The sequence below is a fragment of the Mytilus californianus genome, unplaced genomic scaffold, assembly GCF_021869535.1.
Source record: "Mytilus californianus isolate M0D057914Y unplaced genomic scaffold, xbMytCali1.0.p SCAF_4, whole genome shotgun sequence".
Lineage (NCBI taxonomy): Eukaryota > Metazoa > Mollusca > Bivalvia > Mytilida > Mytilidae > Mytilus > Mytilus californianus.
Genome location: NW_026262690.1, coordinates 26,276,724 through 26,420,902, shown reverse-complemented (window position 1 = coordinate 26,420,902; position 144,179 = coordinate 26,276,724). Strand labels below are relative to the sequence as shown.

Here is a 144,179-nt window from a genome sequence, read left to right as displayed (position 1 = left end):
GACACCAATCACTATAAGAAACATAAAACTGACACAGTCTTAACAAACATTAATCATCACTGGGCTTTAACATAAACATGATTCTTTAATACATTTTATGTATGTATATAAATATATAAATATCATTTAAAAACTCAAGACCATTCTGTGTGCAAGAATAGGGGAGCATCAGAAGGAACATAAAATCTAATCGATGCTGGTGGTTTGTATTAAACAATGCAAAAAATTAAGGCAATATCTTGAATTGAATCTGATCTACTTATGTTCCTAATTGTAAGCAGAACAGATAGACCGCTTTCTGCAACCTATGTAATTTTGATAAAACTTTTCTTGGTCATGGCAAACTTATCTACGAGTTGTGGTCCGATTCACAGAAAAACAGTTGATACTATATATATATATATGGTACATCCACATTCATCAAAAAGTTCCTCTGATAACTCCTTTCATTCATTTCTGGAACAGCTCTCACAAGAGTGCATATAAAATTGATTAGTTCAGTAGCTATATATAGTAATCTCTAAAAATCTTTAATGTTTCCATTCCATGAGCTTCATAGGTATTTCAACACTGACATCATTTTAAAAATGCATTTAGCGTTTGCTAACAAAAGTCTTGTAATCAATTTTGATTAAGATTCAATTAATGTTTTTTTACAATTGCAAGAAATTAGAAATAATTAGCAGATACAATTTTAAATTCAGATTACAACAGAGCACCAATCCTCCGCCACATGTGTATTGTAGTCCCTTAACTAAGTCCTCCCTTTTCTCATTTAAAGTTACGGTTTAATCTCCTTCAACAGCATGTGTATAGTATTTTATTAAATGTGTCCTCCCTTTGTTGATTTAAAGCTTTAATTACAAGATTTCACTATCGCATCCTAATTGTTATTAAAGTGTTTCCTCCATCTAGAGCCTCCTGAGCAGGTGAAGTCCTTCGAACATAATGCCCATCTTTATCTCCATTTGAAATCATATCAAATTTTCTTAACTATATTAAGTTAAGTCCAAATGTATAAAATTATATTGCAACATTAAAATTGAGATCATCTATTTTGTAAATAATATCAAGCATTCCTCAACTCTGTTCTTTAGTTGATTTATCCCTAAAAAAAAAGAAAAACACATTATTTTTTCATTTCGCTTGGACTCCTGAAGGATATTGTAACAAGCCAATAATTGAAATAAATATTTGATTATGTTGTTAAAAAAAAAAAAACATTTCTCAAGTAACCCAGAAAAAAAAATATAACACAATGGGTATAAAAAAAAGAACATAAATATATTTCCATTTATGAACATACATTAATATCTGACTGACATACATATAACATCTGACTGACATACATATAACATCTGACTGACATACATATAACATCTGACTGACATACATTAACATCTGACTGACAAACATATAACATCTGACTGACATGCATTAACATCTGACTGACATACATATAACATCTGACTGACATGCATTAACATCTGACTGACATACATTAACATCTGACTGACAAACATATAACATCTGACTGACATATATATAACATCTGACTGACATACATTAATATCTGACTGACATACATATAACATCTGACTGACATACATATAACATCTGACTGACATGCATTAACATCTGACTGACATACATTAACATCTGACTGACAAACATATAATATCTGACTGACATACATATAACATCTGAATGATATATATATAATATCTGACTGACATACATATAACATCTGACTGATATACATATAACATCTGACTGACATGCATTAACATCTGACTGACATACATTAACATCTGACTGACAAACATATAATATCTGAATGACATACATATAACATCTGACTGACATACATATAACATCTGACTGACATGCATCAACATCTGACTGACATACATTAAAATCTGACTGACAAACATATAACATCTGACTGACATACATATAACATCTGATTGACATACATTAACATCTGACTGACATACATTAACATCTAACTGACATACATATAAGACATACATTAACATTTGACTGACATACATATAACATCTGACTGACATACATATAATATCTGACTGACATACATATAACATCTGACTGACATACATGTAACATCTGACTGACATACATGTAACATCTGACTGACATACATATAACATCTGACTGACATACATTAATATCTGACTGACATACATATAAGACATACATTAACATTTGACTGACATACATATAACATCTGACTGACATACATGTAACATCTGACTGACATACATATAATATCTGACTGACATACATATAACATCTGACTGACATATATATAACATCTGACTGACATACATTAATATCTGACTGACATACATATAACATCTGACTGACATACATATAACATCTGACTGACATACATTAATATCTGACTGACATACATATAAGACATACATTAACATTTGACTGACATACATATAACATCTGACTGACATACATGTAACATCTGACTGACATACATATAATATCTGACTGACATACATATAACATCTGACTGACATATATATAACATCTGACTGACAAACATTAATATCTGACTGACATACATATAACATCTGACTGACATACATATAACATCTGACTGACATGCATTAACATCTGACTGACATACATTAACATCTGACTGACAAACATATAATATCTGACTGACATACATATAACATCTGACTGATATACATATAACATCTGACTGACATGCATCAACATCTGACTGACATACATTAACATCTGACTGACAAACATATAACATCTGACTGACATACATATAACATCTGATTCACATACATTAACACCTGACTGACATACATTAACATCTGACTGACATACATATAAGACATACATTAACATTTGACTGACATACATATAACATCTGACTGACATACATATAACATCTGACTGACATACATATAACATCTGACTGACATACATACAACATCTGACTGACATACATATAACATCTGACTGACATATATATAACATCTGACTGACATACATATAAGACATACATTAACATTTGACTGACATACATATAACATCTGACTGACATACATATAACATCTAACTGACATGCATATAATATCTGACTGACATACATATAACATCTGACTGACATACATATAACATCTGACTGACATACATTAACATCTGACTGACAAACATATAACATCTGACTGACATGCATTAACATCTGACTGACATACATATAACATCTGACTGACATGCATTAACATCTGACTGACATACATTAACATCTGACTGACAAACATATAACATCTGACTGACATATATATAACATCTGACTGACATACATTAACATCTGACTGACATACATATAACATCTAACTGACATGCATATAATATCTGACTGACATACATATAACATCTGACTGACATACATATAACATCTGACTGACATGCATTAACATCTGACTGACATACATATAACATCTGACTGACATACATGTAACATCTGACTGACATACATATAACATCTGACTGACATGCATTAACATCTGACTGACATACATATAACATCTGACTGACATGCATTAACATCTGACTGACATAAATATAACATCTGACTGAAATACATATAACATCTGACTGACATACATTTACATCTGACTGACAAACATATAAGACATACATTAACATTTAACTGACATACATATAACAAGTATGATACTAACCAATATGTAGATTTTTTTAATTACCAACTCTTACGTACCAATTAAGAAAGCAATGATAGGATGTGTGTGTGTGTATGCTACATACATGTATGTCTTTGTGTACTTTGTAAAACAGGGCCCAGCTGAATTTTCAAAAATTTCCCAGTAATCTTCCAATCAAAGGGTGAATGTGCTGAAAAGGCAGTTACCTACAGGATTTATGATCGTATAGCCAGGATTGATTATAATCAAACATATTACTTTTCAGGAAAGGCTAACAACATCAGATATTTAGACATTTTTCAATTATTATGGCATGGAAATGATAATTCTACATTGCATTTCCAAAGAACATATTATTGTATGAGTACCTATATTAACGCACAAATATCTTTTAATATAAAATTTTACCGTCTACAGAGCAACTTAGGATTGACTTTTTCTACAAACAAATTGATTTTTTGCTTTATATTCAACAAAGTGCAATTGAATATTTAGGGTAAATTTTAGTTTTCACCATTAGTGGTTATTCACATTGAGTTTAATAACTCAATGTTTTTGAGATAAACATTGAGTTATAATGATACATCTCTAAGTGTCCACTTCAAAGGAAATCGTTTTTCTTCAAAAAATTATTCCGAGCAAAAAATTAAATAATTCCGAGTATAAATCCAAGAAAAGACCATGCCAGGTCACCAATTATTGTTTTTGATTTTCTACGTCTATATCTGAGAAAGCATGATGCTACCATATTTTTGTTACATCATGTATGTAATATAAAAATAATGCAACTCTTATCAAAAATTTTGAAAACTTACAAAACACCGTTCTTTACTTCACAATGTCAATGAATTACTATAAAAAACACAGATTATCACAAATAGAAGGAGAAAGAATTCCACTTTTCGGGATTTCAATGGTGACATATTTACCCTACACGTAGAAACAAAATGTCTATTGCCTGATACCATGAAAGGTATTAAGGCACTGTCTTTAAAAAACAAAAAGTGACACCAACTGGCATGTTCCTCTTGATGACAAAGATAAAGCTAAGAATGTATTTTCTAGGTTAAAATACAGCTCAAATTTGTAAACACTTAGTTTCGTTGGATTAATCAATAACCAATTTTTTTCAGCAAATCAAAGGTCATAAAAAGAAATGTAAAATCTCTTAACAAATTACTTCAGCAAACAGGACAAATGGACAAATAAAATGACCTACTGCTGGAAAAGTTATGTTATATATGAATGTGAAAATTTTGTCCTGTCGTTGTGGTCCAGTAGGGCCTCCTCTATTCCAAATTGCAAAAGAACTGATTTTAAAAATGTAACCTCAACATGTGACTGCATATTCTATAAAATCTCCAAAAGTTTTACTGCCTGAAAAGAGAAGTCTAAGCAGACAAATGTCACAATATACTTACTTTCCTTCTTGCTAAGCAGACAAATGTCACAATATACCTACTTTTCTTCTTGCTAAGCAGACAAATGTCACAATATACTTACTTTTCTTCTTGCTAAGCAGACAAATGTCACAATACACTTACTTTTCTTCTTGCTAAGTGGACACATGTCACAATATAATACTTACTTTCCTTCTTGTGAACTGAAAGTCAACACTTTGGAGGACATTTTCGACTTCTTTATAACAATAGGATCAGGAACGTCATTTGAGCCACTGAAAAATATCATTTAATAGAATAATTTACCACTAATTATCAACATTTTTTCACAAATGTAGAAAGTACACATGTAAAAGAAGTAACGTTATGATTATTTTCAAGTCCATGGATGTAGTGGTGAAATATTGAAATACCATCACAGATTTCTAGGATGTGGATGTTAATCCTAACTAAAATCAGTGAAGTATAATTTGTGGGTCACAGTGAAACAAATTTAACTGAATTGTATTATTAAATGTAAAAGGAATGGAGTATTAAAATACTGAATAATAAACAATGGATCATGAGAAATTGACACATATCTAATCTAATTACACATTATTGAGATGGAAGCCATCTCTGTGGGCCCCGCTGTGAATAACGTGTAGTAAAAAATTTCCATCTTTACCATAGGACATGGGGTTGTCAACTGAAACCAAAGTTTTTGACCTTGACTTTTGACCTAGGAAGTTGTACATACATTATGACACACCCTCTGGTGTTGATTAATATACATGTCAAGTATAAACTTTGAAATCATAATGGTTCTCAAGATATAGAGCGGACACGATCTTTACCATAGGACATGAGGTTGTCAACTGAAACCAAAGTTTTTGACCTTGACCTTTGACCTAGGAAATTGTACAAACATTATGACACACCCTTTGGTGTTGGTTAATATACATGTCAAGTATAAAGTATGAAATTATAACAGTTCTCTAGATAGAGAGCGGACACAATTTGTTACGGACGGACGGACAGACTGATCACTATAGGGCGACCCACCATTCCGTGGGGCCCTAATTAATACCTGTTATCCATGGGTAAAATAAAAGAACAGAGTTCCAATGTCCCCTGCGTTGCACATATTTTATCTTTCCAAAGTACAAGGGCAATAACTACTTTTTTTTTTGTTCTTTAAAACTTTTTATATATATCTTAAAGAAATGTAGGCTTCAAAGCAAATGTAATGCGATTTCCGTTATCATTTTAATATATTTCCAAAGGGCATAACTCTTTAAAAATATTTGATCAGCACTTATTTTCCAAAGTGTCAAAGACATTGCTGATATAAACCTATGATACATGTTTCATAAAATTCTGGCAAGAATTGTACACATGAGAGCACTAACAATGCCATTTTCCACATAATCAACATTTCTAAGGGGCACAACTCTTTCAAAAATTATTGATCAGCACTGATTTTCGAACTCGTCCAAGAAATTGCTGATAGAAACCTATGATACAAGTTTCATAAAAATCTGGCAAGAATTGTACACGTGAGAGCGGTAACAAGACTGGACGGACAGACTAATGGATGGATGCCCGATATTTCTATGTCCCCCTGCAAAGCGTTGGGCGGGAGACAATAAAGGTCTTAGTGGGCTAGTTGTATTTGATGTATCATGGAATATTTAAAGATCCTTAATAAATGATATATCATAGATATAACATCATGAGTTGTTGAGAAGTGAACCACAACACAAAAATTTCTCCTTATTATTGAAATAAAATATGTCATAGTGCCTCTAATGTTGAACTCTGTTATTTACAGTGAATTACATGAGTGAAATATATTTATGTAAATCCTTATGTCACTTTTCTAGAGAATTAAGATTTTAGTAAGTATATATGTAGAATATCAAATGTAAATAGATTTCATAATCAACTTTAAATACCCAACCAAATGCATAATTTCCACTGATTTATGATGCTGTGAACTTTAGAAAGTCTGTCTTACTTACTTTAGAGCACTTTCATCAGGCAGTTGTTCAAATCTAAGTCTTTTGTGACTCTTTGGTGTAGTTCCTTTAGCTTTATATACTATCTCATTGATCTTTTGCAACTTTTCTCCAGACTAAAAATATAAATAAACTTATTTTTTTAAGTACATTGTATGCCAACCCCCCAAGAAAAACAAACAAACAAACAAAACCTCCCAAAAAACATATACAGGTAAATAACTATTTAAATAAGATACTTGTATGCACAAAGCATTGATAGATTTTCATTTTGCATCCTGGTAAGATCCACTGTAGGAGTGGGGGCTATAGTACTTTGAAAATATTATACCCTTACTCTAAGAGTAGGAGCTATAGTGCATTCACTTTGTCTATCAGTCAGTCTGTCCTTCAATCCATTTATCTGAAAATATTTCTGCCACATTTTTTTTATAGTTTTTTTTTCAGCCAGTCTTTATAACTGGGACACATACCCCGAAGAAGACACTAAACTTAACTTTGATTTAAACAATAATTTGAGTATTATAGTTTGCTCATAAAAGATGCAGGATACCAGGAGATTATAATAAACAAGAGTGCACACAATGATATGTCTCGCCTGCTTTAACAAACCATGATTGATTTTATGCTGATAGTCCTAAAGATAAAATTTTACTACAAGTATCACATAAACTTAACATTATCAATGAGCCATGAAAATGAGGCCAAGGTCAAATAAAACCAGCCAGACTGACATGCACACCTTGCAATCATTCCATACATTAAATATAGTTAACCTTTTGATTATAGTATATAAGAAACAGACCAAACCAAAAAAAAACTTAATATTGACCAATGAGCCATGAAAATGAGGTTAAGGACAAATGACACCTGTCAGACAGACATGTACACCTTACAATCATTCCACACATCAAATACAGTTGACATATTGCTTATAGCATAAGAAAAATAGACCAAAACACAAAAACTAATCATTAACCAATGAACCGTGAAAATGAAGTTAAGGTCAGATGAAACCTACCAGACTGACATGTAGACCTTGCAAGGAACCCATATACAAAATATAGTTGTCCTATTACACATCATAAGTGAGAAATTCACATGACAAAAAACCTCAAATTTTTCTTCAAGCAGTCACTGAATCATGAAAATCAGGTCACAGACAATGGACATATGATGGACAGAAAATTTCGTAACATAAGGCATCTGCATACAAAGTATGAAGCCTTCTACCCTCTGGAATAGAAGGCTTAATACAAATAATTTACACTGCCGCCACTGGATTGTAATCTGTATGCGACTTTCATCGCAGGCGAGACAAAAATCATTATGGCCAATTTAGGATAAAGTAGTGTGTACATTATGAGACAAGAGGCTCATGAGAGCCTGATATCGCTCACCTGTAATTTCAGTTTCAGGCATTTGACTTATTTGTAGATCTTACTTTGCTGAACAATTTTGTCATTTACACTTTCTCTCTTTCTATAATAATATTAAAGATAATACATAACCCAAAACTGTAAAATTTCCTAAAAATTAACTATTTCTGGACAGTAACCCAACAATGAGTTGTCCTATGTATGAAGATTACTTGACATGTATATCTAAACCTGTTTCACACTTTCATCTATGTCAGATTTGTTCTTACTTCTTTAGTTTTTGAGATGAAAGCCAAAAACTTCATTTGACCCCTATGTTCTATTTTGAGAAACGGCCGCCATGTTTTTGCATGGATCAATCCCCGAATACAATCTATAAACTAGATACCCTAAGGAACATTCAATTAAAGTTTTTAAGTATTTGGCCAAGTAGTTTCAGAGAAGAAGGTTTTTGAAAAATTAACTAGACTTTCACAAATAATGTAAAAAAAAAAAAAGTTTTATGGGCAATAACTCCTCAAGGGGTAAATTGACTATTTTGATCATGTTGACGTATTTGTAAATCTTACTTAGCTGAACATTTATTGCCATTTATACTTTCTCTCGATTTATTATAATATTAAAGAAAATAACCAAAAACAGTAATAAAAATAAACTATTTTCAACAGTAACCCAACAATGGGTTGTCGAACTTGTCTGAAAATTTCAGAACAGATAGATCATGACCCATTCATCACTTTAACTCCCTTTCACTATTGCTCTAACTGCTGTAGTTTTTGAGATATAAGCCAAAAACCGCTTTTGTCTCCTATGTTCTATATTTAGCCATGGCGGCCATGTTTGTTAATAGATCAATAGAACAATTTATAAACTAGATACCCTAAGAAACATTCAGTTAAAGTTTGGAAGTATTTGGCCCAGTATTTTCAGAAAAGAAGATTTTTGAAAAAGTAATAAGACTTGCACGATAAAAAATGTAAACTAGAGGCTCTCAAGAGCCTGTGTCGCTCACCTGTATTTACTGATGCTTTGGAAATCATGTAAAATAAGGTTAAAATCATAATTAATAGTATTATATATTAGATATTATAATGATATCTAAAATAATAACAAAAAACTGCAAAATTTTTGTAAAATTACTTACTCAGGGGCAGCAACCCAACAACGGGTTGTCGGATTCGTCTGAAAATTTCAGGGCAGATAAATCTAAATTTGATGAACATTTTTGCCGCCTGTCAGATTTGCTCTAAATGCTTTAGTTTCAGAGATATAAACCAATCAAAGAGCTGAAAGCTCTGAGGAAAAATGACGCCACTGTCTCTAATATTGTGATATTTTTTATGCAAGTCTTGATTTTCACATACCGTAATAAGTTTAACATTGCAACATGTCTCGTGAGCATATAATTGATATTCGTATATGTGTCTGTTTTTTCAGTACAAATGAATAGGTCAAGACTACCTGAATGATCTACAGTATCCAATTACTACTGGCTGTTTTTTTTGTATAAATAAATAGGTCAAGACTACCGGAATGATCTACAATATCCAATGACTACTGGCTGTTCTTTTGTACTAATAAAAAGGTCAAGACTATTTGAATGATCTACAATATCCAATGACTACTGGCTGTTCTTTTGTACATATAAATAAAGACTACCTGAATGATCTAAAGTATTCTAAGTAATGTGATTTTTTTCTTGCAATTACATTTTTCTAAATCAAGAATATAGACTACTAGTATCCTTTTCAAACCAAATGATTATGAAGAGCCTGTTGTTAGCAAGCTCTTATACCCCACATACTCATTAAATAAGTTACTAGTGACCTAGTTATTTCTGTTACTTGAAGCAAATTATATTTCTGTATATTTAGACAATAGTATAATATTGTTTTACTAGTTTTATTTCACCTTGAAGATTAGACAAATAGGGATACTCTTTCGATGTTTTATTTCATGTCAGTCAGGTCGCTTTATATGAAACTTGAAACCACTTCTCTGCCATATTGTTATTTTATAACAACTCTGCCCTTGACCATGTTGATCCATGTTGATCCATGTAATTGATATTCATTCTTTAACCATATATCATAGTCAGTTAGTTTTTGATTTTGCACTCCCACACCACCTTTCATGTCTTTCAGGTCAAATGTCTGTCTCCATTTAAGTTAATGACATTGAACAATCATGGTATTAAACACAATTTCAATAGTGATAATGCTGTTCTCGTGGGTCACCATATATTCAACTTGGGTAGCATTCCAATTATTGAAATTTGTGTCAGATTAGAACAATGATCTAGATCTTTAGGAATGGATCTTATAATTTAATATGAAGCCATAGTATGGGACCCCTACATGGTAACAAAAAAAAAAAAAAGCTTGAAAGGATACAATGTCAAGCGGCAAAATCTATCACCAGAGATTACAAATCAAAAGAGGATGGACGGGATACGTCTCTAAAATGCTTGCTGAACTGGAACTACAGCAAGATCTCCAGACAAGACGAACAAAGCGTTGAAGCCAGAAGGTAATATTTATGTAAAAAGTAGTTGAGGGGCTGATTCCCGCTATTGAACCATACTGTCATTCTATAATATCATTGCGTAAGTATTTCTGTATTGGCCTTGTTATTGGTCCATGTCTTGGGTGTATTGGTCTGAGGCGAAGCAGAAGGCCAATACTGCTGGCCGAGGACCAATAATAAGGCCAATACAGAAATACACGTAATAGTATCTTTTTTAATTAACTTCAGTGTTACAATATTTTTTTTATTTCATTTCACAAGAGATAAACATTTTTACCTTGAAGTGGAACTATCCAAATCTCAGTTTCCTTTTATAAGATGCAATATCTAATGATTCGGTGCCGTTTGACTGCTGGCCGAGAACCAATAATAAGGCCAATACAGAAATACACGTAATAGTATCTTTATTAATTAACTACAGTGTTACAATATTTTTTTTATTTCATTTCACAAGAGATAAACTTTTTTACCTTGAAGTGGAACTATCCAAATCTCAGTTTCTTTTTATAAGATGCTGTGACGAAAAAGAGAGGACTGTCGGGTAACTGGGGGAACTAGAAATGCCTGAACCTGACGACGACGAATGAAAGTGATGGCAATTTCCTAATACTCCTGTGGTACTCCGCTTTCTCTCAGGTTGATCCTCCAAGTATTGTTAAGTTTCATGAATCAGGTAGCGTTGTACTGAGAATGTTCCTGGTCACATAAATTATAAGTGGATCCTTGAGTAGTGTATAACTAAAAGATACTCGGAAGTCAATGATAAGTTCAACTTGTATTAAAAAGACATGTGGAATATACGCAATTTAACAATGCATAGTAAACGGACGGTATTACAATAAATTCACCCTACAGACTACAAAACTCTTGACTTCTTACTGACTAAAATAGTGCCTAACCCCCCTATTTATACTCCCCCAATTAACCTGAATAATCATAAAACACTTAACTCCCTTAACCAATGAAAAAGTGACACATAAACTGGTAGGGCTAGTAGGGCACCTGGTAGGGCACTACAGCTCCAGTGGTAGGGCTGGTAGGGCACCTGGTAGGGCTCTGCAAACTAGGTCAACAAAACAGGAAATGTCTGTCATTGATAGTTAAATTACATTTATGAAACAAAGAACAACCTTTAAAAACAGTGGGCTGACTAATTATAACTGACAAACTTATATATGAATGATGAAACTTGTTAACCCCACCTTAAAAAGAGTAAAGTAAATGATAACACTATTGCTATAACTGTAAATACATACAAATACATATAAAATCTTGAAAAAGGGGGAGAATACCAAAATACAATATTCATTACAATGCAATATCTAATGATTCCGTGCCGTTTGAAGTATCTTCAGCCTTTTCTCGTCTGATGAATTTTTCTACCCTTTCCAGTCACTATAAAGTGTTACAACTTTAATTTAGACACAACACATAAATAGTAATCTGAAAGGTACTGCCATTGCATGTGTAATGCAAATATATTTAAAAAAAAAATAATGTAAGAGTTGAAATTGATACAACTATCCATAAGTCAATTGACCAAAGAACGAAGATTTGCACAATTACAGAATGCATATGCCTGGTTCTGGTTTAAAAATAAACGACCGTTTAAATACAAAACATGAGAAGCGACAGTAAACAGTAAAAATCGATTTGTACCATCGACATGATGAAATTATGAGGTCGTCAAGAAATGAACTTTGTGATAATTTACTCGTTCCCCAAACCGGAAATAATCCCATAGTCTACTTTCAAAATGCTTTTTAAATGAATGGGACCGTCTTTAACCTAAAATATATGCCATACTGAACGTTTCAGCTTGTTTATGGTGAGTAAACCTGCGTCTTACAAACAACTGTTTTTACTTTCAGTTTGAGTTTATCGTGACTTACGATCTAAAAACTAGAGACGTTCCGAAATCCTGTTTTGTAAACAAAGATTCATACGCACCGCGTGGGTATAACCGTATTACTAATTTCCGATTTTTTAAATCTTCGTAAATCTGGATAAAGACCATTTTTCTATCCAATGGATATCAAAATGATTCCGATTTTCACTTTTTTTAATGATTGTAAAGTTGAAATGGCATGAAAGGCTGACATTATTTAGGAGAACTATTTTGTCTAGTGATTGCTGATCATTGGAGGGTAAAAAGTCCAACACCATAACAAAACGGATCTATTTATCATGTATACATACCGATTGTTTACGATTGTAAGACATGTGAATAAAAGTGAAAGCTCGAATAAATACGAAAAATATAACAAAGGGATAGCTCCAAATACCATTTAATAACAAAAAACATATGGACAGGTCAAGATATCTTTTTGGTAAATAAAATAAAGTATGTAAACTGGTTCCCGTCCATCAACACTTTGTTCGAGTGTAGCGTAATACAAGCAGATTCCAGTTAGTATGTAAAATAGTAAATATGAAACCGAGTGCGGTAGGCGGAGGCAATAATCGACTTCCGTAAGTTCTGGTCAATGGTATCGGAAACATGCCGCTGATAGCGTCATTTTCCAAAAACTGCATTTTACCCCTATGTTCTATTTTTAACCAAGTCGGCCATGATGGTTGGAAGGCGGGATCATCAGACAAATTTTTTAAACTATATACCCTAATAATGATTATGGCCAAGTATGGTTAAATTTGTCTCAGTAGTTTCAGAGAAGAAGATTTTTGTAAAAGATTACAAAAATTTACAAAAAATTGTTAAAAATTGACTATTAAGGGCAATAACTCCTAAAGGTCTAAAACCACTAATTTATAGCCCCATTGCTTTCTATGTTAAATTCTGCAATTTCAAGCATAAATGGCTACTTTATCTTAAGTTCAAATAAAGTGGCAGTTATTTCATGTCAAAACTGTACCTTATGCTGACTTGTGCTGAAAAAATCAACATACCTTTAATTGCATATTAGAGCGTACTGGTTCCCGGAAGTTTGATAGTACAAAAACAGGAACTTCTGATCTGAACAACAGGCCAAATGAGTCCTCCTATTAAAATTTCCTATACTTCTTTATTATTCAAATAAAACTTTCAACAAGGGTTCTACAGTGACCCCAAGTCCCCAAGCTTTCATTTGATACTAAAACTACCCAAATATTCCCACTATTGACAAAGATACAGCTATGCGTAGGAACTATTTTGTTTAAAATATGTACTACTTTCTTGTATGTTCTTTCCGACCGGGCCTGAATTAGTGGTTCTATACCTAAAGGGGTCGACTGGCAATTTTGGTCATGACAACTTATTTGTAGATCTTACTTTGCTGAACATTATTGCTGTTTACAATTTATCTCTATCTATAATAATATTCAAGATAATAACCAAAAACTGTTAAATTTCCTTAAAATTACCAATTCAGGGGCAGCAACCCAACAACAGATTGTCAGATTTGTCTGAAAATTTCAGGGCAGATAGATCTTGACCTGATAATCAGTTTTCCCCTATGTCAGATTTACTCTAAATGCTTTGGTTTCAGAGATATAAGCCAAAATCTACATTTTACCCCTATGTTCTATTTTTAGCCATGGCGGCCATCTTGGTTGTTTGGCGGGGTCATCGGACACATTTTTTAAACTAGATACCCTAATGATGATTGTGGCCAAATTTGGTTAAATTTGGCACAGTGGTTTCAGAGGAGAAGATTTTTGTAAAAAGCTAACGACGACGGACGCCAAGTGATGAGAAAAGCTCACTTGGCCCTTTGGGCCAGGTAAGCTAAAAATAAATGTTTCAAGGGCAATAACTCCTTAAGAAGTCAATTGACTATTTTGATCATTTGACTTTTTTGTATATCCTACTTAGCTGAACATTTTTGCTATTTACATTTTCTCTCTATCTATTATAATGTTAAAGATAATAACCAAAAACAATAAAATTTCATAAAAATAAACTATTTAGGACATTTACCATACAATGGGTGGTCCAATTGGTCTGAAAATTTCATAGCAGATAGATTTTGACTTATTCATCACCTTAACCCCTTTGTCACTTTTGCTCTAACTGCTATAGTTTTTGAAATAAAAGCCAAAAACTGCATTTGACCCTATGTTCTATTTTTAGCCATGGCGGCCATGTTTGTTAATAGATCAAAACTTCGGATACATTTTATAAACCAGTTACCCTAAGGAACATTCAGTTTAAGTTTAGAAGTATTAGGCTCAGTAGTTTGAGAGAAGATTTTTAAATGTAATCAAACCTGATGAACAAATTGTGTAAAATTGTCTTTAAAGGGCAATAACTCTTAAAGGGGTCAATTGACAATTTTGGTCATAAAACTTTTTTGTACATCTTACTTTGCTGTACATTTTTGCTGTTTACAGTTTATCTTTATCTTCAATAATATTCAAGTTAATAACTAAAAACTGCAAAATTTCCTTAAAATTACCAATTTAGTGGCAGCAACCCAACAATGGGTTGTTGGATTCATCTGAAAATTTCAGGGCAGATAGATCTTGACCTATTGAACATTTTTAACACCTCAGATTTGCTCTAAATGAATTAGTTTTTGAGATAAAAGCCAAAAACTGCATTTGACCCCTAGGTCCTATTTTTAGTCATGGCAGCAATGTTTGTTGATGGATCAAAACTTCAGAAACAATTTATTAACAAGATACCCTAAGGAACATTCAGTTAAAAGTTTGAAGGTATTTGGTCCAGTAGTTTCAGAGAAGATTCTTGAAATAGTTTAGGACGATAGATGCCAAGTGATGACATAAGCTCACATGGGGCCCTTTAGGCCTGGTGAGCTAAAAAAGGTGTGAGTATCCAATATTTGGTTGATATTCATACATAACATGCAACAAGTAATACATATCATTATCCTGGTCGCATAATCCCAAGAAATTAGTAGTATCTTAATTTTTGAATGACTTACACCAACACCTTCACCAAAACTGTATAGCTGTCTGGATCTAGGGGTCATCTGACTAGGTGAAGATGGGGCCTTGAATGGAGAATCTTTCAACGGTGAAATATAAAAATGTTTTCTGTTTGGAAGACTGTAAAATAAATGAATAGTAATTAATCAACCAATAGTTGTCTTGGTACTTCAATATATCCAGTTACGTTATAAAATCCATATGCAGATTCATATCACATGGCGAAGGCTTATTCTTAATACTTTAAAATGAAATACCTTTATATATACACATATGTGTGCGTCATGGACATTTTTTCAATACAATTTCAGAAACTTTAAGAGGACTTAAAAGTGTGGGTTATTTTTTCGTGAAAAAAAGTCACTGAATTTCAACAGATTTTGTATTTTAACAGAGGTCACAACATGAAATCCTACCATTTTGTAAAACCTCAAAAAACCATTTGTCAAATTCAAAAATTTAAAATACAAATGATTTTATTGATTTCAAAATGCAAAGTCATACAGGTTAAAGCGAGGTCAGACCTACATACAGGAAAGCTAAAATCAGACCAGCATATAATAAAAGGTCAAGAGTTTAACAATTTTGTTACAGCTCACTAGCCCAGGACTACTGGTAGCAGGATTTTATTGTTCCGATTTCAATCAGGTAAGACTTAGTAACAAAAGGCAATCAAGACATGGTGCTAATTAATTCAAAGTCACCGGACCATGTCCTGGAAATAGTCGTCAAACTGATATGTACTGATAGTAATGGGACTTTACAGAAAATATTATTGATCTATCACAAGTAGTTCCTATCAAACTGATTTAAGCAGAAAACTTTACAATTGTTGACACCGTTTAACGTCTGCCACAGCGTGAAAAGCAACAAAGCAACACCTATGTCTCACTTTCCAAAACAAAACTGTGACTTTTGTCACAGGCGAGACAAAAACAATATTAAACTTCATACATTTGATATAAATTTGATGTTCTGACAAACTGTTACATTGCAAGTGCATCATACAAAATGTTGAACATAAGTTTACTAAAATCAGCGGGACTCTTAATTAATGCATGCTATCAGAACTTTTTTTTTAAAAGGCACATTTTCCTAATAATTGGATGTTGACTTGACAATGGTAAAACACTGACCAGAGACAGATAAGTAAAATCCGTGAATGTTTACAAAGCACAATTTAGCTTAAATACATCTTTCCACTTTATTTGAAATGAACGCAAGATAAAGGTATCAATGATTTTTTTTGCATTTTTGAAGAATTCTGATGCATAATCATCTCACACCTTTGCACATGTGCACACATGTATTAGTTCAAAGAAAGAGGTTCTGTTAATTTATCACTTAAAACTTTTTTAATACCTTTTTAAATTTAACATAGAATCATATTTTAATGTATATTTCTGATAGGCTAAATCATTTTTACTTAATTTATTAGATGCAAACAGGTCTTATCAGTCAATGCATCATACCCCCAGTACCATTAATTGAAAGTCTCAGCATGAGCAATGTACAATACCCCAAGTACTGAGAATGCAATATTGAATCCGATAGCCCAAGATAAAAATAATGAGGAAGGGATTTTCCACTTGCTATTTTTGTAATGCCAAGAATTTTTATTTAATTATCAATCGGGAATACTGGATGACAACTTTTGATTGCCAGAGGTGTTAATGTTCTAGTCCCGGCGACGGTCTAGTGGATTTTTAACCCCTAAGAACTGTGAGACCATTCATAATGGCAGTGCAATAATGTTAGCATACTTACCTAAAAACAGGTGAAGCCAGTGGTGATGACATTGGTATTGGCACTGGGGATAATGCTGGTGTCTGTAAAAGGACATTTTAAACTCATTCATTTTAAAATGTATAATAAAAAACAAAAATACAAATGTGAGATTTATATAACAAAGGATAAGTATAGGCAAATGTTTTGTTAAATTAAATTTATAGTACATGCCAGCTTTATTTACAGCTTGTAAAAATATTAAAAATTGGTAGCCCATGATTTTACAGGTTACAGATTTTCTTCAAATTTGTTTGGTTTTTGGTCAGTCAGTCATATGAAACATTCCAGTTCATCTGACCCTAATGTCTGACAGTCCTTTTATGAATTTCGGAGGCCTGAACAACCTGACCATAAGCGTTTTGCTGGTGAGAGTTCTTCCAAAGTACCATATTCAAATAGCTACTTGAATAAAAAAAAGAAAAATTATCTATAATTTTTCGGCCTTTTGACCAGGTATGTCTATAATTCAGCATTGCTAAAATTAAAAGAGGCCTGGAATAAAGCAGTTTATAAAAATCATTTCTCTAATTCTCTGGCAATTTAACCCTTTCTGGACCCACTGTATAAAAATCAAAGTGCTTGTGAGCACTGAAACGGAAAAGATTGCTTTCATTTTGCAATTTTGTGAATTTAAAATAAAACTAAGATAGGCAAATTATAAATCTTCCTTTGTTCTTGACTGTAAAATTTGTAGTTGAGTCTATTTTTATCACAAATTCATACACCATGAATTACATAAGTAGTTTCTAATAAAGAAAAGTTTTCTTGACAAGTATGGTAATTCAAATACACATCATATTGTAACTTGAATATCTAAGTATAACATATCATTAATAAATTGCATGAATTTGACCGAATAAGATCTAAAAAATGATCACTTCACTGCACTATTTTGTTTGAGCTATCAAATGTAGTGATAAATCTTGGACGATTTAGATATCAAATCAGTACCATAGGGTTTTAATTGCATTTCATGCAATCTTTACCCAATAATAAATGGAGAATGTGTCCATGGGACACAGATGATGCCCCCACTTGAATATAACGTTATATAGATATATATCTAGATAACAGTCTAAGTGATGATAAATTCGAACTTGATCTTGTTTTAAGGTAATTTAAAGCATTGTGTATAAGTTTCATAACATTTGGTTAAGGCAAACTAAAGTTAGAGAACGGAAACCGATTGTGAAAGGCACTCGAAGGGGATTTTCAAATTATCAAAAATGAAAATTTATTTGATAATCATTAGAGAAAGAGATTCTTACATAGTTACTCGTAGATTATTGGATTTATCCAATCTCGATAGTTAAATCCTCAATTTATCTATCTCGATTGGATAAATCTGATAATCCACTGGTGCAAATGTAAGAATCTATATGTAGTAATTGCTGTGCCTATGGATATTTTCATGGCATTCTACTGCCTATCCCAATCTACATATTTCTTATCAGAAAATAAGAGCTGTATAACATAAAAAGCTCAAAATCTGTTTTTTCATCCAGTTGTGTGAACGCTGTGTTGGTTATTTACGACTTTTTATCTATCATTAATGATAGCAAACATTAAATACATCATTTTTTTTTTCTGCATTTTTTGGGAAAGTTTGGCCATATTATATCCCCTTCATCCCTTGCATTTTTCCAAATTAATAAAAAAATCTTTCAAGAAAAGAGCTGATACACACACTATCCCATATATGTTTATAAATAAAACAGATGCAATGGTTCATTATAATCTCCTTAAGAATAAAAGAATCAATTGCACAAACAAATAAAAGAAGAATGTGTCCGATGACATGAATGCCACCTCTCAAATAGGACGGACGGACAGAAAGACGGAAGGTCAAGGGTAACACTTAATGCCCCTGTCTCCTACGGTGGGGGCATAAAAATATGTAGGCGTTTTAAAATGTTTGTTTTACTACATACTATAAACATTGTTTTACTTACATTTACTTTCGATGCTTGGAACTGTAAGATAAAGGATTTCATGTTTTGCATGAAGACTTTGTTGTAGAAACCAATGATTGAGTCGTACTCACATCCTTCTATTAAAGCATTCTTATAAACCTGTAAAAAAACTGGTCTATGTCAACTTATTTTGAATTTTATATTTCATTCAAATGTTTTGAAAAAGGGCAAAAAATACTGGGAATATATTAAGAAAAATTTGTAGGATGCAAACCTTATTCTAGTAGCATGTAATTTAAAAACGTTCAGGTTGTATTGCTTTCTCTGCAATAATCAATGTATCTATCTAAGTGAACTTATACATCTCCAAGTTTCCTGGTGTCCTAACTTGATCTTTCAATTCAATGTTCACCATTTCTAAGATTTTACTGGACCTGACATCTGTATACCACACTTGTTTTGTTAGTTTACATGTAGGTTTAATCAATCATGACAAATCTATTATAACCCATACTACATATCTGATCATTTCCAGCTTCTAAATAGTCCTTACTAGATACAAATCCCAACAAATTTCATGACATTAACTGAAAAAATGTTTCTATAGAACAATATGCCTTACTTTATTGGTATTTTTAGAACTAAAATACTAACTTTGAGTTCAGCATGAGGTAATTCTCTGTACATCTGGACAATAAATTTAAATTTGATTTCTCTGTCTACTACTTTACATATACCATACACAGAACACAAAAGAATCTGAAATAAACATCATTTTCTTACGTTTCCTTTAATCTACACACACAAAAGAATCTGAAATAAACATCATTTTCTTACGTTTCCTTTAATCTACACACTATAACTAATAAATGTATAAACATGTTTATATATATGAGCAAAAGTAAGTAAAAAATATCTTAAAAAATAACAGATTGACAGTCGCTTATTTATACTAATAAAATATCAAAGCCTGATGGACATCGAGCATCAACATTGCCCATATAATTGCAATATCATATCATTTCGCAATAATGATCATTCATTAAATAATCTGTCAAAACAGTTTTTTCCCCAATGAACAGAATGCTATCTCATATAACATATCAATTTACATGCTATTCAACACAAAAAGGCTGATCGTCACCATCTTATTTTGTACAATTAGCCAAAAACAGATGATACAGCCATCTTAACATTTAAATCAATAAATCAATAAACTTACACTAACAAAAAACAAGATGCATACAGTCAATACAGGTTTATATAAATACCTGGTCTAAATGTCGGTTTTTCAACAGCAATGGTTTCCTTGATATACAATACTCTAAACAAGTCCATATTTTGTGTTGCTGAAATATATGACTGAGTTTTAGATAATTAAATCCATGGAAAATAACATTCAATGTATTAAAATCTATAACTGTGGTTATAGATCAGAACAGCTTTCTTTTAGCTTTCATAATACATTTTATATTACAATTTAAGTATAGGAAGCATATTTTTTTCACTTTAAATTTAAAATAAAGTTCAGCATAAGATTGTAAAATTTTGTATTAGACAATATTTCAATTCAAACAACACTGCTACACCTCCATGAAATATCCTCAATAACTGATTATACATTGTAAGAGTCTCTATAGTAGAACTGAAGAACAATCCCTGAACACATTACTTGTCATCCAAGAAGCTTTTGTAATTATCCCCCTATTAAACATAGCTAATTATTGCCATTTACATGGAATCCTTATATTTTTGATAAGTTAGCATAATACTAAATATTTATGAGAAGTTGCACTGTTTGGAGAGAATTCCAGTTGTAAGGATGAATACAAGAAGACTCAAGAGTGACATTATGGTGCAACAGACCAAAAATGATATGCAAGTCGAAATATTCCCAGAAAAAACAAGTGAAACTGCGAGCTACTGCTCACTGATGATACCCCGTCCAAATACTTTACGGTAAACAGGAAGTTGTTGAGTGATGAATCTGAAAATGCATCACGCGGTATAGCCGACTAATATAAACCCTGTAACCAAATTTCAGAAATCCTTGTAATGTAGTTCCTGAGAAAGATGTGACGAAAAAATATTCATGGGACGGACGGACGGCCTGACGGACGGACAGAGGCAAACATAATGGTGGCACATTACGTAATAAAACTAGATGTGTCAGAACGACATGAATGGCCCCGCTTGCAAAAAAAGCCTGAAGCCATTTTTAGGAACTGAAATTTAAGAATGAAAGTCTGTACAACTGTTATTTTCACTTTTTTTTTTCGAAGTCTAAAGGTCGTAATTTCGGCACAAATCAGTGGAGCGGAACCAGAGGTAAACTAAATCTATAACTTGTAATAGTAGACTCACATACTAAAATTCAGCTCAATATGTGGAGGCATTAAGATAAAAATTTGTATAACTGATATTTTTCACAAAATGTTCCAATTCCAAAGCCCCTTGTTTCTGCAAAAATCAGCGGAGCAGATCCATGCGTAAATTCGATCTATATCTCATCATAATAGACTCACATACTAAAAATCAGCTCTATATTTGAAAAAAAGTCTGTTTAACTGTTTGTTGCGGAATGATGAATAAGGGTAAAACTGAATGGCCCCGACACATTTTTTGCATGGCATAAAAATCGCACCCTCCCACCCTACAGTAAGTATGACCATTTTGGCATATGGTTTCCATCTATCATTTAAAAGGTATAATTTCGATATTATAGGCCAAAGATAGTTTTACATGTTCAAAAACTCATTCAAAAGAGGCGGTAAAGTATGGTTAACTACACATGATGGCAAACAATCACCTAGGAAAGCTTTTCAACAAAAGGTTTCAAGAGGAGTACCTTTCAGACGCAGATTTAGAGGAGAGCCCCCCCCTTATGGAGCTTCATATATGATAAAATGCATAGACTTTTGACAAGTATCACTCTAAATGTTGGCTTGCCTGAGGGAGATATGAAGAATGTTCACCCAAGAAAAGCATATTTCCCAAGGTCATTGGCCGAGGAAAATAAAACTTTTCGAGAGTGAACAAATCTTCACGTCTCCCTAAGCCAAGAGAAAGAAATATTTTTCATATAACCTACCTGATCTTTGGGGATTTGTAAACTGGTACACAGCTGCTGTAATCTGTGGTAACCTAATCTACAAACTGAAAGTAGGTAAGCAGATTTAAAATACATCTGTTTAGCCATATTAAATCAATTCTTAATGCACAATTTGTGTATGGGAGGTTTTTCCTGTTCATACAAAAAAATCTGCTAAACATATAAATTGGATTAATACAAAGTTCAGGTTTTTTTTCTAATTGTGTCTTAAATGCCCACGTGGTCTCATTGTTTGGTGCTTTCCTGGGGTTTGGAGGTTGCGGGCCAGTCTTCAGCTATGATGCTTCTCAACTAAGCACACAGTATTTAGTCATAGCAAAAACTGGATGGATCATTCAAAATGAGTAGTTAGACATTTACCATGTGAGCTTCCATGTCAGAACAGTAGAAAGCAGGATATATTCATAAAACTGTTCTAAAAATAGATGTAGGAATCTTATTCACTTCTGGAAATGACGAAGTCACATTTTAATACTGAAGGGACTTTCCACTTGAAACTTTAGTCTGTGAACTGTCATATATAAGTCATGATGACCGAAATCTTACATTTCATGTTTCATAATGCACCTGCACATAAAATTATATTGCTGTCAAACAGAAACTAAGTCTTGGATGTTTAGCACTCATGTATATGGGTGCCGAGGTTACCCTATTAGTTCTTCTAAACTCAAAATATCCAAATGAAATTTTAGTTTCTGCTTGGATTATTCTACATTTGCATGTTAATAATCAAAGAAATGCAGCATTAATTGTGTATTGAAGTAAGACTATTTTTTTAAGAGTTACCTACCTTTGTTTATAAATAAATTCAAGGACTGAGATTTCTTTGGCATAGACTTCTCTGGACTGTTATCTCCAAATTTTCTAGGTGACTGCAATGATTTCCTAGGTGACGGCAGTGGTTTTCTTGGTGATGGTGGACATGGCGATACACCTCTACGATTAGGAGTTCTCATGGGGGATAAATACCTGTTAATATATAATACTCTATGCACAAACATTTTAGTCTTCAGCAACAACCTTTATAATAAACTGTTGTCTCCCACAAAATTCATGTTTTGGAAGACCCTAACACAAAACAGCATATTTCCTTTAAATTAGACGAAAGCATAAAAAATATATGTACAAAAACTAGAGGCTCTAAAGAATCTGTGTGGCTCACCTTGGTCTATGTGCATATTAAACAAAGGACACAGATGGATTCATGACAAAATTGTGTTTTGGTGATGGTGATGTGTTTGTAGATCTTACTATTCTGAACATTCTTGCTGCTTACAATTATCTCTATCTATAATGAACTTGGCCCAGTAGTAAAAATTGACAAAAATTTACAAAATTTATGAAAATTGTAAAAAATTGACTATAAACGGCAATAACTCCTTAAGGGGTCAATTGACAATTTTGGTTATGTTGACTTATTTGTAGATCTTACTTTGCTGTACATTATTGCTGTTCACAGTTTATCTCTATCTATAATTAAAGAACCTTAGTGAGCGCGCTCACAAACCCCACGTCACCACATTGTCATTGGAGAAATAAAATATGTGTAAGAAAAAAAAATTGTATAAGAAAAAAAAAATGAATCATAATTTCCTGTCAATATGCACATCTACATAGTATGTCCTTATTATCTACACAGTTTCATGAAATTCTGTTGTGTGGTTTCAGAGGAGTTGCAATGACAAACTGTTGCAGTAGTACATTGAAGCAAATAAGTTCAAAGGGGCGTAACTCCTAGAAAAAAAATTGAACCGTAATTTCCTGTCGATATGCATATCTACATAGTATGTCCTTATTATCTAAAAAGGTTTCATGAAATTCTGTTGTGTGGTATCAGAGGAGTTGCGATGACAAACTGTTGCAGTAGTACATTGAAGCAAATAAGTTCAAAGGGGCGTAACTCCTAGAAAAAAAATTGAACCGTAATTTCCTGTCGATATGCACATCTACATAGTATGTCCTTATTATCTAAACAGGTTTCATGAAATTCTGTTGTGTGGTATCAGAGGAGTTGCGATGACAAACTGTTGCAGTAGTACATTGAAGCAAATAAGTTCAAAGAGGCGTAACTCGTAGAAAAAAAATTGAACCGTAATTTCCTGTCAATATGCACAACTACATAGTATGTCCTTATTATCTAAAAAGGTTTCGTGAAATTCTGTTGTGTGGTTTGAGAGGAGTTGCGATGACAAGAAACAGGACTGACGGACTGACGGACTGACAGACGGACGGACGGGTCAAAAACATTATACCCTCCGCAACTCGTTGCGTGGGGTATAATAATATTCAAGATAATAACCAAAAGCTGCAAAATTTTCTTAAAATTACCAATTCAGGGGCAGCAACCCAACAACATGTTACCTGATTGGTCTGAAAATTTCAGGGCAGATAGATCTTGACCTAATGAAAAATGTTATCCTCGTCAGATTTGCTCTAAATGCTTTGGTTTCAGAGATATGAGCCAAAAACTGCATTTTACCCCTATGTTCTATTTTTAGCCATGGCGGCCATATTGGTTGGTTGGCCGGGTCACCTGACAAAGTTATTAAACAAGATACCCCAATGATGACTGTGGCCAAGTTTGTTTAAATTTGGCCATGTAGTTTCAGAGGAGAAGATTTTTGTAAAAGTTAACGGACGACGGACGCCAAGTGATGAGAAAAGCTCACTTGGTCCTTTGGGCCAGGTGAGCTAATAAAAGGTAATTCAATCAAGGACACTTTTCTGATGTTTCTTAGTTATGATTTATTTTTATCATTATAAAGTAATATTTGATAGTGTTAGTGAATATCTTACAATTCTGCTGAAGAAGTTGTTTCTACTGGTATTGGAGATGGAGAACACATGGGCATTGTAGTAACTTCTGTACTCTCTAACAGACTAAATAGTGGTGAATCCTAAAATAGTATATATCATTAAATAAAATAATAGTGGTAAATCCTAAAATATTTTATATCATCAAATAAATTAATTAATCCTAAAATATTATATATCATCAATTCTATTATGACGGTCTTAAAACGCTTTGAATACACACCCATGGTAAAATATGAATATATTATTATGGCTGTTCCGATCATACTCCCACGACATATGCTTTTTTATGAATGAGCTACACGGCTTGAATTATTTCTTAAATAAACTAGACATCATTGAGATGGGAGCCATCTCTGTGGGCCCCACTGACCTTGAACTTTGACCTAGGAAGTTGTACAAACATTATGACACACCCTCTGGTGTTGGTTAATATACAGGTCAAGTATAAAGCATGAAATTATAACGGTTCTCTAAATAGAGCAGACACAATTTGTTACGGACGGACAGACAGACAGACTGATCACTATAGGGCGACCTGCCACTAGGCGGCGCCCTAATTAATCACTCCTAAAATATTACCTATCATCAAATAAATTAATATTGGTAAAGTAAAATACTTAAGTACTATAAAATAAATTAATATAAAATTATGTAGAACATATCATCTTTTCTATAAATGTATATCTAAATCCCTCATGAAAATGTATAGTGTAAAGAAAAGATGAAAGCTTTTTTTTATAATCATTATTATTCTGTTTTAGAAGATGTTCAAGACCTTTTTCTATATAATCATATTACAACACAGCAATCAGTTTCACTTAACAATAACCAAATCTAATAAATATTGTGTAAGCTACTTGTCATGGTGGACTGTTAGTCCTCAATAGTATGTTAGTCATAGATTCAGCACTGGAGTGTGTTATAAAATGTGTGCACTTTGATATATATTCAATTGCTTTTTTGTTTTTTGGTAATTCTAATAAAACTATTGTTCCATCTTCAAGTCACAATAAAACTTTTTGGTCCTTTTTTGGTTATGTCAGAATGTATTTATACAAATAATGCTTTCTAAACTTTTGGTTCTGAGAATCCCAAACGAATGTTTACCTATAAATCACCACAAACTTGGTTAATTCAGTGTATATAAATAAGAAGATGTGGTATGAGTGCCAATGAGACAACTCTCCATCCAAGTCACAATGTATAGAAAGTTAACATTTATAGGTCCAAGTACGTGTTTATAATTTGATCTACAATGTATAAAACTGGTAAAAACTTACTGGTTTCCATGCTAAGCACTCTAGAATTTTAATTTCTGTGCTTTGTAGATGCTGCAAAGAAAATGACACAAGAACTTATAATGTTTGCAGAGGTTTCTTTTGTAAACATTTTAAATCCAAAGCAAATTTTTCAAATTTTTTATTTGATAACAGTAAAAATTCTTCTTATTTTTGAAAAGATTGCTCCTACATCAATTTCTGTCAAAGAACTATTTATTCTTCAATCAATTAATTTGTTTTATTTAACTATATATTATTTCACATTTCCAATTATAAAGAGCTCAAGCTTATTAATGAATACAGAAACTGAGTCATCTGAACTAATACCTTTATAATATCTGTTGTCAACACAGGTTCTGCTTTGATGAAACTCTCCAAAACCTTGTAGAAATCATAAGGATGTAATTTAAACAGCTCTAAAATCCATGGAAAGGAAAATTTTGAGTCATCAGATCCCATTTTCTTGGTGGAAGGATTCCCTGAAAATGACATTACACATTACATAAAAGTTATTTACACTATTCTGTGTGTAGGAGTAACCTTCTGACAATTCATACTATAAATGAAATAGCTTCCTGAGTATAAACATGAATGCAATGGAATAAGAAAATTTAAACAGACAAAAAAAATTGATTGACAAAGTTGAAACTACTGGGCTCCATTACCTTCAATGTTGTTAAATCTGTCCTTTAGTTCTCTGAAAGCTCCATTATCATGCATTTTCTATAGATCAGCAGGAAACACTAAAATTTGTTGCAGATAATAGGAAATGGTCACCAATGAACACAGAAATATGATTAAACTTACAAGATCTTCCATACGTCATAAGCACTATTTCTATGGAACATGCCAAAAGACTCCGATGAAAATTTTCAATATTTAGTAGCTTGCTGAAGTCTGTTTGTGATAGTCTTTCTTTCTCCTACAAAATGACAATCATTGTATAAATTAAATTTTCTGCTGTATTCTTATTAATAAATTTAATGCACATTTTTAATCGTTAATGCATGTTTAAATATTATCTTTACACAACATTTAGAACTTTTCATCTATTTTAGGTTTTATGATTCTTATTGATTCATTTGATATTTCTACATTAGTTCCTAATAAACTTTAAGAATGTTTATATCATTTCAAGGCCACGTATTGAACACACCATCCATGGTAATTGTCTTCTTTAAGGAAAATGAATTTCAAAACACATAGTAAATACCACAAGCTTGCAGAGAAATCTAGCCAATTTCATATATGAATAATTGCAGTGAACCCACAAATTGTTACCTGACAAACGATCTCGGATATTTCCAGCTGTCAGGTAGTTATTCTAAACTCTATATTAACCTTGAACTTTACTGCTCATCAGACTTAACTTGATAAGAAATACCAAGAAGCTTCAAATTAGGACAACTGAGAAAAGGGTGACAGATGTCAAACACCAGCAGTGACATTTGGTTACCCTGAAACTTGTCAAAATTTACACTATTTGTTTTGTTTCAAGACAAAGATTAGCTTTATTTACACCTTAAACCAAAATAAATTAAACTAAAATATAATTATAATATATTCATACTAATACTTCCAAGTCGATACAGATATGATTGATTCTTATTCCCTCTAAAACCTACATGATATCCATGTATTGTGCCTTCAAACCTCACCCACACCATAATTTACTAGAATAGCCCTTGAAACTTCAAAAACTGTATTAAAGCACATATTCTAAAATTTATATATATTTATATATTTTTTGTTCAATACTTACATAGTTTAACATGGCTTCCATGACTCTATAGTACAACCTTTGTGCTAACATGTATCTCTGTATAGCCACAGGTCTGTGATTATCATTGGTTAAACTAACATACTCTCTAATAAACACATCTTTCATCTTCTCAGTGCGATTAAGTATGGACGAATATGGATTCACTGAACAATTCTACATTAATAACGAGAGAAAATTCATTAATTAAAAGTACATCTTTAAAAAAATTTGATTATTTGTTAATTCAAAACATGCTTGTTTGTACTTTAGTTTGAATCATATAATTCCACCTTATAGGCGTGATGAGCAAATTAACAATACAATTAGTAAATCAAAGCACGAAAGCGCTGTAAAGGCAGTTAATTACAGGTTGTGTGTATTGTAAGTCCAGTTATATCATTATCTTGCATAGTACAGTGTACTTATCAGAGGTGGCTTTCAGTATTTAAGATTTAGAGTTCTCTAATGATATTGAATAAGTTTTATGAATGTCATATTCTGAGCACTATATGAAAGCGATTGTTCTCACTTGTTTATGAACTAGTGCATTATGTCCAGTTTGTACCTTTTTTATCTATGTTTATAGTCAAATTAGTTATCAAATGTACCAGGATTATAATTTAATACGCCAGACGTGTGTTTCGTCTACATAAGACTCATCAGTGACATTCAGATCAAAATAGTAACAAAGCCAAACAAGTACAAAGTTGAAGAGCATTGAGGACCCAAAATTCCAAAAAGTTGTGCCAAATACGGCCAAGGTAATCTATTCCTTGGATAAGAAAATCCTTAGTTTTTTCATTGGCAATCATAACACATCTCCTTATTTATATAACGATCTATATTCAACGACCTCAGGTACAAAAAAAATGTATGTAACTAAACTATGATGGGAAACCTTTGACTTCTTTCTTTATATAAACTTTTGATTTGGTACCATAGAACTATGTAGAGTAAATGTACATTGCAACATGTCAACTCTTTCAACTCCAAGCAAAATTATATTTCCAAGCATAAAGTAATTTATTAATGAAATAAAATGCTCCGCTGGGGCACAGCTTGATACGACTGCAGAGGTCGAACCTTGAACAGTTGGGGCAAGTATGAACACAACATTCAAGCTTGATTCAGCACTGAATTTGGATTGTAATTAAATATTTGACACAGCATAGGTTTCTGACACAGAATGAAAGTGGTCTAAGATACTTAAAAAAATTTAATTTACCTATTCAAACCATATCATTATTATTTGCTTTTATATATAAATCAGAAATAACCAATTTAAAATGGAAAATTTTAAAGAAAACCCCCCCCCCCCAAACTTTTTGAACCCCCTTATGATTCATCACCCCAAAACTCAATCCCAGCCTTCCCTTTGTGGTATGGTACCTTGCAGTACAATTTCAGAGAGATCCATACACTTGAACACATGTTATTGTCTGGAAACTAGAAAAATGCTTGTTTTTTGGCCCCTTTTTGGTCCCAAATTCCTTAACTGTTGGTACCATAACCCCCAAAATCAATCCCCACTTTCCTTTTGTGGTATTGAACCTTATTTTAAAATTTCATTGAGATCCATTCACTTAAACTAAAGTTAGAGTGCCAAAACTAATGTGTCTTCGGACAATGACACCGACGACGACAACGTCATACCAATATACGACCACAAAATTTTTTTTGCGGTCGTATAAAAAGGAGTTCTTAATTAAGAAATAAACTGATTCACTGAGCATAGCTGGATACACCCGCAGAGGTACTACCCTGAACAGCTGGGGCAAAAATGGACACAATATTCAAGCTTGATACAGGTCTGAATTTGGATTGTAATTAAATATTTGACATATTATAGTTTCTGAATAAATGTAGTCAATGAACTTGAAATCGGTTATATGAATTGAATTTATATTCAATTAAAGATTTCTTGCTGTTGTGCAATACACTGTGCTGTTGTGCAATACTTAATAAATCTTTGCCAGACTATAAACAAATAAAGTTCAATTTCTTCTCAATGTCATATTTGAAATTTATGAAAATCAATAGGGAGATTACATCAATAGCTATAAATAATTCACCAAAGTTTCATGTGAACTGCTTAAAGCATTTTTGAGTTGTTGTCCAAAAACTGGAAAATCCCCCCTTTTTTAATGAATAAAACCCCATAACTCAGAAATGTAAAATCTAAAATTTATAAAATTCTAAAGGGAGCTTACGGATTGATAATTTAGTCTTAGATGCAAGATTTTTTTATCAGTTGTTAGTGGCTTTGAACTAGCTGTCAGTAACTGCGAGTACTCTCAGATTTGTACTAAGTGTCTTTTTGTTGTTTGGATGTACAACTACCCTACCACGTCCACTTGTATTTGTATTTATCCATCTGATGAGTTTAGCCTCTTTCAACTGATTTTTATAGTTCTTTCTTATATTGTACTGTTACACCACTGTCCCAGGTTAGGGGGAGGGTTGGGATCCCGCTAACATGTTTAAGCCCGCCACATTCTGTATGTACATGTATGTGCCTGTCCCAAGTCAGGAGCCTATAAAAGTGTAATTCAGTGGTTGTCGTTTGTTTATGTGTTGCATATTTGTTATATTTGTTCATTTTTTTACATAAAATAGGCCGTTAGTTTTCTTGTTTGAATTGTTTTACATTGTCATTTCTGGGCCTTTTATAGCCGACTGTGCGGTATGGGCTTTGCTCATTGTTGAAGGCCGTACTGTGACCTATAGCTGTTAATTTCTGTGTCATTTGGTCTCTTGTGCATGTGTGGAGAGTTGTCTCATTGGCAATCATACCACATCTTCTTTTTTATATTTACATCAACAGATATAAAAAATTCACCAAAGTCAAGGTGAGACAACAAAACTTAGTTATTAGATCTCTGAAATTTTTTACAGGGTACGAGTTTTTCTCATTGTTGGAGATTGTACGGTGACAGTAACACCTGTAACTGCTTAAACCCATTTCTTATGCACTTTAGTTTGATAAACTCACTGAATATCATACCACATCTCCTTATTTTTATATGCATTACAATTTACATGTGCATGTAATTGTAAATATATATATATCAGAACAAAATTCATTGCGTCACTTTTATTTATGCATCCTTTGGCACAATACAAGTTCTAAAATTACACAACATAAAACAACTAAATGTTATTTCAGATGAAAGTTTTGTTTCAGTTCCATTCATAGGATTTATTAGAATTTTGTATGTTTTGCCAAGTCCAATAATTCGCTCTATGTGACATAGAGACATAGTTGACTAAACCACCAGGTGTCGAACATTCAAGAATTTTCAGTGTTTCTGTTTTTATTTGATGAAAAGGCAGTGTTTCTGTTTTTATTTGATGAAAAGGTTGCCTGAGCTCTAGGAGCTTTAGGTTTTATCACGGGATATTCTGTGCTGTCAATAATAATCCAAGTCGTAGGAAACTTTAATTTGAAGTTGGATGGTGAAAAATACCTGACTAAACCACTAAATTGCCAAGTGTTAGCCTCACACCACTGTTTAGACATAAAAACAATCCATGTATACACAATTTTCTTAACACTAAATTCAATCTAGAATCTAGACAGTTCAAAGTTGGTTGTATGATGCCTCAATTTCATCAAAGTCATAAAAAAACTGATTTTCAACTGACACCCTATCAATTTGAAAATATATGTATCTCAAACAATGTGCTGCTGGACCAAGTGTGGTCAAAACAAATAAAAATTTAGTATACAACTCTAAACCGGTATAAAAATGCATGGCTGTGTCACGTGTCTTCATTTCAAAATTCTCTGCTGAAAACATAGGCATTGATGGTGTTTGCGTAATTCCATCTGTGAAGCTCAACATTAGCTCGGCAGTTGGTGGTGGACAGTCATAAATCCTTTCTGCAGTATGAATGACTTCTTCAGGAAAACCAACTTTACAATCAAAACTTTCCTCTAGATTTCTACTACAATATTCATCAAGTTTAGTTCTTTTGTTTTCACAGGAAACTGCCCTGATTTTTCTTTTTGCAGACGATTCAGTCTCTTGCTTGGTCCAGGAAAATAGGCTGGGAATTGCAGTAGACTTAAGTCTCTGTATGGTGGGTTTGTTCCCTGAAAAAGGTTATAAAACATTAGTTTTTTTATAATTAAATGAACTTCCATTAGCAATGTATACTTTGTACTACCTGGCGAAATATTAACTAGATTTATTCATTACAATCTGGATAAAACTATGTTTGCCTGATTCAAAGTATGTTATGTAAATCCAAAGGACAAACAATGAGAGACTTATGCAACAAACGTACATTGTTTGTACCTAAATAACTATAATATAGATGAGAGCATGTCATTGTTTTGTTCCTGTTAACATTGTCATTGATATTTTTCAAGAAAGTCTATGAGGCATAGCTTATGCATTCCTGTCATTACTACATTAGCATAATTACTGCTAAAATAATTCTCAGTATGATATACCTCATGAAGAAATCATTATAATTGTAGCAATCACCAAAAAATCTCAAACAGATCACATTGAATCGTAATCCAAAAAATTATGACGTCTTGAATTACCCACCCCCTTTTATTCTAAAACGATAATTGCGGTTGTAAACAGACTTTGGTTTATTCGCATGGCGATTACATATATAACTATATATTTTACAAAGAAAATAGTGTTTTACCATGAATAGTTTCCTGCACGTAGTCTTTTTCAGTAAAACGTGCCTTGCAAACAACAGCTGATTGAGATGGACTCCACGATATCATCGTGTTCTCGTCCAATCTGCGTATGGGCCATGGCGTTGATCCAACTTTTCCTTCTTTTTAAGTCATTTGGAAATGCATGTCCTCCTCTTAAATGACATCCAGGTACACAACAACAAGTACTTGGCATCGTTAATTAAAAATATAACTGAAATAGTTGCACAGTGTAGAAACCGGAAGTAGAGGAACAGGATCCGCTACCACGGCGCCACCTATTCAGGAACGATAATTTGCTACTTTAATTAATTAAACTGCGAAAATAAAGTTAGACGGGTTCACGTGCATAAACAGAAATGCGCTTTAAATTGTATAATATAATTCATGTTCAGTCGACCTTTGATTATTATATCAACGACTGAAATGATTTATAAACATCTAGATTGCAGATAACACTCGAAATTAACCCGAGCTCTTTCCACACGGAATTCAAATAATTCTAGTTTGTCAATCGGTTGACTGCTTATAATGCAAAATACTAATATATCAAAAGTTTTTAAAACTAACAAAACACAATGATCGTTTCTCTATTTCCCAATGTAAATGAAATGAAACAAAAAACATTTTATATCGCAATAAGAAGAGGAGAGAATTCAACATTTTCGGATCTACTTGGAGTCTAATGACCCCCCACGTAGATAAGTTGGATATCGCGGAAGGAAGGATTAACCCGGCAACTAGAAAGGCATTAAAGCACTGCCTTTAAAAATAAATACAATATAAATTCCTTTGAAAGCATATCAGAATTAAAAAAAATTTGATTCTAAATAGTTGATTGCATAATTGATAATGTTTAATAAAACTTTTAATATCATACAGTATCTACTGCAGAAAAAAGGTCAGCTCTTTGGTGAACTAATGCTTTTGGTTAACAACTGGAAGACTGTATACATATGACATGTTCTGGAGTTTTTACAGGCATATGACATGTGGCATTGTTAGACTAATCGATTAGGATTCAGTCCACTCCACCTACCCAATCTTCAGACAAGAGGCTGTCAGATTGACAGCAAACCAGATTTTCCTGCATGAAAATGATATTTACAAATCTGGACCCCCAAACAGGATCAAGTCGGAAAAAAAAAAAAATTTGTAGGGTTCAGAAATTGAAAGGCCAAAATCAATCTTGACCTATTATTCATAAGTGACATAATATTGGAATTTAAGAGAGCAGGGCCTAATCTAGGATTTTGGAGAGAGAGAAGTGACTTCTCCTTCCTTGAGAGAGTAGGGAGAAGTGAAACTCCATTACCGTTTTGGTTTCGTAGTGTTTTCCTGCTAATCACTAAGGAAACTGTTTTATAGATGCAATAAACTAGAGGCTCTAAAGAGCCTGTATTGCTCACCTTGGTCTATGTGCATATTTAACAAAGGACTCTCTCCAACATTGTAGACGAGAATAGAATTCATTACAAAAATCTATGTTTTGTTGATTTTGTATTGCTGATCATTTAGTCTGTTTAGTTTCTCTCTATCTTCTTTAATTTTTGCTCAAAACACAAAAGAGGGTTAAAAATTAAAGGCAATCACTCCTATAAAGAGTGACAGTCTACTCACAAAATCAGCAAAATTTAATTGTTAGTAGATCTTGACTTGCTGCTCATTTTTGTGATTTAAAGTGTATATTTATCTACGATAATTTTTATCATATAAGGCAAAACGCAAAAAAAAAAAAAAAAAATGGTGAAAATCGTCATTAATGGGCAATAACTCCAATAAGGAGTCGTAGGACGATTTCCTCTATATTGTCTTAGTTGTAGTCCATGACTTGCTGATCATTTTTGCTTATTTAATTTCTATCTATCTATTATAATTTTTAAGATATGAGGCAAAAACGTAACAAATTGGTAAAAAACATCATCAAAGTGCAATAACTGTAATAAGGTGACGACTGACGATTTCGACAATGCAGAATTATTTGTAGAAATTGTCTTGCTGATCATTTTTGTAATATAAAATTTCTCTCTATCTATTATAGTTTTCAAGATAATAGGCAAAAAAGAAAAAAAAGGTAAAATTTGTCATTTAAGGGCAATAACTCATATAAGAAATCGTCTGACAGTTTTGAAGTATATGGACAATTGGTAGAGCTCAACATTATGAACATTTCTGTTCTTGTCGGATTTTCTCTATTCATGACGGTTTTCAAAATAGTAGACAAAACTTGAATTTTATCCCTTTGTTCTATTTTTAGCCATGGCGGCCATGTTGGTTGGCAGGCGGGGTCATTGGACACATTTTTAAAACTAGATACCCTAGTAATGATATGGCCAAGTTTGGTTAAACTTGGCCAAATAGTTTCAGAGGAGAAGATTTTTGTAAAAGATAACAAAACTTTACAAAAATTGTGAAAAATCAACTTTAAAGGGCAATAGCTCCTTAAGGGGTCAATTGACAATTTTGGTCTTATTTGTAGATCTTACTTTGCTGAACATTTTTGCTGTTTACAGTTTATCTCTATCTATTGTAATATTCAAGATAATAACCAAAAAAATTTCCTTAAAATTACCAATTTAGGGGCAGCAACCCAACAAGGGCTTGTCTGATTCGTCTGAAAATTCCAGGGAAGATAGAACTTGACCTGATGAACAATTTTGCTCTAAATGCTTTGGTTTCAGAGATATAAGCCAAAATCTACTTTTTACCCCGATGTTCTATTTTTTAGCCATGGCGGCCATTTTGGTTGGCGGGCAGGATCATCGGACACATTTTTACACAATACTTTAATGATGATTGTGGCCAAGTTTGGTTAAATTTGGCCCAGTAGTTTCAGAGGAGAAGATTTTTGTAAAAGTTAACAGATGACGATGACGGACGGACGCCAAGTGATGAGAAAAGCTCACTTGGCCCTTTGGGCCAGGTGAGCTAAAATATACTTGCAGTGTTTTTATATCATATTGTACAAACTGTATATATTGAAAATTCTTAAAAAGTTTAGACAATATAGTTGTTATTTATTTAGTCATATCATTTGTACTGTCAACTTGAATTTAAGTTTAAATAAAAATTGTTGCTAGCAATATTATCATGCATTAATCTCATATGCATCTGCCTCAATTTATTTTGTAAAGTACAGAAAAATATGACTCCCAGTTTATCTGATGACTTTTAAATGACTAGGCAATTAATGTATATCACCACTGGTCATAATTTTGTAAAACATTATTGAATGTCCAGGATGTCATGTCAGTTATAAATTGAAATTCTCATGAGAGATTGTACATGCAAGCCTATGGGCGTATAGCATTTCCGTTAATTTTTCAAAGGTCAATACTACGTTTCCGGAAACTTAAAGTATACGTTTCCAGAAATTGTATTTATTACTTTTCTGGAAATTTACCTGGTAGTAAATTATTAATACTTGAATATATGTTAGATAAATTATTCAGTTCATATTTTTATACAAATTGGTTCTGGTCTTATATCTACAATATAGTCTAGATATAAAAAAAAATGAAAGTTTCACCTTATTGAAAGATGATGATGTCGGAATCGTTATATTTTTATGTTTCACTAACTTGAAATGACTTTGATCGTCTATGTAATGAAATAACTGATATTTTCATAGTTGGCACCGTTAATTATTCGATACACGGGTGTAAAATGGTAACTATATTTCTGTTGTGTTTGCGTTACTTCCACTTTTTATCAAAATATGGGATCTGCCTATTTATGTGTGCACTACCCGAAGACTAACTCTCAAGCCCGAGGTAGATCATATTGACTTGGAATGTGCAATGCATACTGCTGTTACAAAAATTTCAGGCTGCTATAATCAGTTGTTGCAGGTTTCGTTTAGGACAAAGTTCAAGGTACTCCTTAATTATTTTCCTGAAAAAGTAATAATTTATTTTATCCGGAATCGTTATTATTTTTTCGGAAAAGTAAGGTATTTATTTCCGGAAATGTAAGACTTTTTTTTGCATAACGTCATCTTTTTTTCCCAGAAAAGTAATGCCAATTTGCGGAAACGTAAAACGCTGAAGCCTATAAATGAAGATATCTGTCAATCACATATTAATTAACCGATAAAGAGCTTATTTTTATAATTTTTTGTAAAAGATATCTCCCTTATTAACGAGTTGGTCGTGCACAAAAACATACTGCTGATCACAAGCTGGCAATGTGTTGTACGTTTGCCATCACTTTTTCCTACCTTTAATTATTCTATATTTCAATTTTTCTTCAATGAATAAATAAATAGCACTCAATAATTCCAACCCCTTAACCTACCCAATAGTACAACTGATAGACTCGTAATAAATAAAAATAAAACAATCAGCTGAGTGATTACGCAACATCCTCAGATGAAAATCGTTGTAAAACGACAACTCAAACAGACACTCAAGTTTCCCGTTTTAACAGTTTCGAATGTTAAATCTGAGGATTTTCAAAGTCACAGTTGTATTTATTTCATTTAATCGTCGATAGTATTAGTCTTTGGTCGTTACAAAAATCTTGATTTTCCTTGTCAGTCGCCATTTTTGTTCACCTGTGCGACTTGAAAATCACAAGTTGTCTCCCTTATACCGATTTTGATAGCGATTTGACTTCGCTTAGAAGTCAGTCGGCCGGGGAGTTTTAGCGAAATTCTTTGGCGACTTAAATTGTCATTTCGCCAGCAAGATTATGGCCTGAGAGAGTATATAAGTACACACACATTTGTTCAGCAGGGGTGGGTAGGCAGAAATCATGAAGTCAATAATGAAAGAAATATGTTTATGAGATTATAACCTTATTTATTATGAAACCATAGAATCTTGTGGTCACTCCAATAACTTTCCAGAATCCCACTTTCAAAAGATTGTTGTCTTATTTCTTCAAAGTATCACAAGATTTTCATCTAAGCCATTTCAAGTTATTGCATGGAAAACGCTCTAAGTATCACTTTACACAACTTGAAGGTCTATAAATAATCATCAATAAAAGCTAAAATCATGAAAATCGACCTTGACCATCATTTAGTCACATCACCAAATTAATAACCTCTATATACCTTTGCAAATCCGGTTAAAAAGGACCAATAAACCATAACAAGTACGTCAAGGTCAGATGAACCTGTCAGATGACACAGACATGTACACCTAAGAGGAATTATATAAATTATATATAGTTGACCTATTAAATAAAGTGTTTGAGAATCAGACCTAATCAAGACATAATCTTCAGACAGAAAACACCTGTACACCAGGTAGGGATTATCTAGGTCTCCTACCTTCTGAAATGTGAATCTTTTATAAATTGTTTACACCATCCTCAAATTAGCTTCCCAACTTCTCAATGTCTAGCAGTTGAGACAAATACTTGAGTTAATAGTTTTACCTGTTTGCCTGCTTCCCAACTTCTCAATGTCTAGCAGTTGAGACAAATACTTGAGTTAATAGTTTTACCTGTTTGCCTATGTCTCATTTGATCTATAATTTGGAGAAACCTACATGAGTCATCTTTGTTTATAGCTTGAACAGTTCAATGCACCAATAAAAAAATTACTATGAGTCTGGCTTGGGTCATACTTGGTAGAATGTGTTAACAACCTGATTTGGGACATACCTGGTAGAGTTAAGTGAATAAATGATTTGCTTCTTAAATGAAGAATCTGATTTGTAGCATTCCTTGAAGAAATCGCAATGAGTCTGATTTTGTTCATATACCGTAATCGGGCTTGTATAGTTCGCACTGGTACATAGTCCCCACCCCCTTCTCACCACGAAATTTTTTGTAAAAAAACTTTTTGTAACTGTTAGAAAAGGTCTAATGAAACTCCGGTTATTTCAAATCGTGTGTGGTCTTATGCAGTATTTTCTTGGAAAAACCTATTTTCCATCAACAAACAGAAGCTGAAACTGCTTGTAAATGATTCTAAAAGTCTTCACGATTGTTTAAATAAGTCTTAATCACACAAAAAACAATTTAGAAACATGTTTATGTTTAAACCGGAAGTTTGAAAAGCACCTGTAAAAGAAGAGAAAAAACTGTGAGAGTCGAAATCCAAACATACTAGATATCAACATAATACGACTTTGAAAGTAAAACAGTTCCATCCTGATGTAAAATAGTGTTAAATATATCTATCACATTAATGTTTGAAGGGATTTAAGCTAATAAATAACATATTAGTCAGTATGAAACATCAAAACGGAAGGTATAATAACCGATTACGTTTTGTAATTTACACATCGTAAGCTGGTTTACGGTTGTCTTTTTTACTTTTTTTGTACAGTTCCATTCAAGCAGCTACCAGTTTATTTTATAAGCAATACATTGAAAAGAAACGAGAAATTTGTTATGAAGCGTTTAATTTTTAAATTTATCAATATTAATTTGATATTGAATAATAATAACTTAATATGGATTAGGTAAAATTATTAGTTTGAAAAATGATAAGAGCGCCCTCTACAATATCAATAACAAACATGGCGGAACGAAAATAAACCACCTCGCGAAATTGAATTTTTTCTCTTATTTCTTGCTTATTGTACTCTATAGTCCGCACCCCTGCTGGCAGGTTCAATTTAAGAGAATAAAACCGCGCACTATACAAGCCTTTTAACAGTATGGAAAATTCAGTAAGAGTTAAATTTGGTTAATACCTGGAAATATTCACTGAGAACCTGACTTGGTTCATCTCCAGCATTTGTCAGTATATTCTTTAATTCTTGTATGTTGTCAAGAACTGCTCTATAATACAAAATAAATTATTGATGTTATAAAATAAAATAATGACCAATCAGCTTAAACATGTTAAATGTATACTAATATTGAAAGAATATATTAAATACATAACAGAGGGAGACATAAGTATTTTTTTTAATGAAAAGGTTTTATAAGAACTGTTCACACATATGCAAAATTTATGTATTTTTATCTACAAAATCAGATTATTAAAACCATCATGTTTAGATGAAATATCAAGAGACTACAGATGTCTTAGTAGGTTTTTGGCAAATAAATGTTTAAAGGCACAACTATATTCTATTCACTAAAAGAAATCTATAATAACATTGTACAGGACTGATTAACAGAAAGTAGAAAGAAATGTTATCAGCTCTCACCAAATTTCTTTGACATGGGGATACAAAAGTTTCAGATATACTGTTAATTCAGAAATTATTGTGTAGTATTTACTAATGTGAATAATGAGACTGGTTGAGTATCCCAATAATAAGAACTTACATTCTGATAACTGATACATATATCTGTATGCAGATTTTCTTGAAATCGCAATCATTAATTGTGCATTTTTGTCCATTCCTCAAATCGCTATAATAAATGCACGCATTCATTTCTGAATTGACAGTAACTCAAGAACCACTGACAAAAAATGATTTATCTAATAAGGTATAATAAGGTTATATCAAATTTATATAGTTTGCTGATTCCATACTTTTCCCAAGTTTAATAGTTTATCAAATCATCTAATGATAAAGGGAGATAGCCCTCTTTATGGTTTTGTTGTTGTTAATTTGAGAAATTGCCAATTTTTCTATTGACCACTAAAGGGGATTGAATGAATGACAAACAATGATTTAAATATTACAGCATTTTGACTGTAAAAATCCAACATTAATGACAAAGTTTCAAAACAGTTAATCATTATTGTAGATAATATTTTTTAGAAAATTGGGATCTGATAATTTATCCTGATTAAAAAATATTTGGCAAATGGTTTAGCATTTTTGTTTTCTTGTAGTAACAATAAAGTTACACAATTTTTCTCTAGAATATGAAATAGAAATCAATAAAATGTAACAAACAAAATTTCAATAAATTATAACCATATGAAAAAATCAAATCAAGAATACAGAACAAACAAACAAATAAGTCATGAACAATCACCTAACATCAGAATCAATAACTGACTTAGTCAAAGAAAGTGACGATAGCTGTTCCACTAAATACCTAAAAAAACATTTTTTAACATATAAAACTCAATACTTTAGTAACTGATAAATATAGTTTGTGTCAGCAAAAAATCTTCAAGCATTACAATTTGAATTGTGTACAAATCAGCAGACTGATTGACAGTTGTTTGCTTAATCTAATCAGCAGACATTTCATGCATACTCATACATGTACAATAAATCAGTTTCCATTATCATTGAGAGATAGCTAGAAAATTTGACTATTACTTGGCATTTTCTTAAGGATTTTCCAGAAAAAGGAGTGGTCCTATGTTTCCAAATGAGTGTCTACTGTAAGAAATTGTAAGAGCATATGCAAAAGTGTCTTGACCATGTTGACTCAACAGGTATTTAAAAATTTTCTGATTGATAAAGGCTGTGAAGTGGTCCCATTGCTCGACATTTACATGTACCTTGAATTGCTTCAGTATAGTACCATCAACTACACATAATGACATCCAATCCAGCAATGGATGAAAGCTTTCACACATATGGTATCAGATGAGTAGCACTTGTGAAATCATGCTACAAAAGGCCATGATGTTCCCAAAATTTTTTAAACAAAAATGGTTACAAAATGACAAACAATCTCACTAAGCAGAAAGCTGTTGGACAAATTGTCAAAGAATATCAGCCTTGCTACATTAAACCATTAATGGTCTAAGGCCAAAACTCTTGTAAAAATTATTAAATAAAGAACAGAGTTCCAATGTCCCCAGCGTTGCACATATTTTATCTATCCAAGGTACAAGGGCAATAACTAAATAAAACACTTTTTTTTTGTAGCGCTAACGAGGCCATTTTCCATAAATTTAATATTTCCAAGGGGCATAACTCTTTAAAAAAAAGTTGATCGGCCACCACTATATAACTTGTCCCGAATTATTGCTGATATTAACCTATAGTGTAAGTTTTATAAAAATCTGGCAAGAATTGTACCTGTGAGAGTGCTCACGAGGCCATTTTCCATAAATTTAATATTTCCAATGGGCATAACTCTTTTGAAAAAAGTCTATCAGCCACCATTAAAGAACTTGTCCGAGATATTGCTGATATTAACCTATAGTATAAGTTTTATAAATATCTGGCAAGAAATGTACCTGTGAGAGCGCTAACAAGGCCATTTTCCATAAATTTAATATTTCCAAGGGCATAACTCTTTTAAACTAAACTAAGTGATGCCCCCACACTCCACTCTGAAGTTACTGTATTATAACAAAGTCAATGTAGGACTTTCTTTGAGATATTATTTTGTCTGGGAGACACAAATGATGCATGCAAAGTGTTATTTTAAAATACACAAAGATGAGCATAGGAGCACAAAGGTCTATGGTTCACTGTGGGAGGAGTTATCCAGAAAAGTTATGCACCTCTTATGCAGATATATACCTACGTATATAAAACTTCCTAACATTCAAACTGTAGGAGGAGTTGTGTGGAATAGCTATATACCTATAATGGGACAGATGCCCGGTATTTCCATGTCTCCCACAATGCGTTACACGGGGGACAATAAACTAAGATATGTGTCTGACAATAGAATACCATACCTCATTCACACTATCACATTTCCATGAAAATTGAACTGAAAAATCTGGGTCCAAACCCTAATTTGGTATGAATATCTAAAAAGCTCACACGTGTATTAAGTTTCAAGTAGATATGATCACAACTGCATGGTAAACTAACTTACACCAAAACTAACCATGAAATTTGGATTATAACCCTAAATTGGCATGTATTTAAAAAGTTCACATGTGTAGTTTCAAGTTGATGTGACCACAACTTCAAAGTGTACCCAAACTTAAACATGACAGGACAGACAGATGCATGGATGGACCTACGGACTGCCACAGAGACTGAAAAACATGAACCCCCTATTATCAATGACAGGACACTAAAATCAGTATGCATGGTAAAATTGAGGAATATTTGTTGACAACCCTCAACAGTTTAAAAGTAGAAGATGAAAAACATGATTTTCCATTTAATTTCAATAGGAACCATTGCTACCTGATAAAAATTAAATCAGGATCAACTATATGGATCAATAATAATCAAACCATAGCTACTTACCTGACAGGTGTCATTGAAGTCTCATTATTGTTTAAAAGTGATTTCGTCTCTATCCTGTATATAAATATAAAATTATTACATTTAATTTTATGGAAAATAAAATAGAGCACAACAATGATGCAGCTACTGGGTAAGATTTTAAGAACATACATTAATTTAATTCATAACTTTAAAATTTAACAAGAAACTGCTGTTTTTCATGAAAGCAGAGTACACTGCAATTAACTTTGGTCATTGTAATCATAATGAACAGGTCCTGCCATCTGAAAGGGAGATACAGTATTCATCCACCAAACATTATCATTTCAATAATTGAGAACATAAAATGAAAATTTTTATCTTTTTGATTAGTTTTGCTAAGGCACAGTTCTATGCTTATTCAAATATTACATAATCATTTGTATTGTTTTCAACTATAAAATCTGAGACTTTCAACATAGTTTGTACCTTACTTATTTACCAAACCTATAGGAGTTTCATATAATGCATTTTAATGGGCGATGGAACAAATTGTACATTGTTGACATTTTTCTTGTGAATGGGAGATAATCCAGTTTGAATCATGTTCCATCATCAATTAGAAATGCTTTATTCTTCTGATAGTTTCGTTAAGTATTAGTTATGTCACAAGTATGGAAGTCTCTACTACGTGTAAATAATATCAAAAGAGAAATAAAACAACATATATAAAACCTTACATAACATTTTGTTGTAATCAATGAGATATAAGACATTAACCATTTTGTTGTAAGTAATGAGGCTAATGAGATATTAGACATTACCCATTTAGTTGTAAGTAATGAGATATTAGACATTACCCATTTTGTTGTAAGCATTGAGATATTAGACATTACCCATTTTGTTGTAAGTAATGAGATATTAGACATTACCCATTTTGTTGTAAGCATTGAGATATTAGACATTACCCATTTTGTTGAAAGTAATGAGATATTAGACATTACCCATTTTGTTCCTGTGGTAGAATATGAGGATCCCTGGTAAGAAACATCATTTCATCAATATCTCCTTCCTGTCTGTAAGCAGTGCTATATTTCTCCTTCAGTAATGTCACCTGTAATGATTGACATGTCAGAGGTATTGTAATAGGAAATTGTGTCTGCGATATCAAAAATCAAAATACAATGTACTGTATATTTACGTACTAAAACATTTAAATGAAAGTTTATGAAGTTCAAAAGAAGGCTTTCATAAGCCCATAAAATAAATTATCGGGTTCTCAGGTCAGTAAATAAACTTCTGCATTATCATCATCAACATTTCATGATTTTATTTCCAAAGAATGTCAAGGAAGGAGACCACTGCTTCTTATCTTGTAAAGAAAGTATGTGTGGCAACAACTTGTCAAATAGATTCATAATATATCCAGTACCTGATCTTTGGCAATATTTATTTATCTTCAGATGAAAGATGATATTGTCAACAAATCATAATATGATTGATAACAACCGATCAATATTTTGCAACATTAGCAATACAGGATTCTCCTAAGAACTATGCAGCATAACATTAGTTAAGTAAATATGATCACACTACAGGATTAATTAGATAATTGTTTACTCTCATCCTGGAAAATTCTGTATAAAGTCAATATTAAAACAACTTACATTAAGTTCTCCGTCAATATGGGGCAATGATCCAAAATAAGATTCTGTTCTGTTTACCTGTACTGTTAATACCTATAATATTAATCAGTCAACTTTATTAACTTAAAATTCTTATTAAATACAGAGTACAGTCAAGTCACTTAAAATGAAAATATCTCACAAAAATATCAAAGGAAATTTTAAGAAAACAGCAGTGATAATGTAGGACATCTCTATAATATTATACACCAGATGTATAAATACTCTCTACCTAAATATACTCATTATATGGAATTAACAAATTTTGGGGATAAAATCAAATGTTATAACCAAAGTGAGAAATTTTTAATTCATCCTGGTCTTTACATGGACAATGGCACAGAAATCTTAATTCAAGTTTTGATAATTTCAGGTTTATTTACGTTCAGTTGACGGTCACATGCACAATGGTCTAATGAGGCAATTTAGAAAAAAGGCTATACATTTCTTAAATATCTACAATATCCTACTCATAAAATCCATTTCTTTTGCTACTACTGATTCATGGTGAGAAATATGGTAGAACATAACCCTCACCCAAAAGACATTTACTTCGATTGAATTTACAAGGCCACCGAAGCACAAAAACTGAAATTTCTCCTTTGTTAATTGTGGTTTTGGTAATAACTGAAGATTTTTTGTACCTAAAAGTATTGCCAATTGTTGTAAACCTTTCTGTATATATTAAAACAATATTGTATCTATTTATCTTGTTTTGCTTATTATGCCAGACTGTATCACCTCTTCAAAACTCAAGCCAAATATTTCTGATAATTTCTGCAACATAGTAACTTCTTGAATGTCTGCGTTTTCTGTTGATGTAATTTTCATGTTGTCTGAAATAATAAAGTAGATCAAGTTTAAATATTTTACTCCAATGTCAGACTTCCAAATGTAAAAGTAACCACAACATGTATCAGAATAAAATGCTCCGTAGAGGTCGAACCCTGAACAGTTTGGGCAAATTTGGATATAATATTCAAGCTTGATACTGTCTGAATTTTGATTGTGATCAAATTTTTGACATAATATAGGTTTCTGACACAAAATAAATGTGGTAAAAGATCTTACAAATCTATTGCGCAATACTGTGCAATTGAAGATTACCTCTTGAAACTTTTACAAAATTTGAAATTTGAAAATTTTTGAAAAAAATATGAATTCCTTTAAAAAATTGGCCCCCCCCCCCCCCCGTGACTTTTGGAATCCCCCCTTGGAGCAATTACCCCAAGACTCAATCCAATTTTTTCCTTTGTAGTATGGAACCTTGTAGTACAATTTCAGAGAGATCCATACACATCTAACACAAGTTATTGTTTGGAAACTAGAATAATGCATGTTTCTGGCCCTTTTTTGGCCCCTAATTCCTACATGTTTGAGGCAAATACCCCCAAACTCAATCCCAGCCTTCCCTTTGTGATATGGAACCTTATGGTACAATATCAGAGAGATCCATACACTTACAAGTTATTGTCCGGAAACTACATAAATTGTTGTTTTTGGCCCCTTTTATGCCCTTAATTCCTAAACTGTTTGCCCCATAACCCCTAATATGAATCCAAACCTTCTACTTGTGGTCAGGTGAGCTAAAAAAGCAGACCTAAGGATGTTCGCTACTCTGTTTCAAAATAACAAGCTTTTTAAAAAGACTTATAAATTGATAGTATATAAATAACTTAACATAAAAAGCAGAAAAAATGAAAGGTCTGTGTTCTTGTTTTTGAGATAAGCGTTTGAAAATTTTTGGGGAAATGATTCTCTCTAGATTATTCACACATTTAACATTTGCACCTTTTTTCTTTCAAAAACTATGAAAAAATATCAAGGATTTTATAAAATTTCAAAAATTGTTTTTAAACTATATGTAATAATTTGTGAAAAGAAAAGGAGGGGCAAGCAAGCAAAATTGCTAATGGCACTACATGGAAAAAACTAGAGGATTCCGAATACCTGACAAAAAGTAAATAACATGAGTAGCGAACATCCTTAAATTCTTGTATAATATAGTCATGATAGTCTTTTTTCCTTACCTAAAGGAGGATTAAGTTGAAATGCTGGTGTTGATCTTATGATGTAATCTACACAACATATCAAAAGGAAGAAAGCATCTACTAACAAATCATCTGTTAATAGGGCACCTGTAACATATAACAAAATATACTGTAACACATAACAAAATATATTGTAACACATAACAAAATATATTGTAACACATAACAAAATGTAGTCTGACAGATCATCTGTTAATGGGGCAACTGTAACACAAAACAAAATATAGTCTAACAAATCATTTGTTAATAGAGCACCTGTAACATATGACAAAAATAAAGTCTAACATATCATCTGTTAATTGGGCATCTCGATCATATAAAAAATGTAGTCTAACAGAACATCTCTAAATAGGGCATCTGTAATATATAACACAATACAGTCTAACAGAACATCTGTTAATAAATTACCTGTAACATATAACAAAATATAGTCTAAAGAAAATCTGTTAAAAGGGCACCTGTAACACATAACAAAATAAAGTCTAACAGAACATCTGTTAAAAGGGCATCTGTAACACAAAACAAAATATAGTCTAACAGAACTACTGTTAATAGGGCACCTGATCATTAGTTAAAAAGGCACCTGTAACATACAACAAAATCATCTGTTAAAGAGGCACCTATAACATATAACAAAATATAGTAGAACTTCAGATCATCTTAAAACTATAAGCAATATGTATTGAGGCAGAAAAATACTATTTTTATACTTCTTTTTAAACATCTGTTCCATCCTCAACTTGTATTTAAACACGAACTTAGCTAGAGACTCAAGTGGCTGCAGAAAACTCAGCTTCAGATATGCTTATAATGACAAGACGAAGCCTAAAACTGCTTTAACATATTGCAACATAGTGATATATTTGTCATCCTTTTTCAATAGCTAGACTCATGAAAAGTATTGTATATTTTGAAATATTAAATGCTCATATTAACATTGTATTGTAATATATTGTAATTCGGAGAAGACTTTGTAAGCATGGTTTACTTGTCCTATCAGTTTTACTTTGAGTAAATAAAATATGTTTAAACTAATATATTTGTCATATATTGAATGATAGATTCTTGCAAATATTGTGTGTGATCATCTATATAATAGTGATGAAGATGAAAATATGTTTTAAGCGGAAAGACATCATACCTCCCTCCACTATGTTTGTTAAAATTGAACAGTCCTTTAATAAATGGACAAGCAGATAAATGGACAGAGATCACTCCCAATACAAAATTCATCAGGAGTTAAGGTATAATACAAATTCTTTAATGTGGCACATTTTTTTTTTTGGAGAGGGAGGGGGAGTGGGTGGCTTATACATTACTTTAAGCTGAGTGCAATTTCATGAAGAAATTGTCATACTAGGATGCTATCTTTATTTATAAATATGTTTAACTTGGAAACTGATTCAATATCTCTCTAAAGAAGTTTGTAATACCTTTTGTTAACAGGAACAGAACCCAACACAAAGTCTTTCTTTCTTTAAAATCTGGTACTGATAGCTCTTTCATGTCCCTAAAAAACAAACTCCACAATGTAATTGGCATAAGAGTGGTTTTATAAATGCTTTAAAAAAGGTCAGTGTTCTCCTCCAAAAAGGAGGAAGTACAAGAGTGATCATTTTAAATTACAAAAATATTTACAGCTCTTTTCAGAAGGCTAGCAAGACAAAGGTTTGTTTGACTTGCTTGCTTTGTTTGTATAAATGTTTGCTCAAGCATTGTAATTAAGATTGACATCTACAAACAATATAAGTAGGTGGAGTTAAACCTGTGTATAGGTAAATCTGATTATTTGATAAGTCCAGTCAAATTTAAATATAATGTATACAAGTTTAAATCCGCCTTTTTATGTTGTTTTCAGATGTCAATCTTAATTACAATGCTTGAGCAAACATTGATACAAACAAAGCAAGCAAGCCAAACAAACCTTTGTCTTGCTAGCATTATGAAAAGAGCTGTAATTCTTTCAAAATTACACAACTTCATAGATAAATGATGGTCTTAAAGTCTTGTCAATTTGTGCAGAAATGTCATGTTGACAACACTGTATTTCAATTCCTGTAATTAGTTTTTTGCAATCTAAATCTTATCTGAAATCTTTCTTACATTTATATTTTAAGCAACTAATATTGATTCACTTGGAACTTCTTAATTGTACAAACATTACCAATGTTGCATGACATTACATGGTTACTGACCTGCTTTCCTCTTCTCTAAACACAGTCTTACATACTCTGAAAAGGTATAAATGATATACAATAATATGCAATTATTGTTCTAGATTTTTTATTCTAAGTCTAGGTTACAGATATGACAAAATCCACCTCACTTTAAAATTGGTTTGATAAACCTTATAGTTATTGAAGTGAATTAAAACTTCAGTATGAAAAATCCCAAACAATCTTAGTATCTGGTATGCTACTATACTCTTCTAGACACATCCCTACACTAAGTTATATGACTATAGATTATTTAGCATATAAAATCTGAATGTGAATGTTAAACTTATTACAAGGCAGTGAAGTGTAATATGTAAGTCAGAGTGACCTATTTATGGATGCTGCTATACTCTCCTAAAAGCTTCCTAAGAAAAGGTAAAAATGATTGTAAGTTATCTACTATCTGATGTCTCAACTCTGATGTAAAATCTTAACATCAGTGAAACATAAAATACAAGTGTCCTAGGCCACTACATTGTACATGTATATTCCCTTAGACGCATCTTTACACAAAGTTCTATGATTGTAACTTATACTACAGGTTTTCACTTTCATTTCATGGCATATGGCCAATTTTTCAAACTTCAAAGATGCATCTGACTATTAAATTATATAGCTGCATGTGAAATCATCATATCACTATCATTCAAGTGATTCTATAACATCTGACTTTTTAATCAAAACTTACCTTTCAAAAGTATGAAAGATACCAGATACAATACAAAACTTCCTCTCCAGCTGTGTCAGGTGGTACTTTACAGCTTCGCTGATACTGATGACATCTCTGAGAACATTCATGGATTGGAACAGTGATGTAACTGTCTTCTCTGAGGACATCAGCAGATCTGTGATAGTAATTTCTGGTTGTCCAATATAACCACATTGTAACTGTGGATCTGTAGGACCATATGGCATTCTATAAAACATGGTTTACATATATAACCACATTGTAACTGTGGATCTGTAGGACCATATGGCATTCTATAAAACATGGTTTACACATATCACCACATTGTAACTGTGGATCTGTAGGACCATAAGGCATTCTATAAAACATGGTTTACATACATAACCACATTGTAATTGTGGATCTGTAGGACCATAAGGCATTCTATAAAACATGGTTTACATACATAACCACATTGTAACTGTGTATCTGTAGGACCATATGGCATTCTATAAAACATGTACATGTATAACCACATTGTAACTGTGGATCTGTAGGACCATATGGCATTCTATAAAACATGGTTTACATATATAACCACATTGTAACTGTGGATCTGTAGGACCATATGGCATTCTATAAAACATGGTGTACATATATAACTACATTGTAACTGTGGTCTGTAGGACCATATGGCATTCTATAAAACATGGTTTACATATATAACCACATTGTAACTGTGGATCTGTAGGACCATATGGCATTCTATAATACATGGCGTACAATGAAGTTTGCAATGTGTTTTCTAGAAGATTTCTTGAAATTGTAATGAAGACATTAAAATAGTTCTAACCCGAATCTTAATTTTATGGTGTTTAAGAAAAATCTTAAAAAGGTCTTTTACCTTTTACCAGAGATTCTTAAGATATGTATATCACTGTACATAAAAATACTAAATTCTTATTAAAAGAATCTGTTTTTCCAATGAAATAAGTGTAAATAAACAAACTGTAAAAGGTATCTTTCACAGTTACAAAAAATGTTAAAATCAAAGTGCTTGTGAGCACTGAAATGTAAAGATTGCATTCATTTTGCAGTGAGAACTAACGATTTAACAAAAACATGGCATTGTATCAAGCATTGGAAGGCAATACCTACAATTATATAGGGACAAAGGACGATAACTCCATTTTAAATATTACTTCAACAAGGACATTGTTTATATTTTTAGAACAGATACTAGATATTCATGCACAATATACATAATTTTCTTGACAAGTAAGGTTATACACATGCACAACATTTTGAAACTTTGGAATGTTTATTGATAAGGTGTATAGAGTGTTGTGCTCAAATCACTTGGTTTTTGTCGAGCCTTCGACTTTAGTCGAAAAAGCGAGACATAGCGATCCTACATTCCGTCGGCGTCGTCGACCACAAATATTCACTCTGTGGTTAAAGTTTTTGAAATTTTAATAACTTTCTTAAACTGTCCTGAATGTCTACCAAACTTGGACAGGAGCTTGTTTATGATCATAAGATAATATTCAAAAGTAAATTTTGTAAAAAAAAAATTCCATTTTTTCTGTATTTTACTTATAAATGGACTTAGTTTTTCTGCCAGGAAACATTACATTCACTCTGTGGTTAAAGTTTTTGAAATTTTAATAACTTTCTTAAAGTATCCTGGATTTCTACCAAACTTGGACAGGAGCTTGTTTATGATCATAAGATATTATTCAAAAGTAAATTTTGTAAAAAAAAAATTCCATTTTTTCCGTATTTTACTTATAAATGGACTTAGTTTTTCTGCCAGGAAACATTACATTCACTCTGTGGTTAATGTTTTTGAAATTTTAATAACTTTCTTAAACTATCCTGGATTTCTACCAAACTTGGAAAGAAGCTTGTTTATGATCATAAGATAGTATCCCGAAGTAAATTTTGTAAAAAAAAATCATTTTTTTCTGTATTTTACTTATAAATGGACTTAGTTTTTCTGCCAGTTAACATTACATTCACTCTGTGGTTAAAAGTTTTTAAAATTTTAACAACTTTCTTAAACTATCCTGGATTTGTACCAAACTTGGACAGAAGCTTGTTTATGATTAAAAGCTAGTATCTAGAAGGAAATTTTGTTAAAATTTTGTTCCATTTTTTCCGTATTTTACTTATAAATGGACTTAGTTTTTCTTCCAGTTAATATTACATACAGTCTGCAGTTTAAGTTTTAAAAACATTTATTAGATTCATAAACTATCCTGGATTTTTACCAAACTTGGACAGAAGCTACTTACAATCAAAAGATAGTATAGAGAGGAATATTTTTGTTAATTTTTTTCCTCATTTTTGTTGAGCCTGTGATTAACAGCAAAAGTAGGCGAGACACTGGGTTCCGCTGAACCCTTACGAATTTTTTTTTATATAGAGTGTTGTGCTCAAATCACTTGGTTTTTTTTTATCTTAAAAGTAGTGATGGAAAATTGACAACTTTCAAGCCAGCCCCATAAGGGTTTTTATTGCATGAATGTAATCTTTACCAAAAACAAAACACTCTCTGATATGTTGCAAGATACATATTATTTTTCAAAAATATAGCTTGCAAGTAATTATATATTTCTATATAAATTGAAACTTTCAGTAATCTTCTATGAATAATACATGTATACCATATGACAGTTTGTTAATCAGTTCACTGATTATACCTCTTATAATGTTTACCTTGTATCAATGACTGCCTGATAAATGCAGCATGCCAACAGGTCCGACTTTGATATTTCCTGGAACAAAAGAACTTACATGATGTCTATGCATATATTAAAATTTTACTGATCATTCTATGTCCTTACAGTGCACACTAAGAAAGAAAAATAACATTTTATAGAGGTGCTGCATCTCAAGTGCTTTTCTTGTTTAACCTCCATCAGGAATCCTCAAATCCAAAACATTTTGAAGCCAAGGATGTATATCATGTATATAAACACTTGAGAAATTGTGCTTTTTCTTTTGGATACAGTTGTGCATTCTACTAACCTTGCTAGAAACTATGTTTACATGTAAGTTAAAGTAGATTTCAGAGATTATTTGTCTGTTATGACGATTTCTTCATTATTAACTTTTCACCAACATTTCAGTTGTCATACATGTAACTACTAATTACTATATATCAAAATATATGCTACATTGAAGATCACATTCATGTAAACCATTGTCACTTTTATTCAAATATACAACCGATTAAACGTAAGCATCTGTTAAAACAATTTGATTATACTTGAACATAACTTTCTGAAGTCAGTGAAGACACAATATTTTCTCGCTTAGAACCAAACAAGAAGAAGAAAAATAATGAAATAAATGTATGACGTATATTCTTCTTCTGCATGAACAATGTTTTAAAGCAATTCAAAAGCAGATGCAGGCTAATTCATTCTCACAATCATGTAAATGTTATAACTACCTTTAAATCAGCAGTTACTTGCTCCACAATCTGCCAGTAGTCCCAAGCTTTATTCCGTACATCTTTACTCAACTTCAGTTTGTTGCTCAAATTTTCAAAGCTGGTATCAACTGCAACTATGGTTTCTACAGTTTCTGGAGTTTCCTGTTCACTGAAAAATGGTACACTTGTACAATGTATTTTAGCTTTTAAATACATGTACAAATGTCTTCTTTTGAACAAAATCAAAACATAAATGCATTAATGGTTCAGAAAATTAAAACCTTTCCTGGATTTTGATGTGCCTTTTTTTTGTTCCTATATATAAGGAGGGTGCCAAAAATAAACCAAGTTGGGGAAAACTTTCAAGATTTTTCCCTCCTGATATCATTGAAATAAAAGAACAGAGTTCCAATGTCCCCCGCCTTGCACATATTTTATCTCTCCAAGGTCAATAACATTTGTTTTTAAAACTTTTTAAAATTATCTTAGAGATTTGAAGACTTGAGAGCAATTTCTGATATATTTAATATTTGCAAGGTGGCATACATGTAACTCATTAAAAATATTTGATCAGCAATAATTTCGAAATAGTCCGAGACATTGCTGATATAAACCTTTGATATAAGTTATATAAAAATCAGACAAGAATTGTACACACCAGAGCACTAACATTGTAATTTTCCATATAATAAATATTTCTAAGGCGCAGAACTCTTTTAAAAATAATTGAATGGCACTGATTTTTTAACTCGTCGGAGACATTGCTGATATAAACCTACAATATAAGTTTCATAAAAATCTGGCAAGAATGTACACATGAGAGCGCTAACAATGCAATTTTCCATATTATTAATATTTCTAAGGGCCATAACTCTTTTAAAAATTATTGATCGGCACTGATTTTCATACTCGTCCGATACATTGCTGATATAAACCTACAATATAAGTTTCGTAAGAATCTGGCAGGAATTGTACACATGAGAGTGCTAACGATGCAATTTTCCATATAATTAATGTTTTTAAGGGGCATAGCTCTTTTAAAAATAGTTTATCAGCACTGACTTTCGAACTCGTCCAAGACATTGCTGATATAAACCTATGATATAAGTTTTATAAAAATCTGGCTAGAATTGAACATGTGAGAGCAGTAACAAGACTGGACATACGCCAGGTATTTCTATGCCCCCTGCAATGCGTTGCACGGGGGACAATAATTGTAGTGAATTATATTGTTCGACATGAACAATAAAGAACATTTGAATCCATACAACAATAAGTGATTAAAACTGTGCAAATTCGGTGGATAGAATCAACTGATATTCAGAGTTTGTTTAATTTACCATCTTCTGCAGGCTTGATAAAAAATTAAACTTAACAGTTTAAACACACAATGCGATTGCCTTAAAAATATAACGGGTTTGTCTGTACTCATAGTAAATTGTGTGGTGTAAACACAGCCATATTTTTCAACTTCTTTTGATGAACCTTCAAATAATAATAAAAGTAGTTATCGTTTGTGCAAATATAATAAATATTTCCCTATTAGGTGTGCTCCAGATACAGTATCCCAAAGGGGATAACTGTTACAGTATCTCCATCCAGCATGAAACTTTGAAATTGTATCTATGTCTTTCAACCAAAATTATGACCTTTCTTGAAATATGTAGGTTTGTGGTCAATGGCTACAGTGCTGACGGTCCCAGGTTCAATCCTGGGACCTGACTCAGCAAAAATGCTCAGGAGAGTGGAAATTTCAGTATATTAGACACGCACATCTCTAGCACCCAGACCAGAGTTTAAACTAGAATGGGTACTTAGGGGCCTCAGTTGGTCAAAATGACCTGGAGATCAATCAGCAGATGTCTCTTTGCTTTGTCTGTTCCTGCCGAGCAGCTGGTATAGAATATAATAGAAAATTTTATTAGAAGATAAGTTTACATGAACATTTCAAACTGGTGGTTCTCTCCAAGTAATTTGGCTTCTTCCACCATAATAACAGACGTCTTGGTGTCATAAATTCATAATACTCCCTAGTTGTTGAATTTGTCCTGGTGGTGTTTAATAGTTTATACACAAGTTAGCGACACATCTCCATTAATCCTGAACGGATTCCACTGTACACTCGTAGCTCTCGAGGAGTGCTTCGACTAAAAAAACTTGTAATAAAAGAGACGTAAAAAAATAAAAGGGGATAGCAATCTAATAGACGTAGGCGGTAGGTGTCCCCTCCCACTTTTTCTCAGAACACCATTACGTCCTAAGAATTTTTAACCCTATCCATATCAGCTGCATATGCATTTCTTACAGCCTTGAAAATTCTTAAACTATAGACTTACTCTGGAGACCGCGACATATTACGTGTGGTAATTATTCCAGTTTACTGTTTAATGTTTTTGTTGATACACATGTTTTTGTTTTGATGAAAATAATCCCGCGAATTTTATGTGCCAATTTTTTTGATTGGGTGATACTTTAAAGGTCAAAGTTGAAGAAATGTCACTGGCGCCAATTTATAAATAGTTCAAACAATCTTGGCGTGGTTTTCGTACGATATTCTCTATGACAATTAAACTATTCATAATGATCTAGATAACAAGTCAAATAAGTATTCAAGATATAATGCCATTGTGGACCTGATTTGATTTCTAATGAAATTTTTAATGATAATAAAAAGTCTGGGATATGCAGAAAGTCACAGGACAAACTTGAAAGTCACAGACAAAAAGTCACGGACAAAGAGTCACAGGACAAAAAGTCACACTTCATTTTTGAGATTATTTTTCTTTGAATAAGAAAATACTTATTTAAAAAAAAGTTTTGGTATTTTTCTTGAACTATTATATATAAAGGATCATCATAAAGCAACTTTGTAATAAATTTTTTTTGATAGATATCAATAATGATCAAATAATTGTTAGGAAAGCAAAATGTCAAAGTGGCTTGGTACTTAAACGGCTTCATGGTGCCAAGAAATAGATCATTTGCATGATTAAAATTAAATAAATTTTCATTTACCAAGGTTAAAGAACAATTTCATAAACTGTAAAATGAATATATGTAATAAAAAGAAAATATTTCAAGATCTTTCTCTTATATATTTCAACAATTGTCAAAAAAAATATTTGTGACTTTTTGTCCTGTGACTTTTTGTCCTATCAAATTTGTGACTTTCTGTCCTGTGACTTTTTGTCCTGTGACTTTCTGTCCGTTTATTATACTATATATTTCCCTTCGGGTTTATATGATCCGTTCATCCTATTTCGACTCTTCAAAATTCAAGAGTCTTTCCTAAATTGAGGTAAATTAAATGGCCTTCCAAATATCGTTTCGATTCCTAACATCACTGAAGAGACATTAATTGTCGAAATCCGGATATGGTGTACAAATTTTTGCACCTCATGTATGCGGTATACCATCTTTTCCGCAAGTTTATTGTTTTCTGTTTGGTATTAAATTAATAATAAAGATCCATTTTGTTACACCTTGTGATCCGTTTATTTGGCAATCGCCAATGACAGTCAGCAGGGTTAAAGAACATTCGTTGTTCGACCTGTTAGTCAAATGCTTTTTGTTTAAATATACTTTTTCACTTTTTTGGTCTTTTGGAAAATGTTGTGTGTGCTGTATTTAGACCCCTCTACCAAAAAAATTGTTTTGCATGCACACGTATAAAAATTGCGGCTTTAATCCAACGCAAAAATAGGTTTGAACGTTGTTTTCAATTTAGACTTATTTATATGAGCGATTGGCAATATAGTATGTCCCAGTCAAAATACAGTAAATCTTGTATGATACATTGCTTATACAAACTCACTCAGTCAACTAATTAATGTATGCCTCCAAAATGGTGCTTTTATACAAACAAACAAAAATGGGCTGATAAATAACCTTGTGGTGATTACAAATGTATTAGGCTACACCATATATATATATATAATATCCAACAAAGGATCATTGATCAGGCTAAATAAAACTTGAACTGTTCAATCCAAAAATGTGAAAAGCTTGATTTTAATTGTTCATAATATTCATAAAATTGGGAAACGACCCCTTACATGTATATATATTGATCTCAGATATTGACATTTGTGAAACAAAATCTGACAGATCATTATAAAAATAAGGAGATGTGGTATGATTGCCAATGAGACAATTATCCACCAAAGTTCAAATGAAGTGGATATGAGCAATTATAGGCAACCGTGCGGCCTTCAAACTGGGACTATTATACTTATATTATGTCCCAGCTTCAACAATGAGACTCGAAAACCCATACAGTATAGTCGGCTATAAAAGGCCCCGACATGAAAAATCATCAGTATGAAACAATTCAATTGGGAAAACTAACTGCATGCAGTTCTTTGTAAATTTAGGCTCAGCCGTCCATTTCCTAGCTATTGAAAGGGGGTGTTCTTGAAACATTGAAAGAAAACAACGCTTATGCATGTCTGTCTTGTGACAGAGAACACATCGAAGATGAATACCATTTCTTTTCAGACTGTCAATGCTATGCATTATTAAGAGGTGCTTATATTAAAAAAAATAAACCTGCACGAAATTGCATTCAGTAATATCACTGAATCATATGACTACACTTTTGTGCAGCAGCACGTGAGTCATTATTAAAATCACTGCAAAATACATTTATGATGATTGTCTCTCACTAAGAAATGTTTTTATTTTTGCACATGATAATGATTAATTATTATTTAGTATTTTTGTATTGTATATTGTATGAGGTCTTGTATGCCTGCATGGGACACTGTAACAGTCTTAAGGAATGACTTTTTGTGTATTTATATTGTATGCATCTTTGCTAATAAATATCTTTTTTTCTCTCTATATATATATATATATATATAAAGAAGATGTGGTATGATTGTCAATGAGACAACTCTCCAAAATAGACCAAATGACACAGAAATTAACAACTATAGGTCACCGTACGGCCTTCAACAATGAGCAAAGTAGATACCGCATAGTCAGCTATAAAAGGCCCCGAAATGACAAATGTAAAACAATACAAACGAGAAAACTAACGGTCTAATTTATGTACAAAATAATAAACGAAAAACAAATATGTAACACAGCAACAAACGACAACCACTGAATTACAGGTTCCTGACTTCGGACAGGCACATACAGAATGTGGCGGGGTTAAGCTAGTTTGAAGGCGCCAACCCTCCCCTAACCTGGGACAGTGGTGTAACATTACAACATAAGAACAAACTATAAAAATCATTTGAAAAAGGCTTCACTCATCAGATGGATACAAATAGAAATACATCTAACAAAAACACAAAGTGGACGTGGACGGGTACTTGTACATCCCAACAACAAAAAGACACTAAGTACAGATCTGAGAGTACTCGCAGTTACTGACAGCTATGGACACGGTGTCGTTTGATAAGGCAGGTGTCCCCTCATCACCAGACATGACAAATATCCCAAACATGACTCATTCAGATCATCATACTAGTGACAATAGCAATAGTACACATACACAGCCATGTTCAGTTCTCCTTAAAGACATTTTGGATTTTGATGACTCTGAACAACACTGTCTCATTTCGAAATGTGGAACTAATGGCTACAAAACTTGTGAAATTTTAATAACAGACGCTCAATTCACTAGCAATTTAACTAAACAGTCTTACTTTACTAGAAGTTACGATGATCTGAATTGTAAATCTATAAATGTCGTCTACGGATTAGAGTGTAACCTTTGTGGATTGGTTTACGTCGGCGAAACGAAAGGAAGGCTAAACAAACGTATGTGCGGCCATAGATCAGATATTAACCTCAATGCAAACGACATTCTGTACCAGCATTTTAATCAGCCTGATCATTCCATTGTTTCTATGACAGTTCGTATAATCGAAAAAATATACCACAAGACTAACAATCCTCAACTTGCAACGCCTCTCCGTAGACAAAAAGAGGACTACTGGATTCGACAATTGGGAACTGCGACACCATATGGTTGCAATGACAAAATTGATGGTATAGGTATTCTATCTAGTCCTTCCTGTAGCTCGGTGAATGTGATGAATATTTTCAACTCTACTCCTCAACGTAGACGCAGTCATGGTCATCGTCATTATACATCACCTACTTTGCATGATGTCTCTATAAATGACTTGCTGCTATTTATACAAAAGCCGTTAGGTATTCATCACATTCGCACGAAACTGTATTCATTACCCCTTTCAAAACTTCATTCTCTGTTCAATTTATGTTTGGAAACCACTGTTACAAACCCTCATTCAAACCAATACAAACTTACAGCTATCATTTCGGATACTTGCAAGTCACAGACTTTTCAAACCAGTTCGCATTGGAAAAGATGAAAAAGAGAAAAGATCTTTTCTTAAACTTTCCTTTGCCAACAAAGGTCTCGATGGCGTCAACTTAGGCAATATCCTTCATCATAAATTAGTTCAGTCGAAAATACCTCCTTATTTTAAAGATCAGTCTGTACCCATAATTTCTTAAACGTATACCAAATCAATTGCAACTAAAATTTTCAATTACAAACACGTTTTGCAGGATCTCAACATTGACGACTTCAAGTCTAAACCTCCTGATTGCACCTGTGCTAGTTCCCAAATCACATATAATCCGGCTGGCCACGTTATTACCGGAAACCTCAACATTGTCAATAACACTTCCCTGCGAAATTTGTTATCCAAAGGTCCGAAATATCGTGAGCCTAAATCCATCAATTGGAAATACAACTTCAAAATACTGATGGATTCAGTCGAGGATTATGCCAGGCAATGGGCTAAACGCGAGAAAGAAGACGTAGATACTCTTTCCGAATGGATTAAGGTTGTGAGGTCGTTGATACAAATCCGAATTAAGAAACTAAATGGGCATATCAATACCCACGCTACATCAATTTTTAAAGACCCAAATGTTGCAAAGCACTTGTCCTACCTCCATGACAAATATGTTGTTGTCCCCGCAGATAAAGCCCTAAACAACATCGTTTTTGTGTGTAAATATCATTACATAAACTGCTTGATAAATGAATTAGGTATTGACAATTCACTTTGAAACTCAACATATACCCTCACGACACTTACCAAAGAGGAAATCCTGGATAATCATAGGTCTGTTCTATGTTCCTTTGGAATTTCAACCAAAGATGACGAACTGGATCTTCCATCACTGTATTGGATACCTAAACTACATAAGTGTCCCTACAAACAACGGTATATTGCTGGGTCTTCCAAGTACTCCACGAAACCTCTTTCTAAATTATTAACATCTACTTTACCAGCAATCAAAGCCGGGCTCCAAAGTTATTGTGAAACTGCCTATTCTAGAGGTGGCGTGAATCAGATGTGGATGCTAAAAAATTCCAAAGATCTTTTAGAGTACATACAATCTAAGACTCTCTCATCTTACAATAGTATTAAAACATTTGACTTTTCTACACTTTACACAAGTATTCCCAATTCCAAACTAAAAGACAAGTTGAAAGAGTTGGTATTACTTTGTTTCATTAAAAAGAATGGTGAACGTAGATACAAGTATCTGGTCTTGGGGAGGGATAAATCCTACTTTGTAAAGAATCACTCTGATTCAAACAAAAAATTCTCTGAAACTGACATTATCAAGATGCTTGATTTCTTGATTGACAACATATTTGTTACGTTTGGAGGACGTGTTTTTCAACAGACTGTCGGAATTCCAATGGGAACCAATTGTGCCCCTCTTCTTGACGACTTGTTTCTTTATTATTATGATGCTGACTTCATTCAGGAACTTCTTAGGAAGAAAGATAAGAAGTTAGCAATATCCTTTAACCTCTACGTTCCGCTATATAGATGATGTTCTCTCACTAAATAATACAAAATTTGGTGACTATGTTGAACGAATCTATCCCATCGAACTAGAGATAAAGGATACTACAGATACAGTTAAGTCTGCCTCATATCTTGACTTTCATCTAGAAATTGACAATGAGGGTCGGTTGAAAACAAACCTTTACGACAATAGAGATGATCTCAGCTTCCCAATTGTGAACTTTCCATTTCTATGTAGTAACATTCCAGCAGCGCCTGCATACGGAGTATATATCTCCCAATTGATACGATATTCCCGGGCTTGTGTTTCCTATCATAATTTCCTTGATAGAGGATTGCTGCTCACAAGGAAGCTATTAAGCCAAGAGTTCCAAATGGTGAAGTTGAAATCATCCCTTCGTAAATTTTACGGACGCCATCACGAGTTGGTTGACCGTTATGGAATAACCGTTTCACAGATGATATCGGATATGTTCCTTATGTCGTAACTACAATACCCTTCCCTTTTCACGAATGTGACTTACCGAATTAGACTATTTACCGGATTTGTAATAAAATAAGCAACACGACGGGTGCCACATGTGGAGCAGGATCTGCTTACCTTTCCGGAGCACCTGAGATCACCCCCAGTTTTTAGTGGGGTTCATGTTGCTTAGTCTTTAGTTGTGTCATCTGTACTATTATTTGTCTGTTTGTCTTTTTATTTTTGGCCATGGCGTTGTCAGTTTGTTTTCGATCTATGAGTTTGACTGTCCCTCTGGTATCTTTCGTCACCCTTTTAAAGCCAATAACAACTAATAAAAAAAATCATGCATCTAAGACTAAATTATCAATCAGTACACATCCAACATCCAATGGATTTTTTGTAAAGACGTCATAAACAGTCAGAGAAAAACATGACCTTGTGCAATGCCAAGATACAGGTATCGACAGATTGTAGAGCCATGCATGTGCATGTGTATATAACAATAATATTTAGTTTGATTTTAATTTACTGATAACAAAATCAATATTAACACCAATAAAAACAATTTTCAAAGATCTAATTACAGTGTTGAATTGGTAACCTTTTCGAATAAGTTTACTTAAAGGATCGATAAGTTTACTCGGATCGTTTCTAAATTTCCGGGCTCGGAAAACAACATCTCCGTAAAAATGAGGATGTGCTATCCCGTTTGAAAAAAAGTTTTCTACAGGTACAACCAAACTTCAAAACCAAATCTTTATATCTATGGAAGAATTTAGTAAAGGTTTTAAGTAATTTGTGGTAATGAAATCCCTGACTTCATAATTTACCAGTAATACATAGATTACGTTCATTAAAATCCAAAACGTCACAACAGACACGGGCATAGCGAACGAGTTGTGATATACAAACACCGTAAGATGGTGCCAAAGGAACATCACCATCCAAAAAAGGAAAATTAACAACAGGGAATGAAAATTCGTCCCTTTTGTCGTAAATTTTATTGCTGAGTTTCCCGTGTAAAACTGAAATATCTAAATCTAGGAAAGGACAGTTATTACCGTTTATATTTGATTTATTTAAATTAAGTTCCTTTGGGTAAATTTCGGCAGTATATTTAAAAAATTCTTGATTATTTAACGAAAAAAAATCATCAAGATAACGGTAAGTGTTGTTGAATTTATCAATTAAATGCAATGTAGACGGGTCTTTACTGAGTTTGGTCATAAACTGTGATTCATAACAGTACAAGAATAAGTCTGCTATTAAAGGGGCGCAATTGGTGCCCATAGGAATACCTACAACCTGCCGATAAACTGTATTGCCGAAACGTACATAAATATTATCAAGGAGAAAAATAACAGCTTCAATCATCTCATCACAACTCCAGTAAGTATATCTAGCATATTTACCTTTCTCATTAGAGAAGAAGGCTTTAAATGAGTTGCAGCAAATATATTTGCATTCAGATTTACCAAACGACCATTTAATTAAATAGGAAAACTTTTGTTAAATAAGATTGTGTGGAGGTGTAGTGTAAAGAGTTGAAAAGTCAAAACTGTCAACAGAATCAAAGGGACCATCAAAAGCACGTAATTTATCTAAAACATCCAAAGAATTTTTTACACTCCAAAAATAGTTAATTCCACTATTTTCATATATTTTATTACAAAAGTTAATGATAAGTTCTTAGATAGTAGTTAAGGAACTAGTTAAAAGCACTGAAAGGTTAGTTGTAGAACACTTACTAGAGGCCGAGATGAAACGATATTTTACTGGTTTTTTTTTGTGTAGTTTAGGCGTATTATGTACTCTTTTATTTATTTCTGAATTATTTTCAAAATGTGATATTCGAATATCCACAACATTCATGCATTTATTTAAATAAGAACCAAGAGATTTTTTATCAGATTTTTTCCGTTTACACCAATTTTTACAATACGATGAAAGAGCGTCTTTTGTGACCTGACGACACTGTTTCCAATCTATTTTAGGTGGAGGACGATATTTTGGTCCTTTTTTCAAAAAGTTTTTAACCTCTCGGTCTTGAACGATATTGAGGTCCCCCGTCGTAATAACATGGCCATAGTGATCATATCTAAAATTCGACTATTCACAGTTTCAAGTTAGAGGAGTATTATATTCTACATTGACGTCTGATGTTACTGATATATAATTAAAAATTAAACTTTTGCTGGGTTTTTTGTATGTATACGAAATAATAGGTGGTTCTGTGTTATCAAAATAGGGAGGTATACAGTTTTGAATGGTAGAGTCATTAAATATACTCGATAAGTTGATGAAATCAATAACTCTGTTAATATATTTAATTTTCAGAAAGTGCCGTTTATGATCTTCAGGTTTATCGATACGCGGGAACAGCCTATGGTGGCAAAAAGCTGAATTATACGCGAATATTCATAGATTGGACTGAAGAACGAGATTGTGTCACACTCCTTGAAAATATCATGTGTAATTTACTAATTGGTATTTGACCCAGTTTACATAATAATTGATGCCTACCATTGTTTTTAAATATAGATAGGAGATCATCAAGTGTATAGTATGCTCTTTATGCCCCATGTAGAGCATTTATTGGCATTTAATATTAGATCTTCTGCTGCAAATATACATTTATCAATTAAAAAGTCCAATACTGCCGGAGTCATGCATGTATTATTTAATATTCATACGTACTTTCATGTTTTTACAACAATCTCAAGGCGAAAGGCGAATAATTGTCACTATGAGACTTTCCTTTCAAGATTGTTGTAAAACATGAAAGCACTTGTTAATATTAATTGATATGTGCATGATTCGGCAGTATTGGACTTTTTTTTTAATTTTCTTTACTCAAGACTTTTAACAATTCGATATATGTTATCATTAATAGCTGACAAAGTATATAGTGTATTATGCAGTTGAAACAGTGACTGTCTACATAGAAGTCCCAGTTTACAGATACTTCAAATACTTAGCAATCTGCATCCTACGCCTATACGAAATACAACGGGTTAATAATTAACTTTGAAAAATTAACCAACAATTTATTTCTAGCTTAAATTCGACTATCCACAAGGGTTTTAGTTTTTGAAAGTTTACCAACCATCGTCGCAAACAGCCGAGTAATGTTCCGATTGTGAGAAGGTGCAAAATGGGGAACAGTGTGGTTTTACAAGTCCGTGATTTAAGATTCCATGCTAGTGTAGTAACCGGCCCACTTTTAACCTTCAAGACTCTAAATGGAAGTCATTTCAAATACGTTTTCTTGTCACTTAGGCTTTCAAAAATATATGTGTGTGTGTGTCATGATATTAGTGCACTTTTTTGTGGGAATTTAAACAGCCTTTTGGACTGTTTTATGCGCGTTGTGTTGTCTTTAATGCGGTTCAGCTTAAAGATGAGAACTACCCATCCAGTGTCTGTACATTCAAAGGTTTGATATCTTACATGATATCTCCTCTTATTTCTGGTTTATTCATCTTGATGTTTACGGTGTGTTTGAAAGGAGGCATAGCACAACCATTGTCCCTGTTATGACTGTCACTGTTACGGGGAGGGTTGAGCGGTCACAAACATGTTAAACCCCGCCATATTCTTATGTGCTGGTCCTAAGTCAGGAATCTGTTATTCAGTTGTTGTCGTTTATTGCTGTCTTTCATATTTGTTTTTCGTTTATAATTTGTTCTCATACATCAGGCCGTTGGTTTTTTCCTTTGAATTGTTTCACATTTTGTTAGTGTCTTTTATAGCAGACTGCAAGCGTTATTGTTTTGCTTATTGTTGAGGGACGTACGGTGACACATATAAAAATATCAAGATGTGGTAGGACTGTCAATGAGACATTTTTCCACCAGAAAACAAATGACGTAAAAGTTGGCAACTATAGCTCACCGTAGGGCAAATGAGCAAATTATAAAAGGCCCCAACAAGTCAGATGTAAAACAATTCAAACGAGAAAACTATAATGGCCTGGTTTATGTACAAAACAATAAACGAAAAACAAATATGATATACAGCAACAAACGAAAACCACTGAATTACAGGCTCTTAACTTGGTACTTGCAAATACAGAATATGGCTGCGGTCCCAACTCCCCTAACCTCGGACAGTTGTGTAACAGCAAAACATAAGAACAAACTGTAAAAATCAATTGAAAATGGTTTGACTCATCAGATCGATACAAAGCACAACAAAAAAATAACAATTTGATTAAAATATAGATCATGTGTCCAAGCTTTGCTTACAAGGATATGAAAACACTCCGTTTAAAGACCTTTCGGGATCCTCTGGTTTGGTCGGAATAATACACACCTTCAAAAAATTAAAGGCTGATCATATTTCCGTGGCTGATCAGATTGAGCAAATAACAAAAAAGGCTAACGTCACAAAATACCAATCTGAGAGTACTCGCAGTTACTGAAAGAAAGTTCAAAGCCAATAACAACTGATACAAAGTGTACAAGACAAAATATCAATCATTACACATCCAACGGATTTAGTAGAAAACGTCAAAACTTTCAGAAAACAAGAGTGCACACGCTGAAATGTCTCGCTTCTTTACTTATCATTGATATAATGTTGATAGTTCTAAATATAAAGCTTTACTACAACTATCACATAAACTTAACATGATCCAAGAAAATGAGGTCAAGGTCATATAAACCAAACAAGAAATACATGTACACCTTACAACCATTCAATACACTAAATATAGTTGACCTATTGCTTAAAGCTTCTAAGATACAGACTTAACCAAGAAAACTAAACATTGACTAATGAACCATGAAATCAAAATGAGGTCAAGGTCAGACGAACCATGCCAGGCAGACATGTACAGCTTGAATCCTTCCATACAACAAATATAGTTGACCTATTGCTTATAGTAATAGAAAAACAGACCAAAACACAAAAACTAAACACTGAGCTATGAACCGTGAAAATGAGGTCAAGGTCAAATAAAACCGGCCAGACTGACATGTACATCCTAAAATATTTTCATACACCAAATATAGTTGACCTATTGCATATAGTATTAGAAAAAAAGACCAAAACTCAAAAATTTAACATTGATCACTGAACCATGAAAATGAGGTCAAGGTCAGAAGACACCTACCAGCTAGACATGTACACCTTACAATCATTCCATACACCAAATATAGTAGACCTATTGCATACAGTATAAGAAAAACAGACCAAAACACAAAAACTTAACTATAACCACTGAACCATGAAAATGAGGTCAAGGTCAGATGACATCTGCCAGTTGGACATGTACACCTTACAGTCCTTCCATACACCGAATATGCTAGACCTATTGCTTCTTTTATCTGAGATATGGACTTGACCACCAAAACTTAACCTTGTTCACTGATCCATGAAATGAGGTCGAGGTCAAGTGAAAACTGTCTGACGGGCATGAGAACCTTGCAAGGTACGCGCATACCAAATATAGTTATCTTATTACTCATTATACGAGAGAAATTAACATTACAAAAAATCTTAACTTTTTTTTCAAGTAGTCACTGAACCATGAAAATGAGGTCATGGACAATGGACATGTGACAGTCGGAAACTTCGTAACATAAGGCATCTATATACAAAGTATGAAGCATCCAGGTCTTCCACCTTCTAAAATACAAAGCTTTTAAGAAGTTAGCTAACGCCGCCGCCGCTGGATCACTATCCCTATGTCGAGCTTTTTGCGACAAAAGTCGCAGGCTCGACAAAAAAAACATGAACATACGCAAGGCTAAAATATAGGTATCAGCAGAATATGACCGTAAGTGTTAATAGCTGTATAGCAATATATATATTAATTTGATATGTTTTACTCTATTGATAACACAATCAATGTACCGAAACGTACAAATATTCAAAGAACTTTATGTTAAATTCATGACCTTTAAAATAATTTTATCAAAAATATCAATAAGTTTACACATGGATTGTATTTAAATATACGGGCTCTATAAACACCATCACCGTAAAAATTAGGATGTGATATTCGGTTTGTTAATAAGATTTCTTTGGGTACAGCCAAACTTCCAAACAAATCTTTGTATCTATAAAAAAATCTGGGAAATGTTTTAAGAAATTTTTGGTAGCGAAATCCCTACCTATTATAAGAGATACATAGATTACATTCATGATTGAAATCTATAACGTCACTACAGACAAGGTCTTTAAACATATATAATTTAAAATTAATATAAATATATTGCTATATTGGAAACTGAAGAAAAAAATCAATTCCACGGCTACTTATGTTTAGTCATTTTGTCAAATTTTGTTCCATGACTATGTACTAAGCTGATGGATATTTTTGTTGACACGAGCCTACGTATGTAACATGCAGACTTGTAATTTTTTTTATTTCCGCGTGTGGGGGAGAGACTCAATACCCCTTCAGTAATTGAAGATTCGAAAACACAAACCAGGTTGAAAGGAATCTTCTATAGAAGTTAGTCCCCTTACAAAACTCGATAAGTCTAAATAAAAAGTCGTTCGAACATACAGATGGTATTTATTAAAACGGAGAGAAATATGTATGAATAAATCAAAGTAGTTGCATGAGGAATGATTTTAGTTTATATTATGTGTTGTGTGATAAATTAAGTTTACTCCATGTAAGTCATATATCTCCAACTATTCTTCATTGTTGATAATAACACGTTCTGCATTCATTACACCTGTAAAGAAAACAGAATACTTATAGTATTCAAAGTATATATGCAGTTAGGATTAGAGTTAAGATATGTTTGACTTTCGCTAGGAAATTCATCCAATCTTTTATACTCCGTTTGGAGAACTGACGGCTTTAAGTACAAACTATTTTTATGTTCCTGTAAAATTTGACTTCAAAATTTACCATAAAACCTCGGTGATTGTAGTCGTTAAGAAGTCCTTTGTCCGACAAAAATGATAAAATTCAAACGAAATACTTGTGTTCGATGTTGTTTGTACGTTATTTTATAGGATAAGTCGGTTGTTGGTGAAAGGTACGGCCTGTGTAATGTCTAATATTTGGGCTTTTCACGTAATATTTTTGTGCAATATACAAAGTGCATTGTGCAATGTACAATAAATGATGGCTCCTGTATACATTCTTGCAAAGACACATATAACAATAATCGATGAATTTGAATGGTACGATGTACTAGTATTTACTATATTTCTTTCTTGGAGTATCTGATTTTAGGCATTTTATAGAAGTATCCATGGTTACATAAATTTGTTGCAGTCAGTTTAATATTAATTTAAGTGGGCATACCTTTTAGATGCCATGTGTTGTCATCGTATTTTTTGTTTGGTTTGTTGTTTTTTATTTTGTTTGTTTCCAAAATTTTTATTTATATACCGTTTTGGCATTAGTTCAAACAGCCTTTACCAATTATTCGGCCAAACCTTTTGAGTTTTCATACGTGATCATGTATTTGATTTTATTTCTTGTATAGGAAGTATAGGAAAGGTTTTCAAATTTGTTTGTCGGTGTGGTCCCTTACATTTGGCCATATATGAAGCTAATAGCAATTAGTGTTTAACGTCCTTCTAAAAATGTAAAGTAACGACAGCCATTATGTTAACGACAACCAGCATTTAAATTCTCCCTTATAAATTCGTCCGAATTTAAATATTTCTAATCTATCTACATGGCTAAATGAGAGGCAAGTCAAAATGTAGGCTTGGTTTGCTCGCGGTTTGCTCGCAGTAACTTTTATTTTCTGTGCGATGCAACATTTAATAAAGATTACAAAAAACATTACAAACATCCCCAAACAAACACACACCTAGCTATTCTACACTAAATCAATATAATATAATGTAAATAATATACTATGCAGAACGTGTTATACTTAGAAGTTACTGTGAGCACCTCGACACATACTATACACGTATCGGACTCATATATGACTATAGAACCCCACCCGCAATACCACCTAAGAAATACCCATGCAGTACTAACCAAAGACTTATAATTAGATACTAATCAAACTATGTCTACAAACTAGTTCCACAGTTACTAAAGATAGAAATAGAAAAGGGAAAATCCAAATATAACGGAATAGAAATACATTGTGTCTCCATACTAAAAATGTAAAGTAACGACAGTCATGTTGGCTGCTTTGTGTCACCATTAGATACTAAAAATGTAAAGTAACGACAGTCATGTTGGCTGACCTGTTTCACCATTATATACTATTCAACATACACATACTATAGAAATCATTCAAACCAATCAAATTCAAACTACGAATGCCAAGTAAGGACAGTGACCAAATGGATATTTAGTGGACGTAATTAAAGGCGTTGAACTAGAGTATAATGGGATATATAGTGAGGACTATGAGAAGAAAGCGGTTATAGGCTGTATGCTACAGCTTTCTTGTTTAAGCTACCTTTTCTCCATGTTGGATTACATTACCTTGAACATTTTTCTCTCGATTTTAAACAGCTTTCCATGAAGTTGCATGATCTGTATTACATGGTCCTACCACACGTTTTCGCCTTGAACAGATATTTAATATATATATCAAATAGATGTATATCAATGAAAACATGTGCCCAAAAAATCTGTTGATATATGTAAATTACGTACCGGTAGTTTCGCGAATTAATTATGTTTTGAGCGAGATCTCGATTCAAGGGTGATATCGGTGTCACGAAAGAGTTAGTTTTTAGATCGGATGACCGTGAGGGCATTCCGGTGTATTGCTGTCGCCTAGATTTCCATTACGTTACTTTCGTGTTGGGATTGTAACCGATCTATAAACATGATAAATATACGCGGACATTATCGACTGCAAAATGACATTCCTTATCGCTTGTTATAAATTCATTTTTTCAATGGATACACCTAAAAAAAAATTTTTTAGAACATAAATTCATAATATGAAAATGTTTTGTCGTTAGACATATATGTATAAGTAAAAAATCTTTAATATCTATGCACACGTACAGACAATGTGTGTTAACGCATGCGGAAGAATATCTCAAGAACGTTTGCAATCTCCCATGCAGAGTTATCGGCCCTCGCTCTCTCTCAAGGACCGATAACTCTGCATGGGAGATTGAAAGTTTGGCGGGAAAATTTGAATGCCTTCTCAAATCCAATCTATTAGAAAAATCGAATTGTTACAGAAGAGAGTCCACCATGCACTTGCACTGCACTATTATTAATATAGTAGAATAGAATGATATACAAATGGATGAAAATTATATATACATGTAACTGTAATATACAAATATTAATATAATATATAACAACAAACCAGAGTATACTGATTTGTATCACTTCAATATCATATTTATTACGGTGAGGTTAAATTCCCTGTCATTTATTTATCATCCACGCACGAACTTGTCTAAGAAAAAAAATTATATCTCTACATTAACCTCACTTTCAGGTATTGAGATGTGATTTTTTGTTTTTCTGAGACAAGTGCTTGTGACCATCCACAAGAACTTGCAGTCATCCGATGTTCAGTACTTCAGTACTTTGATTTAGCATTTACGGATGCAAAGTTGAATTTTATACAAGTTTAATTTGATTGTTATGTGTTTGCTTAACGCCAGGACGAGAACCAATGAACAATAATGTTATAGATAGGTTATGTATAATGGGTCGACCCGGAGGATGAGCACGGATTCCGACTGCAACTCAGTGGAAAAAGAGAGCATGTTTGAGACCGACAACAATTTTTCTTTGCAAAAGGTCCCCTTTGTCCCTTGCAAGAGGTGTCGTGATGAAGGCATGACACTTTTTCCCTACACGAGGCATACTATTCAACGCTATGGCAAGCCGTTCTCGTCAAAACTATGTTTGAACCCTTTTTTTTCGAAAAACTGACACACTGAGAATTAAAAAAACCACACTGAGATTTAAAAACCGAAAATAACACACTGAGAAATCGAAATTACACACTGAGATTTTAAAATTACACACTGAGATTTTAAAATTACACACTGAGATTTTAGAATTACACACTGAGATTTAAAAGAATGAAAAACACTTACTGAGAATTTAAAATTTAATTACACACTGAAATTTTAAAAAGACGCACTGAGATGAAATAAATTGAAAAAACACCCGGCATACTGAGAATTGTTAATTGCACACTGAGATTTCAAAAATACACACTGAGATTAATATGCACATTACTAATGAATATTCACGGCATGAGCCTGATGAATAATTCAACAGATTAATATCTTGGTCTGAGTCTCCCGAACTCTCGTCATTATAATGAAATGCGGTTCCTCCAACCAACATTCGTAATAAATTTCAAGACTTAACATCGTTTTTTGCTAACTCACATTCATACGTTTGTTGCCTATCATTCAGATTATTTCTAACAGTGTATCGGGGTTTTTTGCTTAAAACTGTTTAAGCATGGGTCCCTTTTCAAAAGTCTTTCAATTGTTACCCTGATTTCGCAAGGTAATCTCTTATATTTTTGTTACGTTTATATGCTATATAGGCACTTGGGTAAAAATTTCGCTGCCTGCATGTTTGTCTTTTTGCAGATCGTTCCAATGTTTTCTTCTAATTTTAATAAAGTTTTCACCATTTGGTTATATTTTGTAATGAGAGTAAGTGGGTATTTTTCTTGTTCTATTGGTCTTAATAAGGTTATTACATCGCGATGACCGTGAGGGCATTCCGGTGTATTGTTGCCGACGAGATTTCTACAAGTTACATAACTTTCATGTTTGACTGGTAACCGATCTATAAATACGCGGACATTACCAAGTGCAAAATAACATTCCTTATCGTTTGTTATAAATTCGTTTCTTAAATGAATACTCATAAAATATTTTTGTTTCGAACATAAATTAATAATATTAAAATGTTTTGTCGTTAGAAATATATATACAAGTAAAAAATCATTGATAATATCTTTGCACACGTACAGAAAAATTGTGTTAACGCATGCGGAAGAATATCTTAAGAACGTTTTGCGGGAAAATATGAATGCCTGCTTAAATCCAATCTATTAGAAAAATCATCGGCATATTATTACAGAAGAGTGTCCACCATGCACTTGCACTGCACTATTATTAGAATAGTAAAATAGAATGATATAAAAATGGATGAAAATTATATTTAATACATGTAACCGTTATATAAAAACATTAATATAATATATAACAACAAACCAGAGTATACTGATTTGTATCACTAAAATATTATAGTTATTACGCTGACGTTGAGTTCCCTGTCATTTATTCATTATCCACGCACGAATTTGTCTAAGAAAAAAATATATCTCTGCACATTAACCTCACTTTCAGGTATACAGATGTGATTTTTTTTTTCTGAGACAAGTGCTTGTGACCATCCACAAGAACCTGCGGTCATCCGATGTTCAGTACTTCAGTACTTTGATTTTTATATACGTTGTATATCTAATGTTTTTTTATAAAACATTTGGCGCCAAATTGAAGGACTAACGAGTTCTGTCCCCTAGTTGTTTTAAGCTTGTGATTCAGATTAAGTATGTTAATGCAGTAGATATGTGCGCATAAAAATTGCGCACAAATCTCGGTGTGTAATTTTAAATTCTCACTGTGTAATTTCAAATTCTCAGTGAGTGTTTTTCAGTTTATTTCATCTCAGTGTGTAATTTTCAGTGGTAATTTTCAATTCTCGATGTGTAATTTTCAATTCTCAGTGTGTGTATTTCTTTTTTTTTGTAATCTCAGTGCGTCTTTATGAAATCTCAGTGTGTAATTTTTAATTTTCAGTGTGTGTTTTTAGGTTTTTTAATCCCAGTGTGTTTTGTTTTAATTCTCAGTGTGTAAATTTTTTGAAAAATGGTTTAAACATAGTTTTGACGAGAACGTGTTGCCATACAACGCCCACATTTTGACAGGACGTGGCTACATCCCTAGTAGATAAACGGTCATGATACCCGGCTCTCTTAAGCATCGGTTTTACTGTCGGAAGGGAGAAGTCTAGAAATTAGCATATTTTCAAAATTTAATGTGTAAATTGGGCTATTAAAATAAACAGATAACATTATATAATTTCTCAGTAGTATGAGGTGACAGTAGTGTGATAACCGTGGGCAAATGCTCATTCGTGAAAAAGGATTGTCATCAAACAATTATACTTTACAGTGCTCTTTTTTTCTGCGAAACACACAGATTAGCTGTTAACTTTGTGTATTCGAGCTAAAGTTATTGTTATAGGTCTAAAATAGTTCATACATCGCCTAAAAAGTGTTTAAACTTACCAGGCATTGGCAACAGAATACTCCAAACAAAAAAGAATAAATAGCTAGGGCCTAAAATGAAAGCCAAACATTTGTATATACATATTTTCTCTTTGTGCACGAATCAGAAAACGAAAACTTCATAGCGATTTTAAAATGGTTAAAGTTAAAGAAAAGTTCGCAGACATACCTTTTTTTTTAAAATTTACGACCAAACGGTAAATCCGAAAATTACAAGTACCTCAATAATCCTATTGTTTTACCTTTTTATTCTCATAAAAAAAATAAGATATGTGAGCACTAAATATTTTTAGTTCAGTTCATTCACCGCAAACAAACATTTCAAATCTACCGGATGTACCAAATCGGATTAAATATATCTCTAAAATTTACATTAATTGCTGATTTGAGCTTCCTCTTTTTATGCAACGTTAATGTTTATACATTGATGGAATACAAATTTACTAATAAACTCAGAATGGTGGCAGAATTCTTTACAACACTCAATTTGATTATTTGTATTAACTTCTTTAATCAAAAAGAAATTTGATTGTTTTTCGTTGTCCCGTTTAATTGGCATCGTGCTGCATGTACGTGTACGTGTACGTGTACGTGTTCATTTCATATTGCATGATTGTTTTTCAACGGTGTATATTGATTCGAAGTTATTGCATTGTATGTGCACAAGTCTTTCATGTAATGTCTGTCGGAAGCTGTTCATAGCTGATAAAGAAGTTAGTATTATTATAAATTATGTCATACCTTACTAGTATTTTATGGTACAGTTTTGTTTCCTATTATTTACACCTCTAATGACTAGATGCTTGTGTAATGAAACTCGTGAAACTGTCCGCGCAATGTGAATGATTTGTTTGACGTAAAAGTTGCTGATTCAAAGCAATCTTTTGGGAAGCTTAAACTTTATTCGTACATACCATTAATATATTTCCGAGCTTTGGATATTTGTCACTGAAGGAAGAAAAACAATGATTATAATACTATAAATTATGTGGATTTCAACAAAAAGAGAGATTTCTGTACTTAGTTCCACTGTTTATCATTTATTTTAATTTTGTATCTGAATGATTTTGTATATTCCCAATCGCCATAGATGTACGAATGTACGAGCTCTACTCATAATTTTTCTAATAATTTCTTGAAATTAGAAGTATTTGTCAATAGTTGCTTTATCTTAATTTTCCGTCGTTTTTTTGGTCAAAATTTAATCATCTAGACTAGAATTTTAATAGTCGATAAAATGTCTGGTCTAGACGATGCTGTCTTGTAATGACAATATTCTACTATGTAATTGCAGGCCATTCAAGATTATTCCCGCTCCATTATAATTCTATAGCTTGCAAAATAAGCCCAGGGCAATATAAATATATTTATGTAATAATTTTGGAAAACATCAGAAAATCTGTTTATTTTTACTGAAATTACACAATAACTTACTAAAAATAATGACAGTCCAATATATACCAAAGCGGTAAAAAATATAGAAAAAATGGAAATAACTTACAAATATTCCTTGGAAAGACACATTGGTCGTCTAGTTGGGGCTATTTAAGGCTACCAAAAGGAATTACGACGTTGTCAAGGATTTTTAACGTCATAATGTTAACAGCCAATTTTCTGAGTGTTTGGATATCATGTACTTAAAAAAGATATTACAAATGAATACGACTTTGAAAGTGCTGACATTGGGTTAAATGCTTTTAAATTTGTTTAACACTTAATTATTTGAGGACACTTAAAGAAAAAACTGGTATCGAGCTATAAACACCAAATCCAAACGAATAACCGATTTCATTTCAATCTATATACATAGTCATGTTAACCCCTTTCAGATTAAGATCCTAGTCCTTTGAATTAGAAAACCCATGCGTGAAAAAGACCAAATTGAAAACATCATCAAGAAACACATAAAACATGTATTATATTATGTCTCTGGTTCTTTATAATTGTTATTATAAAGAAAACATTAAAATTTGAACGTCATTTTAATTGTTATTATAAAGAAAACATTAAAATTTGAACGTCATTTTAATTCAGGTTAGCAAGGACTTGTATATCTCACTATACGAATCCTTGGAGGTCAGATCATAGTAAAGTAGTCGATCACACTAGAAGTAATCTCAGCTATTTAGTGAGTTCCTAAATGTAGTACATTGGTTATTCGTTTTGCTCAATCGTCTCCCATCAACTTCGGCCTAATGACCCCCTCCCAAACTGGCTTCAGGTATGAGATCTTCGGGACCCTGAAATTCACTCAAGACTTGGACCCCTACTCTTACCTACATCTGTAAGATTATTGGCCATCGCGTAGCAGCCTTTTCATTATACGGATTAGCAGAAGAGATTGCTTCATCATCCTTGATAGATATATTGATGCAAGGATCTATATAACTAAAATATACGGCCTTGATTGAAATAAAATATATGTGTCTAATAAAGAATGTAATGATGCAATTATATACCAAATATCAAATCAACATTTGCAAAGAGACTAACAGCAATGGAGAAAACTATTTTCATGAAAATAGATAGACACAGCAGAGACATATAATAACAAGACCGGATGGACGGACACCCGTTATTTGTATGTCCCTCGCAATGCGTTGCGCGAGTGACAATAATTCTAGCGAATTATATTGTTTGACATGAACATTAGAGAACATTTGTATCTGTACAACAATAAGTGATCAAAACTGTATCAGTGGATAGCATAAACTGAAATTCAGTGTTTGTTTGTTTTACCATTTTCTGCAGGCTTGATAAAAAATGAAACTTAAAGTTTAAACACACAATGCAATTGCCTTAAAAATATAACAAATCTTTCTGTACTCATAGCAAATTGTGTGGTGTAAACACAGCCGTATTTGTCAACTCCTTTTGATGAACCTTCAAATAATAATAAAAGTAGTTATTTTGTGCAAATATAATAAATATTTCCCTATTAGATGTGCTCCAGATACAGTATCCCAAAAGGATACAGCAAGAACCTATGAATTGTATGTACGTCTTTCAACCAAAATTATGAATTTTCTTAAAAGAAATATGTAGGTTTGTGGTCAATGGCTACAGTGCTGAAGGTCCCAGGTTCAATCCTGACACAGGGGACTGGAAATTTCAGTACATTAGACAAGCACATCTCTAGTACCCATGCCAGAGTTTAAAATAAAATGGGTACTTTGGGACCTCTGTTGGTCAAAATGACCTGGAGATCAATCTTCAGATCTCTTTGGTTTGTCTGTTCCTGCCGAGCAGCTGGTATAGAATAGAATACAAAATGTTGTTAGAAGATGGGTTTACATGAACATGAGACATATAATGTATGTCTCTGGACACAGCTTTACTTAAATTAGATTAAAAGTAAGTCAACTCGAAAAAATGTTCACACTACAATGTCTTGCTCACTGCAGTATTGAAATCTTTGTTTAAAACATTGAAATCTCAACCAGAAGTCAACTGACTTCAACATTTCACATGTTGAATACTTCAACCTATCATTTATAATTTCTAAGCAGCACACTTCGTCACACACTTAAATGACAACTGGAAATGATGTTAAGACTTTATGAAAAATCTCGGGTGATCTTTCTGATGTACTTAGATGACAACTGGTAATGATGTTAAAACCATATGACAAATCTCTGATGATCCTTCTGATGTACTTAAATGACAACTGGAAATGATGTTAAAACCATATGACAAATCTCTGATGATCTTTCTGATGTATATTGATAATATAATAGCCTGTAAAGTGTAAAATAACAATGATAACAACACATTGTTGTCCTAATGAACATAAATGCTGACAACTTTAAAAATCATGTTAACCAGTGATAGCAGGTCCCTCTCAGAACACAAACAATACCTCAATTTGGATCTGAAAAGGTCTATACTCCTCCACATATTAATACTGTTTATCCCTAATGTACAGTTCTCACATTAAACGGTATCAACTTTACTGCACCAGTTTTCCACGTTGGTAACTAATTTCTCTTCGGTGATTCTCAAAGCCAAATTATAATATGAAAACCAAAATCGAATAGAAATGTTAGAGTTGATAAATTGTAAAGGGTAAAAAATAATGCCAAACCTTGTCAAGGAATCAGAGCAGTATGCATGAAGAAGATACTTTCTCAATTTCACAGATATTTCAAGTTTTACAACAGCAAATTTGAATAAACAACATCGGAAATTTTGGGCATGCCAGTACCAAAATACTGAGGTACTTGGCTTATGACATCCTAGAGGACTATCAGTCCAGCAAAAGTATCACCCAGTGGTAGAAATCATATTAAACCAAAAATGTTACTGCGCAAGATATTTATTCCAACAATAATGTCTCTTTGGTGATGCTTGCAGATAAAATATTTGAAAACCAAAACTAATAGAAACATTGAGGAGCTTATAAAATCGAAAAGGAACAAAAATATTGCCAAATCTGATTACTGAGGAACAGACTAGAGCCTGACAACTTACCTTGGCCATTGAAGTGTCAAATTGAGGTTAATGCTGCTCTATGACGTCAGACACACATTTATTCATTGCAACCGATCTACACATAAAACATTATTCACAGGACATGAAAAGTTAATTTGACACCGACCTCATCTTGAAAGCAACTCCATGCCTTTGATGGTCCTTTTGATTGGGTTGACAGTTTGACTTTTCCACTCTTTAAACTACACTTCCACACAATCTTATCAAACAAAAGTTTTCTATTTAATTAAATGGTAATTTAACTGCCAGTACTCTCAGATCTATACTTAGTGTCTTTTTTATTGTTAGGGATGAGGGATGGACCCTGGCACATCCCGTCTGTTTTTGTTTGTATCGATCTGATGAGTTTTTCAACTGATTTTTATAGTTTGTTCTTATGTTGTGCTGTTACATCACGGTCCAAGTTTAGGGGGAGGGTTAAGCGCTCACAAACATGATTAACCACGCCCATTCTTTATGTGCCTGTCCCAAGTCAGGAGCCTGTAGTTCAGTGGTTGTCGTTGTTTCATGTCTGTCATATTTGTTTTTCGTAAATTGTTTTGTTATAAATTAGGCCGTTAATTCTCTCAATTGAATTATTTCATATTTTTCATGTCAAGGCCTTTTATAACTGACTATACGGTATGGGTTTTTCTCATTGTTGAAGGCCGTACGGCTGTCTATAATTGCTAACATCCACTTCGTTTGATCTTTGGTGGATAGTTGTCTCATTGGCAACCACACAACATCTTACTTTTATATTTTAAAAATCTAATTTCAAATTTATTTGCTGCAACACATATAAAGTCCTTTTCTCTAATGAGAAAGGTAAATATGCTAGATATAATAACTTGATGTGTGATGAGATGATTAAAGCTGTCAATTTTCTCCTTGACAACATTAATGTACGTTTCTGCAATAAAGTTTATCAACAGGTTGTAGGTATTCCTATGGGCACCAATTCTGCCACTATAATAGCAGACTTGTTCCTGTACTTCTATGAATCACAGTTTATGGCCAAATTCCATTTAACTGATAAATTCATCAACACATACCATTATCTTGATGATATTTTTTTTCGTTAAATAATAAAGAATTCTCTAAATATACTTTTAAATTTACTCTAAGGAACAAATTATAAACAAATCAAACATTAACAGCAATAACTGTCCTTTCCTAGATCTACATATTTCAGTTTTACAAGAGAAACTCTACAGAAAAATTTCTGACAAAAGGGACGATTTTTCTTTCCTTTTTTAGACAGTGATGTTCCTTTGGCACCATCCTAGTGTTTATATATCCAAACTTGGTTGCTATGCCCATGTCTGTAATATATGTATTAGTGGTAAATTAAATTAAAATTAAGTCAGGGATTTCATTACCACAAGTTACTTAAAACCTTTACTAAATTCCTTCATAGATACAAAGATTTGGTATGGAAGTTTGGCTGTACTTGTAGAAACTTCTTTCAAACTAATAGCACATCCTAATTTTTACGGTAATGTTGTTTACCAAGCCCAGCAATTAAGATACAATCCGGGTAAACTTAGCAATCCTTTAAATAAACTTATTCTAAAAGATCACAAATTCAACACTGTAATAAGATCTTTGAATATTGTATTTATTGGTATAAATATTGATTTGGTTATCAATAAATCAAAACCATACATAATATTATTGTTATACACACATGCGCATACACAGTTCTACAACCTGTTGATACCTATATTTTGGCATTGCACAAGGTAATGTCTTTCCAAAAAGCCATTGAGTGTTGAATGTGTACTTATTGATATTTTAGTCTAAGATGCATGATTTTTTATAAGTTGTTATTGGCTTTGAACTAGTTGTCAGTAACTGAGAGTACTCTCCGATCTGCACTTTGTGTCTTTTTAATTGTGAGGGATGTATAAATTCCATGCCATGTCCTGTCTTTGTTTTGGTTAGATGTTTTTCTGCTTTGTATCGATCTGATGAGTTTAGCCCTTTTCAACTGATTTTTATAGTTTGTTCTTATGTTGTACTGTTACACCACGGTTCCAGGTCAGGGGGAGGGTTTGCACCTTCAAACCTGTTTAGCCTCGCCATATTCGTTGTGTGTCTATCCCAAGCCAGGAGCCTGTAGTTCCAAGGTTGTCATTGGTTCATGTCGGTCATATTTGTTTTTCATAAATTGTTTTGTTATCAATAAGGCTGTTAAGTTTTCTCAATTTAGCTGTTTCATATTTGAACAACCTTCTTGTCAATTTAACCACTGTTCTATTTAAAGTAGCATCCGCCATATTGGTTTGTGAAATTATTGGATAGTTCTAATAGAGAAAACTTGAGGATGGTGATATTAATCAAAGCACGAAAGCGCTGTAAAGGCAGTTAATTACAGGTTGTGTGTATTTTAAGTCCAGTTATATCATTATCTTGCATAGTACAGTGTACTTATCAGAGGTGGCTTTCAGTATTTAAGATTTAGAGTTCTCTAATGATATTGAATAAGTTTTATGAATGTCATATTCTGAGCACTATATGAAGGCGATTGTTCTCACTTGTTTATGAACTAGTGCATTATGTCCAGTTTGTACCTTTTTTATCTATGTTTATAGTCAAATTAGTTATCAAAGGTACCAGGATTATAATTTAATACGCCAGACGTGTGTTTCGTCTACATAAGACTCATCAGTGACATTCAGATCAAAATAGTAACAAAGCCAAACAAGTACAAAGTTGAAGAGCATTGAGGACCCAAAATTCCAAAAAGTTGTGCCAAATACGGCTAAGGAAATCTATTCCTTGGATAAGAAAATCCTTAGTTTTTTCATTGGCAATCATAACACATCTCCTTATTTATATAATGATCTATATTCAACGACCTCAGGTACAAAAAAAATGTATGTAACTAAACTATGATGGGAAACCTTTGACTTCTTTCTTTATATAAACTTTTGATTTGGTACCATAGAACTATGTAGAGTAAATGTACATTGCAACATGTCAACTCTTTCAACTCCAAGCAAAATTATATTTCCAAGCATAAAGTAATTTATGAATGAAATAAAATGCTCCGCTGGGGCGCAGCTTGATACGACCGCAGAGGTCGAACCCTGAACAGTTGGGGCAAGTATGAACACAACATTCAAGCTTGATTCAGCACTGAATTTGGATTGTAATTAAATATTTGACACAGCATAGGTTTCTGACACAGAATGAAAGTGGTCTAAGATACTTAAAAAATTTTAATTTACCTATTCAAACCATATCATTATTATTTGCTTTTATATATAAATCAGAAATAACCAATTTAAAATGGAAAATTTTAAAGAAAAAAAAGGAAAAAGAATCCCCCCCCCCCCCAAATTTTTTGAACCCCCTTATGATTCATCACCCCAAAACTCAATCCCAGCCTTCCCTTTGTGGTATGGTACCTTGCAGTACAATTTCAGAGAGATCCATACACTTGAACACATGTTATTGTCTGGAAACTAGAAAAATACTTGTTTTTTTGCCCCTTTTTGGTCCGAATTTCCTAAACGTTTAGGGCAATTACCCCCAAACTCAAACCCAGCTTTCCCTTTGTGATATGGAACCTTGTAGTACAATTTCATAAAGATCCATACACTTACACACAAGTTAATGCCATGAAACTAGAAAAATGCTTGTTTTTTGCCCCTTTTTTGCCCCTAATTCCTAAAATTTGGAGGCAATTACCCCCAAAATCAATCCCAGCATTCCCTTTGTGATATGGAACCATGTGATACAATGTTAGAGAGATCCATAGACTTACACACAAGTTATTGTCATGAAACTAGAAAAATGCTTGTTTTTTGCCCCTTTTTGGCCCCTAATTCCTAAAATTTGGAGGCAATTACCCCCAAAATCAATCCCAGCATTCCCTTTGTGGTATGGTACCTTGCAGTACAATTTCAGAGAGATCCATACACTTGAACACAAGTTATTGTCTGGAAACTAGAAAAATGCTTTTTTTGGCCCCTTATTCCTAAACTTTTGGGCAATTACCCCCAAACTCAATTCCAGCTTTCCCTTTGTGATATGGAACCTTGTAGTACAATTTCATAAAGATCCATACACTTACACACAAGTTATTGCCATGAAACTAGAAAAATGCTTGTTTTTTGCCCCTTTTTGGCCCCTAATTCCTAAAATTTGGAGGCAATTACCCCCAAATTCAATCCCAGCATTCCCTTTGTGATATGGAACCTTGTGATACAATGTCAGAGAGATCCATAGACTTGCACACAAGTTATTGTCATGAAACTAGAAAAATGCTTGTTTTTGCCCCTTTTTGGCCCCTAATTCCTAAAATTTGGAAGCAATTACCCCCAAAAATCAATCCCAGCATTCCCTTTCTGATATGGAACCTTGTGGTACATTGTCAGAGAGATCCATACACTTACACACAAGTTATGTCTGGAAGTTACAAAAATGCTTATTTTTGGCCCCTAATTCCTTAACTGTTGGTACCATAACCCCCAAAATCAATCCCCACTTTCCTTTTGTGGTATTGAACCTTATTTTAAAATTTCATTGAGATCCATTCACTTAAACTAAAGTTAGAGTGTGAAAACTAATGTGTCTTCGGACGACGACGCCAACGTCATACCAATATACGACCACAAAAATTTTTTTGCTGTCGTATTTAAAGGAGTTCTTTATTAAGAAATAAACTGATTCGCTGAGCGCAGCTGGATACACCCGCAGAGGTACTACCCTGAACAGCTGGGGCAAAAATGGACACAATATTCAAGCTTGATACAGGTCTGAATTTGGATTGTAATTAAATATTTGACATATTATAGTTTCTGAATAAATGTAGTCAATGAACTTGAAATCGGTTATATGAATTGAATTTATATTCAATTAAAGATTTCTTGCTGTTGTGCAATACACTGTGCTGTTGTGCAATACTTAATAAATCTGTTGCCAGACTATAAACAAATAAAGTTCAATTTCTTCTCAATGTCATATTTGAAATTTATGAAAATCAATAGGGAGATTACATCAATAGCTATAAATAATTCACCAAAGTTTCATGTGAACTGCTTAAAGCAATTTTGAGTTGTTGTCCAAAAACTGGAAAATCCCCCCTTTTTTAATGAATAAAACCCCATAACTCAGAAATGTAAAATCTAAAATTTATAAAATTCTAAAGGGAGCTTACGGATTGATAATTTAGTCTTAGATGCAAGATTTTTTTATCAGTTGTTAGTGGCTTTGAACTAGCTGTCAGTAACTGCGAGTACTCTCAGATTTGTACTTAGTGTCTTTTTGTTGTTTGGATGTACAACTACCCGACCACGTCCACTTGTATTTGTATTTATCCATCTGATGAGTTTAGCCTCTTTCAACTGATTTTTATAGTTCTTTCTTATATTGTACTGTTACACCACTGTCCCAGGTTAGGGGGAGGGTTGGGATCCCGCTAACATGTTTAAGCCCGCCACATTCTGTATGTACATGTATGTGCCTGTCCCAAGTCAGGAGCCTATAAAAGTGTAATTCAGTGGTTGTCGTTTGTTTATGTGTTGCATATTTGTTATATTTGTTCATTTTTTTACATAAAATAGGCTGTTAGATTTCTTGTTTGAATTGTTTTACATTGTCATTTCTGGGCCTTTTATAGCTGACTGTGCAGTATGGGCTTTGCTCATTGTTGAAGGCCGTACTGTGACCTATAGCTGTTAATTTCTGTGTCATTTGGTCTCTTGTGCATGTGTGGAGAGTTGTCTCATTGGCAATCATACCACATCTTCTTTTTTATATTTACATCAACAGATATAAAAAATTCACCAAAGTCAAGGTGAGACAACAAAACTTAGTTGTAAGATCTCTGAAATTTTTTACAGGGTACGAGTTTTTCTCATTGTTGGAGATTGTACGGTGACAGTAACACCTGTAACTGCTTAAACCCATTTCTTATGCACTTTAGTTTGATAAACTCACTGAATATCATACCACATCTCCTTATTTTTATATGCATTGCAATTTACATGTGCATGTAATTGTAAATATATATATATCAGAACAAAATTCATTGCGTCACTTTTATTTATGCATCCTTTGGCACAATACAAGTTCTAAAATTACACAACATAAAACAACTAAATGTTATTTCAGATGAAAGTTTTGTTTCAGTTCCATTCATAGGATTTATTAGAATTTTGTATGTTTTGCCAAGTCCAATTATTCGCTCTATGTGACATAGAGACATAGTTGACTAAACCACCAGGTGTCGAACATTCAAGAATTTTCAGTGTTTCTGTTTTTATTTGATGAAAAGGTTGCCTGAGCTCTAGGAGCTTTAGGTTTTATCACGGGATATTCTGTGCTGTCAATAATAATCCAAGTCGTAGGAAACTTTAATTTGAAGTTGGATGGTGAAAAATACCTGACTAAACCACTAGATGGCCAAGTGTTAGCCTCACACCACTGTTTAGACATAAAAACAATCCATGTATACACAATATTCTCAACACTAGATTCAATCTAGAATCTAGACAGTTCAAAGTTGGTTGTATGATGCCTCAATTTCATCAAAGTCATAAAAAAACTAATTTTCAACTGACACCCTATCAATTTGAAAATATATGTATCTCAAACAATGTGCTGCTGGACCAAGTGTGGTCAAAACAAATAAAAATTTAGTATACAACTCTAAACCGGTATAAAAATGCATGGCTGTGTCAAGTGTCTTCATTTCAAAATTCTCTGCGGAAAACATAGGCATTGATGGTGTTTGCGTAATTCCATCTGTGAAGCTCAACATTAGCTCGGCAGTTGGTGGTGGACAGTCATAAATCCTTTTTGCAGTATGAATGACTTCTTCAGGAAAACCAACTTTGCAATCAAAACTTTCCTCTAGATTTCTACTACAATATTCATCAAGTTTAGTTCTTTTGTTTTCACAGGAAACTGCCCTGATTTTTCTTTTTGCGGACGATTCAGTCTCTTGCTTGGTCCAGGAAAATAGACTGGGAATTGCAGTAGACTTCAGTCTCTGTATGGTGGGTTTGCGCTCTGAAAAAGGTTATAAAACATTAGTTTTTTTATAATTAAATGAACTTCCATTAGCAATGTATACTTTGTACTACCCCGCGAAATATTAACTAGATTTATTCATTACAATCTGGATAAAACTATGTTTGCCTGATTCAATGTATGTTATGTAAATCCAAAGGACAAACAATGAGAGACTTATGCAACAAACGTACATTGTTTGTACCTAAATAACTATAATATAGATGAGAGCATGTCATTGTTTTGTTCCTGTTAACATTGTCATTGATATTTTTCAAGAAAGTCTATGAGGTATAGCTTATGCATTCCTGTCATTACTACATTAGCATAATTACTGCTAAAATAATTCTCAGTATGATATACCTCTTGTAAGAAATCATTATAATTGTAGCAAGCACCAAAAAATCTCAAACAGATCACATTGAATCGTAATCCAAAAAATTATGACGTCTTGAATTACCCACCCCCTTTTATTCTAAAACGATAATTGCGGTTGTAAACAGACTTTGGTTTATTCGCATGGAGATTACATATATAACTATATATTTCACAAAGAAAATAGAGTTTTACCATGAATAGTTTCCTGCACGTAGTCTTTTTCAGTAAAACGTGCCTTGCAAACAACAGCTGATTGAGATGGACTCCACGATATCATCGTGTTCTCGTCCAATCTGCGTATGGGCCATGGCGTTGATCCAACTTTTCCTTCTTTTTAAGTCATTTGGAAATGCATGTCCTCCTCTTAAATAATATCCAGGTACACAACAACAAGTACTTGGCATCGTTAATTAAAAATATAACTGAAATAGTTGCACAGTGCAGAAACCGGAAGAAGAGGAACAGGATCCGCTACCACGGCGCCACCTATTCAGGAACGATAATTTGCTACTTTATATAACTGCGAAAATAACGTTAGACGGGTTCACGTGCATAAACAGAAATGCGCTTTAAATTGTATAATATAATTCATGTTTAGTCGACCTTTAATTATTATATCAACGACTGAAATGATTTATAAACATCTAGATTGCAGATAACACTCGAAATTAACCCGAGCTCTTTCCACACGGAATTCAAATAATTCTAGTTTGTCAATCGGTTGACTGCTTATAATGCAAAATACTAATATATCAAAAGTTTTTAAAACTAACAAAACACAATGATCGTTTCTCTATTTCCCAATGTAAATGAAATGAAACAAAACACATTTTATATCGCAATAAGAAGAGGAGAGAATTCAACGAATCCATGACAAATCGCCCCACTGGCAAATCGCCCCACGCCTAATCGCCCCACTTTTTCACCAACTCGCCCCACTTTCTAAAAAATCGCCCCGTTTGCCAACTCGCCCCACTTATGAAAAGGGTAAAATCCCATTGAAAACAGGTTTGATAACTTGCCCCACTTATAAAAAGGGTTAAAATCCCGCTGAAATAAGGTTTGCCAACTCGCCCCACTCATGACAACAAGATAAATCACGATGAATTTAGTAATGCCAACTCGCCCCACTTATGAAAAAAGATGCAATCCCGTTGTATGTCTATGTTCCTGCCCCACTTATAAATAAAATCAATACCTAATGAAATGAGATTAAATTAATAATATCAATTAAGAAAATATTATTGGTGACTACTTTTACTAACAAAAACAAAAACATGACACACGCTTATTGTAAATGAATGAATGGACATTCTCTTTGATATTTACTTGAAAGTAATATTACGAAAATTACATGATAATACATAATGTATTTACAATTATATTTAAAAAAGGGAAACATCATTTTATTTCGATAATAATAATTTAATGAATTTTGTTTTTTTTTTGTATTCTGTGTAGATTAGTTTTCATTTTAAAAGTAGGGCGAGTTGGCAGACCTGAAAATTATAAATTCATCTAGATTTAACCTTTTTTCATTAAGTGGGGCTAGTTGGCAGGAGTAAAATTAACGGGATTTAACCCTTTTTACAAGTGGGGCGAGTTGGTAAACCAGTTTGGGGCGATTTTTTTAAAAGTGGGGCGAGTTGGTGAAAAAGTGGGGCGATTTGGTGTGGGGCGATTTGCCAGTGGGGCGATTTGTCCTGCTTCCAATTCAACATTTCCGGATCTACTTGGAGTCTAATGACCCCCCACGTAGATAAGTTGGATATCGCGGAAGGAAGGATTAACCCGGCAACTAGAAAGGCATTAAAGCACTGCCTTTAAAAATTGGTTTTAATTGGCAGGGTATTGTCAGACGAGAATATTCCAGAAATTGTTGTTGAAAGCTGACAAATATGATGGCCAATGGATGGCAAGTCACAAGAAATGCCATAGGACTATGTTAATTCAAGATGTTAACATTCTTACCCATAAACATATCACAAAAATAAATGCCATTTTAATAAAAGAAATACAATTTAGACAATGGTAGTTTTATTCAAAACAACCTTTGATTATATGAAAAATTCAGTTGACAATAAGCACTTCTAATTCCTTTGATAAAATACATTAAATTCAAAGTTGCAGCCCTGGATACATGATAAAACACTACCTGAGGTCTACTGCATACATTTAAATTGTTTGTATGGTAAATGCCAAAGCACAAAAAACCTATTTTCCATTTCTAAACAATATTCTGAACATTATATTATATCATCAGTTGCAGTCTTCTCACAAATCATATAGTATATTTTTGAAGTAGCTTACATTTAAATCAGTATCTTGTAGAATTCAGGATACTAATCTAATATAAGCTGCAAAATCATTAATTAAATTCATGTCAAATTTTATGATGAAAATTTGTTGTGTGTGGTATAAATGAGTATATACAAAGTTGATCAGAAATGTTATAGGATGTACATATTTACAAATTATGATAAATAACAGGTTTTCAGTTTGGTTTTATGTATCTAATGACAGATATTTAAATTTGACACTGTTCTGTAATGACAACTAATTGCACACAAATCATTAATCCAACAAATTTTCTTCCTCATAAAAACCAAGGTCCAGGTTTAGACTTGCTTCATTAAAATGTAATGATTGTCACACATTTTTTCTTTAGATTATTCCACAATTTATCATCATCGCTTTCCTCGAGAACTGATTGGTTTTAACACCGAGGTTTTCTTAAAATGCCCAATGAGTCAGTTTTAACTGATACGTTATTTTGAGGATAGTATGTTCATACTACAAAACATATAAATAATTAAATATATATCAGTCTCTGTATTTATTTTTCTTGTGCTTATGTCGATGTCTGCTAGGACTTCTGGATGATGACCTTTTCCTTGGAGTTCGCGACCTTGATCTTGACTTTCTTGATCTTTTGGGACTACAATGAAATAAAGATCTTAAGTTTTCAGATGGTTCATATCACAATATAACATCATCACATCCTATTGACAATCATTCTTTAAGTATTCATTCATAATTAAAAAAAAATGTTATGTTAAATGTTAGCACATTTTTGGATTTTATCTGGAAATTACATGATTTCAATTTAATACACCATATACATTCCAAAGTATACCTAACCTAAATAATTCAGTTGTTATAATCTGCTGCTCTACGATGGCTTCATTAAAGCCTGAATGCACAGACAAAGAAAAATTTTCAATTTATCATTTAGAATTAGCTCAGGGTATACCTTTCCCCGATAAAATCTAGCTAACTGCTAGTTGGTCATCTCTTCTCATGGCACCAATCAAAATCAGAATTCATGAAGAGTTTTTAGTGTAATAGGAATTCAAGCCCTTGCAAATAGGAGAGATCGATTTCAGGGAGGGACTGATTTATTTGGGTTAAAGTATTCTATATTTTTTGGTTTTAACTGCACTGTAAAAAAATTAATGTAAATCACTATACATCAGTCTGATAAATGGTTTATATTTATTTCTATGAACTTATATAATTTAATCTGATAACTGGTTATTTGTTTTTATATGAACATGGAAAAATCTTTATTTTCAATTACTAACTTACATTTTTTTCAATTTTAATTTGAACATCCTATTTATGGAATATATTCAAAATGTAACTTATCAATGTGAAGTTATATACTTCTGGCCTTGCGGTCATAAAATTTTCCAGTACATTCATCGTACTCAGACTTCAACCAATTGAAATACTGGATTTGTTTCCAGCACAAGTTTTGTACTATGAGTACTGAGTTAAGTTTTATGATCAAGAGCCCAGCTGTTGTTGAAGGCTATTCTGTTTATCAAGTATAATACACAAAAGAAAGTTGAACACCATTATTTGTCATCCAATTTTCAACAGAGTTTTGTTGATTTATTCCATAAGATACAACATGAACAAGTATCTTCTGCCAGGTTGGAAACAGACAACATTTAATAAATTATATGATCAGAAATACAAGAATTGAAATAAGGGTAAAATAAGAGGACTAATCCGCTAATCAAAAACCGAAATTTTTTTTAGCCCCAGGCTTTCCAAAATACTTTCAGGAGTTCTTACCTTTTGGACTTTTTAGGACGTTTAGGGCTGTCTGATGGATTCTTGTATGCTGGTGATTGTGAACGAGATCTGTGTCTTTTCCTCCCCTCTCTAGGAGAATCAACTGTTTCCTGTTGATAAAATTGATACAATTGAAAGGTAAAGGACTTCAAAAACAAATCCCTATAAATATATACGCCATGCTGTAAATCTGTTATATTTTCTCAAGTAATGAAAATAAATATCATAACTTGCAAATACAATAATAAAATTTGCAAGAAATAGCTGTCGAAGTAGACTATTGTTATTATTATTATTTAGTTGGACTGAAAAATGATGTAATAATTATCTGGCTACTTGACAAAACATCTTTTGGATGACACGACATAATTTGTGATGTAAGTTTTTACTGCTGAAGTAGTCTGAAATAATTATTTTGATTTTAAGAAGTTTCAACTAATTATTTTGAGGTTTTTGTGTTTTTGATTAATTATCTCCTTTTTTCAAGCACTTCCTATTAATCATTTTGATATTAAAGCACTGCTAATCCCTACAAGACCAAAATGTCTATTCTCCTAAAAAATCAACCTACGTGAAATAAATTAAAAACAATGGACATCAAATATGTTTTGAATTACCATCTAACTTTTTTTTTACTTTGCCATATTTGTGACCAGTGCAAAATTTGACTTTGAACAATAATAGCGAGTATTAATATACATCCATAACTCAAACTACAAATATCATTTGATGAATTATTCCACATATTACACAAATAAGTAAAATAGCTAAACCTTAAAATGTTTGATTTCTTTAAACATACCTTCTGTAGAAGTTTCTTTCTATAATGTTCTACTTGTTGTTGTAATGACATGTGTGATTTCCTTGACCTTTTTCCCCCTTCTAACTCATCTTGGTATTTCATAACCTTGACCTAAAATGTAAAATACAGTTTACTTACTTCATTTAAACAACAAGAGTGCACACGCTGAAATGCCTCGCCTTCTCTACTGACCATTGATTTTATGTTGATAGTCCTAAATATAAAGCTTTACTAAAAGTATCACATAACCTTAACATGATCCAAGAAAATGAGGTCAAGGTCAGATAAACTAAACCGGAAATACATGTACACCTTACAATCATTCAATACACCAAATATAGTTGACCTATTGCTTATAGTTTCTAAGATACAGACTTAAACAGGAAAACTAAACATTGACCAATGAACCATGAAAATAAGGTCAAGGTCAGATGAACCATACCAGACAAACATGTACACCTTACAATCAATCTATGCATTAAAGATAGTTGACCTATTGCTTATAGTATCTAAGAAACAAACTTAACCAGGAAATCTTAACATTGACCAATGAACCATGAAAATGAGGTCAAGGTCAGATGATACCTGCCAGACAGACATATACACCTTACAATCATTCCATACAACAAATATAGTTGACCTATTGGTTATAGTTTAAGAAAAACAGACCAAATCACAAAAACTAAACACTGAGCAATGAACCGTGGAAATGAGATCAAGGTCAAATAAAACCTGAAGGACTGACTTGTACATTGTAAAATATTTCCATACACCAAATATAGTTGACTTATTGCATATAGTATTAGAAAAAAAGACCAAAACACAAAAACTTAACTTTAACCACTGAACCATGAAAATGAGGTCAAGGTCACATGACACCTGCCAGTTGGACATGTACACCTTACAATCATTCCATACACCAAATATAGAAGACCTATTGCTTATAGTATCTGATATATGGACTTGACCAAGAAAACCTAACCTTGTTCACTGATCCATGAAATGAGGTCGAGGTCAGATGAAAACTGTCTGACGGGCATGAGGACCTTGCAAGCTACACACATATTAAATATAGTTATCCTATTACTAATAATAAGAGAGCAATTAACATTACAAAAAATCTTAACTTTTTTCTTTCAAGTAGTCACTGAACCATGAAAATGAGGTCAAGGACAATGGACATATGACAGACGGAAACTTCATAACATAAGGCATCTATATACAAAGTATGAAGCATCCAGGTCTTCCACCCTGGAAAATAATAAAGCTTTTAAGAAGTTTGCTAACGACGCCACCGGATCACTATCCCTATGTCTAGCTTTCTGCAACAAAAGTCGCAGGCTCGACAAAAAACCTTTTTTCCTCAGATACGTAGGTTTCTCCCCTCAGAATTGTACTATTTTGAGTGAAGTGTTTGATTTGAGTAAATAACAAATCTTAAGAGTTTTTCAATGAAATAAATGGAGAATGTAACCATGGGACACAGATGATGCCCCCTCTTGCATATAATGTTATAAAGGGGCATAACTCAAGAATGGTAAAAGAGATGCCACCCAAATTCAAACTTGATCTGCGTTTCGTGTACAAGTTTCATAACATTTGGTTGAGGCAAACTAAAATTAGAGAAAGGAAACCAATTTTGAGACGTACATACGGACAGACAAGGGTTTTCTTAACAAGTTAAAATAAAGGTGATTTCCATGCGTTCTGAATAAACACATCATAGATACCAGGATTAAAATTTTGTACACATGACATGTATACGTTTCGTCAGTGACACTTGAATCAAAAAATTTTAAAAAGGCTAAATAAAGGACATTGTTGAAGAGCATTGAGAACCAAAAAAATCTGAAAGGTTTTGCCAAATACAGCTAAGGTAATCTATTCCTAGGTTAGAAAATCTTAGTATTTCGAAAAATTCAAAGTTTTGTAAACAGTTAATTTATAATTATGACCATATCATTGATAATTCATGTCAACACAGAAGTGCTGACTACTGGGCTGGTGATACCCTCGAAGAAGAAACGGAGAGGAAACATTAATGACTAACTTGTATAAAGACAAACAAACTTGACAGCTCAGTCTTAGGAAAATTAATTGGAACAGTACAAATAGTATGATAAAATAACAAATATTGACAATATCTCATCAAAAAGACAGTGTTTTAGGAAAATGTTTATGAAACCAGTGTTCTCCCCAGAATTTTTTTAAGGCGCAAAAATTCGTAGCGCATAACCCTTTTTTTGGAGTGAACTATTGTGACGCGAAACAATCCTTCAGAACTACAAAGTGAATTTAAAAGCTTTCTGTCAGGTTGTGTTTAGTTATCATGATTATGTACACTATTTATAAATTATCATTAAATAAAACATAATCAATTTACACACATTGATCATGTTGATATCACAGTCCATTTATAGAGTTAAAATTAAATTGAAGAGTCAAAATTTAGTAATTTCAAGAGAATATTCTCCTGTTCCTTTGAGCCTTTAAGTGCTGAACAGATTTTTAATATTTCTGTATCTGGTGCATCTGCTCCTTCTAAATATAGTGTTTTATTAAGCTGTTTGTAATTTTTGGAATACAAGTTTTTATAACAAAAGAATTAAAATGAACAGCTGACCAATTTTGAGTTTGACATAATTTTCAAGATCACTTCCGTGTGTATTTGTCACAATCTTTTCTTTGGCAGGTAGAAACCTGACAAATTCTTCAAGTAAAGTCCAACAAAATTATTTACATATGCTTCTGTGTTTCCGTTCACAACTATTGTCATAGTTTTCCGGTGCTAGGACCAAAAACAGACACAACTGATTTAATTTTTTAAAGATGACAATTAAAGAGGAATTCTATTTGCTAAGAACAATTTTTCACATTCTATCACAAACTATCGATTAACATTATGAATTTATCAGAAATATTAGTTTACTTTACGTTTTTTTACGTAAAGACGACTTCCATTCATGAATATTTGTAGTTGTGTATTGCAAATTTACCATGTGTTATCATCATGTTCATTGGTCGTATTTAAATAGATTTTTACTATCGACCAATGAGAAAATTCGATATTTAATTCGGCAATTAATAAGGAAAGCCATGTGTAAAAATGTTTCGTATTTGTATTTCGATCTTTTCTCTCAGTTCTTACCCTGAAACGCTAAAAAAAGTATCCAAGAAAAATATTTATCTTTCGAAGATAATCTATGCAATTACACGATCTGCTAAGACAAACACAGGTAAAGGATAGACTGGAGTCTATCAATAGTTGCGTAATTTGGTGTAATATTGATTTTCATCTCAGCGGCGATCTTTAGATCTTTACGGTAACTTTACAAAATTAAAGTTATCAAACAGTTCATAACTAAATATGAAAGTTAACACGCTGCAGGATTATCTTTTAAAGCACTGCGTGCCAATGTAAGTGCTGCGGGAACAATAAAATATTTGGAAGCGTCATATGTCTGAATAGAACACTGGAAACTGAGAATATTTCAAAATATTTTCTATGTCCTCTTGAAAATCTGTTAAATATTAGATTTTAATGATTTTTTTTAAAATCATTTAAGTATAATTGTATTCAAGACAAAACAAAAACTAAATTTTGAATCTGTTATATTTCACACAACAATTCCTTTCAATTACCTCTATTTCTCTTAATTTTGCTCTTCTTTCTTCTGTCATTATTTGTTTTCTAAAATCAGCACTACTATTAAAAGTTGACAATTCTTCATCAGAGTTGTTCTGAGAGTCTTCTCCATCTTCAAGGGGTCTGTGAAAGTACAAATTGATTATTTCAAAACATTTATTGTTGACAAAAAATCTTCTGTACGTTCATTTCTCTTCTATTCATTTAAATATTGAATGGAAATTATGAATTTCCAGCAACTTTTTTTGGAGGAGATACATATGCTTTCAAATTTGTGAATAAAAGACTTACTGCGCATTGATAAATTTATAAACAGCTCTCTGATATAACAAAAAAAGATATGAATATAGTTATTTTCACACAACTGTAGAGGTGGATAGTTTCTTCTGTAAAATTCTCCAGAGCAGTATTGTGAAGAGCTACCAAACCTATGCAGGGTGCCAGACACCAAGTAATGACAAAAGCACATAAGGCCTTTGGTCAATTGAGCTAAACAAATATTTTTTTTTTACCTTGTATTAAGATATACAGCAATATTTGTTCAAGCCAGTAATCATTATTACCTTCAGGAAATTATGTCTATACTTTGGGGCTTTGTAGAATTGCTTACCATTAAAACAACATTTCAATGTGATATTGTGTTCTTGTTTTGGCTGTCCCAATTATTTATAATAATTTTTATGCAGTACAAAAGAAACTACTTACTGTCCATCAATATCCTCGTCATCTTCTTCTTCTGGTTTATCTTCATTTTCTTGTTCTAACAAATCCCATTTTGATGTTGTCATAGCTGGAAAAAATATATAAATAATCATACATTGAATTAGCTTTATATACTTTATTCTTTGATAAAAACAAGAATATGTGTCAATGTGACACCATGCATTCTGGGTTAAAACACAAATTTTGCATATATTTTTTTAAATTTCACAACATAATGAACATGAGTACTCAACTTTCAAGTTGATGTTACCAACATTTTATGGTAAACTTTAACCAAAAACTTTAACTGGGCACAGAACAGACAAGTAAATAGATGTACTAATGGCAACAGGCTGGAAAACCTATAGCCCTATTAGTATTGAAGGCTGGAAGAGAATTGGTATAATTCCACACTACAAGAAAATAGAGATAATATTAAAAGACAATGAAAAAAATGCAGTCAATATTTTCCAGGTATTTAATGCACAACTGTTCTCTGTAATGTTGGGACTTTTCAAAACTAAATATGGACAATGCCCCTCCCCTCCTTTCGGCTCTGCCATATGCGTGAGTATAGTTCCACATCTTTTAGATTTGACAAACAGTGATGTTGGCATACAACTTGAAATTGTTACGCTGTCTGTAAGACACAAATGATACCCCTGTCTGACCATAGCAAATTATAAATTTAACACCATGTATGATGATGTAACTGTAGGAGGAGATAGCCAGACAAACCATGATTTCTTTATGCAGCTTGTTCCAAAATAATGACTACCTGCCATTTTCAGAACATTTAAAAGAAATCAAAATCCTGTGGCCATGCACACCTCCATTATGTGTATGAACATCCTACAAAATATTAAAGCTGTACCTCCAAAACTGTAGGAGGAGATAGCCGGACAAACCATGATCTCTTTATGCAGCTAGTACCAAAAAAACGAGTCAATTTAGCTGTAGTAGTTTGAAGAAATAAATAGTGATTGTGACAATGGTAATAGTGACACCACCCAAATTCGAACTTGATCTGAGTTTTGTGGTAATAAGCATCATGTATAAGTTTCATAACATTTGGTTGAGTGCAACAAAAATTAGAGAACGGAAACAAATTCAGCAATTTTTCCATATATAACTCCAGAATGCAGGGGTTCAAATTAACATTTGGTACTGGAAGGTCCAGGACCTTTGACACTCCAAACTGAAAGGTCCACAACCTAAATTCCAGGTCCTACTTTTACTTGAAATATTTCATAACTCAGTAAGATATTGGGGAGGGTGTCACTGTGGGTGCCTGTGTTGTCTCAACGATTGGTAATTAATTACTAATTATACCATCTCAGGGCTCTCAATACTTCAGAATCATAGGGAGGAGTGACTTCTCTTTTGGAAAATTATAGGGAGAAGTGCTCACTCAAGGCACTACAATGTTTGGTTTTTACGATAATATACAGAGCTATATGTATCTCTTTTTTTATATTGTTCAATTCATACCCGAGTATACAATTAAAGTAACAGTTCAAATTCAAAGCTGTTTAACTGTATCATATCTAGTTGCAATATTATATTAGTTCCTCTGTGAAAATAAAGTAAGAAACTTCCAGGTTTTTACTGGCCCTTCAAAATTGAGAAGAAATGACCTCTTGAAATCGTAGTAATATGTTTACACTATAAAAACATCTACATTATATCAACATTTATTAATGATATAGAAAATTACTGTCACATGTTATTGGATTTTGACATGAAAATTTGTGAACTAAAAGTAATTTTGAGTTTCTGTATAAAATATTTCCTGCTTTTTCTTTCTGTTCCATATATCTTTTTGGTTTTCAATTCTAGTGTTTATATTTGTTATGTATTTGATCGGCAAACCCGGAATTACCCTTATCCGCACCGGAATCTGATCCGGTATTATAATTGTCTTCATTTCCTGTTTATGGCATCCATTGTTTAGCAATGTTGTTTTGTCAGTCAGATACGATTTTACTCGGATTTACATAATACTTGATGGCGATTTTCGGTATAAAGCTAGCGGTTGAACAAAATGAACATCGCTGTCATGAATAATAAAGATGAAAATAAGTTTTGAGATCGTTTGGAAATTTTGGCAAAGTTAATTTTTATTTTCTTTCAAATCAAAAGTCCGTCGGGTGTAGCTAGTAACCAAAACGAAAGTCCGATTGCAATAGTGGAAGGTCACGGACCTCGGACCACCGCTAATTTGAACCCCTGGAATAGTAAAAGTCACACCACCCAAATTCAAACTTAATCTGTGTTTTGTGGTAATAAGCATTATGTATAAGTTTCATAATATTTGGTTGAGGCAAACTAAAGTTAGAGAACGGAAACCAATTTCTGGATGTACGAACGGATGGACAAGGGTAACACTTTAAAATGCCCCCTCCGGTGATGGCGGGGGCATAAAAATATCCAAACCTTGAGCTTCTAATTCTGTTTCATCCACAGCCTCCCATTTGGACTTGACAAACTTGGAGGCTGATGGTGTTGATGGCTGTGTATTAGGAGATTCAGCTTCTAATGGTTTTCCATCCAAATCATCTATCACTGTAAGGTAAAATTTATTTTCAATATGATGCATTGAATTTTTTTCATTTATCAGTGAAAAAAAACCCCTCTGAATAGTTAGTAATGGAAATCACATTTTTAAAATTTTCCTACACCTGTAAAAGTTTATACAATGCTGTGTTCAAGTTGTAAGCTGAACAACGGTAAGGAGAAGCAACTTTTACTTCAATGTTTGGAGTTTAATGGATATTTTGACATAGTATATAACTGCTCAGAGAGCATATCATCCATATTTTATATGGACCTTGAAATTGTACTGTACAATTATTTTCATAAATATCAATTTTCATAGAGGAATTGTTTCAAAGTTGGTCAATGGTTTTAATCAAATCAATTGAATATATGTATATTATTGACAACTTGTGGTCTTTACATGTGAATTACATCAAAAATAAATATGATCACAAAAAAGAAGGAATTGTCATTTACTGACAATTTATGTAACATTCTGTGGATGAACCCAGTCATGTTCTTGATCACAAACTGTCTTGAAGAAATTTAGTTATTCAGAGACTTATCATGAAACCTACTGGGTGTTAGCTTGTGTATTTGATATTCTGTACACAATCAATTATACTAAGTGTAAAAATGAAAGCAGGAAATTTATTTTGAGATTCATCCTGCATGTCAGGAGACTGGTCTTCTGAAATATTTTTTCCAGTTTAAAAAGGATATCAGAAGGATGGCCTAAATATCTGGACAGTTGACAAAAAGGGAAATAGTACTTACAAGGAGCACCATCAACATCTGAAGGGTCTCCTTCTAAATCATCTAATGGTTTACCATCTAAAGAATCATCTTTTATTTTACTGTCATCCAAAGGAGCACCATCTAAATCTTCTGGATCAGACTCAACTGCTTCAACCAAAGCCTACAATCATATTTTTTCCAGTTATGTACCATTTAATCACTAGTGCCATACAAAACTTTAGTTTGTGTTAAGAGGGTCGGGGTTGGTTATTATCATATTGCAACATATTTTTAACAGAATTTCATGACAAGTTAGTGTGCAATATTCTATCATATCACAATAGTGCAAATATAGCTTTGACCCACTCAGTGACAAAATATATTTTTACAGTTTTCTAAGCTTTGCTATACAATAAAAAGTTTATTGCCCATTGGGAAAAATTATCCCTTGAAGAATATATATTGCACTTGCAAACTCGTGCAATGAAAAAATTTAATTAGAACAATATTCATGCAATAATCCTATAGTATAGTATTAGTTAAAAGTAAATGACCATCATCATTAAACAAAGTTTTTTTAAACATTTTTCACGTCAAAGTGAGGTGCAATCTACGATAGACTATTTCATTTTTCTATATCAATTACACTTTCATTGCTAATGAATGTCATGTCACTGAAAACAATTTGAATGTTTTGTTATAAATAGACACCTGTTTATTTATATTTAATATATTTATGTAGTATGAAGTGACCACAATCTACAATAGTTAATACATTTTATATCACAGACTGGACCTTCATACTATTATATTGCATTCAAGACTGCTATAAAATGTTATTTTATTTACTGTGGACATGGGAGAGATTTTGGACATGCTAACAGTACTTATATATTTTATATCTATAAACGCTAAATTATTGAATATATTATCAATGATGCTTGGTTATCTTATTAGCATTTCATTTCTCATTATGTTGAATCATTGTTGTAAATAGTATCTTATGTTGCAAATTCTTGTTCTTAGTCATTTATTAAAATAATCAAAGCGCGAAAGCGCTGTAAAGGCAGTTAATTACAGGTTGTGTGTATTTTTAGTCCAGTTATATCATTATCTTGCATAGTACATTGTACTTATCAGAGGTGGCTTTCAGTATTTAAGATTTAGAGTTCTCTAATGATATTGAAAAAGTTTTATGAATGTCATATTCTGAGCACTATATGAAGGCGATTGTTCTCACTTGTTTATGAACTAGTGCATTATGTCCAGTTTGTACCTTTTTTATCTATGTTTATAGTCAAATACTGTTTAAAATAGTTTGGCATTTTCTTTTTAGTAATAAGTAAATGTTATCAACTGTATTTTATTCAACTTTGCAAATGTGGTTTGTTACTGGTAAGTACAATGTATGGATGATAGTTGTTTCATTGGCAATCATAACACATCTCCTTATTTATATAATGATCTATATTCAACGACCTCAGGTACAAAAAAAATGTATGTAACTAAACTATGATGGGAAACCTTTGACTTCTTTCTTTAATATAAACTTTTGATTTGGTACCATAGAACTATGTAGAATAAATGTACATTGCAAAATGTCAACTCTTTCAAAGACAATACTTTTTTTTAGAAACTATAACTCCAAGCAAAATTATATTTCCAAGTATAAAGTAATTTATGAATGAAACAAGAGTGCACACGCTGAAATGTCTCGCCTTCTTTACTAATCATTGATATTATGTTGATAGTCCTAAATATAAAGCTTTATTACAACTGTCACATAAACTTAACATTAACCAAGTAAACTAAACATTGACCAATGAACCAAGAAAATGAGGTCAAGGTCAGATGAACCATGCTAGGCAGGCATGTACAGCTAACAATTCTTCCATACAACAAATATAGTTGACCTATTGCTTATAGTTTAAGAAAAACAGACCAAAACACAAAAACTTAAAACTGAGCAATGAACCTTGAAAATGAGGTCAAGGTAAAAAAAAAAACTGCATGACTGACATATAGATCATAAAATATTTCCATACACCAAATATAGTTGAACTATTGCATATAGTATTAGAAAAAAAGACCAAAACTCAAAAACTTAACTTTGACCACTGAAACGTGAAAATGAGGTCAAGGTCAGATGACACCTGCCAGCTAGACATGTACACCTTACAATCATTCCATACACCAAATATAGTAGACCTATTGCATACAGTATAAGAAAAACAGACCAAAACACAAAAACTTAACTATAACCACTGAACCATGAAAATGAGGTCAAGATCAGATGACACCTTACAGTCCTTCCATACACCGAATATACTAGACCTATTGCTTATAGTATCTGAGATATGGACTTGACCACCAAAACTTAACCTTGTTCACTGATCCATGAAATGAGGTCGAGGTCAAGTGAAAACTGTCTGACAGGCATGAGGACCTTGCAAGGTATGCACATACCAAATATAGTTATCCTATTACTTATAATAAGAGAGAATTTAACATTACAAAAAATCTTAACTTTTTTTTCAAGTAGTCACTGAACCATGAAAATGAGGTCAAGGACATTGGACATGTGACTGACGGAAACTTCGTAACATGAGGCATCCATATACAAAGTATGAAGCATCCAGACCTTCCACCTTCTTAAATATAAAGCTTTTAAGAAGTTAGCTAACGCCGCCGCCGGATCACTATCCCTATGTCGAGCTTTCTGCGACAAAAGTCGCATGCTCGACAAAAAGGAGTTCTTAATTAAGTAATAAACTGATTCGCTGAGCGCAGCTGGATACACCCACAGAGGTCCAACCCTGAATAGTTGGGGCAAAAATGGACACAATATTCAAGCTTGATACAGGTCTGAATTTGGATTGTAATTAAATATTTGACATATTATAGTTTCTGAATAAATGTAGTCAAAGAACTTGAAATCGGTTATATGAATTGAATTTATATTCAATTAAAGATTTCTTGCTGTTGTGCAATACACTGTGCTGTTGCGCAATACTTAATAAATCTGTTGCCAGACTATAAACAAATAAAGTTCAATTTCTTCTCAATGTCATATTTGAAATTTATGAAAATCAATAGGGAGATTACATCAATAGCGATAAATAATTCACCAAAGTTTCATGCGAACTGCTTAAAGCATTTTTGAGTTGTTGTCCAAAAACTGGAAAATCCCCCCTTTTTTAATGAATAAAACCCCACAACTCAGAAATGTAAAATCTAAAATTTATAAAATTCTAAAGGGAGCTTACGGGTTGATAATTTAGTCTTAGATGCAAGATTTTTTTATCAGTTGTTTGTGGCTTTGAACTAGCTGTCAGTAAATGCGAGTACTCTCAGATCTGTACTTAGTGTCTTTTTGTTGTTTGGATGTACAACTACCCGGCCACGTCCACTTGTATTTGTATTTATCCATCTGATGAGTTAAGCCTCTTTCAACTGATTTTTATAGTTCGCTCTTATATTGTACTGTTACACCACTGTCCCAGGTTAGGGGGTGGGTTGGGATCCCGCCAACATGTTTAACCCCGCCACATTCTGTATGTACATGTATGTGCCTGTCCCAAGTCAGTGGTTGTCGTTTGTTTATGTGTTGCATATTTGTTATTCGTTCATTTTTTGTACATAAATTAGGCCGTTAGTTTTCTTGTTTCAATTGTTTTACATTGTCATTTCGGGGCCTTTTATAGCTCACTGTGCGGTATGTGCTTTGCTCATTGTTGAAGGCCGTACTGTGACCTATAGCTGTTAATTTCTGTGTCATTTGATCTCTTGTTGAGAGTTGTCTCATTGGCAATCATACCACATCTTCTTTTTTATATTTACATCAACAGATATAAACAATTCACCAAAGTCAAGGTGAGACAACAAAACTTAGTTGTAAGATCTCTGAAATTTTTTACACGGTACAAGTTTTTCTAATTGTTGGAGATTGTATGGTGACAGTAACACCTGTAACTGCTTAACCCATTTCTTATGCACTTTGGTTCGATAAACTCACTGAATATCATACCACATCTCCTTATTTTTATATGCATTACAATTTACATGTGCATGTAATTGTAAATAATATTTATATATATATATCAGAACAAACTTCATTGCGTCACTTTTATTTATGCATCCTTTGGCACAATACAAGTTCTAAAATTACACAACATAAAACAACTAAATGTTATTTCAGATGAAAGTTTTGTTTCAGTTCCATTCATAGGATTTATTAGAATTTTGTATGTTTTGCCAAGTCCAATAATTAGCTCTATGTGCACGTGTTAATTGGAGACTTTTCTATCCCGTATAAGAGTTTTGGAACTAATTCTGTTTTTTTTTTTGAAAAAAGTGAGCAAACAAATCTTGCACATTTAAACCTTTGTCTGCCATCACACTGTCACCTGGATCACATAATTGAACTATTCTACATCTTTCAACTATTTCACAGTCACTGGTACAACCAACATATGCATTAGAGACATAGTTGACTAAACCACCAGGTGTCGAACATACAAGTATTTTCAAAGTTTCTGTTTTTATATGATGAAAAGGTTGCCTGAGCTCTAGGAGCTTTAGGTTTTATCACGGGATATTCTGTGCTGTCAATAATAATCCAAGTTGTAGGAAACTTTAATTTGAAGTTGGATGGCGAAAAATACCTGACTTAACCACTAGATGGCCAAGTGTTAGCCTCACGCCACTGTTTAGACATAAAAACAATCCATGTTTACACAATATTCTTAACACTAGTTTCAATCTAGAATCTAGACAGTTCAAAGTTGGTTGTATAATGCATCAATTTCATCAAAGTCATAAAAAAACTGATTTTCAAATGACACCCTATCAATTTGAAAATATATGCATCTCAAACAATGAGCTGTTGGACCAAGTGTGATCAAAACAAATAAAAATTTAGTATACAACTCTACAACTCTAAACCGGTATAAAAATGCATGGCTGTGTCACGTGTCTTCATTTCAAAATTCTCTGCTGAAAATATAGGCATTGATGGTGTTTGCATAATTCCATCTGTGAAGCTCAACATTAGCTCGGCAGTTGGTGGTGGACAGTCATAAATCCTGTCTGCAGTATGAATTACTTATTCAGGAAAACCAACTTTACAATCAAAACTTTCCTCTAGATTTCTACTACAATATTCATCAAGTTTAGTTCTTTTGTTTTCACAGGAAACTGCCCTGATTTTTCTTTTTGCGGACGATTCAGTCTCTTGCTTGGTCCAGGAAAATAGGCTGGGATTGGCAGTAGACTTAAGTCTCTGTATGGTGGGTTTGTGCCCTGAAAAAGGTTATAAAACATTAGTTTTTTGATAATTAAATGAACTTCCATTAGCAATGCATACTTTGTATGGAAGCAAGTTAACTCGTACCATTGTAAACTCGTACCACGTAAACTCGTACCAAAAAAGTTAACTCGTACCAACGTAAACTCGTACCACTGGGAAGTCGTACCAATCAGAACTCGTACCACTGCAAACTCATACCATTAAAAATATATTCAAAAATACGAATGTTTTATGATTTTTTTTTTGGTAAACTAAATAAAAAAAGTTGAATTACTTGAATTTTATACTAGATTTTAATGAAAACTTAGACAAAAATACGAATGTTTTATGATTGTTTTTTTTTTAAGCTTTATACAAAAAATTAAAATATCTTTGAAATTTATACCAGATTTTAATGAAAACTTAGACAAAAATACGAATGTAATTTCTTAATTACCATGCTAATAAATATATTAAATTCCTTTGATTGTGTGATTATTAACTAATCAACTTGTTTTTTTTTATCTTTAACTAATCAACTTGTATAATCATGGTCATATTCTGCTGAAATGTGCTGAATATTGTATAAAAATAAATTTCATACTTTCTAACTGTTGGTCATAAACAATTTTAAACCTTTAAAACACAATCAATAAATTCTTTCATTAAATAAAATTCCTTTTAGAAACAATAGAAAAATACCCAAATCTATTCAATGTTACTGATTTGGAATGATTAAAAATTAAATCAAATAGTTGTCAGTAAAAGTTTAAAAAAGAGTCTATTCAAGGGAGACAACAAAGCCAATCTGCCACGGTTTTCTCTATCCAATTAGACAAGGAAAATTAGCTACAAATTGGTTATTGTAATTTCAAATTATATACATTTTACAGACTTAAGAGGTATTGAGTGAAATCAAAGTATATATTCATCATTAAACACCATTTGCATGCATTTAAATAAGTTGGTACGAGTTTACAATGGTATGAATTTACCGTGGTACAAGTTTTTGTTTAGTGGTACGAGTTGACATTGGTACGAGTTTACAATGGTACGAGATAACTATAATTCCTTTGTACTACCTGGCAAAATATTAACTAGATTTATTCATTACAATCTGGATAAAACTATGTTAGCCTGATTCAATGTACATCAAAATGTATGTTATGTAAATCCAAAGGACAAACAATGAGAGACATATGCAACAAACATACATTGTTTGTACCTAAATAACTATAATATAGATGAGAGCATGTCATTGTTTTGTTGGAAGCAAGTTAACTCGTACCATTGTAAACTCGTACCACGTAAACTCGTACCAAAAAAGTTAACTCGTACCAACGTAAACTCGTACCACTGGGAAGTCGTACCAATCAGAACTCGTACCACTGCAAACTCGTACCATTAAAAATATATTCAAAAATACGAATGTTTTATGATTTTTTTTTTTGGTAAACTAAATAAAAAAAGTTGAATTACTTGAATTTTATACTAGATTTTAATGAAAACTTAGACAAAAATACGAATGTTTTATGATTATTTTTTTTTTAAGCTTTATACAAAAAATTAAAATATCTTTGAATTTTATACAAGATTTTAATGAAAACTTAGACAAAAATACGAATGTAATTTCTTAATTACCATGCTAATAAATATATTAAATTCCTTTGATTGTGTGATTATTTGTTGATTATTAACTAATCAACTTGTTTAATCATATTAGCATGGTCATATTCTGCTAAAATGTGCTGTATATTGTATAAAAATAAATTTCTTACTTTCTAACTGTTGGTCATAAACAATTGTAAACCTTTAAAACACAATAAATAAATTCTTTCATTAAATAAAATTCCTTTTACAAACAATAGAAAAATACCCAAATCTATTCAATGTTACTGATTTTGGAATGATTAAAAATTAAATCAAATAGTTGTCAGTAAAAGTTTAAAAAAAGAGTCTATTCAAGGGAGACAACAAAGCCAATCTGCCACGGTAAGATATAAGACATAAGACATAAAGCTTTATTTAGAGTCGATATGTGCAAATACAAGTATAAAACATAAGCTCCAATTAGACAAGGAAAATTAGCTACAAATTGGTCATTGCAATTTCAAATTATATACATTTTACAGACTTAAGAGGTATTGAGTGAAATTAAAGTATATATTCATCATTAAACACCATTTGAATGCATTTAAATAAGTTGGTACGAGTTTACAATGGTATGAATTTACCGTGGTACGAGTTAGCAGTGGTACGAGTTTGCATTGGTACGAGTTTTTTTTTAGTGATACGAGTTGACATTGGTACGAGTTTACAATGGTACGAGATAACTATAATTCGTTTTGTTCCTGTTAACATTGTCATTGATATTTTTCAAGAAAGTCTATGAGACATAGCTTATGCATTCCTGTCATTACTACATTAGCATAATTACTGCTAAAATAATTCTCAGTATGATATACCTCTTGTAAGAAATCATTATAATTGTAGCAAGCACCAAAAAATCTCAAACAGATCACATTGAATCGTAATCCAAAAAATTATGACGTCTTGAATTAACCACCCCCTTTTATTCTAAAACGATAATTGCGGTTGTAAACAGACTTTGGTTTATTCGCATGGCGATTACATATATAACTATATATTTTAAAAAGAAAATAGAGTTTTACCATGAATAGTTTCCTGCACGTAGTCTTTTTCAGTAAAATGTGCCTTGCAAACAACAGCTGATTGAGATGGACTCCACGATTTCATCGTGTTCTCGTCCAATCTGCGTATGGGCCATTGCGTTGATCCAACTTTTCCTTCTTTTTAAGTCATTTGGAAATGCATGTCCTCCTCTTAAATGACATCCAGGTACACAACAACAAGTACTTGGCATCGTTAATTAAAAATGCAACTGTAATAGTTGCACAGTGCAGAAACCGGAAGTTGAAGTACAGGATCGGCTACAACGGCGGGAAGTACTAATGACAGGACGATTGCCCGGATAGTGACAGGACGATTGACCGGATGAGATATAAATAGTCATAACTTTTTTGTTATTCGGTAGATTTTTTTAATATTTGTAGACCTTAGAGATATTAAACTATATTTTATAAAAATAAAACAAAATAAGTGAAAAAAAATATTTTTGAGCAATTAAAATTGACCGGACGGATTTCACACTCGCCGATACACGCTATACATATATTCATTTGGTCGAAAACAAGTGTTAATATCTTTTTTGTTTTACAATATTTGTCGATGAAATTAAGGAATCTGTGAGAATAATAAATATATAATACGAAAATATAAACTTTATAGTAAACAAAAATGTTTTTCTGCAAAAAAAGTTGACCAGACGGTATTGACATTCGCCGATGTACGCGTTGATTATATTGAACTGATCGACAAAAAGTGTTTATATTTTTTTTGTTTTACAATATTTTTACATGAAACTAAGAAATCTACGAGATCAATTTATATATGATATGAAAATATAAATTTTATAGTAAAAAACATTGTTTTTCTTCAAAATAAGTTGACCGGACGGAACTAACATTTGCCGATATATGCCATGAATATATTGAACTGATCGACACAAGTGTTAATATCTTTTCCTTTTTTACAATATCTGTCCATAAAATTAAGGAATCTTGGAAATTAATAAATATATTATACGACATTTTAATCTTTATAGTAAAAAAAAATGTTTTCTGCAAAAAAAGTTGACCGGACGGAATTAACATTCGCCGATATATGCTTTAAATATATTGAACTGATCGACACAAGTGTTAATATCTCTTCTTTTTTCTATATCTGTCCATGAAATAAATGAATCTATGAGATTAATAAATATATTATACGAAAATAAAAACTTTATAGTAAAAACTTTGAGCCCAAAATGTTGATTTGAGTGAGTTCACCACGGCACACTAGAAGTACTTATATTTAATTAGATTAATCTAATTTTGACACTTGTCGTAATCACTAATCAAGCCAAATAACATGTCATTAAAGTTTTCACACCTGAGACATCAAATACATTTAATTGAATTACCTTATATAATCAGTTGGCAATTAGAATCCAATCAAAGAATAAAAATATCAAAATGGACAGTGGGTCAATTGTCTATATGTATACAGATGTATTACATCAAACAGAAATAGTAGATATTTTAATAAATCCTAAAACATCTCGTACATCGAATGTTCCCCCTTATAAGCCAAAGGCAAACGAAGTTTACTTGTTTCAAACTGGGGCAGAAGATTGGAAATGTGACCAATATCTGTGGATAAATAATGATACAAAATCAGTCACCATTGGTAATGATGTTCTTAAAAAACATTTTTACAAAATCCGATTACCAGGAACAACAGACAATACAAACGGTAGAAAAAGACCAGTTGGTTCTTTACAGTTTAAGAAAACTGCATATAGTTTCAAAAGTAACAAAAGCTTACTACTTGTGCATTGTGAGGGAGATGAAACGGTGTATGTACCCGTTGGCCATGGGAACAGCAAAAAGTCACATCCCCCTGAGTATACACGCACTGCTCCTTCTGTATTAAGAAAAATAGAACATGACATAAAGTCAGGTGACAAAACTGCTATGGATGTTTACAGGGAAAACATATCAAATGGTTCAGTTGCTGGTGAACACCAAGGAGTGTTAAATGCTAGAAATGTAAAACAAGTTGAGAACCTAGTAGGAAAGTCAATGAGGAAGAAAGACTGAGCAAAGACGATTTATATAACCTTTTGCTCTTGGCATATCACATGGATCCGTCCGGCCAACTTTTTTTGAAGAAAACATTTTTTTTTACTATAAAGTTTATATTTTCATATCATATATTTATTGATCTCCAAGATTCCTTAATTTCATGAAAAAATATTATAAAACAATAAAAATATTACACTTTTTGTCGATCAATTCAATATATTTAAAGCATATATCGGCGAATGTTAATTCCGTCCGGTCAAATTATTTTGAAGAAAAACAATTTATTTTACTATAAAATTTATATTTTCATATCATATATAAATTGATCTCACATATTTCTTAGTTTCATGTAAAAATATTGTAAAACAAAAAAAATATAAACACTTTTTGTCGATCAGTTCAATATAATCAACGCGTACATCGGCGAATGTCAATACCATCGGGTCAACTTTTTTTGCAGAAAAACATTTTTGTTTACTATAAAGTTTATATTTTCGTATTATATATTTATTATTCTCACAGATTCCTCAATTTCATCGACAAATATTGTAAAACAAAAGAGATATTAACACCTGTTGTCGACCAGTTGAATATATGTATAGCGTATATCGGCGAGTGTGAAATCCGTCCGGTCAACTTTATTTGCTCAAAAAAAATTTTTTTCATATATTTTATTTTATTTTCATAAAATATAGTTTAATATCTCTAAGGTCTACAAATATTAAAAAAATCTACCGAATAACAAAAAAGTTATGACTATTTATATCTCATCCGGTCAATCGTCCTGTCACTATCCGGGCAATCGTCCTGTCATTAGTGCAACCCTACAACGGCGCCACCTATTCAGGAACGATAATTTGCTACTTTATATAACTGCGAAATAACAATAATGTTAGACGGGTTCGCGTGCATAAACAGAAATGCGCTTTAAATTGTATAATATAATTCATGTTCAGTCGACCTTTAATTATTATATCAACGACTGAAATGATTTATAAACATCTAGATTGCAGATAACACTCGAAATTAACCCGACCTCTTTCCACATGGAATTCAAATAATTCTAGTTTGTCAATCGGTTGACTGCTTATAATGTAAAATACAAATATATCAAAAGTTTTTAAAACTAACAAAACACAATGATCGTTTCTCTATTTCCCAATGTAAATGAAATGAGACAAAAAACATTTTATACCACAATTAGATGAGGAGAGAATCAACATTTTCCGGATCTACTTGGAGCCTAATGACCCCCCATGTAGATAAGTTGGATATCGCGGAAAGAAATATTAACACGGCAACTAGAAAGGCATTAAAGCACTGCCTTTAAAAATCAAATTTATTAGAGCAAAACTTCAATGTAGAAAAGGATCATTTGTATGTAGGTCACATACCTTTGTGTTTGGTACAAGTCCAAGGAAAATATTTTGTAAGTTAATTAAGAAATCATTTGGATATACTGCCCAGTCTTCCCATGCCTGAAAACATCCCATTACTTTTTGCTGAAAATGAATAAAAAGAGATATTATTTCTATGTATTATCAATATCTTAATGTCATTAATTTGTGTTGTCAGATCAATAGCCAGTAACAAAAAAATGTTTTCCATAAATCACAATTTATTCAATTGTTCTCATAATTTCTTACTAATTTGATATTCAATTACATCAATATTTTTTCTTTATCAGTGTTTAAATAATTTTTTGACAAGGTATATAATGTATAAAAGGTCTGAAAAATCTTCACAAAAATCAAAACTCTAGGCATCCAATGTCAACACATGGAAGATAGCACATGGATAAATTTATTATCTTCAAATAGTGGTATTGCTTTCATGGAATCAAAGATCAAAGCACTCAAGTTGCTTTATTTATGCATTATACATAATCACATCTTTATAAATTAAAACTAGCTTACTTTAAACTGTTCAGCTTTCAATCTTCCATCGATATTTGAATAGGTTTCATGTACATCTTTAAATATCTCTTGAAGCTTTGTTTGAAAACTGTAAAGCAAAAAAAAGTTCATGTCACTGAACATTAGATACACTAGTGATAAACTTCTATCACATGCCTATTGGATGGATGCTTAAGATCCTGTTTTGTTCACATTTTAACATGCTAGCTCACAAGTAAACAGTCAGCTGGATGACACTGATAGCTGCATATATTATTGGAATTCAGTCCCAACAAGTCTTTCCTCTTATTCTTATATGCTGCAAGATTAGCACAGATGTGAGAACCATCAACTTAATACTCTTATATTAATTAATGGCTTCTGAACATCCAGTGGCAAATATTACATTCATATTTTAAGAAAGACAATACTCTTATATTCTGTAAGCATAATAGAGAAGCAGCAAATAACTTTGTACTGTATATGCATGATTTCTATGTCTAAAATCTAAATACATGTGTGTGTAAGCAATCAGTAAAAATTGTTTTAAACAATGATTTCAGTAATGATGCAAGGAAAATAGTTATGTCAAATTCACTACAATAGTTGACTTACTAAAATGTCTTGCCTGTAACAATAATAGACATCAAACTTAATTTATCTCTCAGGTGTGCATGTTCTATCATGTATAATTTCTTCGCTACACATTTTTCTTCAAATAACTTAAATGACCACAGAAAATGGGGCCAAGGCCATATTGACAGAGGATTGAAAGATAATCTTTTACAGATGGTGAATAAACTCAGGTAACCAGTTCATGATATAATACAATCTCAAGAAATTAAATCTGCCTTTTTAAAGTAATTCTAGCAGTTTCATATAAAAAACACATAGTTTCAATTTTTATGAAATTTCATACTTTTTTCTTAAAATCTCAGTGATGCAAAACCCTTTTTATCACAAAGTTTTGTTGATTAAACAGAACTTACCATTTCCTGAAAAATGAGGCATTAGGAACTTTAGCACTACTGTTAAATAGGATATCTGACACTAAAAATAATCTGGCAATCTGAAATAAAAAAAATTGTATTTCAATCAAGGCTTCCTAAACGGTCCTATTTGCCGGACAAATGTAAATTTATCGAACACTGTCCGACTGGGCCAAGCATGAAACAAATACTACGTAGGTTTGCCATTTCAACGTTCATGTGATTACGAAAAATCAACCATTTTGACTTGACCTTGTGCCTTAAACAGACACACTTTTCCGGTCATTAAAGTGACAGTACTCTATAAACAAGCCCTACTATAATCCCCTCTCATTACAATCAAGGTTAATTAAGTGTCTAACAGGTGAGATTTACCTGTGATCATCTGTGTCAGGTTAACTATTTGTGCTGGACATCGATCGATCTTTTTGAAAATTATTTTTTTATCTAATTTAAAAACATTCCTGGTCTAAATCTAACTACTTTTTAGCAGATTGAGACTATCAGAAAAATGTATTTAAATAGATAAGATCATAATTTACAAGCAACTATTTTGTACCAGACATTGATTGGTCTATTTATTTAAAAGTTATATTTAGATTACAGCGGTTTGCATCTAATCCATTTAGTCAAAAAGATTTAGATTACTGTGGATTCATTTTTATTCGTGGTATACCAATTTTCGTGGGTTTCGTGGGTCACAGCGAACCACGAATTTATGAATTCAACGAAGAATAATCTTGAGAAATGTGTATGGAGTCGGATGTTTATTTCCGGTTATGTTATGTAGTTCTAGTATAGTGTTGACTAGCGATAAACATTGTAACATAACATGAGTTTTTATTGAAAGAAGATACAAGTATTTTGGTTAAATCAATAATAAATATATCGAATATCAGTGATAATTTACATTTTAAAATTGATTAAAACTTTTCATAGAAAATAACTGCAAGTTCTTAGTATATGTAAGAGAATGATAATCCCTTTCTTCATGATTAAGTACGAGTGTTAGCGAGTACTTATCATGAAGTAAGGGATTATCATTCTCTTACAAACTTAGAATATTGTAAAGTGCTCAAGGCTCAAATGATCTATTCAAGAATTAGTTTCATTGTCAGTGCAATGTTTATAATTGATGCATGACTTCCTTTTTCGGCATGTCATTTATGGATTAGTTTTAGTGATGTAAGGACTTTCTTATTATTTGGGATATATTTTTTTTTTAAATCCGTTATAGATATTAGGTGACACGACAGTAGAAAGAAAGGTAGGAATTGTATATGGTTCCTGATTGTGAGTATGAATGTAAATCATGTAATATTTTAGTGTGGAATTATCCTTTTTTTTATTTACAGTTTAAATCAATTTATGCATTTGAGTTAAAACTAAATTTTATTTCACAGCCAATATTTTGGTCCGGCTTTTTACATCAAATACTATTTCATTATGTCAGGGAAGTGTTCAAAAATAATGCCTTTAAAGGTTTTTAATATGTTCAAAATTAAATTCCTGTTTTTTTTAATTTTTTTATCGGAATATTGGAAATAACTATTCTTCCCAACCGCTAATCAAGTAATCAAAGTTGGAAAGATAAAGATTTAGGTTTTTTTTTATCTGAAAGATTATTTTTTCTTTTTTTGCATTGCTTTGGTATTGTTTAATTTTTTAGTAATTTAAAGTTATCAATATTTGCATAATAACATTCACGGTACCAATTTTACTGCACCAGTAAACTTCAACTTATTTTGGAGTTTTGTTTGTTTCACCAATCAACTTTTAGTCAGTTCCAATCACTGTGTCATAAATCCTTTCAATCTGATAAATGTGCTTCGGGGCAGTTGTAACTCATTTATAGAAACTCTTTGTTTTGAACTGTAAATAGATTCAAATAATAGGATAATCCCTTACTAAGAACATGATTTACATTCATTCTTCACAATTAAGAGGCACCCAATCCTACAATTTCATTGGTTGAGAGCACTTTGCTATATTCTAAATTATCGTGTCATAGTTTGGTTTACTGGTGATTAAAAAATCAATAGGATTAAGTACGGGGATATTGCCCGTAGGTAATATTGTTTATGACATGAACATTTATTTTCACACCTTTTACTTATATGACTGTTTATTGTATCTGATTAGGGAAATGAGCTTTCAATCATAGAGTTTTGAATGCCTTATAAAATTCCGACAAGAATTTATAAATTGTAAAAACAAACAAATAATTATTTGTCTCTGTCCATTATTGTAATAGAAGTTTTCAATGAACACTTTAACCTAGAATGACCAAGCGAGGATTTTGACAATTCAAAACTTTTTCAATGAATTCCTTCTTTTTTCTTTGTTTTATTATTGATCAAACCAAGGAGGTTATATGATCTCCTAAATCAAAAAGAAATCCACGAATTACGTATCTGAATTTTTTTTTTGTAATCAGCAATCCACGAATTTACGTATACCACGAAACGTCTTTTTTTCTCTATCCACGAAAATTGATACCCACGAAAATAAATGAATCCACAGTATCAGAAATACGTATATGAATATGATTTGATGAAAAAATAAAAAAGGTTGTAAGCGAAAATCGTCAGAACCACGTTGTTTGAACAGTACACATGTGCACATGTGCACAGGTGTGAGGTTTAATTATGCATGCAAATTTTTAAAAAATGCTAAAATTATCAGATTCCTTTATCTAACGTTCATTTCGAGTATTTTCCTGAAGAAATAACGTGGAAAGAGCCACTTAAACTCAATCGTGCTTTGTAAACGTACACAGATTTTACGTATCCCTCTCTGGTCCATGGTTTCCCCATTTCCATTCTCAATTTTATTTACCATTGCCAAGTCAACATCCGGTATTAGAAAAATGTGTTTTTTAAAATCGAAAGCGAAGTTTTTGACAGCGTTATTTTCCACAAATAAAGAGTCTTAAGACAGGTATTAGTAAGCTGATATTGCACACTTCCAATGATGCACTGTCAGTTTACGTCAGAACATCAAATTAATATCAAAAGTCAAGTTTAAAATCGTTTTTGTGTCACTCATTGTTTATATGAAGCCCAACTGATTAAAATGTTTGCCTTTTGTTACTAAGTCTTAAGGGACTGAAATTGGGATAAGACAAAAAATGTCCGGCTGGCTCAAATATTTTTTGGAAGCCCTGATTTCAATCTAAAGCAAAAAGAAAAAAATCTCTTTCTTTTATATATCATATATAATAATTGTCATAAATTTGCCAGCTAATGCAAAATTAAAGTGCTTGTAAGCACTGAGGGGTAAAGATTGCTTTAATTTATCAGTGGGAACTAAAATTAAACATTGAATTGTATGAAGCATTGGTTGTAGTTGATTCAACTACAATTATGGACAAAGGAAGATAACTCCAATTCTAAAGATTACTTTAACAATGACATCATCGATATTTTTAGAACAGATATTATATTCCTCCACCTTGCACAAGTTATGTAATATTCTTGACAAGTGTAACATCATTTTGTAACTTGAATATCTGAGCATATATTTCATTGAAACATTACTGGAAATGTTCATGGATAGGATGTTTAAATTGTTATGATCTATGCACTATATTTTGTGTATCTCAAAAGTAGTGATCAACCTTGGAAGATTAGACATCAAGTCAGCACCATAGGGTTTTGATTGCAATTCATGCAATTTTTACCCAAAAATATAACTAATTACTTTCAGAAATGGCATTGAAATACAGGAATGTCACAATTTCAGACATTTTTTATTTGATGGATGAGTCATCATTCTGGTTTGAAATATTTTACAACACTAGTATCTGTGTATTTTATCATGTGAAATAATTGAAATTGTTTGTTTCTTACTTTTTTAGGAATAGGAGTTTGTAAGATGGATAATGATTCTGATATACACTCTACGATCTCTTCTCCAGCTTCAGCATGGTCTAAACACCACACCATACCATCCCCAACCTTTGCTCTCTCTGGTGTCAAGTCTCGCAACATATCTTCCAATCTGTCCCTTTGACTGAAAAGAAATGTAAAATATATGTCTGTTATAGAACCCGAATATGGAACTGTGTGTCTGTTATGGTTCAAAAATAGCCATAATAAAATCCTATGTGTTCCCAGATTATTCTATTCTTGCACTATTTCTGGAAATCTTTTAAAGTTGAATGTACACCCCTTTCTGGTTGCTTGGTACTGTGATAAACTTAAAACTTTAAGACTATTATCTTTCCTATCTATTAATGATGTTTTCTTTGGACCTAGTAACAGAGCAAAGACATTTCATATCGGTTCTTAATACTTTTCTTGTATGGAACTACAAGTACAGTGTAAGTTAAAATCATCTTTCCTATATATGTAAGTGGAACAGCCCTAACTAAGATCTTACAGCAAACCTAACCTATCTATTGATGATCACTGCTTTGGACTTACCTATCTGTTAATGATCCTTTCTTTGGACCTGTAGGTACATCCTTAGGTGGAGGATCAAAGTTTGCATCTTTGATCAGATGTTCTGGCATGCCTTGTGTATATGGATTCATGACAGGTGGTCGCCATGTTGATCCACCTTTGAACATTTTGTACTCTTCTGTTCTCCATGTATAAGGGGTATCTCCCTACAAGTTAATAAAAGAATGTATAAATAGTACAAACCAGTTAAGCACCCACATGTCAATGTGACTGTACTTAGGAAGGAACCTCTACAGTGGTTGGTCTTTATTTACCATATACCTGGTTATCTTCGCGTTATAAGGCTTAGATTGGGCAGATTAATCTTTGCTGTGTTCATTATTCATGGCCTTTTACAATACATTTAAATGAACTGTGAAATGTTCGTGTAGGGTAAATTACACAGTTTAATGTCTATCATGAAAATAGCCAAATTATAGCAATGTAATGTATATCTAAGTATTTTGTCTTTTTAGACATTTGGTATTGTAGTAGATCGTTGGTAGTCTCTACTTAATCCATTCAAAATTTGTCGAGACTTGTAAAAAAAATATGAAATCTGTAACTACACTGCAACAGACTATACTTTAAAAGGGAGATAGTTAAGGTCCAGTAAAAAAGAATTAGAAGGGGAGTTAATTTTTATTGACACATTTCCTTTATACTTTTCCCAAAAATTATATAAATTCGAACAAAATGTTGTTGATTTTAAACTCAATTGTCCTCAACAATTGTTAAAGCAAAAAAGTATTTTTAAATACACACAACACAGTATTAGAGCAATCTATCGATTATCTGACCATCAGCAAACTACTATAGTTTAAACATCCTCAATATAAGTATTTTCATACTGAACTTACACTTTCTACATTGACCTGCTACTATCTTAATTTAGTCATTAGAGAAATTATTTTATTCACGGAAAAGTTTGGTTGGCTGGTACAATTTAAACTGAGTGTCAATAGAAAGATAGAGTGCTTCTATTGCCATTATTTCAACATGTACTTATCAAAATATATTAAGACATCTATTACAGCACACAGACTTGAGTGTGTAGGTAAAGGTAGTATCTTTGGTTTGCTTGATTGCTAGCTGAACCATGAAATCATTATTAGCTAAGGTATCACCTTCCTTTGGGTGGAGTCAATAGTTAAAACAGAGAACCAATCAAAAGTAGGGACAGTGTACATGTATAAACATTGTGAAACCTGTTTTACAAGTCAGTTTGATAATAGGCTTTCATTCTAAATTTAAAATTTTGTATCAATTATAAGCTAATTCACAAGCATGTTTTAGGTGTGTTTGATTTGTCAATATCATTTCAATCAATTAACTCTGTTAATTTATAACTAGATTATTTACATGTGTAATCGTATTTTGTAAGCAGTAGTTTACAATGATTTAATCCATTTATTCAACAACAAAAATGTTCATATTCTTATAATATATGTTTACATAAATAATAATTATAAATGAACAGAAGTTTCAGTTATGATTGAAATGAAAAATTCACAAATCAAACAGACCTAAAACATGCTTGTAAATTAGCTTATAATTGACAGTAAATTTTAAATTTAGATTGAAAATCTTATTTATAAACTGATTTGTAAAACTGGTTTCACCATGTTTATACACTGTCCCTACTTTTGATTGGTTCTTTGCCATTGACTCCGCCCAAAGGAAGGTACTAACTTAGCTAATAATGATTTCATGGTTCAGCTAGCAAACAAGCAAACCATAGATACTACCTTTACCTACACACTCAAGTGTATGTGCTGTAAGGACTATTTTGAGAAACTAACTAACGATACCTATCTCCATCATTAATTCACCAGTACTTTTAGGATTTATTTTCAAAACAGTTGGCATGTATAATTTACCTGAAGTATTGAGAATAATTTCCATCTGTAGTATAGATGTGTTGGACTTTGGTTATCAAACAGGAACCTACAAAAACATCAATTAAAATACATTTTTTTATTGTCCAAGCAGGATATGCCTTTACATGTAACCATTACACTTCCTATTTATAAACGTTATAAAGTTCCCCTCATTCCCAAAAAGATATGACAATCAATATAGAACAATTAAAAGGTTTATGAAAGCAAAATTAAATTCTGTGTAATAGGACTGAAATAAACACGATTTGGTATCTGAGAAATGGAAATGAAAATTTTAAATCAAGTGTAAAATATTCGTCAGTCACCTACACTCCGAGAGTATGTTCAACTTATTGCAAATAACTATATGAGATATATACTCAAACATATATTCTAAGACAATAACAAGTAAAAGATAGGTCTGAGTGACCTACTTTTTTATTGGAGGCTGCAACACTTCCTTAGATGCTCCATTGTATCAAGTAATGAGTATTGAGATTGTAATGTAGGTCACTTAATATCTGAGAAGGAAATCTATATTAGTATACAGTCGAACCTAGTTGTGTCGAAGTCGAAGGGACTGGACCAAAGTATTCGACTCATCCAAGGTCGAGTCTGTCGTCATAAATTTGGAATGCATGAAATACGGTATGAGATTTGTGTAAACTAGATACAACGAATAGTGTGCCTTTTTTTTCGGTATGACACTTTATGATTGTGTATTCAATCTCCATTTTTGGTCCTTCATAATAATTAAACACACAAGTATAGATACAAATCATACACAAATAAAATCAATGGTCAACACAAATATTTACAAAGGTCAGTCACTATAAATTATAAAATCACTCACAGAACAAAATAAGTTCTAAACGGTCTCTGAAGAGGTCATCTGCTATACATTAAATTATGGTGAATTTATCGTAATTGTCCTAATCCTTTTATCTATTGTATTTAATGAGTTTTAAATCTAACAAGTCATTTAATCTAGGATCGGGTCATTTAAAATCGTTTCGTTTTTATCTCATGTGAAAAATGTTCAACACACTGACATTCTGCTTGAACGATCAACAAAGGTGATAGTTAACACCATAAACATGTCATTTTAACTGTTATATATACAAACAAGTATGTTTACTCAGCTTTAATCTCTTTTGAAAATGATTAGGTTACATAAGAAATACATCCTATTTGAATTTTTATCATTAGGTCTGCATCTTTCGAAAATTCTTACTTTCGAACATCGAGACATCAGGGTCAATTTACATTAATTTTACATCCACAGGACTATCAAAAGGACTTGACTTAACCGAGTATTCGAATCACCCGAGTTCGACTCATCAGAGGTAATTATGCATTGATCAAACAGGAATTCTACAGGGACCGAGAAATTACTTGGACTCATCCAAGTTTTCGACACAACCTAGTTCGACACGAGGTTCGACTGTATGTACAATTAATAATTCAATGAAGTGAAATACAAGTCAAAGTGACCTCCTATTTGTCAGATGCTGCTATAAATGCATCAACACACCATATGAAATGATGGCATGTCACTAAGTATCTGAGATCTAGCCTTGCGATCATAAAATTTTGAGCAGGATTATTGTACTCAGACTCAGATATCAACCAATCAAAATACTGGATTTGGTTTTTCCAGCACAAATTTTGTACTCCGAGTACTGAGTAAAATTTATGACATAGAGCCTAGAACTCAGAAACTCAATATATCAATACAGTGCAACATACAGGCCAGTGTGACCTACTTTTTGTGGGATATACTCTCCTACATGCCTCTTTAAAATAAAGTACACATATATGATTATTGGTCACTTAGTAACTAAGATATGAACTTAATATAGGTCAATGAAGCATAAAACATATCAGAGTGACTGAATTTTTGTGAGATCCTGCTTACTCATCTAGATACATTCTTTCAACAATTTTTTTTATTGTTTGTCACTTAGTTTCTAAAAAACTTAATTTAAGGTAGATCTGGTGTCTTTTTCTGAGCGTTCCTTCTGGGCATGTTGCAAAATACTTTTTGGGCTTAAAAAATATTTTACCAAGTATCATTCAATATACAACAGAAACATTTAAAGCTTATAATTTAAGGATTAAACTTTCCAAAAATGAAGTGTAGTTCAGTGTTTTTAAAATTAAAAACTTATTACAAGTAAAAGTTAATCAAATCCAATTAACTATGAAATATTGGTCATGTGACATTCATCTGTATATACTAAGTATACAGTTGAACGTCATCAAGTTTCTATTAATTGGCTGTCTACATGGAAGCCGTGGGTACTCCAATAATTTCGTAGAGGCAATCTAAAAACTGTAACATAGTAAAAATTGCATACAGAGCAATAAAGTATAAAGCAGATACATTATTAAGATAAGCTCTTCTTTGGTATAAAATAAAAGAGAATATTTTTATCTGTGTTGGGTTTGGTGGTTTTTTTAATGTCCAGAGAGAAAATTTGTATTTACAGGCAAAATTAATAGTAATTTTATAATAGCTCCATATATGAAACAAACAGCATAACAGACATAGAAAGCAATGGTAGAAATGAACACCTCAATCTTTACCAAGGATCTTGGTGTTAAAAATATGGTTAAATGCATGTAAAACCCATCCCAATGGCACAACAGATAAGGTTAAATTTCACTGAGAACTAACAAACATTAATTTTTCCATATAAAATTTGTGTGTGACACTAAGGATATATCTGAAGTAATTATCTCTGCTAGTATTGTGAATAAATTAAGTAAACCAGATGGCATTGGTTGTATGCTGTGCATAATTCATTGCTTATCAAAAATATGCCATAGTGCAAACTCTTAACACAGTACTACTTTTTGCTCAAACAAAATAATAATTTACTCTGAAAGTTCTCAGTTTTAATGCCAATACCATTTAATATACGATGATACCAAAGATATTGCTAAGCATCCATGCAGAAAATATTAACATGAATATAAAAACATGGAAGGCATGCATTACACAAAAATGATTTTTCTATGAACACCTACCTGAACATTGGATTATTTATTTCCCTGTTCATAATCATGGCTTCAAACATTGGTCCTTCTCGTACCACAAACTCTATCATTCGATGAATCACACATAATAAGTTTCTGAAAACAAATAGCCCAATCCAAAAACATGTCACAGGGCTTCTGTCTGCCCATTCAACTACATTTAAAATCAAGTTTCCCCAAATATGACAAATGTAGAACCAGAGGGTTAATTATGTTTAGTCAAAAACCTTCCTTATCTTACTTAAATCAAAGGTCTTTCAAAATTATCCAATATAAAAATAAGTCAATGTTATCTATTTAAAACTTGAGAGCAAATTTTTACAAATTAAAACCAAAGTTAATCAAATAAGTTTAAATTGATCTATTTATGTATCCTTATAAATTTAAATAAAAATTAATGGTGCTGAACAGCAGCAGTTCTAATATGCTTATACACCAAAACTATATAAATAAGATATATATAAATATAGATTTCCCTAGTAAAAAGATAAAAATAAAGATCACAAGGTGGCATTTTTTTGGTGTTTTTTTTGGGGTTTAAAACATATACTGTAGATCCATTTATTTTCGTAGATACAAATTGATGTGTATTGAGGAAAAATTGTAGTTTCATGGATATTTGATAATGAATCCACAGTATATAGGCTAGGTTCCCCCTTTAAATGTGGTTGTTTGAAATAGCCCAAAAAATGGGCAATCACTGAAAATGGGGGATATAGTTTTTTTTTTTACCTTTATACATATTTTTCAATATTATTCTTTTTGTAACATTAAGGTTTAATCATAGATGTCATTTCTGTAAGAACTACTGTCTCTGTATAAACTTGCTTAAAGTTTTAATTTCTATAATGATTTAAAATATTTCATTGTTCGTTGAAAGTTATAAATATATTTCTGTGTCATCTTATTTCATATGAAAATGAGAAATTATCATTTAACAGAGTCTGATGGTCAGTTACTGCTGATATTTTTCCTTATTGCTCTTTTATGTGAATGTTTTAAAACATCAGATTTCTTTTAACATCTTAAAGGCAATATTAATCAAATGTTAAAATTTTGTTTCGTTTTTACAATTGAATATGTTGAACTGATGTATTACTCCAAAATGACTGAAACCAACTGTTAAAACAGCATTATAAAGGAATATTTTAACATACTGTAAATTCAAAGCAAAATTTAGTTGTTACAAATATATAACAATAAGAACTCATGCAAAAACCGTCTTGGCCGATATATTGTTAATCCCATCATTTGATTATTAATACTTCTTTCTACTATATTGTCAACATTTTATTTCCTTATATTCCAAACTACATTAAGGTCTACTTTTTTTTTTAAATTATCATAATATCCATTTGTTTTTTAAAATGATCAATTATATTGAGAAATATAGATATTAAATCTATAAATGTATTTCCATTACTCTCTTATATTAATAAAAAACAATGTTTCCTTATATTTCATCAACTATACTTTACAACTGATATAACTCCCCACCTGCTGATTTAAAATTACTTCAACATTTGAATGAAAATTAAACAGTTAACCTTTTCTTTTACTTTGTGAAAGCATTGACTGATAATTTTCATAAAAAGGTAAAAATCTGATTTCACTTAAGTCTACCATAGATGTAAGGTGGTACAAATGTAAAAGAATTTCAAAATCACCACAGATGCTGTGAGAATTTTTACTATAAGTCCATTGTTGAATCAAATATTAAAATTACAGCATGATCAAGCATTCAAACATTTCATTTGAAAAAATAACTATCCCAAGGCTTAAACTCATATAATCTATGTGTCACCATGATATTCATTGACAGAACAAAATATTCACATAGGAGAAGGTATGATTTGGGGGGATTAATTGGCCTGAAAATAAAATGTATTTAAATATTTCTCCAATATGCAGAATAAAACGTAGAATATATTTGTTTCTAATAAAACATTGAAATTTTAATTTAAATATTTATTTTTCATGGGAATTTTAAAATCACCATAAAAAGTCAGTTGATTAACTACAATTGTGAAATTCCTAAAAATCTTAACTGTTTGATTTATACATGCTGAAGGAAAAAGTGCAACTACTTCCAAAAAAGAAATTTACACTGGATGTGTATTGTGTGTATATCTATTAAAGCATAGCAACGATGTACTCTGTATTAATTCAGCCAAAATGTTCCTGAATTTTCCCAATGTTGGCTTTAAATCTGACAAAATTTGCCTTATGAAGGCACTTTAATGTCATCACAGTAAAACTTAAGTCATTAAGCCAAAGCTTAGTTACATTTTCTGATAGCCTTTGTACTGTGTATAAAAGTGTAGTTAATTATGGTATAGATTTTTATTTCCAGGCAAATCTACAGGGCCAAATAAACCCCTAAATGTACCGTCTCCTTTTAAACTTCTGTTGGCAATATAACAACTTAATCAAATTTGATTTTTAGCAAATAATTTCAAATACATCTGGTTAATGGGACATGATGTAACAGACATATCTTCTTTTAAAGAATTTTGCTAACCCAAATCTATTTGAATACTTTTTTGTATTGGAAACATTTTTTTTTTTTCAAAAGACTTGCAACTCTTCTTTCAGACCATATGAGTGATCCGTAATTTAGTTTTTTATACATGATTTATAGTTATATTGACTTGTTTAACTTTTAAAAAGAAATGAAAGAAAGAGACAATTTTGCCTCAAATATATTCATCTAAAATCTATATAGGGAATAATTTTTTTGAATGTTTCATATTATGAACAATTCACTGAAACTATACTGATATGGTTTGAAAAAGAATATTAGAAATCTTGAGTGATTGTTCGCTTCTTAAGATCTGTCAAAATTAATGAAGTGGCACCATTCTTTAGGCATGGCATATACATGAAGTTTCATATCACAACAAATTGGTCAAATCCTCAAAGTAAAATGCTTTAAATAGTATGCCCATATATACAATGCATCAACAATTGTATGTGTACACTCACTACACTGCATGTCAAATAAGAATTATTAAATTTTGCAATGTTATAATTGAGATATTTAATAGAAGATTTATAAGAAACAAACAATCAATCAATGTTTGTCTATATGTATGTTACAGGCATATTGATACAAATAACAGTGTACAATTTCCTACATTTCACAGTATTCAAACCAGTCATTTACATAACAAATGTACCTGATAAACAGTAGTGTACTCCATTGTGAGATAAATATGCAGTAAGAAGTCAAAGAAAATTACTTCTTAATTACATATGGGTCATGTGTTGTTCAAACTTTTTTGCAAAGTCAGTAAAAAAACTTTCAGCATTGGGATAATGAAGGCAATAATTTTTCATTAAGTTTTGTAGTTTAAATGATTCTTAACCCCTTTTAAAGCACTAGACAAACTCTTTTACATACAATTCTTTTTATCAAAAGACAGAACAATGCTTTAGATATAAATAAGACCTATGTGCACATAACTATATAACAACTTACACAAGTTTTTAGGATGTGAATAACCAAACCAACTACACCAATGAGAAGTTATTACTTAATAATATCAATGTTATATATATATTATTTACTAAATTCAACCAAACACTTTAGACAGAAAATCCAGTAACAATGACCATGTTAGTCTTTCTCAAAATAGATTTTTCTATATATATTTAATATATGCAGTATGAATAAAAGGAGCTACGGAATATACACTAATGAGACAGCAACCAAAGAACACAAAAAATCAAAAGACATGAAGAGGTCAAATTCTTTAATTGACTAGAAAAACTGTTAGCAGAGCTTACATACTTATATCCCCTCCTCCCTGCTCATATATATATAAATATGGTTAAATCCATGTATTACTGTGGGAAAAATTCAGTCATCTCAAAATGAAAATAGAGGATGAATATTGCCATTAGGTACTAAGATTGTCAACTTCTATTTAGGGGTTAAGATTTATCAAAAGGGTCATCCTTGTAGTGGTCAAACAAACTAAAAAGTCTATAATCCATATCCAACAGCTATATGTTTAGAGAAATCATGTGCAGGAGAGTTTATACTTCATATTCAATAAAAATAATCTATTTGTCCCTTTTTTAAAACTGTATGTTCAAATATGTGAAGTAATTTCTTTAACAACTTATTGCATATTTCAGGTTTTATATCCATTTTATCATTTTGTTTTTATTAACCAGCATCTCATTTCATATCAGCTTCATATATTGATACTATTAACTTATTTAGTATCAGCTTCATCTCAAACTTCCTGTATCTGTCCACCATGATGACTTAGTTCTGTCGTTGTTTTCCAGTGTAAATCTGTATCCTTCTTCTCAAAATAACATTGGTTTAAAGCCTAACTTAAACAACCATCTTAACAAAGAATTAAATATACCTTTCTGTAGGAATTACCACTTTCACAACAGCCTTGGCTAAAATCTGGAGAATCGCATTTGAAAAACCAAATTAAGGTCATTTAAGTATGGATTCTTAGACTAAACCCCTGATTATTTCATTTTTCATTTTTAAGATGTTACTCCTACCATTTTAAATTCATTTTCATTACAATATTTGTGTTTTAAATATTTTCTTTCTTTTTTGTACTATTTTTTTTTTCTCTCTTTCAAATGAAAAATGAAAATTTGCAGAGGAAAAAGCATAGTATACAATGTAAATAAATATTGACATATAAAAATCTTTACAAGTATATTTAATGAAGTATGGCTAATTTTAAATATTTGTTTGAACATGTGTGTGTATTTGTAATTTCTTTATTATTTTTTTTAATTGAAATTACAGTTAGATGATTTTATAATGTACTTTTGTTTCCACTTGTTGTCCAGCATCATGTGCAATGAATCTTTCTAGAAAATGAATGGAACTGATGACTACATAGAGAAAATGTTTGTCATCTTTGTTAATAAAGCATGTTTCTGTGTCTTTGTCTTTGATATCATGGTTGTAAATGTTATTTCAAATAATAGTAGTTTTCAGATGCCTTCCGTTTATATTTAACAAGATTTGATTAGTAAACATGCACTTCAGAATTACAGTAAACATGTGTAAAAAATGTTAGAACTCATTAGTGAAGTTCTAGAGATTATTCAATGAAATAAACAGACCCACAATTTAGTTAATTACCCCTTTTAGCAAGAACATTTCCCACCTGCTGCCTTACCAACAGATTTGTTTTAAAAAAAACCATTCCAATGGTCAGCACAGAAGGCTGACCACTTCTATGAAATTACCTTGTCAATGTCCTCATCTTTATCTGGGGGTGGTATGTTGCCAAATCCTCTGCCTCGCCGGTGTCGACGATCATGTGGTTGAGCATTAAATGGAAGCCCTGAGGGTGGTGGTGGTTGTGTCAGCTCAGCTAAAGCTGGTGGTATGTAAATAGGATGGGGAGGTATAGGCACAGCCTTACCCCAACCTAACTTCATTTCATAACTCATCACATCTTTTCCTGTTATTAGATTTTCAGGTTCCAAAATAGAAACAAACCACAAACAACATTATTTTTCAGAATTAATTTAGTTAATTGAAATAACTGCAGCCTATAAATAATTCTGAACTTCTTAAAATTTAACAATTTCCAATAGCAGTTTAATTTTACACTTACAGACATATGTAACAGGACCTAGAATTTATTTATATTCGAAACATTACCTATTAACAGAATAAGGAACCCCCTTTAATATCTAATAATTGTATGATCACTACCTGAAGACCACTATAGTGATGTTCGGGTGTCTTGTGTGTCATGTTTACTGGGATAAATAGAATGATACAATACATTTTCTTATAAACAAGAGGATAAAAAGAATAGTTTAAATTTGACAAGCCTAGTGACATTTGGTTATTCCATATAAATTGATTTTCACATCTAAAAGTGCTGCTTATGTCAACAACCGACACACTATTGATCTTGGTCTATATTACAAGTTTTTTTAGACCATGAGCTACTTGTCAAGATCAGTAAAAACAATACAAAAGTTATTCCTTAAAATGACGATTAATTCACACTATCTTAGGAAAGTTTTCTAATGTTTAAACATATTTTTTTTCAAAATTCAACATTTGAAGAGCAGGCTGAACAGCTTTTCCATAAACACATACAATGGACCCAGGGAAGGCAATTTGAATTCTCCACTATGGGTGTGTGTCAAGACAGTGAAAATGTACTGTGGATTCTTTATTTTCGTGGGTACCAATTTTCAGGGATTGAGGAAAACTTGCATTTTTGTGGATATTTATTTCCAAGATTTTGGCAAATTCCTTTAGAAAATTTGTAATTCGTTGAATTTAAATTTGTGGTTCCCCTGTACCCACTAAAATTGGTATCCAACGAATATTAATGAATCCAAAGTAAGTGAAATTCTAAATTTGCCTCTATAGGTGGTTACACCATTTTGCAAGTGCCTTCCCTGGGTACCAGGTATTTTTAAATGTAACAGACCTAAAACTAATTTTACTTCTTCAATTAATATTTGATTTTTATATTTAAAATGACAAAAAAATTTCCTGTAACAATAAATATATAGAAATTGAAAGAAAAAAAAAGACTGTCAGAGAATATTTCAGTCTTGATATTTTAATATTACCCATTCAAAACAAGTCATGGCAAATAGTGCTTACAATTCAAACTGAATTTTTTTAAAGCATCAGTAGCTGTTTGTTAGATTAACAGAACTGAATATAAATAATATTAACTGCACATAAATATAAGAACAGTGAGAACATTGATGCAATATAAAGAACTGATAGTTTGATGTTTGGTAATAAATTATATCAATCTTTACAAAATTTGAATTTCACACATTTGCCCTTCACTTTAACATCTCTTTTTGGCTTAAATTTTTCGAAATAGAAATTGAAGCCACATCAATTTTAAACCTTTTTTTAAGCAGAAAAGGGCAACACATTAGATGAAAGAATGTAATAAAAGGCTTTTGAAGGCAAACATAAACAATTTAGAGCACTAAAATTAATACAAAAATTGTATTATTTTTTTTCTGAAGTAAAAAGCCTTAGTGAAACTTTCGGATTTCAAATACAGAAAATTAACTTTACTGAAATCTAAATCTGTTCAAACTGGTTAAAAAAATATATGGTTTAATGCAGTGAAATGAAGACAATACCAGGATTTTTTTTTATATACATGTACCTAATTAAACATTTACATTATATGATTAGACATGCAGCAGATCAAGGTTACATCTTACCCTTAATACTATTTAAGGCTCTTTCACCATCTTTTCTGTTCATGTAAGCAACAAAACCACAATTTCTTCCTCGACTTTTCTCTTCGTCAGTCCTAGGCCACATTATTTTGACACTTGCCAATGGTCCATAGCGACCAAACAACTCACATAACTGTTGTTCTGACATCTGAAGATTACAAAAAGGCATTCTAAAAATGTTTTCAAAAATGTAACTTTTTTTTAACATAAATTATAATATTCTTAATGAACTAGAGGCTCCAAGGAGCTTGTTACGATCACCTTTCTAGATAAAAGACAATACTTGCATTTACCCCTTAGCACCTGTTAATTTAGCAGGCGAAATTGTTGAACATTCTTTTTAAACAAGATAACTCACATATTGATTGTGGCCAAGTTTTGTTCCAATAGGCACAGTAGTTTCAGAGGAGTTTTTTTTGTAAAAATTAACAGATGTTGGACACCAAGTTATTGGAATAGCTGACATGGCCTTTTGGCAAGGTGAACTAAAAATATGTCTGTAGGTGAATACATCCATAACTATTTGTGAATAAAACAAAAGGAATAAACCACCATTTGTAAGCTAAGTATGTATATCTAGAAAAAAACTTTCAACTAATATAAAAATAAGGAGATGTGGTATGATTGCCTATGAGACAACTATACACCAGAGTTCAAAAGACGTGGAAATAAGACATAACAGGTAACTGTAAGGCCTTCAACAACGAAAAAAATCCAGCCCATTTAGACAGCTAAAAAAAGCCCAGACATAAAATATGTGTAACAATTCAAAAGAGAAAACTAACATCCTAATTTATAAGAAAACAATTTACGAAAAACAAACATGAAGCATTGACAACCATTTCATTATTTTATATAAGGAAGGAGAAAAGAGCTTGTTCTAAAATTTGACCATACATATTTTTATTGTTGATCATATTTAGATAAACTAGTCATTTTTGATGTCAACATTTATTTTCATTCAGTCAAATATTTTCATTCTCAGTCACCAGTGGTTTCTACAAATTGCCTTTTGATACATCATTATGTAAATCTGATTGCTGTCAGAGGCCACTCAGGGGAGTATTTTAAAATGCAGAGAGAGAGAAAATTTTTGACTGCAGTATAAAGACAAAAATTGTATGGACTTGACAAGAACACAATATAACCCCTTAAATGTTCTTGTTTTTTTTTAAACCTCCCCCTTCTATGGCCAATACACTATGTTTATATTAATTGATATTACCACATTCAGAGGCAATGTAATATGCCATTTCATTTCAATATTTCATTAAACTACTTTTCTTTATTAGAAACATATTCAAATATAAAATACATAAATCTTGGACTAAATTGTACATATACAACATAAAAAAGACTGAACTTTCAATCTAAGCTTAAATAATATTAGATAAGACAAACAACAGACAGACAGTATGTACAACACAAAATTTGGTGTTTTTGCATTAATAATTTTTTTTGTCTCTTTACAGAATTTTGTATTAAATGTAACATGTTAACTTTCTAATAGAGAGAGAGAGAGAGAGAGAGAGAGAGAGAGAGAGAGAGATAAACTAAAAGGGAGGATTTTATTAAGATTTATGGAAATTTCCAAATTACAGTAGTTTGTAAATAGGAAAATGATGAAGGACCTTACATGTGCTTCCAGTTTAGTTTTACATAATCAAGTTTGGTGCCACATATAAAAAAAAATTAATTGCTGTTTACAACAAAAATGTGATGGAACTGTGTGACAGATAAAGGTTAATTAGTATAGCACCTAGATACTAAGTTAGTTGGGAAAATAGTTACAAGGGAACAAAACTAGATCTGGTGTAGCCGCTTTCCTGTGACAGATATATCACAAACACAATCTTTATTAAATAGAATTCATTTCTATTCCAACTCCTTATGATCTCACATTTTAAGTTAAGTATATTTTAGAAGATATATTTTCTTTTCAATGTTTTTTTTCCAGTTTTTATAACCAACTGCTGACTGACTATTCAGTGACAGGCCTTAATTGCCATTAAACCAAATTTTTTTTTTAGGTCAATAAATATGTAAAATGGACAACTGATCTAAAACAATGGGCTTCATGCAATCTCATTCAACATTCATACTTTTGTACCTTAGGATTTATGTTTCCAACATAAATATTTGTGGTTGTATCATCATTAGGGTCAGCAAAAGGACCACCTAGAAAAATAAAATAATCAACAATTACCTTTGGATTTAGGTTTTTAAGATACATATTAGTGGTCGTGTCATTGTATGGGTCAGCCCATGGGTCATCTGCAAATAAAGCAAACAAAACTGATGAAAACAAAGTTACATAATTAATTTTACAAACATCAAGCAACAATGGAAATCAGGAGATGACAACTAAAAAATCCTAATGGCTTTCATTATAACATGTCAGATAATAAATTACCTGCAAACTAGCAGCTATGAAAAAACAACATTTCTGCGACATTAATGAAATTTTCAATGTTAAGAAGTTTAAATATGAGTGCAGTTGCTATGGATCTCATAGATTTATGGTCTCATTACCAATCTGCTTATGATAAATATCCAAAAGTAAAAAAATGGACAAAGAAAAACATTCTGTATGTGCCTGTCCCAAGTTTGGAGCCTTTAATCATTGGTTGTTGTTGCTTCATGTGTCATATTTGTTTATTGTTAATTGTATTGTTATAAATTAAGCCGTTAGTTTTCATGCTTGAATTGTTTCACTTTTTTCATGTCTTGGCCTTTAATAACTGACTATACCCTTTTAGTTTTCCTCATTGTTGAAGGCCAAACTGTGACCTATAATTGCTTACATCCAATTCATTTGAACTTTGGTGGATAGTTGTCTCATTGGCAATCCTACCACACCTCCTCATTTTAATATAGAGCTTACTTTTATCATCTATGGGTAATGGGTCATATTTTGTTGAATTATTGAGATCTTGTGGTTCTACCGACTCTCCAGGGTCAGGGGGTATTTCTCCTCTTAATATCTTCTTGATTCTGTGTCTTTCCTCTCGTTCTCGTTGAATTCTAAATATAAAATAGTTTTGATGAATTTCACTACAAATGTTGTCTACATTGTTCTGTTAGTTCTGTATAATGTTATAATGTTTGATAAGCATCAAATGAAATTGTACAAAAAAAAAAATTATAAGCAAATACTTATTTGTGAATGACTATTGTTCGTGAAAGGATCTTTCTTTTGTATGCAATTAAGTAACAAGTACACCTTAATATGGCCAAAACTAAATAAATGTTTTACATTACAAATAAAATAAGACTATCACATGAAAATATACCTACAAATTGCTCCTTTCATTGATAAGATGGGTATTAATTCTTCTATACATACAATGTCTGCTTCAAACATACTTTTTTTTTAAATGACAGTTTAAAGTATCTGGCTCCTATTTTTTTGCCTGACCCACTTTGAAAAAACTATCTAGTTGATTTATTGTTAATAAGTTCTGGTTCTGGAAATCCAACAAAAATTTGCCACTAAACAATAACCAAACTTTTATCAATTAATCTAATCAGTTTGAAATTTTCGAACAGTGAATTTGATTTTGATGGGATTCATTGTATACATATATACACTTTATTTCACAATTCACTGCAATATACATATATACACTTTATTTCACTGTAATATAAATATAAACACTTTATTTCCCTGTAATATACATATATACACTTTATTTCATTGTAATATACATATAAACACTTTAATTCACTGTAACATACATACAGACTTAATTTCACTCACTGTTTCAATTCTTCTTTAAATTGTTCTAACTGACTTTTCTTCTTTTCATCTCTCTTTGGTTTCTTTGCTGAGTTAGTCTGAGAATTTGACTATTTGAGAAATATAAATCATTTATTAAACATATAATCAACACCAATGCATGAACGTTTTTCATTATGATATAAGTTATAAGGATACATAATTGTGTAAGAATATTAACATTTGGATATATCTGACTCATAAACAATGTAAACATGATTTCAGTCATTCTGTATGCCAATATAAAACTAGAGGCTCTCAATAGCCTGTGAAGCTCACCTGATTCTACTTTGGTTTTAGAAATCATGTAAAAACAGATTAAAATCATAACAGATATCTTAATAATGATTGAAGCCAAATTTGGTTAAATATTTGCCCCGTAATTTAATAAAAAGTTCTGGTGGCCATCTTGAACAGTAAATCGGCAACAAAGTAGCAACACTTAATGCACCTTTGTTAAACTAAGTCCCCCGTTGGCAGCTATTTTGGTTGATGGATTTGCTACAAAGTAACAACACTTGGTCAGTACCTCATAAGGAACATTCATGCCATGTTTGGTTTAATTCCATTCAGTGGTTCTTCAAAAGAAGACTTTTGTATGTATATAACATATGGTCCATTGTTAAACTAAGTTCCCCTCTGGCAGCTATCTTGGATGATTGATTGGCTACAAAGTAACAACACCTGGTCAGCACCTCATAAGGAACATTCATTCTATGTTTGGTTTCATTCCATTTAGTTGTTCTCTAAAAGAAGACATTTGTATGTATTGTCCATAGGATCCATGTTAAACCAAGTCCCCCGCTGGCAGCCATCTTGGATGATTGATCGCCTACAAAGTTACAACACTTGGTCAGCATCTCATAAGGAACATTCATGCCATGTTTTATTTCATTCTAAAAGAAGACATTTGTATGTATTTCCCATAGGGTCCTATGTTAAACTAAGTCCCCCCTCTGGCGGCCATCTTGGATGATGGATCGGCTTCAAAGTAACAACACTTGGTCAGCACCTCATAAGGAACATTCATGCCACGTTTGGTTTCATTCTATTCAGTGGTTCTCTAAAAGAAGACATTTGTATGTAATGTCCATAGGGTCCTATGTTAAACGAAGTCCCCGCTGGCTGCCATCGTGGATGATGGATCGGCTACAAAGTAACAACACTTGGTCAGCACCTCATAAGGAACATTCATGCCATGTTTGGTTTCATTCCATTCAGTGGTTCTCTAGAAGTTCAAAATGTAATAAAATGCTCCGCTGGGCGCAGCTTGATACGACCGCAGAGGTCCAACCCTGAACAGTTGGGGCAAGTATGGACACAACATTCAAGCTTGATACAGCACTGAATTTGGATTGTGATTAAATATTTGACACAGCATAGGTTTCTGACACAGAATGAATGTGGTCTAAGAACTTAAAATTTTTTAATTTACCTATTCAAACCATATCATTATTTTTTGCTTTTATATATAAATCAGAAATAACCAATTTAAAAGGGAAAATTTTAAAGAAAAAAAAAATCCCTCCCCCAAATTTTTTGAACCCCCTTATGATTCATCACCCCCAAACTCAATCCCAGCCTTCCCTTTGTGGTATGGTACCTTGCAGTACAATTTCAGAGAGATCCATACACTTGAACACAAGTTATTGTCTGGAAACTAGAAAAATGCTTGTTTTTAGGCCCCTTTTTGGCCCCAAATTCCTAAACGTTTAGGGCAATTACCCCAAAACTCACTTCCAGCTTTCCCTTTGTGTTTTGGAACCTTGTAGTACAATTTCATAAAGATCCATACACTTACACAAAAGTTATTGTCCTGAAACTAGAAAAATGCTTGTTTTTTGCCCCTTTTTGACCCCTAATTCCTAAAATTTTGAGGCAATTACCCCCAAACTCAATTCCAGCTTTCCCTTTGTGATATGGAACCTTGTAGTACAATTTCAGAAAGATCCATACACTTTCACACAAGTTATTATCATGTAACTAGAAAAATGCTTGTTTTTTGCCCCTTTTTTGGCCCCTAATTCCTAAAATTTTGAGGCAATTACCCCCCAAATCAATCCCAGCATTCCCTTTGTGATATGGAACCTTGTGGTACAATTTCAGAGAGATCCATACACTAACACACAAGTTATGTCTGGAAGTTACAAAAATGCTTATTTTTGGCCCCTTTTTGGCCCCTAATTCCTGAACTGTTGGTACCATAACCCCCAAAATCAATCCCAACCTTCCTTTTGTGGTATTGAACCTTATGGTAAAATTTCATAGAGATCCATTCACTTAAACTGAAGTTAGAGTGTGAAAACTAATGTGTTTTCTGACGACGACAACGACAAAGACGCCAACGTCATACCAATATACGACCGCAAATTTTTTTTGCGGTCGTATAAAAAGTTAAATTTAAATAAAATGTAAAACACCTTGTTGACGAAATAAAAAAAACAATACTGTGTCTGGACCTGCCTCACTCCAAGCAATTGATTAAGGTAACATGTATACTGAAGCATAATTGATCATTCCCTAAAATCATTGAAGCCAAAAAACTTTGATGAAAATACAAATGTGGCCAAGCAGTTACAAGACCTGCTTTTATCACAGGTGATGCAGGTAAAAAACAAAAACTTTTCAGCCAATAGACTTTAAACATAAGAACCATCTCAGTGTTCCCGCCTGCCCTAAATAGAAGGGCGGCCCGCCCTTGGTGCCCTTACCCCCGCCCTTCTGCCCTACAAAGTAAAAGAATGCCCCCCTCTGCCTTTTCAAAAAAATAAAATTTCCAAATTTCATGCCTACCGGCGTTTCTGGTAAAATTGTTACCTGATTGTGTAACACTAATTAACTGACAATGGGATTAAGTTAAATACCTAATGCTTAGGCAGTTTTATCACCTTTGTTAATGATTGTTTACTGCTAATTAGTGGATTTAAGATAATTGAACAAATGCTAGATATTTAATACAGAATGAAATGTCCACATGTTATCCATTTGTAATGTTTATGTACAGCATGTACACATAAAAAAATTATTTCAGTAGGCATAACATAAAAAATGAAATCTTTATCAATTTTAAAGGCATACATAGTTTTGTCTTAATTGGTAAAAAATGTTTTGTTTCATAACCATGAGTATGAAATAGAATCAAAGAAATTTGTACTTTGAACATAACAAGATTTACTTCCTGTTTTACTTCTTGTATTTTATAATCCTCCTGATATAGGAGCACTCAACAAATTTATTTTTAACAATGATGGAGAAAAAAGTAACTGTTTATACCTTCTGCAATATATTATTGCATCAATATAATATGATCATCTCCTGTCTCACCTGTTATATTTATAAAACTCCTTACTGAGGAGCACTTTGGTGTGCACTTAAAAATACTTTTTTGTAACAATTCAAATGATAACAAATAACTCTCAATAACATATATACTATATGTTTTAACAAGTAATTTAAATGTAGATAATTTAATTACATTAAACATTCAATTTTGCATGTATAACTCCATCTTTAAAAACTACTTGTTTATTTTGGTATAAGTTATAAAACATTGAAATTTCTGATGATTATTTGCCTTACCAAATGTACAAGTTTGTTTAGATTAACATCAGAATGATATGCTTTGCTTCATGGTATGATAATTTGAAGAAAAACAAATTCTTACTGGAACCAACATCAAGAACACATTAATTTCTGAATATCGTTTAAATACAACTAATGTTCTCCAGCTGAGCCTAGTAATATTCAAGGTAATTTATACACTGTCCAACATTGCCCTTAAAATCTGGGTTATAACGCTAAAGTGCCCTTTCAGACAACTAGCACCCTTCTGCCCTGAGATTCAAGCTGGAACACTGCATCTTATATTCTTGTCTTAATGTTGATAATTATTTATAGGAGTCAGAATCCATACAAGATTTTTTTTTTAGAGAAGCCAGCTATTATCTTTTCAAAGATTAGAAATAAATATGTAACCTACTTGATCCTCTTGTTTAATGGCATCCTTTTTAACAGACTGGAATGTGGCAGCTAGCTCTGCCAGTTTTGATGTTGGTTTGTATAGCTTCTTTTTCTCAGCTTTAGCATTTGTTTCATGCTCTAAAAAGAAAATATGGAACCTTAGATCTTTACTGATTTTTGACAAATATCTGAACTGTAAATATGCAGTTTTGCGATACCTGTCAAATCCATTATGGAAAGGTCAAAACTTCAGTCTTCTTTTTTGAACATGTTTAAATTATAAATACTACAATTTTTTTTTTTTTTGTGTACTGATTTCACATTTATCATGTTTATGTATCAACAAGGATATCCAGTATATTCCAAGGGAGAACCATTAATATTCTGGTGAAAAAGGGATCTTGAAATATCAAGGCACAATTTCTAGCTAGCATCACTGTACAGACTGAAAGCTTACAGGGTTTCAGCTAGGATTTGGAGGGCTTTAGTCACTTTTGCGCAAGATGAAAATCAATCTTTTGAGAAATATTGAAATTGAAATTTTCACTTGGATGAATAATTATGGTGGTCAACTATGAGGTTTATAAACAATTAACGGATTAGTGACCCATCTGATGGTGATAAGCGGATTAACTGTAATCACAACTTTTAACAAGTTGTAAACATTAATTAGCTGAGGGTCATAAACTTGTCAGAAACATGAAGATAGGTAGAATAAATGTGGATAGTGTCCACATGTGGACACAGGTGATGCCCCCGCTTGCATATCATATAGTTATAAAGGGACAAAACTGAAGAACGGTAAAAGTGACACTACCCAAATTTGAACTTGATCTGAGTTTTGTGGTAATAAGCATTGTGTGTAAGTCTCATAACATTTCAGCAATTTTTCTATTTGGAAACACGCATAACTCTAGAACGGTTATGATTTGATTTGATTTTTGGTGTTTTAACGCCACTTTTAACCAAGTTTTATAACATTTGGTTGAGACAAACTAAAAAATTCAGCAATTTTTATATTTATAAAGGGACATAACTCAAAAATGGTAAAAGTGTCCCCAACAAATTTCGTACTTAATCTGTATTATGTAGTAATAAGCATTGTGTATAAGTTTCATAACATTTGGTTGAGGCAAACTAAAGTTAGAAAACGGAAACAAAAAATATGTACTTGATCTTAGTTTTGTGGTAATGAATATTGTGTATAGGTTTCATAATGTTTGGTTGGGGCAAACTTAAGTTACAGAATGGAAACTAATAATTTTGCAATCTTTCGATTTATAAAGGGGTATAACTCAATAATGGTTAAAGTGACACTACCCAAATTCAACTTGATCTGTGTTTTATTAGTGGAAGTCAAAATTAAACATTGTATAAAGCATTGATTGTAGTTGATTCGACAATTATCATGGACATTGGAAGATAACTCCAATTTTAATAAAATGCTTCGCTGGGGCGCAGCTTGATACGACCGCAGATGTCAAACCCTGAACAGTTGGGGCAAGTATGGACACAGCATTCAAGCTTGATACAGCTCTGAATTTGGATTGTTATTAAATATTTGAAACAGCATAGGTTTCTGACACAGAAAGAATGTGGTCTAAGAACTTGAATTTTTTTAATTTACCTATTATGGTCCAATGTCCAAAATCAAAATACATGGTTAGATTCAGCATATCAAAGAACCCCATATATTCAATTTTGTTAAAATCAAACAAAGTTTAATTTTGGACCCCAACTTGGACAAACTTGAAAACTGGGCCCATAATCAAAAATCTAAACACATGTTTAGATTCAGCATATCAAAGAACCCCAAGAATTAAATTTTTGCTAAAATCAAACTAAGTTTAATTTTGGACCCTTTGGACCTTAATGTAGACCAATTTAAAAAACGGGACTTACAATTAAAAATCTAAATACACAGTTAGATTTGGAATATCAAAGAACCCCAATAATTCAATTTTTGATGAAATCAAACAAAGTTTAATATTGGACCCTTTTGACCTCAATATGAACCAATTTGATAGCGGGGCCCAGAAATAAAAAATCTAAATTCATGGTTAGATTCAGCATATCAAAGAACCCCATATATTCAATTTTTGTTGAAATAAAAAAAAGTTTAATTTTGGACCCCAACTTGGACCAACTTGAAAACTGGGCCCATAATCAAAAATCTAAACACATGTTTAGATTCAGCATATCAAAGAACCCCAAGATTTCAATTTTTGTTAAAATCAAACTCAGTTTCATTTTGGACCCTTTGGACCTTTAAAAACGGGACCCAAATTAAACATCTAAAAACACGGTTAGATTTGGCATATCAAAGAACCCCAATAATTCAATTTTTGATGAAATCAAACAAAGTTTAATTTTGGACCCTTTTGACCTCAATATGAACCAATTTGATAGCGGGGCCTACAAATAAAAAATCTAAATACATGGTTAGATTCAGCATATCAAAGAACCTCATATATTCAATTTTTGTTGAAATCAAACAAAGTTTAATTTTGGACCCCAATTTGGACCAACTTGAAAACTGGGCCAAAAATCAAAAATCTAAATACATGTTTAGATTCAACATATCAAAGAACCTCATATATTCAATTTTTGCTAAAATCAAACAAAGTTTAATTTTGGACCCTTTGGTCCTTAATGTAATGGACCGACTATTTTGAAAACTGGACCCAAAATTAAAAATCTAAATACACTGTTAGATTCGGCATAACAAATAAATAAATGTGATCAAAGATTTAACAAATCTAATGCGCCATACTGTGCAATTAAAGATTACTTCTTGAAATTTTTCAATATTTGAAATTTGAAAAAAAAATAATATTTGAAGAATAATTCTTTTTAATTTCTGAAATAGGAAATGAGAAAAAATTGACCCCCACAATTTCTTTTTATCCCCCCCCCCTTTTTTCCCCAAAAAAATTCTTTCCCTCAAGATATGGTGATAATCTCAATTCAAATTTCCAATGGAGTTGGCAACCATAATTACCCATTTAAATTTACCATAGTGCTAACTTAATCTATTTTATAATAGAATTAAAAATATAGTGTCAAATCTTTCATATGGATTATTTTGTAAAAAAAAATGATGCAACATTTGCAGATATTTTTACTGGTCTTCCTTTATAAATATGCATTTCTTTAAACAAAATTTAATAGCAGTGTAAGGGAAGTAACCAAAACGTTGTATTTGGATTACCTCCCTTACACTGTTTTAAATTATCTTTATTGTTCATTAACCATTACTTTATACATAATTTAAAAGCAGTGTTAGGGAGATAATTTCAATGATGTATTTGATTTATCTCCCTTACACTGCTTTAAATTATGTTTTGTACTTAAGTATTTGTCCATTAACCAGGACAACCTTGTTTTTCCCCCTTTTTTGCCCCTAATTCCTAAACGGTTTGAGCCATAACCCCCCAAAGCAAATCCTAACCATCCCTTTGTTGTATGGAAACTTGTAGTATAATTTCAGAGAGATCCATACACCGTTCCACAGTTATTGTCTGGAAACTAGAAAATGCTTATTTTTGGCCCCTTTTTGGCCCCTAATTCCTTAACTGTTGGTACCATAACCCCCAAAATCAATCCCAACCTTCCTTTTGTGGTATTTAACCTTATGGTAAAATTTCAAAAAGATCCATTCACTTAAACTAAAGTTAGAGTGCGAAAACCAATGTGTCTTCGGACGCCGACGCCGGACGACGACGCCAACGTCATACCAATATACGACCACAAAATTTTTTTGCGGTCGTATAAAAATTACTTGATATTTAGAAGAAAATAAAAATTTTGCAATTTTTCCATTTATAAAGGGGCATAACTCTAGAACGGTTAAAGTGATGCCACCAAAATTTAAACTTGATCTGTGTTTGTGGTAATAAGCATTGTGTATAAGTTTCATAACATTTGGTTGAGGCAAACTCAAGTTAGAGAACGGAAACCAATTTTGGGAAGTACGGACGGACGGACGTACAGACGGACAAGGGTAAAACTTAATGCCCCCTCAGCTATGGCGGGGGCATAATTATAGTATTTTCATGCGAAAAAATTTTACACTTTCCAAATTTAAGTGACGAAATTGATTTGAAATACTTTTGTCATTTCGAAAATCGTTTCGTAAAAGACGAAAGTGACGAGCGCTAGCAAAATCACTGAAAGCTTATCAGATACAACATACTAAATGTTACATGTTTGAGTTAAGGACTGTGTGGTGTCACAATACTATTGATATTTTTGCACAGTGTACATGGTGTACATGTTGTATTTTACTAATTATTTCGAAGGTACTTTATCAATTTTACTTATCATTTGAAAAAACTAAAAAATTGATATTCCTTTAAAAACACTTTCATATGCTATTTTGCTGTAAAATTACACCAAAAATTTGCTTCAAGATAATAAATTTAAAAAAAAGAATCCAATTTTTTCACAAAATATACAGTTCAGTGTGGTAGATTATTCAATATAGATGAACATCTTTCCTCAATATTATATATAATAAACTTACTGCCAGCACCTGGGTTAACAGTACCACCTTTAACCCATGCTTTCTGATGTTTTCCTGTATCCTGGAATGAGGCTACAAAATCTTCATACACTTGTGCTGCAGCCTTCATATCCTCCTATATCATATCAAAACATTACAGTTATTAAATGTGTAAATCAGCTGGTAAGGTTCAGCTTTATATTAAATAGTTACCTAATGGTTAAAATGAAGAGAACAGTTTAGGTTAAGACAGTGATGACAGTTCTGGTCGATACATATTTTAACAAAGTATTTTGAAAATTAATAGACTAACTGCAGCCGACAATAGTGAAAAGAGTGGAAAACCATAACTTTAGTTTACTAAAGTACAATCATCTAGACATTTAATTCTGTAAATTTAGTAATTTGAAAACATTTGATTTAAGGACCAATATGGCTGTAAATGGATTACCTTTTCTCACGTGCACAGAACCATGCTAATTTTTAAAAATTGTATTAGTCAGATAAATCATCTGTACAAATATTTTGTAGGACAAGTAGAATTGACAATGACAAAACAGGAATTTATTCTGTATTATTGTCAGGATTTTAAGGGCTTTAGTCACTTATGCGTGATAAGAAAATCGACCTTTCTTGGGTAGCAGCTTGAAATGATACTAGTAGTACTAAAGTAGTTATTGAATAGGGTTTAAAACATGGACAAAAACATGAGTATTTTCTTTTTCAGTATTTCATTTGTATATATGTACAAATGAAAATATAACAATTAAGATTAACCCTTTCACCGATAGCTGCCCAGACAGAAGCTACTCTGAGACGATGGCTTCCCTGGCTACTATTACTCAAGTGGGAGATCTTCATAATAAATGTCAATAAAAAGTTGTTTGTAGTATTTTGTGTCTTTATTTCATTCACTAACACCATGTTCACAGTTTTGTTCATGTTTTGATAATTTTTTCTTCATAAAATATTCAAATTTTCAAATTTTCGGCATTATCTAGGTGAAATTCTCAAAATTCTACTTTTTGACCCAAAATCGTAATTTTTTAACCCAAAACGGAAAAATTTTGAAAAATTTAATGAGGCTGTACAAATTCCTTACACTGAACAATGTCCATTCCAAGTGTTTTGTACATAAAACGACATTTTATGTCAAAAAAGTATACTAGTTTGGCTTCAATTCTTCCATATTCTTTCAAAAAAAATGTTCCCTCATTTTAAATTCTCGTAAATTCCGTAAATTTCCTCTGATTTTGACACGGTTTTCAACAAATGGAAGCGCCATGTTTACACTTTCATCCGGGTATTCAACAAAGAAAGATAACTCGTGTTTGCACTGTTTTGGGCGGGAAATATAAAGGAGGTATTCTGATCCCGGTAAAACGGGACTCATCGTCAGCTGTCTGAAGCGTGAATCCCGGTAAACCGGGACTCATCGGCGAAAGGGTTAAAACAAAACAGCTGTATTTCTTCAAAAGATACATACTGTATGTTTTTGTATTGATTTGTATGTCTCAAAACAGGAACTGATGGGACTAATATAATGAATCTATTGGTCAATGTTCCTGTCCTTCTAATTTGATTATGGTCTGCATATGCTACAGAATAGAGAAAATGTGTTTACATTAAAAATAAAGAATAGAGAAAAATGGGCAAACAAATGAAGAAGAGAGAATAATGGGTGCTTAAATGTACAGAAAAGAAAAAAATTGTATAAAAAATAAAGAATACAGAAAATGATGACCCAAGCCCCCTCCCCAAAACCCCTTAATTTGCATCATAACTCAAAAGACCTCCTAAACCTATAAGTCCTAATGTCAGAAGTATGTATCAAAAGACCTCCTAAACCTATAAGTCCTAAAGTCAGAAGTATGTATCAAAAGACCTCCTAAACCTATAAGTCCTAAAGTCAGAAATATGTAGACAGATCATGAGTAGGTATTTCAATACTAGGAAAAATTATAATTGAGTTATCTTCCTTGTATTTGGGTGTGCTCCTATAAAGCTACTCTTTGGAAGATTATACACAGTAGAAGCACATTCAAATAATGGCCGCCCGTTCTGTTATTCTATATCAAAAGTGAGGGCAAGCAAAAACAAAATACATCTGAATTTAACATTTGTTATTGAAATCAAGAAAAACCATGTGTTTGAATAAGTTGATTACGGTTTTTGTCTTTCTGTCAATTACCTTTTCATCATGTAACTATGGTTAACGTGGGGTATATACTATTTCATAAGAAATGACGAAATGCTGACTGGCTGATTCTATTTGTATGAACTAATTTTGATGATCATTAATGACCCATCGGATTAGCAGATTACCTGTGACAACAGATTTTGACACCTGTTGTATCTGTTGATTAGCTTGGAATTGTAAACTTGTCATCAGGTAAAATTTTGCACAATTCACTTTATTTATCTTTACAAATTTAAGTGACGAAATTGATCATAAATACTTTCATTTCGAAAATCTTTTCGTAAAATGGCGAGAGCTAACAAAATCACTGATAACTGTATCAAGTGTCTTCTAAAGTATCAGGTTAAAAGAATTCTTGCCTTTTTCTTTAATTCTTCTTGTTCTCTTTTGGACAAAGCCTTTTTACCAATATTCATTGTTCCTATCTCAAATGCTTTTAACTTGCTCTCTGGTATAGCCTACAAAAGAAACAAAATCCAAATTATTAATTTTATAGAACCAGTGTAAACATAGTAAATGCTTAATTTCATTAATACAAATGTATAGAATATCAACTTTCTGGTCAATTCAATAACCAATGAATTCAAGTTGGTTAGTGGCAGAAGCTATACCATCATTACAGAAAAAGTGTTGTAACGGAAGAAGGTCATGGGGCATCTGAAAAAAGAGATGATGCAACAAGCTATTTTGCTTCTAAAACAAAATATGGTGGTACAATAACAAATAGAAACTCATGAAACTTTGCACATTGTTGGGCAACACATCAGGTCTCCAATCTATTTACAGTTGTTGTCTACATCAGTTCAGAGCATACCTTTGACCAGGGTTTACCCTGAGTCAATATTCTTTTCTGCCACCTCTTTTGCCAAAACAGTTATTTTTTTTTCACCAAAGATGTAATTCCTTTGCTGAACCGCTTACAGCTGACTAAGTATCTACTATTCAATGGAAGCAATCCTGTCACATGTATTTCTATGCAAATTATCAATTTAAATCGCCATATTTCATGTATTTTATGTTGTGCAAAATGCGAAAATGGTGACCCAGTGGAAAACCTGCTTCAAAGCAGCTCAGAAAACAGGGTTGACTAATGTAACTGGTGCTGGTAGTTGATTACAATCCTCCATGGTCCATAAGCATTGTTGCCCTTTTTTCTTGGTAAATTTGTTTTTTTCCTGTTGTTAGGCTGTTGCTTTGGATCAAATATTGTTGTCCACTCATTGGAAAATTTCGTTCTTTTTGGTGGACTTTTTGTTGTTAAATTGCTGTCTTACTGATGTTAAACTGTGTAATAATAACTTATTATCTTATAGTTATATCAGTTAATTCTTGATGGTGACTGATCATATTTAGCAGGTTGGGAAAGATCCCTGCATAAAATGGATATTATACTCCAAAGCAACTATCATTTACACGGATTAATGTTTGAATTCTTGATTGCTGGATTCTGGCTGTTATGTTGCAAAAAGACACATTTTCCCAGACTATGAGCATGTGAAAAATTGTGATGTGCAGGACAAGATTATAATGTTTGTAAGATAATAAACTGTCATTCTATGATTAGTCCTTATTGGTGAAAAAGACCAAATGTGCTTTATAGATTAGATATATGACATAAATTAGTAACCTTAACTGAACCAGGGGTAATTTTGTCATTTTTCAAACCCCAAGGTAAATTTTTGTCCGCCATTTTGGTTCCTCACACCGATGATATGTAAGAACCGGTGTAACTTCGGTATATTTTCCGGATATTTCACCGACACGTGTTTCATCAGAGACATACTTTATAAATATAGATTTTTTTTTGTATTCAAGAGATAGATTGATGATTAGTGTTTGCTTAACACCTAGTGGTAACTAATTTATAAAGATGCGAAAGATAATCAGGTAGCCGATTTTAAATAGTTTAAAATTCAATCTAGATGACTTTTAAAACTATTGGTATTATCTGTCTCTGGTCACTACGATGCGGATTTGAAAGAAACACGAGAAAGTAAATAAAAAAAAAATAAAGAAAAAAAACACC

General features: G+C 32.2%; 4 protein-coding genes and 2 long non-coding RNA genes across 7 annotated transcripts in view; all 6 read right to left on the bottom strand.

Moving 5' to 3' along the window:
• The window catches only part of LOC127737811 (retinoblastoma-associated protein-like), a 56,320-nt gene extending 564 nt beyond the window's left edge, over positions 1-55,756 (bottom strand). Inside the window, exons 1-27 of the mRNA XM_052248745.1 lie at positions 55,669-55,756; positions 53,351-53,501; positions 52,612-52,670; positions 49,912-50,139; positions 49,203-49,238; positions 48,441-48,517; positions 46,987-47,094; positions 45,698-45,792; positions 44,939-45,010; positions 44,276-44,385; positions 43,314-43,367; positions 39,927-40,014; positions 28,593-28,766; positions 27,638-27,752; positions 27,158-27,309; positions 26,831-26,881; positions 25,530-25,630; positions 23,524-23,702; positions 22,713-22,777; positions 20,893-20,970; positions 20,276-20,380; positions 19,661-19,780; positions 17,688-17,749; positions 15,917-16,040; positions 7,129-7,241; positions 5,314-5,400; positions 1-1,108 (exon numbers count right to left, since the gene is read on the bottom strand). The exon at positions 1-1,108 is cut by the window's left edge and continues 564 nt beyond it. Of these exons, the coding sequence (XP_052104705.1) occupies positions 1,081-1,108; positions 5,314-5,400; positions 7,129-7,241; positions 15,917-16,040; positions 17,688-17,749; positions 19,661-19,780; positions 20,276-20,380; positions 20,893-20,970; positions 22,713-22,777; positions 23,524-23,702; positions 25,530-25,630; positions 26,831-26,881; positions 27,158-27,309; positions 27,638-27,752; positions 28,593-28,766; positions 39,927-40,014; positions 43,314-43,367; positions 44,276-44,385; positions 44,939-45,010; positions 45,698-45,792; positions 46,987-47,094; positions 48,441-48,517; positions 49,203-49,238; positions 49,912-50,139; positions 52,612-52,670; positions 53,351-53,501; positions 55,669-55,685 (2,649 nt within the window). The 5' untranslated portion in view covers positions 55,686-55,756 and the 3' untranslated portion in view covers positions 1-1,080. The remainder of the gene's footprint in view (positions 1,109-5,313; positions 5,401-7,128; positions 7,242-15,916; positions 16,041-17,687; positions 17,750-19,660; positions 19,781-20,275; positions 20,381-20,892; positions 20,971-22,712; positions 22,778-23,523; positions 23,703-25,529; positions 25,631-26,830; positions 26,882-27,157; positions 27,310-27,637; positions 27,753-28,592; positions 28,767-39,926; positions 40,015-43,313; positions 43,368-44,275; positions 44,386-44,938; positions 45,011-45,697; positions 45,793-46,986; positions 47,095-48,440; positions 48,518-49,202; positions 49,239-49,911; positions 50,140-52,611; positions 52,671-53,350; positions 53,502-55,668) is intronic.
• On the bottom strand, positions 31,672-33,533 carry LOC127737814 (uncharacterized). Its single transcript, XM_052248751.1, has 2 exons — positions 33,258-33,533; positions 31,672-32,688 (listed from the first exon to the last, which is right to left on the bottom strand). The coding sequence occupies exons 1-2, from the start codon at positions 33,340-33,342 to the stop codon at positions 32,174-32,176; spliced, it is 600 nt and encodes a 199-aa protein (XP_052104711.1). The 5' UTR covers positions 33,343-33,533; the 3' UTR covers positions 31,672-32,173.
• Positions 55,757-68,152: 12,396 nt separating the features above from the next.
• Positions 68,153-75,441, bottom strand: LOC127737820 (uncharacterized). The gene is made up of 5 exons (XR_007999828.1): positions 75,353-75,441; positions 74,766-74,799; positions 73,852-73,902; positions 70,038-70,120; positions 68,153-68,304 (listed from the first exon to the last, which is right to left on the bottom strand). It is a non-coding gene; the product is annotated as an uncharacterized LOC127737820 (long non-coding RNA).
• Positions 75,442-84,360: 8,919 nt separating this feature from the next.
• On the bottom strand, positions 84,361-86,561 carry LOC127737816 (uncharacterized). Its single transcript, XM_052248752.1, has 2 exons — positions 85,918-86,561; positions 84,361-85,347 (listed from the first exon to the last, which is right to left on the bottom strand). The coding sequence occupies exons 1-2, from the start codon at positions 86,000-86,002 to the stop codon at positions 84,881-84,883; spliced, it is 552 nt and encodes a 183-aa protein (XP_052104712.1). The 5' UTR covers positions 86,003-86,561; the 3' UTR covers positions 84,361-84,880.
• A 1,184-nt stretch (positions 86,562-87,745) lies between these two features.
• Positions 87,746-143,873, bottom strand: LOC127737810 (U2 snRNP-associated SURP motif-containing protein-like). Of its 2 annotated transcripts, none has more exons than XM_052248744.1 (24): positions 143,781-143,873; positions 142,513-142,611; positions 139,975-140,089; positions 135,469-135,587; positions 131,472-131,560; positions 130,596-130,735; positions 129,918-129,985; positions 127,694-127,859; positions 125,717-125,934; positions 124,864-124,907; positions 120,473-120,577; positions 117,440-117,506; positions 115,542-115,726; positions 114,966-115,128; positions 111,115-111,194; positions 110,147-110,234; positions 109,625-109,732; positions 98,274-98,415; positions 97,395-97,523; positions 94,962-95,046; positions 94,253-94,379; positions 90,611-90,721; positions 89,809-89,918; positions 87,746-88,663 (listed from the first exon to the last, which is right to left on the bottom strand). In XM_052248744.1, the coding sequence occupies exons 1-24, from the start codon at positions 143,841-143,843 to the stop codon at positions 88,549-88,551; spliced, it is 2,736 nt and encodes a 911-aa protein (XP_052104704.1). In that variant the 5' UTR covers positions 143,844-143,873; the 3' UTR covers positions 87,746-88,548. The 2 variants fall into 2 exon arrangements, with proteins under 2 accessions (XP_052104704.1, XP_052104703.1); XM_052248743.1 differs by lacking the exon at positions 129,918-129,985 and adding an exon at positions 129,822-129,889.
• Positions 102,346-106,470, bottom strand: LOC127737818 (uncharacterized). The gene is made up of 2 exons (XR_007999826.1): positions 106,194-106,470; positions 102,346-103,535 (listed from the first exon to the last, which is right to left on the bottom strand). It is a non-coding gene; the product is annotated as an uncharacterized LOC127737818 (long non-coding RNA).
• Positions 143,874-144,179: the final 306 nt, after the last annotated feature.

Excerpts from the sequence above, each read along its gene's own strand:
- LOC127737814 (XM_052248751.1), bottom strand. The coding sequence starts at position 33,342 with ATGATATCGTGGAGTCCATCTCAATCAGCTGTTGTTTGCAAGGCACGT. Across the intron at positions 32,689-33,257 it reads CGTGCAGGAAACTATTCATG|GGAACAAACCCACCATACAG; the intron begins GTAAAACACTAT and ends AACCTTTTTCAG.
- LOC127737810 (XM_052248744.1), bottom strand. The coding sequence starts at position 143,843 with ATGGCGGACAAAAATTTACCTTGGGGTTTGAAAAATGACAAAATTACC. Across the intron at positions 125,935-127,693 it reads AGCCTTAAATAGTATTAAGG|GAAAAGATGTGATGAGTTAT; the intron begins GTAAGATGTAAC and ends ATCTAATAACAG. Across the intron at positions 98,416-109,624 it reads GACTTGTACCAAACACAAAG|GCTTTGGTTGAAGCAGTTGA; the intron begins GTATGTGACCTA and ends ATATGATTGTAG.
- LOC127737816 (XM_052248752.1), bottom strand. The coding sequence starts at position 86,002 with ATGATATCGTGGAGTCCATCTCAATCAGCTGTTGTTTGCAAGGCACGT. Across the intron at positions 85,348-85,917 it reads CGTGCAGGAAACTATTCATG|AGCGCAAACCCACCATACAG; the intron begins GTAAAACTCTAT and ends AACCTTTTTCAG.